At 56.1% G+C, this 135,184-nt stretch overlaps 22 protein-coding genes across 22 annotated transcripts in view; 12 read left to right on the forward strand and 10 right to left on the reverse strand.

The window, feature by feature from the left end:
- Window positions 1–242: 242 nt before the first annotated feature.
- On the reverse strand, window positions 243–4,657 carry VOLCADRAFT_88515 (uncharacterized protein; the record flags this gene model as incomplete). Its single annotated transcript, XM_002948260.1, has 7 exons — window positions 243–479; window positions 615–1,010; window positions 1,639–1,773; window positions 2,224–2,399; window positions 2,905–3,020; window positions 3,958–4,085; window positions 4,634–4,657. 7 exons carry the CDS (start codon window positions 4,655–4,657, stop codon window positions 243–245), a joined length of 1,212 nt encoding a protein of 403 aa, XP_002948306.1.
- Window positions 4,658–5,396: 739 nt separating this feature from the next.
- On the forward strand, window positions 5,397–7,292 carry VOLCADRAFT_88516 (uncharacterized protein; the record flags this gene model as incomplete). The annotated part of the gene is made up of 5 exons (XM_002948118.1): window positions 5,397–5,414; window positions 5,799–5,912; window positions 6,072–6,194; window positions 6,653–6,697; window positions 7,143–7,292. The coding sequence occupies 5 exons, from the start codon at window positions 5,397–5,399 to the stop codon at window positions 7,290–7,292; spliced, it is 450 nt and encodes a 149-aa protein (XP_002948164.1).
- Window positions 7,293–11,477: 4,185 nt separating this feature from the next.
- On the reverse strand, window positions 11,478–13,262 carry VOLCADRAFT_80084 (copper target 1 protein; the record flags this gene model as incomplete). The annotated part of the gene is made up of 4 exons (XM_002948261.1): window positions 12,891–13,262; window positions 12,341–12,773; window positions 11,995–12,171; window positions 11,478–11,752 (listed from the first exon to the last, which is right to left on the reverse strand). Exons 1-4 carry the CDS (start codon window positions 13,227–13,229, stop codon window positions 11,478–11,480), a joined length of 1,224 nt encoding a protein of 407 aa, XP_002948307.1. The 5' UTR covers window positions 13,230–13,262.
- Window positions 13,263–14,494: 1,232 nt separating this feature from the next.
- apg4 (autophagy protein) lies at window positions 14,495–17,250 on the reverse strand (the record flags this gene model as incomplete). The annotated part of the gene is made up of 5 exons (XM_002948262.1): window positions 14,495–14,685; window positions 15,012–15,339; window positions 15,725–16,273; window positions 16,650–16,707; window positions 17,201–17,250. The coding sequence occupies 5 exons, from the start codon at window positions 17,248–17,250 to the stop codon at window positions 14,495–14,497; spliced, it is 1,176 nt and encodes a 391-aa protein (XP_002948308.1).
- A 669-nt stretch (window positions 17,251–17,919) lies between these two features.
- Window positions 17,920–22,941, forward strand: VOLCADRAFT_88519 (uncharacterized protein; the record flags this gene model as incomplete). Its single annotated transcript, XM_002948119.1, has 10 exons — window positions 17,920–18,148; window positions 18,369–18,493; window positions 18,586–18,642; window positions 18,957–19,121; window positions 19,817–19,921; window positions 20,595–20,696; window positions 21,019–21,102; window positions 21,637–21,795; window positions 22,182–22,331; window positions 22,846–22,941. 10 exons carry the CDS (start codon window positions 17,920–17,922, stop codon window positions 22,939–22,941), a joined length of 1,272 nt encoding a protein of 423 aa, XP_002948165.1.
- Window positions 22,942–23,217: 276 nt separating this feature from the next.
- On the reverse strand, window positions 23,218–26,519 carry VOLCADRAFT_103787 (uncharacterized protein; the record flags this gene model as incomplete). The annotated part of the gene is made up of 4 exons (XM_002948263.1): window positions 23,218–24,209; window positions 24,518–24,854; window positions 25,158–25,302; window positions 26,464–26,519. 4 exons carry the CDS (start codon window positions 26,517–26,519, stop codon window positions 24,199–24,201), a joined length of 549 nt encoding a protein of 182 aa, XP_002948309.1. The 3' UTR covers window positions 23,218–24,198.
- Window positions 26,520–27,333: 814 nt separating this feature from the next.
- On the forward strand, window positions 27,334–29,086 carry VOLCADRAFT_73656 (uncharacterized protein). Its single transcript, XM_002948120.1, has 3 exons — window positions 27,334–27,513; window positions 27,590–27,822; window positions 28,260–29,086. Exons 1-3 carry the CDS (start codon window positions 27,366–27,368, stop codon window positions 28,362–28,364), a joined length of 486 nt encoding a protein of 161 aa, XP_002948166.1. The 5' UTR covers window positions 27,334–27,365; the 3' UTR covers window positions 28,365–29,086.
- A 409-nt stretch (window positions 29,087–29,495) lies between these two features.
- VOLCADRAFT_116740 (uncharacterized protein) lies at window positions 29,496–44,305 on the reverse strand (the record flags this gene model as incomplete). Its single annotated transcript, XM_002948264.1, has 30 exons — window positions 29,496–29,702; window positions 29,942–30,067; window positions 31,266–31,346; window positions 31,670–31,810; window positions 32,332–32,517; window positions 32,809–32,984; window positions 33,462–33,672; window positions 34,029–34,160; window positions 34,243–34,355; window positions 34,556–34,742; window positions 35,185–35,393; window positions 35,792–35,900; window positions 35,934–35,996; window positions 36,305–36,409; window positions 36,970–37,143; window positions 37,536–37,761; window positions 38,052–38,152; window positions 38,568–38,638; window positions 38,931–39,185; window positions 39,405–39,534; window positions 39,837–39,878; window positions 40,282–40,413; window positions 40,614–40,739; window positions 41,154–41,369; window positions 41,853–42,044; window positions 42,395–42,485; window positions 42,854–42,924; window positions 43,206–43,348; window positions 43,388–43,610; window positions 44,228–44,305. 30 exons carry the CDS (start codon window positions 44,303–44,305, stop codon window positions 29,496–29,498), a joined length of 4,317 nt encoding a protein of 1,438 aa, XP_002948310.1.
- A 3,201-nt stretch (window positions 44,306–47,506) lies between these two features.
- On the forward strand, window positions 47,507–48,191 carry rps28 (component of cytosolic 80S ribosome and 40S small subunit; the record flags this gene model as incomplete). Its single annotated transcript, XM_002948121.1, has 3 exons — window positions 47,507–47,569; window positions 47,754–47,832; window positions 48,139–48,191. Coding segments are annotated over 3 exons (195 nt in total), but the record flags the coding sequence as incomplete, so codon positions are not given.
- Window positions 48,192–50,256: 2,065 nt separating this feature from the next.
- Window positions 50,257–52,857, forward strand: VOLCADRAFT_120585 (uncharacterized protein). Its single transcript, XM_002948122.1, has 6 exons — window positions 50,257–50,413; window positions 50,517–50,588; window positions 50,671–50,826; window positions 51,088–51,230; window positions 52,039–52,132; window positions 52,419–52,857. Exons 1-6 carry the CDS (start codon window positions 50,282–50,284, stop codon window positions 52,515–52,517), a joined length of 696 nt encoding a protein of 231 aa, XP_002948168.1. The 5' UTR covers window positions 50,257–50,281; the 3' UTR covers window positions 52,518–52,857.
- Window positions 52,858–61,178: 8,321 nt separating this feature from the next.
- On the forward strand, window positions 61,179–62,816 carry stpk11 (serine/threonine protein kinase 11). The gene has a single exon (XM_002948123.1). It carries the CDS (start codon window positions 61,475–61,477, stop codon window positions 61,859–61,861), a length of 387 nt encoding a protein of 128 aa, XP_002948169.1. The 5' UTR covers window positions 61,179–61,474; the 3' UTR covers window positions 61,862–62,816.
- Window positions 62,817–63,345: 529 nt separating this feature from the next.
- Window positions 63,346–68,032, forward strand: fbp1 (fructose-1,6-bisphosphatase). The gene is made up of 10 exons (XM_002948124.1): window positions 63,346–63,460; window positions 63,527–63,595; window positions 63,654–63,740; window positions 63,908–64,048; window positions 64,591–64,665; window positions 64,988–65,045; window positions 65,541–65,680; window positions 66,041–66,217; window positions 66,537–66,650; window positions 66,932–68,032. The coding sequence occupies exons 1-10, from the start codon at window positions 63,359–63,361 to the stop codon at window positions 67,211–67,213; spliced, it is 1,245 nt and encodes a 414-aa protein (XP_002948170.1). The 5' UTR covers window positions 63,346–63,358; the 3' UTR covers window positions 67,214–68,032.
- Window positions 68,033–68,264: 232 nt separating this feature from the next.
- VOLCADRAFT_88526 (uncharacterized protein) lies at window positions 68,265–72,271 on the reverse strand (the record flags this gene model as incomplete). The annotated part of the gene is made up of 8 exons (XM_002948265.1): window positions 68,265–68,472; window positions 68,878–69,230; window positions 69,402–69,539; window positions 69,717–70,108; window positions 70,568–70,895; window positions 71,193–71,203; window positions 71,434–71,537; window positions 72,219–72,271. Coding segments are annotated over 8 exons (1,587 nt in total), but the record flags the coding sequence as incomplete, so codon positions are not given.
- Window positions 72,272–72,528: 257 nt separating this feature from the next.
- VOLCADRAFT_103792 (uncharacterized protein) lies at window positions 72,529–77,372 on the forward strand (the record flags this gene model as incomplete). Its single annotated transcript, XM_002948125.1, has 7 exons — window positions 72,529–72,672; window positions 73,375–73,530; window positions 74,144–74,245; window positions 74,989–75,260; window positions 75,458–75,584; window positions 75,862–76,019; window positions 76,662–77,372. The coding sequence occupies 7 exons, from the start codon at window positions 72,529–72,531 to the stop codon at window positions 76,885–76,887; spliced, it is 1,185 nt and encodes a 394-aa protein (XP_002948171.1). The 3' UTR covers window positions 76,888–77,372.
- Window positions 77,373–78,515: 1,143 nt separating this feature from the next.
- VOLCADRAFT_120588 (uncharacterized protein) lies at window positions 78,516–85,996 on the reverse strand (the record flags this gene model as incomplete). Its single annotated transcript, XM_002948266.1, has 16 exons — window positions 78,516–78,629; window positions 79,019–79,190; window positions 79,417–79,595; window positions 79,672–79,801; window positions 81,002–81,078; window positions 81,235–81,459; window positions 81,843–81,941; window positions 82,445–82,555; window positions 82,760–82,855; window positions 83,134–83,253; window positions 83,312–83,338; window positions 83,718–83,890; window positions 84,121–84,223; window positions 84,467–84,601; window positions 84,975–85,170; window positions 85,962–85,996. 16 exons carry the CDS (start codon window positions 85,994–85,996, stop codon window positions 78,516–78,518), a joined length of 1,992 nt encoding a protein of 663 aa, XP_002948312.1.
- Window positions 85,997–87,118: 1,122 nt separating this feature from the next.
- Window positions 87,119–87,814, forward strand: VOLCADRAFT_116748 (uncharacterized protein; the record flags this gene model as incomplete). Its single annotated transcript, XM_002948126.1, has 2 exons — window positions 87,119–87,281; window positions 87,630–87,814. Coding segments are annotated over 2 exons (348 nt in total), but the record flags the coding sequence as incomplete, so codon positions are not given.
- A 6,006-nt stretch (window positions 87,815–93,820) lies between these two features.
- VOLCADRAFT_116749 (uncharacterized protein) lies at window positions 93,821–97,368 on the reverse strand (the record flags this gene model as incomplete). The annotated part of the gene is made up of 6 exons (XM_002948267.1): window positions 93,821–93,871; window positions 95,153–95,318; window positions 95,662–95,835; window positions 96,037–96,305; window positions 96,911–97,030; window positions 97,270–97,368. 6 exons carry the CDS (start codon window positions 97,366–97,368, stop codon window positions 93,821–93,823), a joined length of 879 nt encoding a protein of 292 aa, XP_002948313.1.
- A 513-nt stretch (window positions 97,369–97,881) lies between these two features.
- rsp16 (radial spoke protein 16) lies at window positions 97,882–101,876 on the forward strand. Its single transcript, XM_002948127.1, has 9 exons — window positions 97,882–98,104; window positions 98,232–98,261; window positions 98,712–98,815; window positions 99,618–99,689; window positions 99,820–99,918; window positions 100,098–100,162; window positions 100,346–100,512; window positions 100,760–100,865; window positions 101,138–101,876. Exons 1-9 carry the CDS (start codon window positions 98,061–98,063, stop codon window positions 101,489–101,491), a joined length of 1,041 nt encoding a protein of 346 aa, XP_002948173.1. The 5' UTR covers window positions 97,882–98,060; the 3' UTR covers window positions 101,492–101,876.
- Window positions 101,877–101,878: 2 nt separating this feature from the next.
- VOLCADRAFT_103795 (uncharacterized protein) lies at window positions 101,879–104,290 on the reverse strand. Its single transcript, XM_002948268.1, has 7 exons — window positions 104,125–104,290; window positions 103,962–104,049; window positions 103,788–103,878; window positions 103,633–103,711; window positions 103,510–103,552; window positions 103,160–103,350; window positions 101,879–102,727 (listed from the first exon to the last, which is right to left on the reverse strand). Exons 1-7 carry the CDS (start codon window positions 104,252–104,254, stop codon window positions 102,309–102,311), a joined length of 1,041 nt encoding a protein of 346 aa, XP_002948314.1. The 5' UTR covers window positions 104,255–104,290; the 3' UTR covers window positions 101,879–102,308.
- A 345-nt stretch (window positions 104,291–104,635) lies between these two features.
- VOLCADRAFT_120590 (uncharacterized protein) lies at window positions 104,636–112,439 on the reverse strand (the record flags this gene model as incomplete). The annotated part of the gene is made up of 13 exons (XM_002948269.1): window positions 104,636–106,012; window positions 106,327–106,575; window positions 106,792–106,936; window positions 107,128–107,555; window positions 107,974–108,078; window positions 108,397–109,001; window positions 109,308–109,629; window positions 109,875–109,950; window positions 110,011–110,167; window positions 111,055–111,276; window positions 111,411–111,497; window positions 112,038–112,174; window positions 112,251–112,439. 13 exons carry the CDS (start codon window positions 112,437–112,439, stop codon window positions 105,051–105,053), a joined length of 3,684 nt encoding a protein of 1,227 aa, XP_002948315.1. The 3' UTR covers window positions 104,636–105,050.
- Window positions 112,440–116,473: 4,034 nt separating this feature from the next.
- Window positions 116,474–121,067, forward strand: VOLCADRAFT_116752 (uncharacterized protein; the record flags this gene model as incomplete). The annotated part of the gene is made up of 13 exons (XM_002948128.1): window positions 116,474–116,545; window positions 116,605–116,865; window positions 116,899–117,123; window positions 117,196–117,366; window positions 117,482–117,851; window positions 117,950–118,015; window positions 118,104–118,422; window positions 118,623–118,769; window positions 118,982–119,108; window positions 119,386–119,595; window positions 119,635–119,746; window positions 120,100–120,443; window positions 120,489–121,067. Coding segments are annotated over 13 exons (3,003 nt in total), but the record flags the coding sequence as incomplete, so codon positions are not given.
- Window positions 121,068–128,887: 7,820 nt separating this feature from the next.
- The window catches only part of VOLCADRAFT_103797 (uncharacterized protein), a gene marked incomplete at its 5' end in the record, with an annotated part of 6,527 nt that continues 230 nt past the window's right edge, over window positions 128,888–135,184 (forward strand). Inside the window, 16 exons of the mRNA XM_002948129.1 lie at window positions 128,888–129,006; window positions 129,248–129,350; window positions 129,642–129,759; window positions 130,045–130,416; window positions 130,529–130,645; window positions 130,709–130,798; window positions 130,881–131,029; window positions 131,176–131,286; window positions 131,485–131,571; window positions 131,876–132,067; window positions 132,300–132,497; window positions 132,697–133,065; window positions 133,373–133,553; window positions 133,670–133,940; window positions 134,122–134,434; window positions 134,621–135,184. The exon at window positions 134,621–135,184 is cut by the window's right edge and continues 230 nt beyond it. Of these exons, the coding sequence (XP_002948175.1) occupies window positions 128,888–129,006; window positions 129,248–129,350; window positions 129,642–129,759; window positions 130,045–130,416; window positions 130,529–130,645; window positions 130,709–130,798; window positions 130,881–131,029; window positions 131,176–131,286; window positions 131,485–131,571; window positions 131,876–132,067; window positions 132,300–132,497; window positions 132,697–133,065; window positions 133,373–133,553; window positions 133,670–133,940; window positions 134,122–134,434; window positions 134,621–134,992 (3,162 nt within the window). The 3' untranslated portion in view covers window positions 134,993–135,184. The remainder of the gene's footprint in view (window positions 129,007–129,247; window positions 129,351–129,641; window positions 129,760–130,044; window positions 130,417–130,528; window positions 130,646–130,708; window positions 130,799–130,880; window positions 131,030–131,175; window positions 131,287–131,484; window positions 131,572–131,875; window positions 132,068–132,299; window positions 132,498–132,696; window positions 133,066–133,372; window positions 133,554–133,669; window positions 133,941–134,121; window positions 134,435–134,620) is intronic.

Consider the following 135,184-nt stretch of genomic DNA (forward strand, 5'->3'; position numbering starts at 1 on the left):
CCCCAGCCCACACAGTCGCGGCCGCCAACCGCAGCGTAAGCCGTCAGACATACAACCCCCCCCCAAACCCCCCATCCCCCCTCCGCCCTGCAGGAGCTGCACCTCATAACCCCCCTTCCCTCGCCTGGGGCCCTTCCCAACATAGATACGTATTATATTCTTCATGCACACATCCTCGCCACCACCACCGCCGATGGCGCCACAACCCGTCACTCTCTCCTCTCCCCTCAGCTAGCGGCGGCTTACACGGTCGCTGCCGGCGGCAGCTGCGGTGGCGGGATAGGTGTGAGCAGCGCGTACTCGTCCTGCACCCAGCTCTCCACGTCTCTCAGAAAGGACCCGAACGCCACGGCCTCCAGCACCGACCGCCTCTGGGTGGCAACAGCCATCGTAACGGTCTCCACCATGTCCAGCTCCACGGCCTTGGCCATACGCTCAATAGCCTCCTGCATGGAGCTGGCGTTGTCACCAACGACTTCCTGCGGGCGGGGAGGGCGGAGAGTGTGTGTGTGTGTGTGTCTGTGTGTTTATGAGTCTGTCATTAGGGGCTGAGCGAGGACACCTCGTTTGCAGCCCCTGATCTGCAACACAGCACCCGCCGCCTGCACCCGTACCTGCATCTGCGTGGTGAGCTTCTTAATGTCCCCCAGCAGCGCCGACGTCTGCCGCTCCACCAGCGCCGCACCCTCCACGCTGACCACCCTCGCCGTCTCCACCATGGTAGCCTGGTCGAACGACTCCACGTACCGCCGCAGGGCGCTCTTGCCCCGACCGCCGCCACCCTCGGCCCCGGGACCCCGCCGAGACCCGACAGGCCCCCGGCCCGAGGTCGATGCGGCGCCGCCGCTGCTTCGGTTGGCTGAGCCGTATGCCCCGGCAGTGGACGCTGCTGACGACGTGGTTGTGTCCTCGTCTACCGAGCTGCCGATGGAGGAGGGAGCTGGGGAGTCCAGATCCACGGTGGTGGCGTCCGCGAAGTCGGGATTGTCCGACGTCTCCACGTCGCCAGCCTGTCGGAGTGTGGGGAGGCGAAAGAGGAAGAGGGCAGGACGCGGACGTATAACCCGGCGGATTGGCTGCCACAGTACAGACTCCAGTTAGGGGTTGGCTCAGGGTGTTGAAGCTGCTGCCGGACATGCAAAACAGTACCGGTGCCACGCAGCCCTATGTAACAAATGTAACAACGCAGCTGCAGCAGCAGCAGCAGCAGCAGCAGCAGCAGCAGCAGCAGCATGCTACGGGCACCTGGGCCCCTCTCCCTTTCCCTCTCCCGCGCCCACGCGCCCATACACACACACAGCACACGTACACCTTCAGGCCCCCAACTCTTCCCCCTCCCGAATAGGCGGTATCGCCTACCCGACCCCAACCCACTACGCCGCTCCCACAGCCCCCGGTCCCGCAGTCCCACAGCGGTTATCCAGAGGTAAACCCGACCCGACCCGACCCGACCCACCCTGGCCCTCCCATCCGCGGCACCAAGAGAGTGCGTGTGTGCTTGTGTGTGTGTGTGTGTGTGTATTGGGGTCAATAGGGGGAGCCAACGGAGGTGTGGCGTTGTCACCCCGCCGCAAAATCCACTTGGACGCTCTCCACCCCGTTGGCCCGCCCCTCCCCTTCCCGGCCGCACCCACCCACCGCCGCAAAGAGTCTCTCCAGGCGAGCCACCGCGTCCTCCTTACTGAGCGGCAGTGTCCCCAGCGCCTTCTCCAGCCGGAAACGCTGATCCACTCGCCGCAGGAAGTAGCCGAACATCACGCTGGCGGCGTACACCTGGCGTGGGGAGGAGGGGGAGCCGCGGAGGGGGCCACCGCCGCGGAGGGCGGGTTGGGTGGATGGGACATCAGGAGCTGGGCACATCCGTATGTACAAAGGAAGACAGCGGAACCTTCGACGGCACTCGGAGAGCCCCGGGAGGGGGAGGGGGGATTGAAAGGTTAGGGGGCGGCGGAGGCCGGCGGTCCAGGTACGCCCTCCGCAACGCAACATGGGGGTACCCCACCCCACCAGGGCACGGTGGTAAGGGAGAGAGGGGGGGTTAGGGGCCGCCGCCAGCTGGCGGGGCCGAGTGTTACACGCCCGACATGGCTAACAAGCACGACCTGAGGGGCCGATCAAAAGGAAAATTCTAACGTGCGCTGAATCAGTCTGCACCTACGGGCACAGTGACCTCCCCTCCCCCTCCCCCTCCCCTCCCGAACGCGAGGGCCGTGGGGCAGCCACTCCGCCACCTGCCTGCGCCATTTGGAACTTGCTCATCTTCACGTAGGCGTTGCTGTACGCGGTGGCCGCAGTCCCCATGACCGAGAGCAGGTGCTCCCTGACCAGCTCCAGAGCCTCCTTGCTGTGGATGCCCTCAGTCAGGGCCTTGAGGTTGGTGGACGGGGGGTCCACGAACCCTGCGGGAAGATAGTGGTTCGGAAAGGTTGAGCTGTGGTGGGGGCGACGCCGGTCATACGAAGCAGAACGCAGAGGATCACCTACCCGAATGCGGTTGATGGGAACAACCGTTAATCGAGTGAAGCAGAAACCCCCGGACAGCGCGGACTCACGCACGCATCAGCTTGCCCGCTTATTTTCGTCACCTCCCTCTTCGTCATTGCCATCACTTTCCTCTTCAGCACGCTCCCTCTTCTCGCCCGCCCACCCACACCTCCTCAGGGCGGCGCCTACGCACCCCATCCCATCCCACGCCACACCATCCCACTCGCCCCCAACCCACCGACATCTCTCCCAGGTGGTCGAGGGCCTTTTGGCCCCTGCCTGGCAGATCCCCTCCTCACCCACACCTCCCTCCCTCGTTGCGCCCTCCGTAGCCCCTCGCGACCCTCCTGCCCCCCTACCCGTCCCGCCCTCCTGCCCCCCTACCCGTCCCGCCCTCCTGCCCGCCCCCCAGCTACCCACCATCCATACGCGGCAGCATGTCCACCCCCAGCAACAGGAACTTCTCCAATATGGACACGTACATCAGGTCCTCCAAGGTCGCCCGGACCTCAACTTCGCGAACCTCCTCCATGCGCCTGGGGGTAAAGCACGGCGAGCAGCAGCAGTAGCGGCAGTAGCAGCGGCAAGGGGAAGGAGGGGGAGTGTAGCGGGTGGAGGCGATGAGACGATAACACCGAGACAACGAACTGCGTGTTGATTGTGTTGTGTACAGTGCCGTCGCTCTGAACTGTGGTGGTTTGCGGTACCGCACGACCAGAGCCCGCCCACTGCCGCCATCATAGCTCATGACGCGCCAGCTCGGGGGCCCCGGGGGGAGGCGCGGAACCACCCTAGGCGCGGGGTGCAGACCGCCGGTCAATTGCCGCGGAGTCCCCAGCACGGGAAGGAAGAGGGAAAAGCCCCCCAGGCTGTCCACAAAAAATTTCCATAGCGGACGGCTAGCCAGAAGGCGGCCACCATACGGCTCTACTGTGGGGCCCAGGTGAGCACAGGAACACCTGCGGCCCCGCTACGGTGACTGCCTGTCCTGCTGCCGACTTGTAAGTGGTACGTGTGGTGGGATACGGCTAAAAAGGGGCGGGCATGGTCCGGGGGTGCCTTGAGAGGCAGATGATGGAGGGGGCCCTTCCACCGGGCGTCGGTCCCAGTACGGTAGGAGCCCATAACTATGCCAGCCACAACAGCGGCCAGGCAGCGGACCCTCCCGTGCGGCGTCCACCTCCCCACCACGAGGGACGAGTGCCTGGAGGGATGCTGGCCCATGGAGAAGCCGTCAGGGTACATTCCCCCCATGCGCTGCTGGTTTGACAGCCCCACCCGCACCCTGCGGCTCAGTGGAACCCCCACCCTCGCCCTGATAGTTTATCTGCCTCTGATGCGGCCACTCGAGTACATGATGTCGCTGTAGAGCCTACTAGGTACGCCTTTCCTAACCCAGCCCCTGGCCCACTGACACACACACACACACACACACACACACACACACAAAGATACACACAGACATACACACACCTGTAAAGCGCTAGCTCTGTCCCATCCGAACTGGCGAGCAGCTGCTCCTCTTTCTCCTGCCGGCGCAGCTTCTCCTCGCGCAGTTTGGTCAGTTGCGTATCTACGGCGGTCTTGAAGAGGTGGGGCTCCTGCGGGCGGCGAGTAGCAGGTGGACTGGACGGGTGGGAGGAGACAGAGACCGGCAACCCGGGAGGGGGCGGGGTGCCGGCGAGGGAGCGCTATCGGCTATCGGGAGCCGCGAATGGCGAATGATACGATACAGCGGCGGCAGCGCAGGATAATCTCTTCGTGAACGAGGGCCCGAACCGTAATAACCCGTTCGGGGAAGAGCGGGGTGATAGGAAGTTGGAGATCATTCAGATACCCGCAATCGTCCTGATGTTTACAGTTCTTTTAATGCCCGCAACCTCATGGCTCTTTGCCAGAGAAGAGCCGACAGCCCCTGGCGCTGATGAAGGCCGGCTACCGCTACCTGCGAGCCTGATACACACAGCATACGGCATAGTGCTGTCGCTCTCTCAGAGAACGGGAATCGCACCACGGATATTGGGCATAAGGGTAGCCCCTTACACATTCCATGCCCGATGGGCCCCAGCTGCCCGTGGCCGGAAACTTCGCGTCCTAGACACGCTGTGCACTGGGCCGGCAACCATCCGCAGCACTGGGTCGTACTCACCATCCGCAAGTAATACTGGAGCATTTCACCATATGGCGTTTTCGGCTGTGCTGGCGCCTGCGTGAGCTCGCCAGGACATTTGTGCAAGGAGTTGGACAGACGCACAGACGAACAGAGAGGTCTGCAAAGATAGAATCCTACCAGTCCAAACTCAGAGGATTCCGCCCGCACTTTGATCCTCCGTAGAAAGGTAGGCCGGACTTTCGGCGCCGGCCCCGTTAGGTGCCAACGACGACCAGCACCAGCAGCATGGTACCGTGTAGAAGGTAGCATTATTTAGTAAGGTGATATTTTACTGTCTACTATGGTGTTATCTGCCAATAAGAAATGCACGTGAACAGTTGGTAGAGGCGAAGGAGAAAGATTGGCTAGCAGTCAGCTTGTATAAGATGAGGAATTAGAAACCCTCTTGGTTAAGGTAATATCTGCCTAACTGCTGTGACCTCACATCACCTTCTGGAAGGTCCAACTGTAATGTAGTACATTGTTCTTGTGAGTGGCTCAGCGTGCAGATTGCGATTAACGCAGTCAAGTAAGCCTTGCATGGGGTTCATTTAATGTATCAATGTTTTTGTCTATATCTGTCAGCGAAAAGTATTGAAATCCGCGTCCTATTTCCGATACCGGGACTCACCGAGCAACAGAAAGTAGCAAAGTAACCATGGCGTCCGTGAGCAAAAGGCCAAAGTTAGGCAAGTTGTCGCAAAATAAGTTACAGGCTTTTGCAGATGAATCGAGCGAAGAAGAGGCAGACACGATAGCTATGGCAGCCGATTTGAAGGTTAGAGCACAGAAGCTTCGCACCGATGGTCTCACGCCTTAGTTCTGTGGCAAAGTGACCGACACTCATGTACCATTGAATGGTGACAACAGTAATAGGACCCGGGAGGGGTCCCGCGCTTTGCTGTGTTTAACAAGTGCGTGGCGTAGGGGTGGGAGGAAGTTTATGGGAATAGAACACACTGCCCGTATTTTGACGGGTTCCACTTGAAGGCCTGCCCCCTCCCTCAGTGTATAGTTTATACCTCTCGTAGGCAACAGGTCAGTAGTCATGCACCCGGAATCACCCATGGTAGGCTCACCGCTGCACCGGCAAAGCATCTCCCAACCCCCGATGGGCGCCTATCCTCGTTTGACCACCCTGCACGCCCCTGGCCCTCGTCAGGAGCGCGGCCAGGAGCACGCGGCTGCCGGTCGCTTCACTGAGGCGAGGGCCCTGCTGGGACAGGCCGTGAGGTTGGCTCCCGGGCGAGCAGACCTCCACGAGCTGCATGCGCAGGTGGGGCCAGGGTCGCTACCGGGGCAGTGCAATGGCGGCCCCGGGGACGGGGGAGTTACCGCATGCTCACTGGGGCTTACGCACTCCTCAGCAGTTTCGGACCTCTTGGAGACTGGCGGCAGTTCACTTCCCACTTCCTCGCACATGTTTCCCCCCTAGGTGTTGTTGGAGCTAGGGTACACCTGGGAGGCGCTGCGGGCGGCCTCAAGAGCTGTGGAGCTGCAGCCGCAGTGGGCGGAGGCGCACGTGGCACTGGCCAGGGCTCAACGCAATTTCGGGGAGGTGAGGTATGCGGGGCTGGCCGCGTGCGGTGCGTTGCACGGTGTTGGGCGAGTTACCACGTGTACCCCACCCTACCCCACCCTACCCCACCCTACCCCACCCTACCCCACCCTACCCCACCCTACCATTCCCTACCATACCCTACCCCACCCTACCCCACCCCACCCCACCCCACCCCACCCCACCCCACCCCACCCCACCCCACCCCACCCCACCCCACCCCACCGCGCCGCTCCGGACACGTCAGTGCAGTGTCGCTCGGTGCGCTCCCACAGCTCTGGGATGGACGTCTTGTTGTTTATTGCGAGCCCCGTGGATGGTGCCATACCGGCCGAGTGACCCAACATGTTGGAAAGAAGTGCGCGTGATGCACTAAGTTTCCAAGTGCCGCCGGTGATGGCCAATACTACCCCCCGGGGCCTTATGTCGCATGTGTCTGGGTCCCATCCTCCTCGCAGCCGGCACTGGCGGAAGCCTCGTACGAGCGTTCCCTGGAGTACCAGGTGCGCTGCGGAGGCGCTGCGGGTCCCTAGACTGAGGGCGGGGGCCAAGGCGATCCCTACATGGGCCACGTGGCCATGGCTGGCTGCGCCATACAAATCGGCAGGAGGGGGACATAGGGTGGTGGTGGCTGGTGGAGAAGTAGCCCATGCGCTGTTTGTTAGTTTGCAATGCCTGGAACGTATCGGGGTCACCCTCTTGTGCCAAAGGTTCTGCATCCGTACGGCTTGCGGAGCCTGGTGCAGTGAGTGAATGGGTAGGGCTTGGGCGGCCTGCATGCCTATCGCCTTGCACGTGCGTGGTCCTAGCCTTCCCTGGCGTCGGCGTCATGAATACCTCCGATACCTGGGGGGTCATGCAGAATGAGTAGCCATGCAATCAACCGCCAAGCCGAGCAACGGGATATGTCCTGTCCCTATGCCGCCCACTGCAATCCCTGACATCCAGGCTGAGGATGTGGACCTCGTGAAGGCGGAGCTGCAAGAGACTCGGTTGCTGGCAGCCAAGCAACTCTCCCTGGGCGCAAATGTACGGGCTGTTGTAGAAGATAAGGGCAACAAGGACGGTGGCACCCGGGATGGCGACAAGGTGTCGTGATTCATTTCATGGGTGCATCTATCCTGCGGACAATCCATGTAAAGCCAGTTTCGATAGCAGCAGCGTAAAGCGGGTGGCAGGAGGCGGTCCGCTGGACCAGCCCTATTCAGTTTGTCACCTAAGATGATCGTTCAGTTGCTAGATATCTTCCAGCGTTGCGTCATGCGCCGCTAAGGTGGGGATAAGGGTAGCTACGAATGCAAGAAAGGATGTTACCGTCTTGGGATGGTAGGGTGAGCGGTGACGTGATTTAAAGTGCACCAGGGACCTGGTAGCAAGGTGCATCGCAACAGCAGTAAAGTATCAAGTCGTCTGACACACTTGCAAGGAGCAGGACGGCAGAAGTAAAGTCACAGGCTGTCTGAGAAGACAGCTATGTGCATACATGCGTAGATCTGTTGTCTTTATCGCGGGAGCGAGGTAGGGAATCGAACTCTGGGGAACTACAGCAGGGCTACAGCCAAGGCGCCCTTCCTAGTGCGGTCATGTTTGTTGTGTTTGGCCGCGGGGGAACCACGTGCAGGATGAGCAATACAAAAGCAGTATGTGAAGAAGTCAGCGGCTGGCGAGCTTCGGTTTCCTTGCAGATTAGATCAAGGAACGTGCTTCAATGCTTCAGGAGCTGAACGAATGCTGGAATAGCTGGGCCCGTAAGTGGATAGTACGGCTCCTTGCAGATCGGTAACAGCTCTGTTCCTCTTGGCCTAAGACAGTAGATATTGCAAGTAGAGTCAGCTTCATCATCCCAGTTGTTAAGGAGCGGTCCCACCCCTTTCAATTGGTATCGAGACGTGTCCAAAAGGTCATCCGCTCGGCTGGCCGAAGCGCAGCGGGATTTCGACGGACGGTCGAGCAGGCGGAGCGGGGCGGTCCGGCTCGCAACGAAGGTGCTCATGGCGAGGTTAATCACGGCCTGCAGCTTGACGCTGGCGCCGTCGTGCTGAAGCCGCGCGTAGACTCATCTTTTGCTCCGCGAAGGGTCTACGAGCGGACCTTACCTATCCACTTACGAGCTCAGCTAGCTCCGAACTCGCGACAATCATACGACAAAGTTCCAAAAGTTCGTCAACCGATTCCAAGCTATTACATATTCCTTGCGACAAAAGCAGAATAGAAGCGCACGAAATATGTTGACGTGCGGGCCAATGCTCAGGAGCTCGGGCGTATGGGAACAGTCGAGACTGTTGTGCTTGTTTTTATTCAGCCGGTAGTAGTAGTCCTGGATCGACCAAGGGGGCTGGATTTATCATGGACAGGCGCAAACGCCCGGCGCTATTGTCAGGGTGTGAGACACACCTATGTGTTCAGTGTATGCAAACTTGGAGGGAAATCAGGCCATGGAACCCTTGTTAATAACATTCGTGGGCTTAGTTACAAGTGCGGGGGCATCCGTAAAAGCCGGGGGTTGTCATGATTGATTCGAGCATGAAACCCTAAATAAGATGCCAGCATGCGACAGCATTTACTAATAGGTCATGATGCACACGCATGTCGGATTGGGTGAATGACTCACTACTGCGAACACCCCAGAAAGCACCCACGCAATAGGCAAGCACCTTAACCTACCTAGGCACAAGCCATCCAGCTCACCACGGGGGGGGGCAGATGGCATGCTAGGCAGGCGCTTGTGTAGGCCGAGGGCGGGTTGGAAAAAGCCCCGCAATACATGAGACGAGTATACAGAGGCCGTCAGAGCCTTCACAGCCGAAGCGGTAGAAGCTCGAACCGAGTGCAACGGGTCGGGCAGGTCGTTCTGAGGACGCGGCAGCGGCCGAGCAGGCGGAAATTTGGGAGGCCGTAATGACGGCAAGCAGGTCATCCAGAGGAAGTCAACACAGCTGGGCGTCCAAAATAAGCAGCAGCAGCCAAGCATGCGGCAGCACACTTGATGGCTGCAGTCAGGTCGTTCAGCTTTGGGAGCAAATATGGCGTGGGATGGAATGGCTGGAGGCTGGTCGTTCAGGGGAAGCCCTCACGGCTGAGCGGGAGCAAACTTGCGTGCAACGGCTGCCGCACAGTTCGTTCGGAGGAAGCCTTTGCAGCTTTGTGGTGAAAAAAACAGATGGACGTTCATAGCTGCGAGCAGGTCGTATCATGGAAGGCTGTCACCGCTGCGCGGCAGCAAGCACATCGCGGCATGCGACGGCTATGAGCATATCAGTCGTTCGGGGAACATCATCACAGCTGAATGGCAGCAAACTCGGGAGGCCGTCCACTGCTGCGGGCGAACAGGTCGCCCAGAGAACCTAAGACAGCGTTCGCTCCCTGCCCCTCCTTTCGTCCTTACACCCTATTTCAGTGTCCGGATGTATGGTATGCCCTTTCTTTTGTGTGTAGGCCTGGGAATTTGCGGACTTTTGGTACTTGCGAATGCACGGCTCCCTGCATTTTGCTAGGGGTACGTGCCCTGGGGTAGGTTGGTTTAACGTCACCCGCTAGCAGGTACGGCTAGTGGTGTGGGTTGGTTCCCTGCCCCCCTACCTTGTAATGGTTGTATCAGACATCGTAGCTGGGTGGCATGCAACACTTGTTGGCAGATCATTCGGGGTGACAGATCATTCTGGGTGGCATGCAACACTTGTTGGCAGATCATTCTGGGTGACAGTAAGCTCGGATGACTATCTCGGTGCATTCAGCTGCAAGTCGTTTGGCGGAAGCCGGCTTGAGCGGGAGCATGCATGAGGTCTTTCCAAATCGCCAGAAATCCAATATATACACCGCGTCCATTGAAGATGGCCGGCAGCTTCGTAGTGATCGGTAGGCCCTTTCCTATCTGGCTTTTCACCCCTGCCACCCGCGAAAACGCATTAAGGCATCTCCTTATGCATCTTAAGTGCTTAGCGTGCATTTTACGCGTTGGATGTTCAAGCTTTCGGCTTTCATATCCGTTCATCCCACGTGCCCGTTTCCTCCCTCTTTTCACCATATGACCGATGTGACTGGCCAGTTCTTTATCTCGTACGTATCGATAAGCGCTGGTATGAACCGTACGCTAACACCTAGATTTTCCTTTCTTGCCCCAGCAATCACGAGATAAGGAACAGCGAGAACCACAGTGGCATACGTGCCCAACTCGTGTGGATTGTGGGGTTCCCCCTGTTCCCCACTCTGCCCTTATCCGCCATTTTATAAATCGAGTGTATTTCAGATTACGTTGCAAGCACCGGCACTAGATTGACCCAACGGACATTGGAAAGCTAGCCTGTATCCAGCATTACAGCCGCAACCTGTGGCCTCATGTAATCGCCATTACATGACTGTCACGGTCATGTACGATAGCGATACATCGCATTTGTCACTGTATGAAATAAACATTCAACCTCGTCAAGCGATTACCCGTTAGTCAACGTGAAATCAAAGATAGAGTTCATCAGTAGTCCCTGCGAAGCATTGCAGATCTCCTCCCTCTCATCCTTTCATGCTCCATGCCTCTCATCCATCACTCTCTTTCGCGTCACACACCGTAACCCTCTTAACATCCGTACTGAACATACGAATACAACAACAAAGGATAGATGCAACCGTACGGCGCCTCCCGCTGTACATGTTTCACCCTCCGTTTCGGATGTGCGACCCTTAACCAAAGCACACAAAACTCCCTCCGACGCCAAACAAAATCGAAATAGTCAAAATAACGGAGAGCAGGCGCGTCAGATGTGCGCCCCCGCATGCTCTGCTACGATGCGCCCGACCTTAGCGTCAACCAAGGAACCATATGACCGAGCTAATCCGTGTTATACACCGCATCGCAACAGGAAGCAATGACGCCGATTGTGCAAACGCCAAACTCTTCCTTTGGAACGTCACACGTGCTATGTCGACGTGTGCATCTTAGTGCGCACAACGGCGTGCCTCAAATCCTCTCTGCGCGACTCGCCTCTACCTCCGCTCTGCTGCTAAAATACCGAACCAACGCATTCTTCAACGCCAACCACCCGCGCTAAGCTGAGCTGCTGGACGTACTTCGGTCGCTATATAAAAACTGAGACGAGAATCACATGATTAGCCGACAATTCTGCGCTGCGCTGAAGCACGTACACCATTAGGAACTCCGGGTGTGACCACGTCGGGGCCTTCATTCCGTGTCTTCACCAACTGTACGGCTCCGCGAGTGCAGTTTTGCCGTTGCCGTCAGTATAGGCGGCAGCTAACGCAAGGTTACTTTCGCATAGACCACGCGCAAATTTAATAAACCAGCGCGGTCTTGTTCTCTGCAAAGTCGTACGAGCCGGACTCCTTGGGGGTCATGATGAAGATCTGGAAGACCTCCGCCACCATGCGCTCCAGAAGGGGCAGACGCAGGAGCACCTTCACAGCATCCGGCACGTTCATCTTGCCAATGTTCACCACCTGGGTATTGTACTTAACCAGCAGGTCCATCTTCTTGAAGAATTCGGGGTTCTCCACATCTGGCACTGCCGGGAAGATACGCTCCGTCGACTTGTTCGTCTCAATGATCACTGCATCACACCGACAGGATGCCATCCCATCGCCGTCAGGGATTCCGGACTCTCGTCAGTGGAAGAAAACAGCATGTTGATGCTGGAAGCGAAAATAAGGATAGTCCACGTCATGCGTGAGACGGCCGAAGCATTTGGGACACTGTCGGGACAGGCGTGAAGACATCTGACTACAGGCTTGCAGCGTGCAGCACACAGAACTCCCGCATATTACCTGTACTATAAGCACGATGTGTACTCACCGTGCTGGTTGAAGACAGTGGTGTTAAGGCCCAGAGAGCTGTAGAACGCGTCGCGCTGGTGATCGTTCAGGTACATGGTGATGTACACAGACAGGCAGAAGAACCGCGACCAGAGCTTCGCAACCCAGTCGTCAATCATCTGAGGCTGCGACTTCAAGACAGCGGTGAAGAAGTCACCTGATGCAGCGGTAGAGGGGAAAGGGTAAGAAAAGGCAACAGTGCGTTCTACGCGGCAACTCAGTAATCACGGAGCTCCAAACAATGTTGTGGAACTTAATAAGGACTGGCAATCAAAGCTCAATGCAAGGGAAGACACGTAGAGAAAACACATGCCGTACTGCCTTACCGTGGCGGTTCTCATCCTGGCACCAGTTCTCGAAGTACTCAAACAGAGGGTACAGCTGGTTGTCAGGATTGCGCTGCAGGTGACGGTAAATCGAAATGTACCGCCAGTAACCGATCTTCTCCGAGAGGTAGGTTGCGTAGATGATGAACTTAGGCTTGAAGAAGGTGTACTTGCGGTTCTTCGTCAAGAAGCCCAGGTCCAGAGCAAGGTTGAAGTCTGACATTGCTTTGTTGAGGAAACCAGCGTGGCGAGCTTCGTCGCGCGACATAAGCGTAAAGATCTCCGCCACAACCGGGTTCGTCGACTTCAGACGGCGACCCAGCTCCTTGTATAGCAGGAAGCCAGAGAACTCGGCAGTGCAGGAACGCTCGAGGAACTCGATAAAAATTTTACGCGTCGGGCCAGTGATCTTCTCAGCGGCCGCCTTGAAGGTCTGCAAGTGTATCGGCGAGAGAACCGTGTACTCGCTAAGACCGAGCTGCATAATGGGACCAGACTTGCCGCGCGAATAGTATTACCAAGCATTCCAAGATTGCAGAAAACAGCTCACCTCGTTGCGCACGAAATGGCGCTGGTTGTAATCCTGCTTGAACTCAGCCAGCATAGCCTCAAACTCAGCCATGTCCAGATTCTTGTTAATTTCCAGGTTGAAAAGGCGCTCCATCTCATCGAAATCCGTAGTGTAGAAGCGCGGAGTGAGCAGCGTTTCGTCAGCGGCCACCTTAATGCCATCGCGCATCGTCTTGAAGCCAAGATTCTCCTCGGTCGCAGCGGTTGCAGCAACACGAACAGAGCTGCGAGTTGGGCGAACAGCAGAGACCGGAGTAGAGCGCACCGGTATCTGCTTGCCGAAGGCACCAGTAACACGCTTGTTCAACATAGTGGCCATTTTTCAAGATTGATGTCACCGCAGGTGCGCAAGATCCTACAGTGTAACACCTTGCACAGATGTGGCCTTGTGAACACTTTGCAAATTGCACTTTGTGGCTCCAACAGCGGACGCGTTAGAAAGTCGTACTGATTGCGTACGGCTGCAAGATTTTTAACAAAGCATACAATGCATATCTTTTCGCGTTCACTGTCTGTATTTGTAAAATACAAGGTTCAAACGCAAAATATTTTCTGCCTATTACAAGTGAAATCCTGCATAGCTACAACGTAATTCTTAATGCAAAAATTGCAAGCGTGACTGCGGACCTGCGTTCCTTCCATAATCTTACAATCCGAGACGTCTTGCAAATTTTGTGCAAATTATCGGGCCGTAAAAGTTAATTACCCGACTTTATAGTTCGCGATTAGCGCATGTTGGATGCGAGAACGCGACAGGCAGCCAAGAGCTGCAGTTCCTATTTCGAAGGATCGACTCAGCTCGCCGGATCCTCAAACTTAAGTCGTTGTCTACCTAGATGCTCCTACGCTGCGTAAACAGCAAATATAAACACGCAACGGACATCAGTCCATGTCCAGAAATGCCGCTTTGCGGCACACATGGATATAGAAACAGGTATCAAACAAATCAACATTTCCAATTGTTGACCCAGCGATGCAGCTCTAAATCTATGTACGACATGCGCCCGATGAGCAACCTGCCTACCCTTCTCCTCCTCAGCGAGAAAAAGGTGTCTGGCCTTTAAAATCGCTCCTCAGCTCGGAAGTTAGTGCACCTATAAGAAAACGTTTTATGCTGAATAGCGGGGGCCCGTCCGTACCTGGCTATTGTACATGCATACATCCCCTTGTATCTCAGACATCACAGGGAAAAGTAGCGGATCCCCATCCAATGCAGCTGGGGCGTTCTTATCGCATCTGAATCCATCTGTGCTCCTCTTAACAACTTAACAAACTGCACAACACCCAGTCCTAGCACCCCCTTGCTGGCTTGCTTTGGCTTCCCTTCCACGCAATCTTATCTTTTAACGCCATGAATAGGGGAGCAAAAATCCTAGACACCGCTCTAGAGGTCTCCAGCCACAGATCAGAATCCCCATCGCCAACTCCTTCCGGGTTGCATACCGCCTGCCTGCTAGTTCACGCCTTCCAGCTTTCCCCCGTGCACAGCAGCGCCTTTCAAAAATTGACCCATTCAGCCCCATTCAGCATTGCTGGAAAGGCGAGACACCTCGCAACCGTGTCACACCGCCACGCCACACTGCACTACACCAACTCCCATTCCTCCAGCTGTTGCTGCTGGCCCCCATGCTGTGCCCCACCGACTTCAGGCTCCCCGAAATCGTCCTCCAGCCCCACGCCAGCCTGAGCTGTGCCCGACGTCAGAGTCATTAACGGCGCAAGGCTGTGCTCCTTTGCCAGTGCGTCCAGCCGGGTGAATAGGTCCTCCAGGTCAGCTGTCGGAATGTGGAAAGGCGATGCAAAGTTGCGCTGAAGGGTTGCAATGAGAAAACCATGGAGAGCCTCGCTTGCATAAGAACCGAAATGCTCGACATTGCTCACATCTCATGCCCTGTATGTATACCTGCGCGACTCTCAAAAATGCGCACACTTGTCGTGTACCAACCTTGGATAGTGCAAGATTAGCGGTCTAATTGCGTTCAAGATCTTTGCCATTTGTACGAGGTGTGCGCCGCGTACGCAAGTGCCCTGCCCCGCGTACGCAAGCCCTTCATCCTCCTCCCTGTTGGAAGAGCCTACCCCACAGCCCATCCCCACGCACCTGCTCCCATGCACAGAAACCCAATCGCCATAGACGGGTCCAGAGCCGTGGCAGGCATCAAGCGCACTGTATCGCAAAAGTAGGTCGCCAGAGAGCTGGCAGGCAATACAACCGCGGAGCCACCGTTCCCGGCTTCTTTAGTGTGGCCAGCATCCCCGGCTATCCCCCACCGGACCGTAGGTTGCGCCTCGTGAGGATCCAGGAACAAAAACGAGCTGTCCTGCACGCCACAAAGGTATAGCGACGCGCTAGGCCGCCCGCCCACGATGCCCACGCTTTGCGGCCAGGTGAGAATCCGTTGCAGCTGCGGTAGGTACACCGGGTTGATCTGCGGGGCAGCCGCGGCCAACAGAAATAAGATGATCACAGATTTACATTCATCAGCTGACGTGCCGACCTTTAGGTACCTGGAGATCGCTGTTCCAGTCGTTTGCGCATATTCGGTCATTGTGCGTGTAGTCACCAAGGTGACGACCCAGAGGGGTGAAGGAATGGTGAAGCCAGAAGTCATATAGAAATTACCAGGCCCCATGAGCAAGAAGTAGGCCAAATGATTTGTGAATCTGGCCAAAAGCTGCTCAAAGGGAACGAGCTTCCTACCTGGCCAACGCCGTACCCCTATTACTGGGTTTCCATTTTCAACCGCCATTCCAAGGGACGCTTTAACTTCCGGCCCTGCTGGCCGGCATGTCACGATGGCCATACGCACCTACCTTATCCATCCCAAGCGTGAGCGGTATTAGCAGCAGCAGTGGCGCAGATGCAGCTGGTCGGCCAGAGGGTCCCGCGGCTACGTCTCCTCCGCAGAGGCCATGCTGGTAGCCCTGAGCACCTGCGCCTCGACACCCCGCGGCCCCGAAGGCGGAGTCCCTTGCGCGGTTGCCCCCGCTCGTCCGTGGCGCTTCTCTAGATCCACACGCAGAACCAGATCTCCGCGCTGGAGATATGTCAGGCCCATCACAGCCCGTGCTACCCTCTGCACTTCCCTTCTTCAGCTCCGTGACGGCGTTCACTGGCAACCCATGGGTCACTTTCGCAACCCGTTGCCCAGGTGCCATTTCACCCGAAAGCTCCTCAGGAACCTGCTGTCTTGACCGTGAATCTCTGTCTGTGGACGTGTCCGTCCCCGAGCTTCCGGTCTGAGACGAATGGTTGCAGCTTCGCCGGTCATAGTCATCCCCGTCCAGCACACCTGCCGCTGGCAGCGAAACCCCTCCTGTATCTGGCGCGGGCCCCAGTTGCTGCGCAATTCCATCCCTCAGCTGAGAGCAGCACGGTGATGGCAGCGGCGACGCGTCTCCGCTTTGCCCAACTGAAGGAACATTGCCCATGCACCGCCCATAGCTGGAGGGCAGCTCCTGCCCTGTTGTGGGGACGCTGGTCGCCGCTGTCGCCATTCGTACCCGAATGGCCGTGGTATTTAGCTCGGGCGCACCACCCCCAGAACCACAGGCGACATGCAAAAACAGGCCCATGGGTCGTTCTCTGTCCACGGAGGAAAAGAGGGCTTCCAGGCTTTTGCAAAGCATCCACGGGCCCACCCAGCGTCCCGGCACGATGCTGCGGGTGGCCAGACCGGCAGCAGGGATCTGACGTCAGCGAGAATGGGGTAGTTCGCGTTTCCCAGGGTTAGCACACCGGAGCGCCGCACAACACGTACGAGCTTAGCTCAATGACACCTACCCGGCTGATACTCCTGCATCGCAGATGCGGTGAATGGAGAGTAGTGCGTCTGGGTGGTCGACAAAAAGCGTGACCACGGGCTGCACCTCTTCCAACGTACTTAGTTGTCTGCTCCAGCCGCGCCCCAAAGCAATACGAGCTAAAGCCTGGAGAGCCGCATTAATGCCAAGGCCCAGTTACGGGCTTGACTTCAGAGTACACTACAGTTGCGGAGGCAATACATACCTCTGCAAGAAGCATTTGGCCACTACGAATTGTGCAACCCCACCCAATGTCGCTTGTCAACATGGACGGGCCTGCAGCGACGAGGCGGCTTTAGCAACAGTCGTCCCACCATGAACCGAAACCCTACTTTTTTTCCCTTACCAAGGGACGGGAAGTCTTTGCGATAGGTCAGCCATAAGCGTGACCTGAAGTCCGAAAGCATGGCCTCCAAGGACTGCAAGAAAACAAAACCTGGAAAATTTACCTTCACCGGTTAGGAAATTGTCACGGACAAAACACACCTCTGTATCCAAAAGCTTGATTTCAGGAGACCCGCCATTAGCAGCTCCATAATACTCGCCAAGAAGCCACACTGGATGCTGGGATAAGCTCGTTGTGCCCTGGCATGGCGAGACACGTCTGCGTTAATTTGCAACCTGCTTACATCTTTGTCTTCAATTGCTGCGCCTTACATGCATAATGTCGGCAAGCTTCCGCAGGCTGAGGGCCTGGCTCATGCTGAAAGCAAGCTGAGTGATTCGCAGGTAGAACGATTGGCCAGCGGTCAACGTTGTTGCCCCCGCCCCGCAGCTCATGGCGACAAGCCGCAATTTGATGGGAGTTACACAGAAGCAGCTACGAGGAGAACATTGTTTACTACTGCAACGTACAGAAGAGAATTTGGACCACTTCCGCAAAATTTCTCCTTTTATTTTATATGAGCCTTTTACAACTCAGGCTGCATAGCACCATAGCAGTGAAATGCGTGGGCAAAGTAATGAGCTTCGTATGGGTACGGCATCTGCTCGTTTCAATTATCCCGCACCATCAATGAGGCGACACATCAAAATAAATTAGGGAATTTACAACTATGCTTTTTAGGACATTAATATAAAGGAAGAGCTGCTCTGACAAGGTTGAACTTAATTATGTACCCCTGCGGCCGCTAGACGGCATGTCTTTGCGGCCGCGCTTGTGCAGGATTGAGCATATAGTAACTTTCTAGAACTATAACGTACCCATGGACGACTGGGGAGGTAGTGGGAGAGGGAACTACCGTCCTCGCGGTTCCCGCGGTTTCGGCGGAAGTGGAGGACGCCATAACGATAATTACTATGGAGGACGAGGTGGCCGGAGTGGGAGCGGGTATTACGATGGTGGTGGGCCAGGCGGGTACTACGATGGCCCGCAAGGTGGCCGCGGAGGTCGAGGAGGCGGTCGTGGGGCCTACATAGATAGCTACCAAGGAGGTGGGTATCAGGGTGGAGGTGGCTATGATGGTGGTGGTTATCAAGGCGGGAACTATCGCGGTGGAGAAGGGCGCTTCCATGATGGTGGATCTCGTCGCGGCTTCCGTGGCGGTCGATCCTGGAACCATTCAGGTACGCACTGCCTGAATACAACGTCATGGAACAATAATCGTTCCCGCTTGCACCGTCGTGGCTGAGCACTCGGCGGGGTTGGTTGCAGGGCAAAAGCGGCAGCAGCAGCAGCAGTACAACGCCAACCCGCCACCCAACCTCACGTTGTTAAAGACTATCCAAGCGCATAGTGGCCCAATCACCTGCATGTCTTATGACCAAGCAACGAACGCGGTGAGTCCGACAATATGATTTGGTTAGCAACTCGCTACTCACAGCACAGGCGTGGCTTGCTCATTCCGCACCGCTTCCCTTGCTTGTTGCAGCTATTCACCGGGGCCAAAGACGGCAAAGTCAAGCAGTGGGACTGCAACAGCGGCCAGGTAGGGCACTTCTCTCGGTGTGCAAGTCGCCTGGATGTGGGGCGTACGGCACGTACAGTGCGGTCTATGGTGGTCGTCGTTTCTTGAGGCGGGGGTTGAACCGAATGGCCACCCCCGTCCTGATCCCTCAAAAGGGGACTCAGCCCTTAAGGGCTCAGCCTAGAACTGTGACAGACTGTGTCACAAATCACCCGGTTGTGAACAAGGATGACAAGTTGCTTCTTATGCGTTGCTTTCTATGCCTGTTCGCTTAGCGTCATATCACCCTTTCTTTTCCCCTTACAGCCCTCTGTCTCGTTTCCCCTCCGCTGTAGGTAGTCCACGAGGAGACCCTCGGCGGGCAGGTCGACTCCATCTTGTTCATCCAGGGCTTCCTGTTTGTTGCGTACGTTAAGGGGCCAGATCCGCGGAACCAGGACGGCATCATAAACTTCTACAACACCGCCGCTGGGAAAACGCAGATGATTCCGGGGCACAGGGTGAGACGAAAGCCTAGCGGTGTAGGCTGGGCGCCGGGTGTTGTAACCGTCCAAGTGGACGCGGTAGAAAGCCCCAAACGAGGGTCAGGTGATGAGCTGGGCCGGGGCGGGACACGATGTAACAGCTCTTGCGCGTAGGGGTTTTGGCCGGACGGGCGACGGTGCTCGCAAGCACTACAAAGGCATCAGGCGTTTCGTTGGGGTTCCACAGCAGGTCCTCCATGCCGGTCAGCTGGTGGGCTGTTGCGGTTACGCGTGGTGGCCAAGCGTAGTTTATCGGTCCACAGCACGAAACGGTTGCGGTGCGGAAAGGGGTCTGGCCTGGTGCAGCTGTGGTCTATTAGTTCTGGGCAATCTGTTGCCTGTTGCCTTCCGTATGGCGAATCAGGGAAGCCCGCTTGCCATCGCTACTCGTGTAGCAATGCCATCCTGGCGGGTGCTCGCGCCTACTAGATATTGCAATCCAGTACCCACGGTTGGCGCCAAGGCCCATGGGTGGAATCAGCCGTAAGCGCGGGAACGCGCAATGTGGTTGTGGCGCGATGGCCATCCCTATCCTGCGCCCTAGGAAGGGTACCCAGATGTTAGGCAGGGTATCCAGCAGGGTACCATGCTGCTACGAGTCTTAACTAATTGCTCTTCCCGGCCCTGTAATCTGTGGGGCCATTGTCTGCACGCATGTGGTTGTGTCACAGGGCCATATCAATCAGATGCTGGCATCCAACAACCTGCTATTCAGCTGTGGGCAGGACTGCAGCATCCGCGTGTGGGGCATGGAGGGCGAGGCGTTTGTGTGTAAGGTAAGCAGGACGCAGTTGCTAAGCGACACGCGCTGATGATGGGCTGGGATATGGACGGGGTATGGTATTGTAACTTCTTGAATTTATGAGAGAGCAACCGGGTGTTTGGGGCTCTCTTGCTGGGCCTGCAGCAGGGAGGCACTTTTGAAATAGCGCCTTCTGCTGGGAGTTGTGGTTAGGAGATGTAAAGTGGTAATGCATGCGAGGTGACGGGCGTTCACAGCATGGTTGGGAGCTGTTGAGAATAAGTTATGCTGCTTGGTGTGGAGGACTGATATTGCGAGGTTCCGATGCAAGGTAGGGACCAGGTACTGGCAGGGTGGGGCCTTTTGCCTTGCTCTCGGCTGCAGGCGGCAAATGCCACAGCCGTTTGGAACGTCCGCATGGGGCCGATTGGCTGAATTTGATATCGCATTCCGCTGGATATCAAATTCCACGGGAGGGTTTCGAAAAAAGGAAGAGGGAGAGGGATGCCGCGCGCCCTCACTCGTATTAAGGGGGCAACACGGCATCGCGCTGAAGTTCTGATGGAACTGATGAAGATATGAGCCCAGTCATAGGTTGTCGGGCGAGGGTTTGGGCCTTGTGTTACCATATTGGCGCAATTGTCCTGGCCGCTAGAGAGCAATTCTTACGGTAGCCGTCTACGGTGTGTGCTGCTGATTTCCCACAGCAAATTCTGGACAAGGACAAGGGCGGTCACACGTACCCGATCTACGCTTTTGAGATGATCAACGGCTTCCTGGTGTCCGGGGACTCGTTCGGCAGCCTCAAGGTGCGGATTCAGCAGCTGTTTGTGCTCCCGCAATGCCGCGGTTCCTCGTACCGTACTTTCTGTGCCCGCATGGAGTCGGGTGCAGTGAGTACAATCAAAGGAGGACATACACGGCTCGGCGGAGTGGTTGACCCGCTTTATTGGAGCACATACAGGAACATACAGGAACGCGTGCCGCCTTGATAGCGCAGCGGCCAATGCGCGGCTATTATCCTGGGCCTTCAGAATGTATGTATTCAAGCCCGTCAGCATTGCGTCCACTGACGCACCTTAAGCTTTTTCCATGAAGCCGCCTGGGTAATGGTCCCTCCCCTTTGCGCAGATCTGGGACCCCGCCACAGGGACATGTACGCAGACAGTTACGTCAGCCCACAACGGTACCATAACGAGCATCTTGCAGTACGGGGTAAGGAGGGCTTCGCATCACGCCGCTCATTGCATCGGTTTTTTTGCTGTCGTTGAGCGTATCGTATGCTGTGAGATTCCTTAGCTTGGCCCTAATGGTGGAACGGTGCCTGGCACCCATTACGGGGCTTTACAGGTAAAGGGGCAGGAGCCCCCCTTAAGAAGTTTCCTTGCTTGAGCTGGCGTGCATGCACGCTAGGATTTCCTTCCCGTGTTTTCAAACATTGTACAACTCGCTGATGATATTGCGTTATTGCGCGTGCTATGAACGTATCTCGGCGTTTCGCGACGCATAGCCATATTGGGCGGTTTGGCGTGTGCCGATTCCGTATTGCCGTGGTGTTAAATGCATCTTGTTATATGTTTTATGTGGTGTTGTATGTTTCTTGGCCGCGGATCTCCTTTCTTCCCGTGCACATGCCCTCGTCCGCTCCGGTACGTAGCATGCTGTGCTCCTCCTCTCCTGGCTTAAGCGGTTTCGCTGTGTTTTGCTTGTCCTCACTTCTTTTGCACCTCACACCGCACGGCGCCGCAGAACAACATCCTGACGGGCTCCGTAGACGGCTACATGAAGGTTTGGGAGCTGATGAGCCCACCCGTGCCTGGCGCCGTTGTCAAACCGGAAGCCATCGACAGCTACTTTGAAGACGACGGTGGTGGCCGTAGCGGTGGCGGGGGGGGAAGATACCGCCAGGTGGGGCAAAAAGCGGTGGCAGTATTGGGTGCTGCAGGGGTTACGTCGTGTGTATTCGTGCCCTGCTGCGCACTCAGTAGATCTGCGACGGTAGAAGGGCCCGGGTGTGCCATGGGGCAGAGATTCAGAACGGCCGCGCGGAAGGCGCAATGGCTATAGCCCTAGTGAAGGGCAGCTTACTGTCGGCTTACTTCATCAGGGGGGGCTTACAAGGGTGAGATCTTTACGATGCACTTGTGAACAGAAGGGTCGTTGCGCCTTACCTTGACACAGCTGTCCTGACATGTGCCTATTAAGATCTTCCGTCAGTACGGAACCACGGTACACGAACGTACAGGCATTACAGGCAACCGGTCCCCGCTGATCTGTCCGTGTGCGTCCTGCAGGGGGGCGGCGGCCCGCACAACTCAATTCTCACGATGGACGGCTCCCCAGACAACAAAGGCGAGAGCATACTGGCCATCTCGACGCTCCAAACCGGGGTCAACGTGTACAATGTAGACCAGAGCATGTCCCTGCTGGGGATGCTGCCAGGGGTGAGCATGCAAAGCAAGGACCGGGAGGGGGTTGGGGGGCTGCAGAATATTGCGGATTCTGTTGCGCCCATTGCGCATGGATGTGAGGTAGGGCAGCACCGGCAGCGCATATTTGTATTTATCTATCTTCAGTGCGATCGAGGGCGCTTTGGGCTGCTGGGGGGCAGATGTTAGCCTTGCCTTGGGGTGACTTGTTGCGCCTTCCAGTGCATGGTGGCGTACCTTAAGCACTGGGCCTGCGCGAAGCAATGTGGAGGCCGTTGTAATGCATAAGTCGTGTGCGGGTCGCAGGTTTGCCACGCTCCACTTGGTTGAATTGCATGGAAACGGATAGGTTGGCGTCGGCCTCGGGCTCAAGAAGCCGGGCGCTTGTGAGAGTGATACCGCAGTGCGGCCGGCAAGAACCCACTTCTGGGGCACAGCCCAGGAGATTGCATCTTACCCTCCTTCCTGGGCATTATAAAATAATGATTCCGTGTGCTTTGGGTGTACGACGTCTTTTGTTCCCTTTCAGGTGGTGGTGTCTCGGGCAATCACGAACATCCCAGGCGCAGCAATTATCGTTGGGGACGACACTGGCAAAGTGCACATATTCTCGTGGTCGGGCTGAGACCCTGCGGAGCTTAATGCGCTAACGAGTGCGCCTTGGTTGCGGAAAGAGCTTTGCCAAATTCCTGCTGCTGGTTGTTAGTATGAGCAAAAGCCACCGGATTTGATACCCGTAGAGGTGTGTTTTGCTGGCTATGGGATGTTGCAGAGATGAGAGAGCAGAGGTGGACTATGCGTTTGCAGGAGGGATCTGCTGTTCTGCAAGGGCGGAGTATGTCGTGTCCCAGGACGTGGACGTACATGCTCAGGTGTATGGTGATTTGAGGAATCGCCATGTGACAATCATGTGTAGTTACAGCACCTTCGGATTCGTCGCCCAATTAAACAAATCAACATAATTCTGTTTTCAAAAATTTGAAGCGTTGGGCGTCATAGCCCGTACGGGTCCAGCACATTGCGCGTGCTGTGAGGAGTCATTCGCGTGCGAAGTGGCACAGATATCGTCCGGGACGGCACTTCACCGTGCAACGTACCCAAGAGTTTATAAAGAGGACCAGACGTTGCTCAAACAACCATAAAATATTGCTCCTATGCTGACGCACGTTATGCATGCACAAAACCGCAGTCAAATTGCATATGCGTGGTACGACAATATGCCACATGCCTAGGCCACCTAGGAATCTGAGCTGCACGTATGCTCGAGACACGGCATATCTAACACGGCTCCAAAAAACGCCCCACCACCAGCTGAAACGTTGCGCTGCAACACCAACGTGGGATATTCTCCGTCCGCATCAGTCGCTGACGATCGCACACGCATAGACGCGTCGATTGGTATCATGAACGCTCAAATCAGTTAAGCCCGGGCCCCCACCCAGGTACAGGATATTCATAAGATCCACAGGATATTCATAAGATCCACGGCCAAACTGTACAACAAATAAGTCGCGTCCTACACAACCCGCACAACAAAGACAACGTCACTATCAATGCTTTGCAGTGCACAGGCTATCATCCTCATGCCTCGGTGTGACGCCTGCCTTGCCAGCGCAGCAAAGCTAGGTCTTAACTATGGTCCGCAAGCGACACGTCACCTAGGGCGGCGCATGCGCATAGGTCAGAAGTCGAAGTAAAAACAGAGCATATGCACGATGCGCAAACAGATATGCCCATGTGTATGGATGCTCCTCAAAAGCAAAGTGAGCCGCTATGGTTGCATAATGTCATATGTTATGTAACTACAGGACAATTTTTTTGCCGCATGTGTGAGTCAGAATGACAGTGCTTTACGAGCGCAAGCTTTCCTAGCTGGTGCCTATTACGAGCTGGCTGTAGCATGGACACAGGGAAAACAAGACAATACCAGCCGAACAACACTATACCAATGCACATTCCATATTCCAGCAAAATAACGTGCAATCGTCGCCAGCTCTGGGCAATATGCAGCGCGGTGACCAATAGCGAACCAATGCCAAACAACGCATGCTCCACATTGCCGTACATGCTCCAAATTCCTGCTGCTGTGCATCCATTTGAAGGAAAAGGTGTGATGCATCGAAGGAAAGTATGCAATGCATCGACGCACAGCCCCAGCTCATGACCAAAGAAGCCTGTACTTGGCAGTTATTCGACCTCACCGCGTCGCAATCCCAAGTCGCCTCGTCGCCCCGTGTCCGAGCCCCGAACACCAGCATCCCCGCCCCGCGTGTTCATGTCGCCGCCGCGGATTGGACCGTATACCGCCGCCGCGCTGCCACCATTACTGCCGGCAACAATGCTGGCACCCCCACTCCCGCCGCTTCTGGGCCTTGGCGCGTCTGCAAGGAGGCCGCTCGCGCCCGTCATTTGCAACAGCGACTGTAAAGTTTCCGCAGGAAGGGTTACAGATGGCCCCTGCTGCTTGCCCTCAATGCGCCCGCGTAGCATCGCGTTCTCCTCTTTCAACGCAATAATCTCCTTCTCGCTCTCGGCCACCTGAACAGGACGCAAAATCACGCCGGCAAATCCTTGAACACTACAAGTCCGAAAACAATCCTTAACTACGGAATGTCTGACACAGGATGCCGGCGTACAGAAGCGCACAACGGGACATCACGGGCAGATAGACAACATCCCGCAAGGCGAGCCGGGGCGTGCCGCCAACGTACACGCTTTCCCCGCTGCACGATGACCCAGCAGTTCCCCTACGTTCCAAGACCCTGATATTCCTTCATCCTTGACGGAAGCAGGGGTGGCTTTCCCCTGCTACCATGGACCGATGTGCTGTGCCTGTCCTACCCTGCTTTGGAGGTCCTCAACGCGTTGCTTGAGGTTCGCGATGAGGTCTTTCTGTCGCTCACGGAATCGGCGCTGCGCCTGTCGATTTTTTTCTTTCGCGCTCATCTGCGCAGACAGCCCCAAGCCGTTCTGGTTGCTGCGCTCACTGCGGTCAACCCCACGATTGCTGGGGGGTGGGCTTTGCGAGTCGCTACGTCCGCTGCGCAAGAGGGTACCGCGGGGCAGAAATACTTATTATTATAAGAGGAAGCCCTATGTCCGTACGCACCATGGCAACAGCCTCAGGGATATGTCTTAGTGATAGTACGTATCACAGTAGTAACCATTCAATGCCGCAGCAAGCCATGGACTCCATCAGCTTAAAACAATCATCGAATCTAAAAACGTCCGCACCTGTTGCTTGGCGATTCAACGCTTGGCAAGCGCCGGCGTTGCATCGGCATTTGCCCGGATGCACCCAAGTGTGTTGACGTAGACGGGCCAGGGTTTGGGCTCAAGTTAGACTGGATCTGATGTGGATAGGACTGTATTAGAGTGGCCTGCAGTAGGCTGTGCAATGCTTCTTCGCGATGCTGGGCAGGGTTGGGCGCTGCCAGGCCGTCCAGCTGCAAAGCAAGATGTTGCTGACGCAAGTGTTGCTCGTGCAGCTGTTGTTGCTGCTGTTGTTGCTGTTGTTGTTGCTGCTGATGTTGCTGTCGCTGCAGGATTTGAGTAAGGAGCGCTGTCACCTCGCTTTCAGCGCGGACGTGACGAGGGGGCGGCTCCCGGGACTCAGCCGGCACCAAGGCATACACAGAACCATTTTGCGCGATGAAAAGCTGGCCAAGGCCATCCATGACCAAGGCCTTCAACTCAGTTGTCTGGAGGTCAAAAGCAGGTCCTTACGAGATTTAGGTAGCAACCTATAGTAGTTGTGCAGTTCTAACATTTAGAGTCGGATGACGGATGGTACAACCTGACAAATTCTTTCGTTGGTGTTACACATTATTTGCCTTTACGTAGTTCCGTACATCGCGAAGTCTGAATGAGACTGTGCTTTTTAAGCTAAGAAAGGGCTGAAGTTTTAGTGGCCGAAGAAGGGCTGAAGAGATATTAACACCTGGTTAACAATCGTAGGCGTGACTTCCTATGTAGTACCACTGCGGCTGCATGCGAGCATAGAGTCTGCAGTACACCTAGGTTAGAATATTTTTGTGCATCCTTATGCCTGTTGTAGCCTCAGCCGACGTCATTTTTAAAGAAGCGCAAACTTTCACCTGAGCCAAATTCTCGGTGCGACGAGGATTTTTCGTAACGCGTGCCTCACCTGGCAAGCGGCATTGTATGGGCCATGTACAGCCTTGTATAAGCCCTACTTTGCATTATGCAGCCGTGTGCAACACGTTGCGGGTGTGGCAGCTGGTATCGGGGGCCACAGAGGTCACAAGACACGTAAATTGGAGCGGTTGGCAGGTTTGTGGAGTTGTTTTCGTACGGGCTGCAGCGCCCACCACACTAGGCGCCTGGGATGCAGTAGTTGTACAGATTTTGTGGCGAATTCAGACGTATGCGGAGTTGGTCTGATTTGTGTCACTGATCGGTCCTCGCTTAAGAGGACTGACGCATGAATGCGCATCTAGGTGGGTTATTACTTCATGGAGGGTAGATGGCATGTAGCCACCTCCTGGGCTTTCTGACTTGCATTACCGTAATTTGTATGTTTAGTTGTTCAGATCTATAGCGTGTAGAGTGGCTTTAGCCCTTTGGTGAAACCTCGTATAGCATACCTTCAGATATGACTACGTTGTCGCATTTCGAAAGCAGTAAATGTGTGGGTAAGGCGTTTTTGACAAACGAGGGGCGTCCAGCCGCGACGAGTAGCTGAACTAATTGGTGGATAGTCCCGCGCCTTGGTAAACGCAATGTTGGAGGCCATAGGTCGCTGTTTTGCTGACAGATTTTTCAAGCTAGTATAAAGGTGGCCGCGGTCAATGTACAATTATCTGCCTTGATGCTTTCGATTTTTAGGATCAATCCCACGCGGTGTACGGTCACCACGTCAAGTAGCGAATGGGGGCCGCCTTGATGCGTTACTGTGACCGTTAAGATTCCTTCTTGTCGTACTCAGTACAGAATTTTCTTACGCACGCCGACACAATCAAATCGACGGAGCGCTCTAACTGCGTTTTGGCTTGTACTTCTGGAGCATTTTACTGGAGAATTTACAGCATGTCATCCATTTTAAACAATGGAAATGGGAAAATGGCCTCGAACTACATATTCGATAAGCTTTACGGTACCAAGCAGTTCACAGCTGGTGCAGAATTGCAGCTTCCTCGGAAAGTTCCCATGCGTGTGGAGCCAAAGTCTTACTTTGGTAAGCCCTGGTGTTGTCTTCCATTTCCACAATAGCTCTTGACGACACGGCATTCATTTCCTTGTGTTATGCGCAGCGAACGAGAGGACGTTCTTGAGCTGGATGGGAATGGCCATCACGCTGGGAGGCGTCTCATCAGCCCTTGTAGGATTTGCTGGTGACGCCGATAACGAGGACACCACAGATCGACTAATTTCAAAACGAACTATCGACGTCATAACGTGCATTTATTCCCCATTGTCCATCCTTATTATGAGTTACGCGCTCTTTACGTACGAGTGGCGGAGCAAGTTCATGCGCACAAAGCAGGTGGGATGCGGGATGTATGCGTGCGGGATTGGTCTTTCTACAGCGGACCCACGGGGCGCATTGAGGAAGTACGACTTTCAGCCACGGGAAGCGGGGGATAGGTCATGGGGGGGTTGGCGAAATGCGATCATTTAACCAAAGCGCAACGATTTGATCATTACGTGAATTCAATATCTGGGGTAATAGTTGGCATAGTAACAATTAGCGCATTTAGCAGGTGGTGCCTCTTGCCGCGGCGGCACATTCCCTTTTCGATACGCTCCGACGTGTGCTGGCTCAACGGTGTTGTCACAGCCTTGCCGTGCATGGGGTTCGCTTCTTAACAATCACCTTCCACACCCATCCATTTTTGCATGGTGTTCCGGGGCTTACAGCCAGCCGGCCAGTAGTCTCCCACCTGACCGCAGCAAAACCCGGCTCCGTGGCCCTGAACCCAGATTGGCTTCTTCGATGACAAGATCGGGCCCATCACGGTGGCCGGGCTGGTGCTGATGACGCTGCTGGTGATCTTCACGGTCGCGCTTATCGACTATCTCTTCTGAACAAAAGCACAAAAGCCGATAACGGATTGGCATGGAAGGACCGTGCTGCGTAGGTGCACAGCCGGGTGAAATTGAGTGGCGTAAAGAGTGGAGTAACAAAGGGGATTGTGGCCTTCCGCGGTTGCCGGTATTATTCTTTTTGACAGTGCTCTTGATCTTGGACAAACGCATCCGTGGTGTGTAGGGTTGTGGTCGCGCGTGTTTCTGTGGGTGCGAGGGGATCGTCATAACGACACGTGCAAAAGCGCGGTCGGAAGTTCGCGGGCGGCGGCACTGGCTTGTCCTCGATTCCCAGTGTCGTTTTGGGAGGGATTTAGTCAGGAGGGCCATATAGTTAGTAACAGCCATGGCCTTTGCGTTGTCTCCTGCCGGTTGATCGGGGCTCTTATTGAGAACTGCTGCCATTGATACTGGCCGAATATGGATGGGTGTCGCCCTGACAGGTCTGCGTGTCGTCGATTGGAAGTATTAACGTGTGAACATTGTTGGAACTGCTACTGCTGGAGTTGATCAAACCCTGGATCCCAAGGATGGTACTTGATGCAGGATGATTTTCAACACCTCCTCGAATGGGGAATATATGAAATGTTTAATTGTATCTGAACTTTGCTGCCTGGTCTGTGTTCTGGTTTCTGCGGCACTCGGGCGGTCGCATCATGCGGGGCCGAAGAATGAGGGGTCGTCAGGGTGACGTTGCAGGTGATTATCCACTGTGTTATGGTACAGGAGCGGAAATCAACAATTTACAGTCGTTCAACTGCAAACCCTTAAAACAGTACAACAGTTTCCTTGCCGATAGGCATGTCCGAGCTAGCCGCAGAAAAAATACAAGATGCAATTGTCTATGTGGCTTTGTCATCTCTTCGTGATACTGACACCTTCCCTTTAGCTCTTTATTGACTTCCAGAGAAGTGCAACCTGCCATCCTGCCTTATCGCAGCTCCTTGCAACTCATTCGCTCTTTGCTCTTCCGCTGTGACAGGCTTGCAAAAGAGTGCACCCTGGCTTGGACAGACATGCATAGGCGTAGGTAGCATGCTCCTTGCCGTCCCAACCGTACTGCCACCTTGAAAGGACGTCCTGCCATGCATAACCTTCAGCTAAAAAACAGACTCTCAAGCCCGCCACTCGTCACAGCTTTGCCAACAGCTCCAGCAACCTAACCGCCTGCTCGTCTAACTTGCCACGCAATTCCTCGCTGGGCGCCTCACGCACCCAGCGCTGCACCGTGGCAGCAATGCGGCGCCGCAGCAAATGGAAATGGCGCGTCACTATGTCCTGGGTGCCGGGTGGTGGGTGTAGCAGCATATCCACCATGGCGTGCCGCATCACCAGCAGCTGCATATGGGGAGAGGAGGTAGGGAAAGGAGACCCGCCGACTTAAGCAAATACTTCCGCTTGGCAAGGTGCCCCGCAGGGAGCAGGGTCGTAGCAGGCGCTCAGGTCTCTCCAAGAGTAAAGCGCACAGCCCAACACATACCTAGCTACAGATTAGGATCCAGGGTGTCCCCCGGCGTGTTAAACACATGTGCAAACACCATACGCGGGCCCCCAAAACACGCAATAGAGCTGCTCACCTGCAGCCGAGAATTGTACTCCGCGGTCTTGGCGCTGCCCTCGGCAGTGCCCGCCATGGTTTCTGACAGCGGCTCGTTGGTCATGGGGTCAGTGACCAGAATCTGGCTTTGGATGGACACCAGCACCTGGCAGTGTTTTTGTTTTCATTTTTGCCCGTCAATTTTCCAGCCCGAAAGGAGGAATAAGTTTTTAGTCGGGAGAGGTTTTTAGTCGGGAATAAAATTATTCCTAATCTGTAAGGCGCTGATGGGGGCGCCGGGGCCCCCCCCCGGGACCCCCCCCGATGAGTTACACTTTAGTTCGTACAAATGCCGGGTTTGGGGAATGTCGCAATACGCATACACCACAATCTCTCCAGAAAGGTGTCTCTTGCACGCCAGGAAGCGGCGCGCACTTGGACGCTTTGACAGGAACCCCGATTGCACGGGCGACTGCTGTTGCAGAGTCCAAGCAAACACAGACCAGTGAACTCAAGCACTGATCGAATAGAGTTCGTTCACCGTCGTTCGTTTTGCATCACTTGGAAAGATAACACTACACGACTCTCCATATTGCAAAAGTAATGATGCATAGCAGCAATGAACCGGAACCGCCAAACACAACCTCTGCGGTTGGTTGCAACCCCTGCTGTTGATGCTGCACGCTAATTAGCGGTTCATCATGTACCGGCCCCTGCTGCTGGCGGCCTTCCACTTCTCCAAGGCCGCCTCAAAAAGGGAACGTGCGCTGGTCGTAAAGGTCTTGCGTGAACATGCGCACGGACAGTGCCAGGTGCTCGTCTAGCCAGTTGCGGGCTGGGTCCTGCAAGTACGCCATCGCTGAGAACCGCCGCTCATCCTCCATGGCTAGAGGAATGAACTTGTATGGCCGGAGCACAGTCTATTCCTAACTTTCAGGACCACGGACATTTATTTATTCCGAATTCGGAATAAATTCCGCAAAAAACATCACTGCCACCTGGCCACGCAGGACACAGAACGGCGGCCGCAGCGGCAGCAGCGAAAACGCCATCCATGCTGTACGCCGCCGTTGAACCTGCTGGTCTAGGGCTAAATGCACCAATTACAACGCAGCAGGAAATTGCACCCGGCAGCTGAGCTGCTACTTCTCAGCGCTGAGCAATAAGCTGTTCGCACCTCCTTTTCGCTGTTGGCGCTTCCGCCGCGGCCGGCCTAAACCCGGGAGTGATGCATGGCCAGCACAGCGCAACGCCAATAATGGTCTCGGTACTTCGGGAGCTCCCACCGCTGGTGGAAAACATACAACAAGGGCAATAGGAAAGAGGCCGAGTCCCTCGGCATCACCGCTTCTTCATGCTCTCACCTGGTACAGGGAGCTGAGCGTCGGGTTCCATTTCTCGCTGGTGTGGCCCGAGTTGTAGGTCCCCAGCAGCGAAAGGCAGACCTGCGGATTCGGGCCAGGGACAGGAAGAGACAAGGCAACGAAAGCCACCAAGCGGCTGACATAAAACAATTAAGGCGAGTGTAGACAACGCAACAGAACTACAATGCACGAAGTAACGTACCAGCAGCTCAGCCAGATGCAGCTCTCTACAACCGCCCTACGGTGGCTTTGGTTGCCGTGTCCACTGCTGCCCTGCCCAACCTTTACACGAAGCCCCCGGTACGGCCAAGGGGATTTTCCTGAGCAGGTGGGCAATTTTCGCGGCCTTGCCTGGTTCCACGGTCCGACATTTCGCGAACATTGCCCTTCAGCCGCAACCGCACCTTGCCGTCGGCATACAGGTTGGGGTTGTATCGCGCCTTGCCACCTCCCGTGTTGTACACCATCATGACGGGCGGGTCGTTGGGGTAGCCGGCGGGGCAGAAGATGTCGAAGACGAACATGCCGCCCTCATAAGGGGTGCCCTACAGAGCCAGCAGCCAAACACATAGGCAAGGTAGGCAACAAGCCTGGTAGACAAGTGGGCAGCAAGCCAAAGGGGGTGGAGCAGCATCGTCAGGCACATGACCGCCGCGCGCTGGCCCCCGGCCCCCCGTTACTATTGAAAAATACCATATGGCTCATGAAGCAGTGCACTGACATGCACGTGGCGGTGCTATGAATATCCCGAGTGCCGGCAGGGGAGCACATTAGTACACACAATTCCTTACTCCCATCATTATCATTATCATCTTCTTCTTCATTGTTTGATACGTCGCGGGTGAATGAGGTCCTGCCTGCCTGCCTGCCTGCCTGAAGATCAGGAAACAGCAGACGCGTGTTGCCGTAGTACCAGAGACCTGGCCAACACTAGGGAAGCAGGAGAGCACGGAAAACACGTAAACTGGTTCACAAGACAGGTGCCACCAGACCCCTCTTCCCTCTTCCCTAAAATGCCCTTTCCAGCCTCGCGCCACCCGGCACCCCACCGCCCTGCTCCACCTACCTCAGGCCCCGTAATAACCGCGCGCATCTTATCAACCCGGGCGCTGTCCTGGCGCAGATAGATAGCCGCAGCCGCCATGCAGGGCAGCGCCAGTCGGCCCCCAGGCTGCATGTCGTTGACCTCCTTGGCCAGCTGCCGCATTTTCTTGCGGGATGCCCCCGAGTCCTGCTCGGCTAGACGGGCCATCTTCAGGGCAGCAAAGGGCAGCGGGTTGGAACACGGGTTTAACGCAGCAACCAGCCTTTGGCCTCGTCAAGGGTTTGCCTGGACAAGGGTGGTGCCATGCAAGGAAATATTGCATATTATATAGTCAAGGACCTATACACGAGCCAAGTTATCATCATGCGTGCGGGCAATGCTACAACCCACACTGTCCCGCTATACCAGCCGCTTCCACGGCAGGCTAGCTAACCGGGAAAGGGGGAGCCATCAGCCCCGAGTGTACCCGCTAGGCGGCCCCCTGCCCTCCCCCCCCACCTCTTTGAAGTAGCCTCCCGGCACAGAACTGTCGTACTCGCCGATGGACAGCGGTCCCAGCTCCGCCGCGTACAGCTTCTCCACCTCTGCCTCTGTCAGGTCCGGACCCGGCACGCGCACGGCCTCACAGTACAGACCCGTGGGTCGCCGCGGCTCCGCCTCCATAGGCTCCACGCCTGCGGTGAATCCAAACAAGGACGGGAACGACACCACACAGGTTAGCAAGGGGGGACACGAACGGAAGGTGAGGACATAGCTTGCTTAGCGGCCTGATGCAGAGGACGTGAATCAACAAAGGGCATCTAGGCCGCTATGAGATGCGCAATTTCCCTTGCCCAGCTCCACTTGCCAGGCATGAAGCAGAAGTCTGCTTTCAAGGAGTGTCATGTCACGTCCCGACATGGCATGGAATACCATGGTCTTTGCAGATCTTTAGTTGCACGGCCATGACACACGGTGTGAAGCTACCCCCCTACTCGAGGTTGGTACTACGAAATGATGCCTCCGAAACGGTACACACCAAGTACGTGCGATGGAATGGAACACACGCGACATAGGACGTGTGACAGCTATGCCTTTTCCTAAAAGCTTTTCTTAGCGATGTACGGCTCTGCAACCGTGCAAGATGGTGTTCTCGTGCGTCCCGGACGCACCCGAGCCCTCCCCGCTCTTGCGCCGCTTGAGCGGCGGCTGTGAGTCCGCACCCGGCGAGGCTTCTCCAGCGGCGGCGTCAGCGGTCCCCGACAGCGGCACGACGAGTCCGTCCCCTCCCGCGCCTAGCCCCGTGCCCCGCAACTCCGCGGCTCGGGCCAGGAACGTCCTTAGCCGGGTTTCAAGCAGCGCCTGGTGGTGGGTCTCCAGGTGCTGCAGAGCCCGAGACATGATCTGCGTACAAGGCGAGGGGTGGATTTTAGAATGTCGCCGGGTAGGGGCGCCCATGGCTGGGTATTAAAGGAAACGATGCCAGAGGTCACGGGCTGGAAACGGAGGGTAGGAGCCTGGGGAAAGCTGCCACACGCGATGTATACGCGAGATATGAAGGGGCGGGAAGCGCAGGAAGGAGTGTGCCTCAGAGAAACGCCTCGCGTCTCCAGCATGTAACCCAGGTCGCCGACCACGTCCTGATTCGCAAAGAGGGACCCGCCGCGTCCTTGCTCCGTCTTAAGAAAGGCCGCGGACCTCCATACCGGTACACACGCACACACCCAGCTTGTCCCTACCTCCTCGCTGTAGTCGGGCTCCGAGACCACTGCCTGGACGAAGCGGTCGTTGCGTCCCAGCTGCAGTTGCAAAGCCAGTACCGCACCCACCAGCACCGGCAGATCGAAGCCGTACTGCTCCGGCTTTTTGACCTACAAAGCCCCATAAGCAACACGGAGGAGCACATTCAGCCCCAACTCACAGACCACAGATCCCCGCAACCAGCTGCCATACCTGCAGTTTCTTGCATGCATCCCCAAGCAGCAGTTCCAAGGAGGACACCACCAGAAAGGCGGTCTTGCCAAGTAGGGGCTCGTGGAGGAAGGCGGTCGCGATGAGCGGGTCGGCTGAGAACACAAAAAAGGTGGAGTGGAATCGCAGAGGGGGCCGGGCAAGGCTTCGGAAAAGCAGTCCAGAAGTCGGCGTGGGTGGGTGGGTGGGTGAGTGAGTGAGTGGAGAGGAATGACGGCGAGGAGGGCACACCGAGTAAGGGCACACGCAGTCCCACCCCAGTCGTCGTCCCGCTCAGCTTCTCTCAGCCACCCACCCGTCAGCGTGTTGAGCCACTTGAGGTTGGCGACACCCATGGACAAGAAGCCCACGGCAGCTCGCTGCTGGCCCCGGTAAAAGTCCTCCTTGCGCTGCCGCTCCTCCGCGGGCTGCGCCTCCCAGGCCGCCGCATCCGCCTTGGAGCGTTCAATGGCGTAAATATCCGCAAGCCGATCCAAACCGTCCTGGGGTGGGTGCAGCATAACCACCGAACGATAAAACCGGTAACGACGGCGAGAAAGGGGAACAGGAAGGCGGGCGAACAAGGGAACGAGAGAGTTAGCCGCGGAAGGGCAGAGCGAGGCCCGATGAGCGTAAAAAGCCTATGGAGGGTTTGGAAAGGCGGCACCGGTCAGCTCGGCGGCAACCCGAGCTGCGGCCGTGGCGAATACGACTGCGGGGAAAGGAGGAATGGAAAAGATGGGCACTTTTGGAGCTGCGAACACTGCGGACTGAAGGCGGAATTGCAAGCGGCAGGACCTCAAGTCCGACGGAGGGTACCGGTGCGGGGAGGCAACCACGCGTTGTGGGCCCCGCCGTCGTACAGAGCGAAAAAAGGGCTGCTTCCTGAAGCCTGCACATGGCGGCTCAACCAGGCCATGGGGGCAAGGGCCGAGGTGGCCGCACCTTGAAGTAGTGCATAACGGTGTTGACGATGCCGGAGGCGTAGTCTGAGAACAGACCTGGCTCCACGGCAGAGCTGCCGGAGGAGCTGGCGCTAGCGGCGGCATTGGCGGGCAGTAGCGCCTCCGTGGGACCGCTGGAGGTTGTGGCAGCTAGGTCTGTGAGGCAGCGCTTGAGGACCGAATCCTTGATTAGCTCCTCAAGGATCTTATCTGCAGGTGGCATCGGGGTGGTTGTTACCGTTGGCAAAGTCGGTAGTTCGCAGTTGGTAGTTAGGTTAGTGCCGCGGGGCTTGGGAACGCCTCCGTGCTGGAGTCCTGTGTCAGTGCTTACGGAGGGGTGGGCGGCCACTGAACATCAAGGTCAGTCGCCATACGGATGGAAGGGAGAGGGACGGACGAGGGAGGCAGGCACATTACGCGCCCCCGCAACCTTTCCTATGTCGGACATTCCCTACCTGAACCTGAGCAACGCCGACCGCTCACCCTTGAATCCTTCCTCACAGTTATCCAGCAACCAACTCATCCAGTCCGAGCATGTCACCACACACACACACACACACACCGCCTGCCACACGCAGCCGCACACCCGAACCCCATTCCAGGCTCACCAATGTGGTACCGCATGCCATACTTGTCGTACGAGTCCTTGTCGACGTCCAGACCGACCACCAGCTCCGCATTCACATGCGCCCGCAGCAGGGCCGGAATGAGGTCGCGCTGAGTGACGGGGGCACCCAGCACGGCGCCCACCAGCGCCCGCTCGCCGGTGCTCATGCGGTCGGGAGCGAGCGCCAGTCCTCGCGCCTCGCGGGCCTGTCAGGGGTACAGTGGCACCGTCGTGCAGACAGGCAGAGGTCGCGCAGGCAGCAGACACAACAGTAGCTGCACTGGCCCCGAAGGGACAGGTGTGTCACACAACCCACATCATAAAAACACAATCCAGGCAAAGTTGGCGCCATGGAAAAGCTAAGGCAAACGCAGGGAGTACTGATAAAAGTAAAAATAGGCAGGTTGTGGTGATGGTGGTGGCACCCTGAACGGGGTGAGGCCGCGGATGCAGCCTGTAGCGGTGGCAATGCGGTGGGTTCGTCCACGCGGCGGCGCCAACCAGCCGACCCCACCTGCACGTTTTGTAGCTGGCTGGCAAGCATGGCGAGCAGCAGGTTTATAATCTTGTTCTGCAGCATGGCGCTGCGGACCACGTCGTTGGCGTTGAGGAGGGTCACCTAAACCAGTCGGCGGGGGTGGCGGCCGCGAGCATGGAAAAACGGGAAGAACGGGCGGAGAGGGTGTGCGGGTGCCGGGCTTTCAATCAAACAGAAGCAAGGATTTGTAGTGAACATCCTGAAAACCATGCTCACTATGGAAGACATGCTATATTCTGATATCTGTTACTGAACAGTCTAGAACCCAGATGTTTCTAGACGTGTACGACATTTGTACGGTTAAACCTTGCCGATGCCCGCTGATGCCGATATCATCTTGACCGTCGAGTAGACGGGAGGAAGGACATCTTACGAAGCCTTTCTTAACGAGTCACGCTCCTTTCAAGGTGCTTACCTTCCTGCACCTTTATTGATGCGCTGACGCTACAACAAAGGAAATAAAGATGGCGATAATACCGGGGACGAGGACGACGGGGAGCGTCTTCCCCTCGAACTATCCGACTACCGCTTACATCACAGCCTTGTCTTTCACAACAAGTGAGCGCACACCCATGGACAGCGCCCTCCGCCCGAACAAACCCATCTACTGCCAGCACCACCACCCGCACACCCCTACCCACCATTGCACGCATGATGACCGCAATCGGCTTGGACGCCACCAGGTCGGCCCGGCCCGCGTACAGCACCGCTGTCAGCCAGTCCAGCGCATCCCCGAGCGCGTACTCGGGCACCAGCCGCATGACCACAGAGGGGTCGCCCGCGCCGCCACGCGATAGCCAGGCCATCCAGTCCAACTGTATGTATGTATGTGTGTGTGGCGGGGAATAACACTCAAAAAGAGGAACGTATGGAAGGTGGGAAAAGAGAGGCAAATGTTAGGATCCAGGATTGTGTCTGCGGCCCCGGCTGCAGCTGAGGGCTTTTCCTGCCAATGGCAGGGCATTCACGGCATTTGAGCTAGCGGGAGTGCGTGGTCCTCCAGCAGCGGCAGCAGCAGCAGGAGCACTTGGGGCGTGTGGTTACACCTCAAGCCATCCCTACCCTGCCAACCTCCTCTGCCCGTCCAAGCGCCTTTCTGTACCTCACTTCTCTCCTCTGCCACCTCTCTTCCCTGCCCTCGCTGCCCTTGGTACCTCCCCTTCCCCCCTCTCTGGGGTCACTTTCCCGGCCCTTCGCCCCTCCGCACCTCCAGCACCGCAAACGCCGTGAGATTGTCCGCAAACAGGGGCTCGTTCAAATGCGATTCGCAGCAGTCGTCGTACAGCCGCATCTCGGTGGCCAGCGGATTGGCCCACGGGTCGCGACCGCTCCGTACTTCAGAGGGGTCCAGTCCACCGTCTCCGTTGGCGCCGGCGGCCGCACCCATTTCCATCTGGTAGCGTTGTCGAAATCGGTGCAGGATGGCGCGACGCCTGGGGGCACCGGTTCAGGGCGGCTTTTGGGTTGTGTCATTTGAGTTGGTCGGGTCAGCCCCGGGACTACCGCAAGACGTTCAGTGGTAGCAGCGCCGCGGTGCTGTGCGGAATAGGGCATGCTGGGTGAAGCCGGCTCCGGCACTACATATCGGCGCTGCGGGCACCCGTATTTCCAGGCGCCATCCAATTCCGAAGCCTAGCTATCTTCCCCCGACCCTGCACGCCTCATTTCCGACCCGTTCCATACCATGTTGTCCCTTTTGTCCCGGCCCCGGAACACCCCTCACCTGTAAACACAGGGGATGGGCCCCACATGCATCATGAGCTGCGTCAGGAAGAACACATCCGCCATGAAGCTTGGGGAGCCCTCACCGCCCACCATGTCACCCTGCGGAGGAGGCCGCACAATTAAGTAGCGCAGGTTGGTGTAGGGAAGGTGGAGAAGGTCCAAGGTAGAAGGGGCTGCGGAAAGCGAGCCGGCCCGGGGCGAGTGCCGATTTGGCTGTGGGCTTCTCCCCTGCACAGGTCAATGTGCACCGTCACCCAGATCGACGCAAAGACCAGGTCTGGCCCCTCCCTGCCACTTACACAGGGCTCCTGAAACATCAGGAGGGAGCTCGTGAATGTGGTATAGAAGAGCTCAGGGAGCGGGTCTGCCGCGACCCTCGCGACCCGGCTATGCCCGCGCCAGCCCGCAATGGGCACGGAAGTCCAGACGTCCTGATGCGGTCAACACGAGCTGATGCACGGCGGCGGCACGCAGCAGTCAGATCCCCTAGCTCATCGCGTCAGCCCCACCCTACCGGCACTAGCAGCGGCGGCGCCGTGGTAGGCGGGTCGTCGTCCGCAGTAAATCCCCCGGACCCTCGTGAGCCTGCATCAAGAGCGGGAAAGGTAAAGGTAAAGGGCAAAACTTGACCACACAGGACCCTAACCCACGGGACCCCAATAACTCCGGCAACTCATCAGTCAACAGATACAATTGGTTTCATCCGCTCTTGAACACCCGAGCAAGGCAGGAACGTAGAACGTGCCGATGGGCGGTGCTGGAGCTGGCGCACCGGTGTGGTGACAGGCAATGAACGATCCTCTCCAGCCCGGGCGGGGTTCATCTTAGCGCCGTACTTTCCTGGTATATGCGCACCATAAGCCCAACATCTTCCCACCTTGAGCATTGTAGACCCCCGATAGGTCCCCCAGCCGGTGGCGCTGCGTGCGGTAGTACTCGGGGCGCAGGTGCTTGTCGAACAAGTCCGCGAAGCGAGGCAGTGGTTGGAGTGTGGAGCCGCCGGCAGCGGCGGCTGCCGTTGCCGCCAGCGGATCGGCTCCGTTCCTATAGAGGTCCAGCCAGCCGTTAACGAAGGGTTGCGCCAGACGCAGACAGCCGCCAGTCACATTGAGCAAGAAGCCGTCGCTGCCGCCTGTGTGGAACTATGGCATTGCCCCACGGATTACGTGGGTGCGGCAGAAGTGAGAAGACCTTGCACCCGCTACATGACACGCAAAAGACACACACCTGCAGGTGGTCTCCTGGGAATTCAAGAATTCTAACAGTTCTGGAGCCGGGCTATGCGTTTCCCGTCCTCTCAAACGAACGACAGCACCAGCCAACCTGATAGCCACCGCCAAGCCGGACCCACCCGCTAGGAAGTCCGCGACGTCCTGCTGGTTGCGCATCTCCTGCGCTTCCCCAAACGCCCGCCGCACCACATTCACACGGCCCACAGCAGCCACCCAGCTCAGGAGCGCCTCGCGACTCAGCCCGCCGTCCTGGTTAGGAAATGAGAATGCGAGGGGTCTTCAAGTACAAAATAACAGTTGGAAAGCTCAGGAGAAAAGAAGACGACCACACTACCCGTGCTGCGAGACCTTGACGCGAGGGAAAGAGGAGGAGCAGTGGAGAGCGACCTAGTAGCAGAGGGCAGTTGCTGCAGTGTCCATGCGATGGTCCAAGGTGGTTTCCCTAAGACTCGAAGGCAGGCATGGCGACATAGCGCATGCTGATGGGATTGCCACGCTGCGCCGATGAGGATGGCTGTCCAGGTGGCCCTCGTCCCTTCTCCTGTGCCTACCTTCACACGGCTAAGCCGCAGCATCAGGTGACCCGCACCATCCTGCGGCATATGCAAATATATCAGAGGAGCTCATTGTGCATCAGCAGGCGGGGAGAACCGGCAAACAAGCCACAGCTTCAGGACACGCTCAGCATGAAACCCAAGTACCCCAAAGATGCTTAGCCGCGGGCTGCGTAACAGCTACCGACAAAAGACAAGCTGTCCTCCCTAAGCCCGGACGCCACCCTGGACATGACAATTTGACTTGCGACTGCTACGTGTAAGTCAAATCACAAACTCACGCCCCACCCTGTAGCTGCCTGCAGAGTTGACCTGACCACAACGACTTCGACGTCACCGTATGCATATGAGGTGATGACGCTGGGAGAGACGAGGGGAACCCGAGATACGTTCGTCCACCTAGGCGCGCAGTCAACTCGGGTGAACCCGGCTCCATGCCCACCTGCACACGCGCCATCATGGCCTGCAATACCGTACGGCATGTCTGGCCAGCGGAGTAGTTCTTGGGGTAGCCCCGCGTTTCTAGGAAGGCTTGTCGTGCCGGGCTAGTCACCTTGTAAAAGTGGAGCGCATCCTGTGGGCCGAGAGGGGTTGAAGGGTGGCGCCTCGCAATTTTGGTTCCGGAGGCTACCTCAAACACCGGCGCTTCTGTCGCTGATGCGAAAAGCACACGCAGCAGAAACTGGGGAGGCTCTCACCCAAGCAAGCAAGGCCCCTTGCACCTGGGAAGGCAGAAGGACGAGAAGCGCAAGGTACTCCCACAAGCCGTCGCACCTGTGAGTTAGGCATGGGGCTGGCTCCGAACAGGGAAGCCAACACGCAAGACTGCTCAAGGGCCTTCGCCGCCTGGCCAGGGCGGGCGCGGGCTGCCGCCTCCACATCCTCCAACAGCATGGCTGACTGCGGCCGCCAACGCAGCACCATGAAGGATACGATATGGCATCAGAGAATGGACAATATGGCGATTCGCGGAGCTGGTACAGGTTCAGATACAAGCGCAGCATTCAGGACGGCATCTTTGAACCTTACAGATGCAAAGCATGGTTCTCCTCAAGCACCCCAGCTGTTAAATCAATCCACCCCCGAAAACGACAGGATCATGACTATTCCGCTGCCCTTCTGTCCCTCCTTCCCACAAATTACCTCGCGTCTAGGTGTGGCTGCCCGCCACAGCGGCACTGCGGCACTCGCCATAGCCCCTATGACACGCTGGACTCCAGCTGGGTTTAACTATCTTTGCTGCGTCCACGCGACCCCCGGCTCCGCGTTCCCCTCCAACCCTCCAACCGCCCGCCCACACCCCCATCCACCCACCAGGCACTGCTGCAGACGATGGGTGCTAGTGACACGGTCCAGGACCGCCAGCGGCCGCTCAAAGCCCGCCGCGTCCGTCAGCTTCGCAGCTGGAGCAAAGGCGGACCGAATGGCGTCCCGCATGAGCCGCCTCCACACTGCCGCCTCGCGCTCAGTGGCGGATGCATCCAGCAACGAGTCCAGGAAGACCTCACTCATGGTAGCACTGCCGCCGGCCTATGGACATGCGTAGGGAGGATACGAAGGAAACCTTGTTTGCAAGGATTTGCGGAACGTCAACTGCCCATGAAAACAGAGGGAAAGACCAGATATGGAAGTCATGTTGGTTGTTGCAGTTATTGCAGTGAGCTATCATTTAGGGGTTGCTGGACTTGCAGCTAGCTTGTGGGCACAGGTATGTCTGGTCTGCCGGTTCCAGGGCGGGCTGCCCAGGCTGCGAATGGCAGGGCGCACACAACGTCTGCACGCGGCACGGCGGCGGTGCGCCACTTGCAGAGGATCTTTGCAGGCATGGCAAGCTGGCCTCCAGGATGGCAACGGGAGGCTACCAGACGCGCGCATACACCAGGGCGTGGTGCCCCACAGGGTGCCCCGCAAGCCGCGCCCTGCGCCGGCGGTGCCGCAAGGGCTCTTTAACCATCGGCTCCTCGCCTAGCTATCGCAGTCACCGCGGCGGCAGCGAAACCCCAACCCCCCCACCAACGCATCCACGAATGCTGTCGTCTGGGCACCCGTGTCGAAGTACAGGTCGGCGCCATCGTCCCGCAGGAGTGCTATCGCCTCGCGGCATAGCACGCCCGAGAACAGCTCTAGGGCAGCCGCCACGCCACCAGCACCATCACCGGGCAGCGACGCGGGCGACGGCAGCGTGCCATGGACGCGGTGAATCGCCTGGCGGGGGGATAGGGTACCGGGGCCCCAGGACGATAGCGCCACAGACGGTAGGCGTGAAACAGGACGAAGGTTAAAACACATCCTCAACGCGCATTCTGAGAGGGCCAACGGGACGCAAAATATTTGTGCTTGTACTTGGGAAAGAAAAAATACCTTTCTACCAACGTACCCAAACCCCGAACCGAGTGCTCGTCAGTCCCAACCGCTCCATCTTCCGCTTCCTGACAACCTCCAGTGCTACGAGCGCCAAGCCACCCACGGCGACAGCGCCCGCGCCTCTACCCCGCGGCCCTTTCCCATGTATCGCCCTTCCTTACCAGCTGAAGCACGCGCAAACGCTTACACACCTGAAGCTTATCTTTAGGTGCCACCTTCCGTTGCAGCAGTGCCGACGCCAGCAAGCCCCTCAGGGATTCCGCGGTCACCTCCCGGCTGCCACTGCAGCGCAGGAAGGGGGTCATACCGGATAATGCAGCAGCAGTTAGATTTACATGGCAGAGATGCAGTTACGTTTCTTTCACACGCATGGGAAGCACGATGACGTGCGAGATGGAAGCAGCCTGCAGGCCACACGCCTAACATTTTGGGCTTAGCAAACGACCCAGGCTGGGGGACAGGGTCCCGCTCGGCCCGGTTAGGAGCAAGAACCTCTTGCACCCTAAAGCACGAGAGGAATGGAGGTTGGATCCGGCGGCTGTGGTTGCAACTCGTCTGTGGCTGCAACTTAACGAGTCGAGAGGTGCGCTGCTGGCTTCCTACAGCGCATCTCCCCAAGCCCAGCACCGCTCTGTCGGGCGTAGACCTACCCCGCTGTGGTCGCAGTCTTCAGGAAAAGGGTCCCAGCCGCTATCGCTGTGCTGTCCGCCACCACCTTGATCTGCAGTTCAACGAGTTGGCCAGGGCAAACAGCCGCCAGAACCAGCTGGGTCATGCAGGGAAATGTAACTTGTCCATACTAGCAAGCGCTGGGGAATTAGTACGCTCGTGGACAAATGAGATCTGGATCGGGTATTTCAAAGTTGCAGGTCCTTCGCAAGGAACGTCATCACCCGTGCTCCTGAACCAGGCCAGTCCCGTCAGGTATTTCCCCCCCCCCGGAAACACGCCACGTGTAAGATCTAGCCCAATTCATATTCCAGTCATCCACATGGCGCGGACCTGCAGTGCAGTTGCAAGGTGGCCCAGGAACGCCTGAAGCTGCTCTGGCCCCGCCAGCATCGCACTGCCTGCACTGAACGCCGCTGGCGCTTTGGCGGAGTTGTACCAGGCTTGGAGACGGGCCGCCCAGCCTGGGGGGGGTCCTGATGGCAGCGGCGGGCCGTTTCGCGCAGCCGCCGCACGACTGGCACCAGTGCTTGCTGTTGCACTGCCTGAAGCCGCCGCAGAGGCAGCGGTTTGCCCAAAGGGCGCGCCGCCTAGCGCTGCCATCGCCGCAGCGGCCAACGCTGCCGCAGCGTCCTGCGCTGGTTGTTGTTGCTGCTGCTGGAATTGCTGCTGGGGTGGTGGCATGTGACCCGCGAGGAATTGCTGCAGTAGAGAGGCCAAATCAACGCCACCCGCCGGCTGTGGGGCCAGTGGAGCTGGGGCGGGGGCTACTGGTGCTGGCGGTGCTGCTGCTGGAGGCGTCCCAGCGGCTGCAAGGGCGCAGCGTACGCAAGACCAGATGCGGACGCGAGGAAGTTACGGGCATGAAGCATGATGGAAGGAAAGGCCATCCTCTATGTGCTATTCGCGTAACGCTAGCCCTAGGATGAAGTTGGGCGGGTGGTTCACGTACCTATAAGTCCTTGGGATAGCAGCGCGGCTAAGTTGGACAAGTTAGAAAGAGGGACACCGTTTGCCGGGGCTTGGGCCAGCGGAGGGGCCGCTGCGGGGGCTGGGGCAGGAGGAGAAACCGCAGGGGCCGCTCCACCTGTCGGAGCATTTCCAAGATCTGACGCTGTCGTTTCCTGCGGAGAGCGGCCAGCGATGCACGCAGTCACATGGAGTGGACAAATACTTCCTTTGTCAGGCAATGTCCGAAAACCCATTCGACCAGGCAATGTGTAACATGGAAACTCCAATACAACTAGCAATAAAACACATCACGTGATGGGATTAATGGTTTTGTCACTGTACAATTAAGCCTCGATGCGTGCTGGGAGGAATGGCTAGAGCCTCGGGTGATCGTGAGAACGCACCTGAAGTGATAGTGCTAGCGCTAGCTGCAACTCCATATCCTCATCCGTAAAGTCGCCATCCTGTGCCGGGGGATCCATGACCCCGACAACAGTCTCCGGTCCCCGAGTTGCGCGTCGGAAGCACTAAAGTATCGGTCGCAGGGGTATCTTAGACCGGAACAAAAGACAAGTACTTCCAGATGGTAGCTTGTAAGCCATTGGTTAGGATTTCAGGAGCGCTCTCTGGACTTTTCGCGGGTTCGCGCCAACGGTCACACCTAACCACCTTGGACGTGCGGACGCTGCAATGAGCTTTTGCACGCATAATCCAGGGTGCCAAACTGCCAGGTTGCCAAACTGTGCCATACCAGGACCGGGGCCACCAGCCCTCCCGGATAGTGGTTACGCAGAACTCGAGAAGGTATAGCGTAGAAGCGGTTCACACCGCGCATGTTGAGGAAGCGTGCTTCATGGCTGGTAACTAGGCTGCAAGCACGGGGCTGGCCGGGACGAATTAACCTTGTTCCTATGAACCTCAAAGGTTCGTAAGTGCATCCCGCAGCCAACACGAGTCCAGAATAGGCCGCGCAAAGCCCGGGATAGACCTGTAAGCTTGGGTAGCTGGTACGGACTGCTATGCGAGGGCGTATGTGGCTTGGGCATGTGGTTTGCGCGACTTTGCGTGGTGCAAACGTGGTTTGAGACACGTGCGAGCGCTGGGGCTTTGCAGAAAGAAGCATAAACGCCCAAACTGGAGGAGAGTGATACGTACTGCAGCTTTGCATGATGCCGTGCAAACGCTTGCGGCAACAAGCAGCAAAACCGTTCCTGGTTGACTGGTAAACCTTAGGGTCCCGATCGCAACGCAACGCATGTCAACGGAGTGTCAACGGAGCGCTGCTGATCACGCAGCTTGGGAAGCAAGCTGCAGGATGAGCGATCCGGGCTCAACAGATGGGCCGAGTACCACTGCGAATATCTAATATACACTTCACAGCCCCGATTGACAACACTTAGACAATACGGCCTTTTGTATCAAGGTGATGCTCGCTAGTTAATCCTCAACACGTACCCATCACCAAAGTCGGCATGGCTTTGAACCCAACCCAACCATCTTTCACCGATGACATGCAATCATAACGGCCGTAGCATACTTCAGCAGGCGGCTGGCAGAGGTTAAGGCTTGACTTCTGCTCCCGGAGTGTCCGGGTTCAATTCTGCCTGTCACCCCCTCCATGTGCAAGGGGTGTTGATTTGGGAGGTGATCCCCTATCTTGTGGACGATGTAGGATGTGATCATATCAACCTGCGAGCTGACCAAGATCTAAGTTGTGCTGCCGTTGATCCGCTCGATTTGGTTGGATGCTGGTGGTGAGTTACTGAACCCAACGAATACACTCTGGAGTCGGATGGGGTGAATGGATTAGGGTGCCCCTCTCGCAGGGGAGAGCAGGGAACTGCCTCGGGAAAGGGCGCCGCTGGTGAAGCTACACCACCCTGTAACACCATACTTCAGCACCAGTACAGCAAGAGGGGTATGATTACATGAAGGGAAATAGAGATGGATGAAAGCTTGGTGCAGGAAGGCAGAGTGCAACTTGTGGAGGTGATGATGGTTGCGTCTGGGTGGCAAACAACCGGAGGCTCGAACGGCAGGCAGGCTGGAGCCAGGCGATGCCGAGTGACTGTTTGGTAGTTCGGAGAAACCGGGTTTGATAATGCAACGCGACGAATCAAATGATTAATAGCTAAAGTCAGACGTTTAAGCAGCAGCAAAGCGGGGAAATAGGGATTACACTTTTTTATGTCCTGCAGGTCATACTGAAGAACCGCGTGCTGAGGTAGTCTGACGAAGTATGAGTGTAGAGGTAGGCAAGTTATTGCGAAGGAACTGCCGTGGTGCGTGGAAGCAGGGCGCATGCATGCATGCATGTGTCGGACCACGGTACGGCAGCGGGCTCCAAGCTTCTACTTGGGTCGCACATGCGCATTGGTTCTTTAACTGCCGTTGTTTTGACTATTACCAAGAGGTGTGTCTCGCTGCTGGGGCAGTATCCTCTAGCTTTCCCCCCACCCACCCACGGGTCAGTATTTTTTACTTTATTGGCTTACTCTGACTACCCGTCTTTTTGTCGTACCCTCCTCCCCATACTCAGGGCAATCCCGGGAGTTGCCACAATGCAGCGGTTTTGTCGCAGCGGACCTCGTGTGGCTCTTCGGCCCTTGCCGGGGCCCTTGAGGTCCTAGGATTCGTTAACGGTGCAACACAGGTAACTGTCATCACTATCGGCCACTAGTGCAAATTTCACAATGGGTTGGTGTTGGGAGGGGTTTCGCAGCCGGGTTGCTTTGCTACCAAGCTGAGCTGGCGGCTTAGCTACTGTACCGCAACACGGCTGGACTGAGCAATAGGCATCTTTGACAACAACATGCTGGGATACAAGGTACTGCAAGGAATGGAGCGGTGTAAAGGGTGCCAGAAAGCCTCCAATGCAAGCTGCGCGAGTCCTCCCGCCAGTGGGCCTCACCCTAACACACGAGTTCATCTCTCACATGGGGCCCTGCACAATCGATTGGAATACGGTACCGCGCTTCACACCAATTTGACCCGCTCTTCGTTTGAATCGTTCCCCAGGATTCTCCACGTAAACTCTAGCCTTCTTTCTATCCACCTGCATCCTGGTTGACAACAAATGCGCAGAGACCTGAAGTCACTGCCGCCGCAGCTCAGTCCACAAATTCCTTCCTATCTCCCTTCCTTCCCCCCTCGCTCCTTTCATTTATCCCCTGGACCCTCCCCCCAAGTTCGTATTTTATTCGTCCTTTTACACCGGCACACCATCCAACGCGCCCTTTAATCCGTACCTGACCGACTGCGTGGGGGGCTGCGCAGCCTCAAGAGCAACGAGTCGTAACCGCTAAGGCTATAAATAGTTTTTGATTCATTCAGGATAATGCTTTTGGCGATACCCTTGAACAAGACCGCAGTTGTAGGGCTCATTGCTGGAACTCCAGTGAGATGATAGTTTCTGTGTAAGCATGTTACATATGTACAGTTCGCAAATAGAAAACATAGTGCCGGCTTAAGGGCCCTGCGCCGTACCTTGAGTGCCCGGACAACTATAACCATTTCGCGCTTTACCTTTCTCTCTCTTCACACCCGAGCTTAAAGCAGCGCAAAAATGGTGAGGCTAGCACGTATCGATTTAGCATTTTTTCTGCCGCCAGGACCGCAGACTTTTACATTTTCGGCTGGTTTAACAAGCTTTGACCCTCTCAAACAAAACATTGCATATGTAGGACGCCCCGGCTAAGCTCGCCATCGTCATGAAGGTTATTGGGCGCACTGGCTCGCGTGGCCAGGTGCGTCGGCGGTGGTGGCGCAACTAGCAGCAAATGAGCAGAGAGTCAGAATAAGTGTTTTCAATACTTATCAGTCGCTTTCTTTTAGGTATCCAACCATATTCAGCTCGGACTTACAACTAGACAATTGCTTCCAGGTGAATCAAGGCACTTTGTCCATTTCATGGTCCTTTCTGTCGTGCAGGTGACCCAGGTGCGCGTGAAGTTCCTGGACGATCAGAACCGTCTGATCATGCGCAACGTGAAGGGCCCCGTCCGTGAGGGTAAGCAGGGTTGTGTTTCAGGGGACCGACACCCGTTAGCAGGGGTTTCCGGAGAGTCTGCCGCTCGCCGCTGATATATTTCGACTCAGTGTACGTTGTTCCTTCTTTTAGGAACATCGTTCCTGCCTTGCTGGGATTTTGGCTTCCTTTACAAGGCCTGATCACTCAACCCTTGGGTTAAAGGCCTTGCCTTCGTCGATGGCCTCCTGCCTTCTCGACGCCTGCCCGACGGGCGTGTGAATTGAAACAACTGACACAACATGAATATTGGTGTGCTTTCGTTGTGCCTAATTCCCCACGTAACAGGCGATATCTTGACCCTACTGGAGTCTGAGCGTGAGGCCCGTCGTCTGCGGTAAAGCTCAACAGGCGCAGACTGCTTTGTTAGCTGCTGTTGGATGAGTGAAAGAGTGTAACCGTGGCGCTGCTCGTTTCCCGTTCCTACGGCACTTGGCAGCGGTTTGGCAAGGGTCTTTGACCGGCCAGCAGAGTACCGAATGTCCATGAAGTGCCAGAGCTTGCCAGGGGACCTGCAGCATGCTTGCAAAAGGCTCCGATATGTGCGTATCCCTGGTGGACTCCCGTGTACTCCACAGCGACCGCCCTCGCCAAAGAATTTGGATTTGCAGCGGAAACGGGCAGACGCGCTTTTGCATCTCGATGTCCGAGCAGACGTTCAGATTAGAGGGGGTGCAGGCGCCTGTGAGAGGGCAGCCAGATGGCGCGCTTTTCCAGGGAAGGATCACTTTTGAGGAGGGTGAATGGAATATATGTCGGCGAGGCGTCCTCCAGAAGAACCTCTCCATCAGCTGTAGCTGGGGCTCATTCAAACGTATCGATGGTTGCTCGTTTATGCCCTTCAATGACGAGGGTTTAATGTATGCAAAAAGCATCTGACGATGTGCAGCTGGGGTGAGCTGAGGAGTAGGTATGATTAAATGACAGCCGGGTCACCGGTTTTCCAGGATTGCCCAGAAAGCGAACGAAACAACATAGGCGGCCAAGGTAAAGGTCTCAGGGGGGAAAGCTAGGCTGGCAACCCTGTTAGTCACCCATCATCGTGAAGATTGCCCCGCGGATGGACTGAAGGCTTGGCCAGGCATGAACAGCTCAGCTCTTACTCCCAGGGGGTTAACCCATTTCACGCATAGCAACCGTCTCCAAAGCCAGGATAAAGGTGACTGTAGAGTATCCGTTTACGGATACGTCCCAGCTATGCCTCACTCCTATGTACTGAAACCGTACAAAACCAGCCCAGCACACAATGGCACAAGTCGGTTGTTACAATGAGCGCCATTTTTGCTAAAACTTTTATGTGACATCTGTGGCACTTCCTATTCGTGGTTTAGGTTTATTGAAATACAAGTCGGTCGCACATAATCCGCAGGACCGGGGGATAGAGCCCCACCGAGTCCCATCCTCGAGCGAGCCTCTCTCGTAGGTGCCGCCATACATCGCACGCCTTCGTAATGGCGTCAATGTCTGATAATACCACTACTTCCCAGACGACATGTTCCAACCCTCCTGGTGGCCAGCCACGGGCACCCACTCCTAATTGATGTTTGGCAACCGCCTGCGCCACGCCGCAACTCCAGAAATGGTGTTGCGCCGATAATCATAACGGTACTCACCCGGAATTCGCCCGCACCCACCTCGGTCATTTATCGCATCGCGCATGTAAAGATGTAAGAGATTAACATCAACCGAAAGAGGCACATACTGATGTTGTTTTCTGCCCAGCGCTCGAAAGGTAGGATACCTTCTGCTGTCCTAAACCAAGCACAAGTTGAAAAAAATTGGCATCGGCACGCAGTGACAAAGATATTATGGCCTGGACTGCTCTTTTGGACTGCTCTTTTGTGCTTCTGGTTAAGAGGAAAAACGAAAAGGAAAGATTTTTTTCAGAGTGTGTTTTATGCGGACTGGCGATGTAAGGGTTGGGGGCCGCCGTTAGCCACCAGTGTCTTGTCCACACAGCTATTCGTCTGCGGCTTCCCAAACAATACTGGGCATGTTTGCTCGAAGCAAGTCGCGGCGAAGTGACAATGGTTATAGCAAGCCTTAGCCCCAAACAAGGACGACCAGGGATGACCCATGGTCCACGACATCTGAGCATTGATAGGCGCAGTAATGCAACCATAATCGTTTTCTATTTCATCTGCAATCCAGGCTTACAGTTGCAGAAGCTGCGCTATTGCCTTGCTGACGAATAGTGTACTTGGCTTACTAGGCACCATAAATGAAGATAGGATTTACATATGTAAGTAAGGAATCCCTTGGATCTGGAGGTTTGAGGACTGGAATCTTGGGCAAGCTCCTGGTTTTGCCCAATCTTTCATCTGGGTTGGACGATTGTGACCACACAGCAGCAACTGAACTCACGAAGTACACTTACATACATCAATAGATATAATTGAGCCGTGTATTGCATAGTAAATTAGACGCAAAGATGGCACTTCTGCAGAGGCAAGCCGTTCGGGGGAGCGCTTTCGGTACAGCGAAGGCTTCGCGCCCGGTTGTGCGCACACCGAGGAGCCGTGCACCGGCTGTTTCTGTTCGGGCCGATGGTCAGCAAGTCCAGGCAAGCTTTGCTTTTCCGCGTGCAATTCATCCTTATCCTTGCAGATATACGGTTGCCGGCTTCATGACCCTTATTTTTCCCAATAACACTATTTTTTTAAAAGGTCGAGATCGATAAGCCGCTGGGCCTGCAGCTAGAGCAATCGAATGCGCCGGGTGGTGGCCTCGTAGTTAAGGTGCGAGCCATGCCTGTTTGTTCCCGTCAGGGAAAGCTACGTCGAATTACTTCACCATGTTTTTGATTGTTGTGGCCTGCAGTCCGCTCGCGGCAATGCTGCGAAAGCTGGGATCAAGGCCGGTGACACAATCATTTACACCTCGAGTTTCTTCGGCGACGAGCTCTGGCCGGCTGACAAGCTGAGCTTCACCAACAATGCCGTAACGAACTGCCCATCACCTGTGACGTTCATCTACGTAAGCGTCAACCGTAAGGGTGTGGTTGAGGGACTCCAAGGGTTGCGGGCAGGCAGGGTAACGTTGGCTGATAGGCATTCTTCTGCCAAGCCTAGCCCAAAGCCTTCACTGTTCGAGTACCCTTAGCTGAACTCTGATGTCCTGAACCTCGTTGTCAAGTTTATCACTGGAGGGGTGAGGGCTGGCTTGTCCTGGTTGTCCTAGTTGTGACGCGGCAACCGCCTGATGGCAGAACTTCATTGCACGTGACGCGTGTTACAGGTCCCCGGTGAGAACACCAAGATCAATGTGAAGCGCCTTCCCAAGCGCCCTGCGCCCGCGCGCTTCGGCCGCAAGCTAACGGATGCGGAACGGGCCCTGGCCACGCACATTTGCGTGGACTGTGGCTACATCTACTGCGACAAGTAAGTGCAGCAACCGGATTAGCACCAGCTTACGAACAGCTTAGTTTTCAGGGATGCGTTGTGGCTGTGAGCCATGCAACCGCGGGGTATCGGGTGTGCCAGGGCCGCTACAGAGAAGTGGCTTAGCCAAGGTGTTTCGTTCGAATGTAGGGAGATAACTGGACGGCTTTCAGGGGTTTGTATTAGGGGGTTCTCGGGCATTACAGGGCTCACAACAGGAAGGGGCACGCAATCAAAATGCACATTGCGAGAGAGGGATATCGTATCTGGTCTGCAATTAGGCAATAATACAATAGCCAGTAAGTATCAGTGCCTCTGGGCCTTCCAAGGGGCCTGCGTGGGCTTCATGGCTGGCGTGGGTGGCACAGCAATTGCGGCGGGTTACCTCGCGTGTCTATGATTAGGCTTGTGAATTAGCTTAAAGTCTGAAATAGTCCTCCAGCTTGAGAATTTTTTGGCAGCAGCAAGATATGGACTCCAGTAGTACTGTGCTGACGGGGCTCGTATGCGGCTAAAAGGCAAGATGTTTCCACGGGGCAAGCGAACGTTGCCTTACCGAGCTGCTGGTTTTGCTCAGCAGTGAAGCATGTATGGCGCCGCACTGGGAGCGGTATTGGCGATTGGGGCTGCTGCGTCTGCAGTCTAGTGACGGGGCTCTGCCGGCTCGACTAGGGCGATCAAATGAGGTTGATGGACCAGAGCGGGGCTGGATAGCGCCTGAACTGGATTTTTGGGAGCTGTCAGTGGGTAATGCAGAAGTTGCTCGAAATGAGCATGTACGCATTGTGTTGTCCTGGCGGCCCCGCAGGGTGCCCTTCGAGGAGACCCCAGCCAACTACCGGTGCCCGCAGTGCAACGCGCCCAAGCGCCGCTTTGTCGAGTACGACGCCGATTCGGGCAAGGTAAGCCGAATTCATCTGGAGCCAAAGGCTTATGGGAGCCCAAGGCCCAGGGAATTTGCGACACGTCCCAAATTGCTGCTTTGTGGGGAACGACGGTAGATGAGGTGAATGGGTCATAACCCAAATGAGTCAAAATAGATAGCCATCATCTATCCTTGTTTTAATGTTCGGCAAGGACCATAGCCGGCATGATTTAACCTAGTACTCCACCGGATGGAAGTTTTTCCAACATTCCAACGCACAATCTCCTTTCTGGTTCCGGTTTTACTCCAAATTGCTCTTGCAGACCACGGGCATTGCTGAGGGCACAGTCGGCACCATCGCTACCGTCATCGGTGGCCTGCTTGGCATTGGCGTGCTTGCCTACCTTGGCACCAACATCTAAGCGTCTTCTGCCTGCCATGCTAGCTACAGGCATACCATTCGGGAACGGATGTACCGCTTCGAATGATTTTTAAATGGCTGTGGGCTCTCGTATGGCTGTGGTGGATGGGAGGCTGTGTGCTAAGTATTCCCGGCCTGATCAAAGCTTGGGGCTCAGGAAGCTTGCGTCGGCATCTGAGCTGAAACTATAAACATTCTTACGAATGTTTATAAACACTCTTACGAATGTGGATAATTCCATTAAGGAGGGGATTTCTGGGCTGTGACGTGTGAGGCTACGTTCAAAGCTGCGGCAGGGCATAACCGATAGCTTTACAAACACCTGTAACTTCAAGCCCAAACTGGTCGTCATCCCCCATGTGTGGCAACTTGAAATGCTGACTTGAAATGAAACATTTATGTTAAAGCGGAAATCCGGTGTGTGGATAGCTCAAAAAGAAAGTCTCTGAGCGCGGATGGCCCTCGGGAACATCCTGCACATTAGCTGTTCGTGGTTAGTTCTGCATACAACTGTCAAGCGGCAGTAATTTAAATTGGTTTGCCAAATCGCATTATGCTGGAATCATCCGTGTTCACTTCCGAAGTCTTCCGAGGACGTTCTCAGAAACCATTGCTCCTGCAATCTTCGTCAGTAGGACCGTTCTGCGTTAAGAAGATGATCAGGAATATTCGTCATTGACCTGGAAGTGCTATTGATTTGGAATTTAAGCTGTACGAAGGCTCACTAATGCCGATAGCACAAACCACACAGTCACCACCGTCGTGACTGAAACTCATCAACATATTTACATTTCTGATCAAGTTGTCATACTTCATCTTGCAGATAGCGCCATGCAAGCTAGCACGTCATTACGGTGTAACCTAGGCCTACGAGGGCGATTCCTACTCGGCGTCTGTGCCGCTGGGGGAAGTCGAACAAGAGGAAGCAATCAGAACGCCAGTGGAGGTGGTAGCAGCGGCGACGCCGCCGCTGCACGGTCGAGCCTCCGCGACGGACGAAACAGTAGCACCAGCAGCAACAACAGGAGTCCAAGCAGCCGCAACAACGTTCGCGATAACATTAGAAGCCCTGGCGGACGTGATGGCACCAGCCGCAATATGGGGTCCAGGGGACGTGGCCGCGGGCAGGGCAAGGCCTGGCGCACGGGCCGCCGGACACGGCGATCCAACGACGACGAGGATGAGGATGCTGACGGTAACGCGGCTGTAGACGATGGCTTCATTATTATCGGCCGCGCGGAGCGTCCCGCGTCAGCGCAAGAGCAGGTGCACACAGCTGCCTTAATTCAAGGGTAATGCAGCGCATTCCTGTTATTATCTCACGCCTATTGCCGCACCAACCACGTTTCCACTTACACTGACGCAGGGCGCCATGGCGGCAATGTCACTCATGACCTCCTCCCCCTCCTCGAGCAGCACTCAGTCGGGCGACACAGCGGCTCTCGACCCGCTCGACGGCTCCAGGTTCTGGATTGAGGCAAGCGGCATCGACGACCTGGACGACGACGAGGAGGAGGAGGAGGAGGAAGAGGCGGAGGAAAGGGAAGGGGAGATCGGCGGGGATGACGACAATGACGGGCCGTCGGTGAGTTCCGGGCCCAGCTGGTCGCCACTGCAGCAGACCCTGCTGGCAGTGCCGACGTGCAGGTGCTGCCAGTTCGCCTGCCTGAGGTGTCTGAGGTGTAGAACCTGAACCTTGCTGTACAAGGGGACCTCGAGTGACCACTGTGTGAGGCAATTTGAGATGCACATCGCTGTTGGTTCAACAGCTCGCTCGCTTGTAGGACCCTTTCTGTTGCTCTGTTCCGCCCACACCTGGCTTGCACACATCAAGTCGCAGCTACCTATTGATCTCAAAAATGGGCTTCATCACCGGAGAGAACAAACCCCGTGGTGTCGGCTTTTTCCACACACATGTGAGCACTTCGCCCAACACGACGCTGTGGGCCCTCAGAGCCCCGAGGAGCTGCTGGAGAACATGCAGCGCCAGGGCTTCTCATTGAGGGGCGAGGAGGAGGAGGAGACATCGCAGCCCGCGGCGGGCAGTGGCGGAGGCTCTACCACCACTGCCACAATCACTGCCACAACCACCGGCAGGGCAGCTCCTGCAGTCGCTGCGCACGACACAGCAGCGCCGGCGGACCTTCTGGGCCAGCCGCGCGCCGCCGCCTCTCCCGACGCTGCCGCGGCCATGGCCCTTCGTGATCTGCGGGATACCTTCATTGCCACCTCGAAACCGCCCGTTTTGCCGCCGTGGTTCTTGGGCCCCGTGGAGGTTGGGGGGAACCCAGCCGGCAAGAGGCCAAAGGGTGGCGGCGCCACCGCTGCTACAGCTGCCGTTGGCCCACGGGGCCGCGGCGGCGCCCTGCGGACCACCCAGGCTGTAGCTCCAGGGGAGCTTCTCGCGGTGTCGCTACCGTTAGCCATCTGCTACTGCCGCCAGGGTACGACACCAGAGAATGAAGACCTGGCGGACGCCATGCTATCGGTTGCTGCCGGCAAAGGAGCTGACGGACGCGGCGGAGAAGTCAGCACGGCAGGAGCGCCCGCAATGGAGTCCTTAGGCCTCAACCCTGCATCCAAGTTGCCTAGTGCGCACAGGAACCGGACCCTTGCTATTACCTGCAGCTTCAGTGGCCTCACCGACCTTCAGCAGAGCCTTCTTGGCTGCCTTTGGCGCGGCCATGATGTACCCGGCACGTCAGACAAAGTGCTACGGCTACAGCCCACAGAGGAGGATATAGACACGTCAGACACAGCGGCAATAGCCGTCGCAAGCGTACTGAGCGCCAGGCCCGGTGGCGGCAGTAGCGCAGGCACAACCACTGTCGGACCTGTGCGGAGGCCGCTGCTGGAGATGGTGGCCAGGTCGGCAGCGGATGGCTCCTTGCCGAGGTCGCCGCCGCTGCTTTCGGCTCCGGAACTTTACCGGCTGGTTAACCTGAACTGCCTGGGCGAGGACTTCCAGGCGAGCACTGAATAGCGTGTAGGGTGCCGGAGGGCTGACCCGCGGGTCACAGATGGCGGTGAATTCATTGACCGGCGTGCTGGCTTGCGCCATCTCCCACGTGAGACCGTTATCCAGCGACTGGCTGGCTGACTGATTGACTCATGGATCCACCGACCCACGGGTCTGTCCCCAGGACTTGGCGTTGTGTGAACTGCGCGGTGAGCTGCCGCGGGGCCACATCGCGCTGTGGCCTGAGGCGGCCTTCACCGGCCACTCCTGTTCACCCAACGCTACGGCCTACACGGTTGGGGACCGGCTGGTGGTGCGCGCTTCGACTGAAATACCCAAAGGTAGAGCTGTTCAGGCAGGGCAGCTTCCATGTACAAACGGGGTGATTCATAAACGAATAGAGGGCCGGGATATGTGGACCCTATCAACATCTCCAAAGAAGGTCAGCTATTTCTACCCTAATGCTATTCATTACTGGATCACGTGTCACGCCTCGCCGCTCAAGTTGTGTGAAGACTGCTGATTCCAGTGGGCGTGGTGTTAGGGCATGTGGAAAGGCTCGCTATCACTCGTCGCATTGCTCCGCCCGCGTGTGGGCCCCTCCGTATCCGCTTGCGTTGCAGGGGCCGAGGTGAGCCTCAACTGGCTGGGGTCCCTGGTAACGGCCCCGTCCGAGGTCCGGACGCGGGAGCTGCGTCAACAGTACGGCTTTACGTGTGGCTGTGTACGGTGTACGGCAGAGGCCAGGTACTATGCGGTGTTGAAGGCCTGGACAGAGCTGTGCGTGATCTGTATTTCTTCGCGCCGGAGCCCTCAGTCGTTCGCTCGTGTTGTGTCCTGGGCGTATCGCGGTATTTGATATCCGCCGATTGGTACTTTTCCGTAGCCGTGACACAAAAGCCCGCCAGCCCCAGCTGTGTGGTGGTCAGCCCTTCTGTCGGGAGGGCGACGGGGGGCTGGGGGCTTGTAGAGCTTCCGGGTTGAAGTGGAGGACGACCTCCTAAAACCTGCTGAGAGCAGGCACACGTATTATAGCTGCATTCCCCTTCCTCCCACTGCTCCTCTCCCCGGGGGACCCAGGTACTCCGGCACGCCGCTGGCTGCACTGCTTGAGACCACGTATGCCACGTGTCAGGAGCTGTCCCCGGCTCTAGACCGGGCAATAGCTGCTGGGGATATGGCCGAGGTGGAGGCGACATACAGCCGGCTGCAGGGGATGCAGGCGGAGGTGGAGACGGCGATACGGACCGCCAGTCCCAAAGTCAACTCCAAGACCCGGCGCTGGCTGCAGGTCGTCTAAGTTGTTAGCCGCGCGTGTGTCTGCTTGTTTCAGGTTTTTCAAAGGGCTTTGCACCAGATCACGTTTTTAGGTGGCACACGGTCAACAGAGACCGGGCAAGAGTGGTTGCTGGTTGTACGGGTCGGGCGCACCCATAAGGAGGGCATGAGGCGATACTCTGGTGCGAGGTGTCTGCGCGTGTTGGGCAAATTGTGGAGGGGCGTAGGTAGATGCAATATGCGTTCGTTGCGAGGATAGGCGGGATGCAAGTCACCCATTAGTGGCAGTGGCTGTCCACATCTGGCATCTAAGGCACTGTGCGTCCATAAGGATTGCGCATTACAAGTACTGCAGTTCCTTCCAAAGAACCCTCTCCCGCGTTTCCTGTTGCAGGCATGCGTATACGACATGTACGACATGATAAGCCTTTGTGCCGACGAGCTCGCCGCTGCGGCGGCTTTGAGCAAGCTGATGGTACGCTTGTAATTGAGGTTCAGGGTTCTCTCGAATACTGCACCGCGGGTGTTTGGTTGGAAGGGCGGAAGGGAGGAGGAGTGGAGCGGAGGATCTGGGCGTGACGCAAGGCTCAGGGGCATTTGCGTGCGGAGGACCATATACAGTATTATGGTAACCGTGTCCTAATGAATTCAGCAGTGAAGCATTGCCTCCGAGCCGAGCTCCGAGCCGTAGTACATTCACCATCTCGCCAATGCCGTCGCACTACTGAAGCCAAGCTCAGGCTGCCTGCTAATGCCCACAGAGTCCTCCCCACGTGATCCTCGTCCATTTCCGCACTCCTTTGCAGGCGGAGATGCCGGGAAAGGATACGGTCACGAGTGGTCTCGAGGGGGCGCCAGGACAGTTAGGCGGTCGGGGGCCCAGGGCCGGCACCCGGCACTCACACCCGCACCCGCGGCCGCCAGTAGACCCAGTGGAAACCGAGTCTCTGGCCCAGTGTGCCCGCATCCTCGACGGGGTCTCGCCAGGCAGTGACGGCCACGTGTACCTGGCAGCGGAGCTGGCAATGCGCTCGCTGCAGCTTTTCGGACCACAGCACGAGGAGTACCGCCAGGCGCGGGCGGCACTCGTACGCGCGTACGGCATTCGGTACGGCAACGTGGGCCCTGAGGTGATGGAGTTGCTGGTGGCGGCGCGGCTGGCGGCGGAGGCGCGGGAGGAGGAAGGGGAGGAGATGGGGGAAGAGGGGCCGGCCGGGAAGTAGGATGCTGCGTGAGCCAAAGGGGGGAAAGAAGGACGCTGCGGGAGCCGGGACACTGGAGGTGTTGATTATAGGCTGTGCTGGCTTGGCCGCTCTGACAGCTGGGTCGCCGACGTTTCAAGGGCGACTGCAACAACGACGAATGGCGGTTTGAGACATCCATCCAGCTCTCGGACGGTTTCACCCCTGTACCCTTAACCAACATATGACCAATTTTCCAACCCAACCTTTTGAACAATACGTTTCCATGCTTCCTCCGGCGGAGGCATAGCATTGTTCCCCTCATGCATCCCTGCCGCAATAGCTCATAAGGGAGGCAAGCGATTGATGAGTTGTGATATGCGAACTACTGCTAACTCCATACTGTAAGAAGCCGGAAGGGGGTACCGGGGCGCTTTATCTAAAGCATACCGTCCGCGACACCTGGCATCGAATACATATAGTCACGCTCCAACACGGGACGCATTATACCGGCACATTATGCAACATGGCCCGCACCTAGCGCTTATACAGTCGTGACACATGATGATAGTTTGCAACGAGGATATTCGTTCAAGCAAGGTTAATGGGCATGTTTGTGCAGGCAAACAGTCGCGTCTCGAACCAGTACCAACGTCCACAACCAAGAATGGAAATATTGCGGCCCAATAGCTTTTGGTCTAAAGCCCGTAATGACATATTTCAGTACAGATTAATTGTAATTCATTGTCGCTTTTAACGGTGGTCTCAGCCGTATACTTGCAACACGCGTCGTTCAAAAGCACACCCTGCAGGAACGGGCACATTCAGCCATTTTTCATGCTTCCTTACTTTCTTAGACATGTTGTCAAATTATGTCAGCCTCCATGACCGGCATCACGGCCCGACCGATATCCGCTGCATGACAGGCATGCGTGCAAGCAGGGAGGCCCTGCCTGGCAGCGCCGTACATGCTTGCTACATGAGAGGGAACCGGTTGCCCACTGCTGCATGCTAACTTCTCCTGAAGCTATGTGGCACGTTCCTGAGCCACAGTGAATGTTTGCCGGGGGTATTCAAACTATGCATGCACAATAAATTGAGCGCGAAAGCTCTCGCCTTAATCGTCCTATTATTTCTATCAAAAGGTTAGTTATCTCATTATTTATAATACTTGGAGGCCCTTAAGCTGCTTATTACCGGAACAGTATATATAGTTCGCAACCAGGTGCATAAGCTCTACGTTCACACAAGAGCTGTGGTATTAAACTTCAGGAATAAGCGGTGACGCCAATCCATGCGTGCAATGTAAGACACGTGCCTGCCTCCCGATTGGGTGTCTGAGTCGACACAGGGTCCCGTTATATCGTCTGCGCCTTGTCGTTTTAAATACCGGTGAGATACATCGGGCTTTGGCCTGTGATCTTGTTGGGAATGGCTTTTATGTGTCAGCGTCGAGTTCGTTACGGGCCCATCAGTACCCCGGCTTTTGCCGAACGGGTGAACGAACTCGCAGCGCGGCTTAATTTGCGAAGGCAGTCCAAAAGTCGGGGTGCGCTCAAATCAAGCGGCTTTTCCCGTTGTTTGCTGCCCGTTGGTTTTAATTGCTGACTACCTTTCGGGAATGGTGCTCAAACTCCTATTTACAACGGTGCAAGTCAGCAGTGGTTGTCTGCGCGACGTCATTCCCTCGGTTTAACTGAGCAACACCTGTATCGTGCACTGTGTGCAGGATATGTGCCAGCCGCACGTAGAGTTGCGGAGAGAACCGGCCGACCTGCTGACCCCTTTTACAAAGGTAGGAGAAGCTAGGGCTGTCGGATTTCATGCCCAGCCCCGGCCCTATCCATCTTTTCCGCCAAGGACGGACACGCAATCGTAAGCCCAACCCGGCATATGCATGGATATGGCATATGCACATGCATGAATCGCCATGGGGGTCATCCAGGTGCTGTCCAACATGCTTCTGCAAGCGTGGCTTTACCCTGCCCGGGTTAATACATATAATGCATAATACACGTACGTAATTGATGTGTGTGCATGACTTGTCTGGTGCTATGTGCGCCAGGTTAACCGGCAGACAAGCATCTGCGAGTCCTCTTTAGACGGGGAGCTCGATGAGCGGTGTGCGATTGAGGACAGCTCCTTTGCGGATGCATCATCATTTGGTGATGTCAGCGAAGTGGGTTCGCGGGAATTCATTGCCGAGGTAGGTACTTCGGAGAAGGGACTAGGACGAGAGGGTTATGGTCAGCACAAGGGAACGAGAGGAGGGAAGGGGAGAAGCAAAGATCGACTAGAAAAACTATGAAGCGTCCAACGGGCAAGGGGCACCGCAAGCCCATCACTAATATTCCTGTTGGAACACTTGTTATCGTTTATGTGAATATGTTCTGCAGTTCCCTTCGGTTGTGAAGCATTTTCATCGGCGACTTGCCCCCTGTACCCCGTTCCTTTGAGACACGGCTTGTCACGGCATTGGATGCGTTCAAGTTCACTTATAGGCAGCTCCGAAATGCGTCGGCTTCTTTACATTCCCTGACTCGTCAGGGAATGCTCGTCAGGGAATCACGAGCACCCACCACTCCCACCTTTGTCCTGTTGTATCAGTATTTGTCCACACGGGGCTTAGAAAGCTGCAAGCCATCTCGGCTCCTAGGCACCGGTGCGACGTGCCGAGTGGAGCTGGTACATGTAGCGCTACCAGAGGGTGGCCCCGCACTGCCGGCAGCGCGCAAGACCATGCCCCGCAGCCGCGACCCGCACATGCGCGCCCGGGAAGATGCTGTATTCGCCCGAGAGGTGGAGGGGCTACGTGCCGGGGCAGGTTGCCCGTTTGTGGTGCGGCTACTGGGTACTGCCACGCACCCTGACCGTCAGGAGCTGCTCATGGAGCTGGCGGCCGGGAGCACGCTGGAGCACGAGCTGGTGCGGCCGGGGGAGCCATGGGGTTGGGCGCGGTGCGGGTGCGCCATGGGGATCTTCAACACCTGCAGTCATACTATATTCGTTGACGTGCATGGCTTTCCTTTGGCTCTCGTTGAGATGAGTCTTTTGCGAGCTGCAGCTGTGAAGGGCGCAACGGGAGGCGCTGTCTGGGCAACACCAGGATGCGTTGGGATTGGCACCTTGGGTGAACTGTGCTCGACGACACGCGCGACGATGGGGATGTTGGTCGGCTGTAATGTACAGCTCGATGTGTTTGAACTTGGCGGATGTGCGTGCGTATGGACCTCATCGGCATGTACTTTTAAATGTGAGCCATGGCGCCCCTCATGACAGCTCGCATTGGCCGCAGGGGCTCTTCCGCAGCGTTTCATGTCCTGCTTTTCCCATTGACTGTTCATCTTACGACTCCCTCCTCTGCAGACCGATGCTTTAAGTGAGGTCCGCGGGGCGCTGTCGCAGCCGCTGCTGCCCCCTTACCGCATCGCCCAGGTGGCCGTGTCTGTGCTCACAGCCCTGGAAGCCCTGCACGGCCAGGGCTATGCACACCTGGACATCAAGCCCTCTAACTTGCTGCGAACATCGGAAGGCCGCTTGATGGTGGGTGATGCAGGCTGCATGCAGCGGGTGGCAGCCGATGGCATGCTGCACCTGCCTGCCTCGGGCACGCCCCTCTTTGCGGCACCGGAAACGAAGCGCAAGGGCGCCTTCAGTGTCAAGGCGGACTTGTACTCTGTGGGCGTCCTGCTGACGGTGTGTGCCGCGTGGCACCGACAAACGGGTCGCGTTCTGGGCTTCTTGCGCGGTGAGGCGGCGCTACCGGATTTCCTGCCGGATGAGCTCAAGGACCTCGTGGTGCGGCTCGTGGCTGTGGATCCGGAGCAGCGGCTCAGTGCGGAGGAGGCATTGCGGCACCCCTTTCTGGCTGCAGTGGATGCGGGCCCGCTGCTGCCGGTCCGCGTTGACGGGACGGTCCCGCGGTAGGGAGGCCCGCGGAGGGAGGGGGTTAATCCGCTGCGTGCGTCGGGGGACGCCCTTGCTATCAGTAGCTGCTTTTCGTGATTCCCAAAATAAGCTTAAGAGTGCCCAGCGGGTGTGCGGACGAAACGAATAAGGCTGGGTACCAGTTTGCAGACCGAGAGGGGCCTATCTATATTTGCCTATGGGCCCGGGACTGTCTTTGCCATTGCGGTGCACATCGCGTGCGCATCATGGAGCGTTGCATGCATGGGAGGTAACAGGAAAAACCCGCATCGTGACTTGGATAATTAAACAAACGGAAAACGGCAGAGCGAACACTTTGCAAGGTCAGAAGTAATGCGCGCGTTGTTTCAGTATTACCCGATGATGCCTGACTTGGAGGGGAGGTCACGTGGCGATGCGCGCGGGCGGCAGCAGGGGCATGGCGTGGATGGCTGCATTCGCCACAAGTGCATGGTGCATGGCGGAGCTACATGGTTTTGCATATATTTAACTTCATCACCGGCAGAATGGGACAGCACCAGAGCAGATGTGCGGATTGGTGATATTCATTAATTTATAGGCCTTTGTCGGTGGTACCCAATTTTTCTTGTCCTTATAGCAGCGGGTGAACGCTTTGCTGCTACTACTCGTGTTTCGGTTTTGCGAGTTTCGCGCTGTGCCGTGGACGTTGCTCTTGTGTATGACACTCGGCCTGAAGGACAGTGTTCCAGTAGCGCGAGATGATGTTGACTCTGTGGGCGTAGTCTGGTGTTTTGGATTCGACGCCAGTGGGAAGCATGATGAAGACATGTCTTAACGGCTTTCGTTGTTGAATAACAACCGGTGGTTACGGCGGATCCATGCGGCCGGTTATGGACTGGACGCCGCACATCCTGTGCCAACCATAAGGCTCATGTTCTCAGGGCTTTTGCCAGAAGTAGAAAGGTGCAAAACAACTGTAAACGGATGATTGTCTACCCTACTGACTGGAATGCATGGTGCTTCTAGCATCTTGTCAAGCCATGTTCTTCGTCATCGGCAAACCCTGGAGGTGCACGGTTGGATTAGGGTGTGCATAAGATCCGGTGGATCCAGTTCAACCTGGCCATGAGTTTTGCCTACCGAAAAATAGTTTACCGAGAAATGCCCAGTCTCCGACGTCTTGTGGGGGCCAAAACACGGCCCGTGGGACTTTCCTCGCGCCCAATATATAAAGATGACTGCGATAGTAAAGGATCTTTCGCTTTGTACATTCGTTTAAAATCTAATAAACGGACTGAAGCCTCATTTTCATCTGCTTTTCGCATACTTTACGTGAGGTAAAGGGACTAGTAACTGGACAGCTTTCATTCAATCACTGTAATTGAGCATGGATATATTGATTTCACTGCTAACAGTGCATTATAAGCAATTGCGCTGAGAATCCGAACAAGAATTGGTTGCTGTACGGCACTTCGCGTTGAAGATAAGGGACAATTATCTGCACAGAATGAGTCGCACTGACCGGTCACCTTCAAAATGGCCGCCATCGCACAGCGTACCGTCACCCAGGCCGGCGTTGCCACCAAGGCCAGCCGCAAGGAGGTGGTGGCAGTCCGCGCGGTCGCTCAACCTCGCCAGGTGCGCTGAGTGGCTTGTCGGTTGCCCTTCCCTCTGGCTCAGTTATTCTTGCTTCTTGCTTTACAGGGCTCCGTTGCTGGTGCTTTTACTTCGTCGCCCTCGGCTGTTGCTGCTCGCCGCTCGGTGGTGGCTAAGGTAGGCCGTTGTGGGACGCTGCCTGCATCATTGCCTATTAACAGCTGCCTGTCTGCAGGCTGCTGCCGCTGTCGAGGCGCCTGCTAAGCCTGTGACCAAGAGCAGCCAGTATGAGCTCTTCACTCTCACAACCTGGCTGCTGAAGGTGCGCATTTTGACAGTTTTGACAAGGTGTATTCTACAGTGAAGCTGCCGTGGGACCCAATATGTCCTAAAGTGGTGGAGTTAATGGTAATTGAGGCGTGGGCCAGCATTGTCTAGTTGATTGATTATAACGTGCAACTGACTGCGCAATTCCATTGTACTTTGCAGGAGGAGATGAAGGGCACGATCGATGGCGAGCTGGCAACCGTTATCTCGTCGGTCGCGCTTGCCTGCAAGCAGATTTCCTCGCTGGTGAACCGCGCTGGCATTTCCAATCTGACCGGTGTTGCCGGCAATCAGAACGTCCAGGCAAGTGCTGGCAAGGGTGCGCGCGGCGGGGTCCCCAGAAAAATGCTTGTTAATCTACAAAGCTCTGTCTGGCACTTCATAGCTTCCACATCCCCTGGGGCCGAACGGCTCATTACTCGCGATTGACGTTACACGCGCGGGCAATTAGGGTAACAATTAGCCCTGAGATCCTGCGTTTTAGCATTATCGGGGTGTCTACCGCACTACAAATCGGGTATTTGGAAAACTTGTTGGGAATTACGGGCCCCGTTCCCATGGAATGCAAGGCTGACTGAGTGTGCAAATGCGAACCCTCCGGGCTTTTTACGCACAGGCCTCTTATTAGGCGCCATAGGTGCCATATTGAGCTGGGTCTCAGGTCTGCGGCATTACGGACGTCCTAGGGTGTACCGCGCCCCTATAAAGGACACCATCCCAGCTATCCTTGGTACCAGCGCAGACACCGCGCCGTGCCCTTGCCCTACCTAAAGCGCACCCTGCCCTAAAGCACGCGCATGGACTACTACACCCGCCGGTTGTTGCGCGGAATTCCGGTTTTGCAGGGTGAGGACCAGAAGAAGCTGGATGTCGTGTCCAACGAGGTGTTCAAGAACTGCCTCGCCTCGTGCGGCCGCACCGTGAGTATAGTAGAAGTACAGGAAGAGGGAGGGGGGCCAGGCAGGCTTCCACTATGCGGGATGGTCACCTCACGCTCCTAGGAATCCAAGGTGGCGGCCTGGAGGCCACCCCGACCACATCGGGGCCCAGTCGCTGTTTCCCGGGGCAATCTTAGGGGCCCGAAAGTTGTGCCGAGCATGGCGGCAGGCAGACGCATGTGAGGCCGCTTACCCTGTCGCGCTTTACACTGTCTGAATTCAGACCCGCACACGCGCTGTACTGTTGTATTCCAACTCTGGCTCTGTATTTCGGAAACCCTCTCCTGGCCTCTCATCTCTGCAGGGCATCATCGCCTCGGAGGAGGAGGACCAGCCGGTGGCTGTGGAGGAGACCTACTCGGGTAGGGTAGGGGGTGTCAACGTGCGGCCATATTTGAGTGTAACGGAGCATGTTGCAGTGCTTCTATCAACTGGCTTGCAACCTGGCCATTTTTCGCTTTAATTGTGCGCACACTGTAACTGTCCAGCAATGTAATGTGTACTCGGGATTTCGTTTGGGCCAGGTTACGCCCGTGAAGAGCATTTCGTGAGAAAGAGTTGTCGAACCGATGGCTACATATGTTAGTAGGCCGCAAGGAGGAGGCCCAGGTCAGGCAGCGTCTTGTTGGCAATGCTTGGCTAGTTGGCAACGCGCCAGCGCGCAGCAGATGATATTGGGGCCCATGTTGCCTCGTTGGCCCAGACCACGCTCTTGACCAACCCCTCACATAATACCGTGCTAATGTTCGTGCATGTGCGCGTGACACCTTTCCCGATATGCGCCGCAAGTTTCGGCTTCTATCGGGGTTTGTGGTGCCAGTCGTTTTTTGACATCACGGCGGACCGCTCCCTGACAGGCAACTACATTGTGGTGTTCGACCCGCTGGACGGCTCGTCCAACATTGACGCTGGCATCAGCGTGGGCTCCATTTTCGGCATCTACGAGCCGTCAGAGGAGTGCCCCCTGGACGCGATGGACGACCCGCAGAAGATGATGGTGGGTGCAACGGGAGTTTCTCGCGCGGCTTGCTAAGTTAGCTGCGCTGAGTTGTGTGCGGGGCTCAAAGTGCTCTGGCAACCTTGCAGCCATGGACCGGAGGCCAGATCAGGGACAGCAATCTGTACGACATATTTGCAGCGTGTGCCTGCGATGATGTCCGCACCAAAACCCCGTTCGTCTTTTGTGCTTCTCACGCTACGAGATGATGGATACCTGGGAGTAGAGAATTTCCTTGCCACCCTGCCGCTGCGTAGATCTGGGTAAATTGCTGACAACCCTTTCATCTCCGCAAACGTCAACTGTTCGTCACTCCGTCGCGCATCCTTCCCGGCCCACCCTGTTTGTTTGGGCCCACAGGAGCAGTGCGTCATGAACGTGTGCCAGCCAGGCTCGCGTCTCAAGTGCGCTGGCTACTGCCTGTACTCGTCCTCCACGGTGCTGGTGATCACTATCGGCAACGGCGTGTTCGGTTTCACCATGGACCCGCTCATCGGCGAGTTTGTGCTGACGCACCCCAACGTTCGCATCCCGGAGGTGGGAGGTGGCGAGGGCCTCACATTGTCCTGGCCGCTAGGGGAACTGGGCAGGCGGGAGAGGTTTACTGGTGTGGGCATTTGTGGATAGATCCTTCCGGAGTTGAGATGGTGAACTTCGGGTGATGTGAACTTGCTACGTCTGTGGCAGGAGCTCTGGGGTGCCCATGCCTATGCAGCTGTGCTTTTCTGCATGTACTGGCTTTCCCGTCGTGTCGGCGGCCTTTGCCTCTTCCGCCCTTACTCTAGGTGTTCATGTGACAGACACTGCGGCAGGCTTAACGCGTCTGGGCGTGTCGTCTTTCTTGCACTGTCCGCAGGTTGGCAAGATATACTCATTCAACGAGGGTAACTACGCCATGTGGGATGAGAGCGTGCGGGCGTACATGGACAGCCTGAAGGACCCGTCCAAGTGGGGTGGCAAGCCTTACTCGGTGAGTATGCGCGTTTCAGGGTTAGGCTCCGGGCTGCATTGAGGACTCTTCCTGGGAAAGTTTGAGCACGATGCGGACTCGGGTTTTGCTTGCGGGACCTTGCAATTGTATGGTTTATGGTTGCAAGTGTGGAAGCGAGTTACGGGTTCTTGGGGCAGCAAGTCGGTCGAATTGGGTAGCCATTGCTATGCCTTTGCTCTGTTTATTATTGTATGCGTTCCAGCTCAGGGACGTTCACGGAGGTTTCTCCCTGTTTAACATGCCCCGCCCGCTCCTTGTAGGCTCGCTACATCGGTTCGCTGGTGGGCGACTTCCACCGCACCCTCCTATATGGTGGCATCTACGGCTACCCCGGCGACAAGAAGAACAAGAACGGCAAGCTGCGCCTGCTGTACGAGTGCGCGCCCATGTCGTTCATTGCCGAGCAGGCCGGCGGCTTGGGCTCAACGGGTGTTGAGCGTGTGCTGGACGTGAACCCGGAGAAGGTGCACCAGCGTGTGCCTCTGTTCATCGGCTCCAAGAAGGAGGTTGAATACCTGGAGTCGTTCACTAAGAAGCACTAAATGTTGTCCAGTGGCGTGGGTGGAGTTGAGAGTTGGCCTGATGGTTGAATGCCGGTTCGTTTTTGCTGTTTCCTAATCTGGCCTGATCCGGACTTCGTGGAGCTTGGTGGGGCTTAGGTGCCGCTGAGGCTACTGGACGAAACCCAACGTGAGGTGACATGATGATAGCATTCCTGTGCGCTGGTCTCTGTTACTTCGCTGACGGTTTGTTTATCTGTTGTGAGGGTGAAGGGGTAGGTCGTTGCCGGTTGGCGCGCCACGCCTGGATTGACCGTAACGGCACTGAGTTTACACTGACGGTTTCCAGTTTTTTCTACGTCCGGCGTGGCGGTTTATCTCCCCTGCAGCTGCTTGACTTCGCTCAATAGCGAGGTCATGTACAATTTTGCGTAAGGGAGTTTCGATAAGTGTCGCGCAGTGGGACATAGAAATTTTCTCCGCTGCACGGGTTCCTGAGAAGACACAGATTTGTTCGCCATGTCTACCATTTCCTGCGAGCCTGAAAGTGTGTTGCTCTGGTGTGAACGAGGGGCTGCAAACACAGCTGTATCCTATCGTCGCCCCAAGCATCGCGAAATTTTTATTGTAACGCTCATGTGGGTGTTGTCAAGCTCTAAGTGGTTGTACTGCATGTTTTTAGCTGCGGTACGTCGTTGGAACAGATCTCTGCGCACAGAGCCTAGGTCAAGCTGCAACTTATCGCGTGCCGCACTGCCGCCTGCACGAGTTGGTGCATTTGGCAGGGTACCCCACCGCTTGTTAACGTCTCAGGTAGCTGACAACTTGCTGACAATTTACATGTAACATGAGTAAAACCGGAGTAGAGGCTAACTGTGAATAACGCCACTGCACATCAACATCCTGCGATCTACCTTTCTATGCACACAGGCCGCGCTGAGTCCGACCTTTCATGCATTGCTCGCTCACATCCGCATAGGCCCTGCAGCCAGATCCAAAGACGGGTCCCCCCCCTGGCCCATCTCTCGCATCACCGTTGCATGGCCACCAGTGGAGTGATGCCCAGCCCCAGGCTCCTGGCACCTGGGCCTACCCCCGGGGCACTGCAGGTGACTTCCATGATGGCGGCGCTGCTGCCCAGTTCCTCCACTGCCTCCGCAGGCACATCCTCCGCCCAGCCCAGTTGCTCCACGGGTGCCACATGCATGTGGTAGGCCGGCACACGGGACAGGTCCACAGCACGAAGCCGCAGCTCCTCGCGCGGCAGCCTAGGGGTCGACAAGGCACCGACCAGGCAAGGGCTTAGGAGGAGCATGGGGAGACGGGGAGTCAGGAAAGAGGGAAAGACAAAGCCGGAGGTAGGGACAAACATGCAAGGTGAAAAGTGGAGCAGGTGCTGCGATACGAGGCTTGCAAAAGCCGTGGTCTTACAGACTAAGCGGGATTGGAGAGAATAACCATAGATTGGGATGTGTGTGCTGTGCATGGTCAAGGGTTTGTCCCCTTAGCTGCCCGCAGCTCTATGCGAACGCTACCTGTGCGTGACGACTCCGATACTACGTTGACCCCAGCGCTGCACGAACCCTCTCCCACTCGGGACATCCCCTTTCCATGTACATATTGATTTCCTAGCTCAACTGACGCACGCCGTGATGATGCGCGATGGATAACGTCACCCCACGCGGACAGCAGCGGGAACGGCTCACTTGAACACCCGGAAGATGGGCGGCACGGGGTACTGCACGGAGGGGTCCCAGGCCATCAGGCGCCCGGTAGCGGCACAGCGCTTAGAGAACACGTCCCGACAACTCAGAAGCCACAACAGGAAGTCCTCCAGTGCCGCTGCACCAGGGCTGGTGGGCTCAGGCGGCAGCAGCGCAGCGACGCCGGTCGTCGCAGCTCCGGCAGGCAACCCCACGGCCGCCGTGGCGGCGGCAGGTGCGGGAGCAGCAGCATTGAGTGATGTAGATGTGAAGGTCCGGTGCGCCGCTGACAGCGAGGCACGCTTATTGTAGTAGGTGAGGACGCGCGTGGCCAGGGAACTGACGCGCCGGAAGACCTGCCATACACCATCAGTCACATTCAGCGTGATGATGGGGTGGAGGGACGGGACTTAACCAGGCTTTCAGACAGACGAAGCAAATCGGAGATAGGTGGTGGCTGAATAGTGGAGCTGTAGATCGGCGGGGCAGTGGCCCCGCAGCAGTGTCAGCCCTGAGCGCGTCCACACCTGGGTGGTGGGAGTGGCCCATGGGTCCAGCTCGAAGGCCTTGTCCGCGCAGTCCACCGCCACTCGCAGCGGGGCGGGGTTGCCCGGGCCCTCCAGCAACACATTGGCCACAAGCACGCCGGGGAGCAGCATTCGCACCTGCGGAACACGGAAAAGAGGGAAGACAGCCGGGGCTCAATGTGCGCACCTCCCCTCGCCCAGCTCCTCTGCGGCGTGGAGCGCTAAACCATCGCCCACCTGTCCAGTGCCAAGTTCAGCTCCCAGCGCTCTCCCCTAGCCCGAAAAAACCCCTTACCTCCCCTCCACCAAGCCTACCTGCGTGGCGTTGCACAGCCGCGCTGCGCTCGCTGCCAACAACGCCCCGTCCAACCTTGCTTGGCCCCCCCCACCAGCTGCCCCGGGTGCAGACCCAGCCTTGGCTCCAGGCGCCTGGCCCTGTGCCGCAGCCATGAGGGTGGCCGTCAGAGTCGATGGCAGGCTCAGGGGATTCCCGCTATCGTCCAGTACATGTATCTTCATGCCACCCAGGGCTGGGGCCGCACCCCCGGCCATGCTGCCTGCTGAGCCGTCCAGCGCACGTATCCGCAGCAGCACACCAAGGAGCTGAGCGGCGGTTTCCAGGGGCTTGGGCAGTCCGGTTACAGTGAAGGAGGTGGACGCGGGGCCAGGGGCGGCCGGGGTGGGGCCGGATGATTGGGGTGGAGAGGCTGCAGCGGCGGTGGCGGTGGCAGGTGGGCTGGGCAGGGAGGTGCTGGAGGGTGGGGCGGGCTGGTGTCCTGGCGTGTCACCTGCCATGGAGCGGCCGGAGAGATGAGGTGAGCACAGCGCCACGGGATGGGGATGAGGATGGGAATGGGGTGGGAAAGTAGCACCATGCCGAAAGGGTAAACGTGGGCATAGAGCGTTGTGGTCGGACAGACGTTATGGTGCTAACGCAAAACGTCTCATCCTGCCGGGAGTAACACTCATGAACAGAATGACATGACATAGCATGGCATGATATGGTGATTGCCTGGTCCCAGTGTGTGCATGCATTGGCGCTGGACATGCTTTTAAGCAACACGTTTCCGTCATCCCGCAAGCGCAGGCCAGTGTCTGGACCTTCAATCTCTATCGGTTCCTACGATCCCAACAGAATGCGATTGCGTCCTCCACAGAGCGCCCACCTGTCCGTGGCCGCTTAGCCGGCCGAGGCAGCTGAGCTCCCCCCGCCGCCAGCATTTCCTCGCACACCTTCGCATCTAGCTGTTCGACCACGGACCGACAATGGGCCTGAAGCGCCGCCGCCGGTGCAGCGGCCGCCGCGGCTTCCGCCGCCGCCGCCATGCTGCGGCCCGCCGCCACCAGCCCTGGTCCAGCACCCGGTCCCCCTCCAGCTGCTGCACTTCGAGCCGCTCTGAGCGCGCTCAACTTGCCAATGGCACGGGCCACTTCCAGTGCGGCTGAGAGGCGGGGAAATCCCGCACGGATCTGCCGGTGCTCCTCATCCAAGGTCTGCATGGACCATTAGGAGGGCAGAATGTGCCAATACAGGGAGTTGGTGACGCAAGGGAAGCAGCACGATACCAGTATGCGCAGGTATGCAATCGGGAAACACGAGCGTAGTTTGTTGCATGGCAAGCGGAATGGAAGGTGCGGCCGTAGCGACGGCAGTGGTGGCAACATCGTTGCGCATGCCCAGTCAGATGGCGATGCATGCCGATGTCACGATTGATGACATTCTAATCTGGAATTTGTTGAGCCGAATTTTCAGTATATAGGAAAGGAGTTTCAGGGTTTGAGAGTACTTACAAGTTGCAGGCCTATGCATGGACAATGGGTGTCGCGTGGAATCGGGGAGGGCACCTCCTATTTAAGCCCCTCTCCCCAAACCCCGCCTCCAGCCAGCCTTGACGCCCCCGATCATTACAACGCAGTGCCTACCCGCAGTGCCTACGATGGCCGGGTCGAGGTTCAGTCCTGTAACTTGCCTTAACAATTTTGGTTAAATAGGCCCGGCCCTCATCCGAGGCCAGCAGGTGTCCCTCCCCACATGCGTACATCACCTTGGCCTTCATGCCGTTAAACTGCAAGAACGGTTCACGGGAGGCGCCCGAAACATGTGATGGCAAATTAAAGATTGGCAGGAACCGTGCACTGCACGCGCAGGGTAGTGGGTACAGACTGGTAGGCTGTTAACCCCGCTTGCCCAGCTTTCCCGTTGTGGGTGCCAAACCTGGCTTCCAGCCTGACGGATGCTCTCCCCTTATAGTTAACAAGGCCGCTGGACTAACCTAGCCGATTTAGCGCACAAACAGGAGGCAAGGTACGGCGTGCGGACTGATCAGAGCCGTATGTAACGGGACGGCAGCATTTTCACTTAGGCCTCTATGAGGACCCGTCTTACAAGATACTGCGTCTGCTCCAAGACACGAAGCGCTTCTTTCAGCTGCCCAAGAGATGGACTGGGCGGTGCATTTGGCGCATCCGCTCCATCGCCGCTTCCAACGGGCCCTGAATTCATAATGCTTTGTCTCTAGACCAGTTTGTCGTCCTGTACCAGACAAGTTTCCCCTTACAAGCCCCGAAATTTAAGCGCTGCCAAAGAACTTCAAACGCTGATCAACGTTGGCTTGACATAGAAGCAGTCATCCTTAACTCTTCAATTAGCTTGCATGAGAAGACAGCATGCCTTCTAAAGTAAAAAAATAACGATTTTCAGTTGGGATGTGATAGATATTTATTTCAGCTTCCTCGGAACGCCTGTCGCAAGAACCTATACATTGCACATTGCTTCCTAGGTTCTCTACCTTGCCGCTGAATAACGAATTCAGGTACTTGTAGTACAAGATCATTTCCCCAGCGCACAACTCTAAGGCCGGATCCTCCATGAAGTTCTTATTGTCTGTTCCTCATTTTATTTACTAGCACCTGGGATCCTCCAAAACACGCTTCAGGGTTCATTGGGGTCGTCTTGCGCTCTGTACTTGTCGAATTGGCCTTGTAGGCTCATATAGTTAGGATTTAAGCCATGCAGACACTTCATGGCCAGCGGTCATTTACTGCTGCCCGGCAGTGCTATGCTTTCCGTCAGCGTTCGGGGCCGGCGCTGGTGGTGCGCGCGGCCGTTGCCGCACCTCCACCAGCGATGAGCTCCAAAAAGCCAAATTTTCCATTTGTCAAGATCCAAGGCCAGGAGGAGATGAAGCTCGCACTTCTATTGAACGTCGTCGACCCCAACATCGGCGGTGTCCTTATTATGGGCGATCGGGGCACTGGCAAATCCGTAGCGGTAGGTGCCATGACTCTTAAGGGATTTTACTTGGCGGAGGATCCAAGGTATGGCCGGGAACTTAGCTTTCTCCCGGCGGGATACCCGCGTACGCTTTCACTGCCCCGGCGGGATACCCGCGTACGCTTTCACTGCCCCGGCGGGATACCCGCGTACGCTTTCACTGCCCCGGCGGGATACCCGCGTACGCTTTCACTGCCCCGGCGGGATACCCGCGTACGCTTTCACTGCCCCGGCGGGATACCCGCACACTTTTCCGTTATGGGGCGCCGGGATGGCGTAGATTCAAATGCTTCCCCTATGAGGGCGTAGCATCAAGCCTTAGAAGATTAGCACTGCATGCAACTTCGTCTGCGGGCGCTGGGTGGGTGTTCGCGCACGCTGCACCGGGACCGAAGGTTGCATCCCAGCAATGCGCCCTTTAAGCCTTGTCGTATCGCAATCCCTAGGCAATAGATGACCCAATTTATGCTCATTGTCATAGATGCTATACTTATAAAGTTACATGCCGCGAAACTGTATGCAAGGTGTCCGATCAAGGCCTGCGTAGGGCGCCAAAGGGCCGCGGCATTGCGTTGCACCATTGATATGTACATGTGTACAAGCGTAATGTAAGGCCTGGACACGATAACTCTCGTGGCTTTGTGTGTCCGGTGCCATACCCACCTGAACCCACTCCCTGACTTCTTCCTTTGCCGCCAGGTTCGCGCCCTCGTGGATCTTCTTCCTCTCATTTCGGTGGTGGAGGGTGATCCCTTCAACTCCTCCCCCACTGATCCCAAGGTTATGGGTCCCGACGTCCTGGATCGCTGGCAACGTGGCGAGAAGCTGCCCACGACCCAGATTCGTACGCCTCTGGTGCGTGCACAGCGGTGAACGTGCTGCGATGGCTGCTGGGGCTGCAGGCTTCCCGCACACATGAAAGAAAGAAAGGAAGACTTTGGCTTTGGGGAAGCGCTATGTTCATTGTGACAAACGATTACCCAGTCCGCTTACCAGCTTGGTGTTGTCGGCGTTGCGCGATATGATTCCTGTATTGGATTTTCTGTAGAGAGCTTGGTAACTTGCTTGGCGCGTCGTGTGCGGTAACTGGCCTTCGGACGAACCGGGTGTAATGCCTGCTGGGTGGAGTGGCAAAGCAACACAGCGGCCGGGGAATAGGAAGCGATTCGGTACCAGACGGATACCACACGCGGAACTTTTGACTACACGCCGCACGCCGCACTCAGCGTTCCGGTCGTTGGGGACCTTAGCTTCGGGGCGTTCCCTTGCAACTGGTAAATGAAGTGTATACAAGGTTGCCCGGGTCTTGCGACACATGGCCTCCTGTCCGGGCTTGCGCATCTAACCTGCTTTTCCTTCCACGAGGCGTCCTACACCACTGCCTGCGGAACTGGACGTCCACCTGTTTGCCAAACCTGCTGTCAGGCTGTTCTGATGTCCGGGTGGTCGTTGATACGCTCCTCCGCAGGTAGAACTGCCTCTGGGCGCCACGGAAGACCGCATCTGCGGCACCATCGACATTGAGAAGGCACTTACACAAGGCGTCAAGGCCTATGAGCCAGGCCTGCTGGTACGTAAGCGATTGAGGTCCTTGCGCGGGGAGGTTTGATTTCAGGTTGGCGAGACCGCTGGCTTGGGTCTAGGAACGGTTGGCCTGCGGGATGCTAGCATCGCAGCCTGAATGCAAGAGATTATTCAACTTGAGCAGTGGTTGGGAAGCGGCCTACCGGCTGGGAAGCGTTAGCATTGAGGAAGCATTGAGGAAGCGTTAGCATTGAGGAAGCGTGCATCGGGGTAGGGATTCAGGCGCAAACTGGGGCATTGGCGGACATGGCAGTGGTGCAGGCTGCAGCGCGCGCTCTCAGGACCTGGAAGGCCGCCTCATCGTGGTTCATGCGCCCCTAAAAAGCCTCTTTACCTATCTCGGTGTTACCGAGCGGAGCACCCTAGGGCCTCCTACCTTAAGGGCCTCCTTTCTCCGTAAGAGGCTTCGCTCTCGTAGGCAGCTGACCCTGTCCGCATACAGCCCCAGGCCCTGCGCTCTACGCAACCTTCATAAGCCTTTCGGGCGACGCGTTGGGCTCCGCGCAGGGAGGGACCATCGCATTCTGGGTTGACTCAGCCCGCGCCTTTACCTTCCGAACCCCGGCCCAAGCAACCTATGCACTTTTCTTTCTCCCAGGCAAAGATCAGCTGGCTATGTCCTCCGAGGCTTTCGTTCGCGCCTGCAGAAGTCTCAAGCTGCCCGCCCTTCCCGTCGCAAGCTTCCACGTTGACGTGTAATATCCCTTCTTTTCCACCGTCGCCATGCAGGCCAAGGCCAACCGTGGCATCCTGTATGTGGATGAGGTCAACCTCCTGGACGACGGGCTGGTGGATGTGGTGCTCGACTCTTCCGCCAGTGGGCTTAACACGGTGGAGCGCGAGGGTGTCTCCATCGTTCACCCCGCCAAGTTCATCATGATTGGCTCGGGCAACCCGGCGGAGGGTGAGCTGCGGCCGCAGCTGCTTGACCGCTTCGGTATGAGTGTCAACGTGAGCACACTGATGGACACCAAGCAGCGTACACAGATGGTGCTGGACAGGTGCGCGTGCATGTGATCGTGCATGTATTTTTGTGTGTTGATGCGCGGCTCTGCAGCTTATTGACATTGGCGCCCTGGGGGTGTGTGTCCGATGCGCTAGTTGCTCCTCCGCCCACTCCTCTCGTTTCTCTTTGGTTAACCTCGGTCTCCACCTATGTCGAGCAGTTACTCCCACGCCGGGTTTTCCCGCTCTGCAGGATCGCGTATGAGACCGATCCGGACGCCTTCGTGGCGAGCTGCCGCTCTGAGCAGGACCAGCTCACAGACAAGCTGCAGGCGGCCCGAGACCGGCTCAAGCAGGTCAAGATCAGCAACGAGCTTCAGGTAAAAGCTGGGACAGCAAGTAGCTCCCAAGGATCTAGTAAATATTTCATGGGAAAGCCGCATGTGTTCGGCGCTCGGGGCTCAGTGATCTGGATGCGGGCGCTATTGGGACGATATGGTGGAGGCAGAGGTGACTACTGTATCACGCAGGGAGCGTTTGGCCTGCTGTGCGTGCATATCGTTAGTACACGAAGAGTTGCAGGCTTGTCGCATTCTTAAGACCCGCCTAAGATGATTGTGCTGTACCCCGCGGTTCGCTCCGTCGTGCAACCCCCAGATCCTCATTTCAGACATCTGTTCGCGCCTGGACGTGGATGGACTGCGTGGCGACATTGTGATCAACCGGGCAGCCAAGGCGCTGGTGGCGTTCGAGGGTCGCGCCGAGGTCAAGTTGGAGGACATTGAGCGGGTCATCTCCTCGTGCCTCAACCACAGGTGCGCTGTGGGTAGTGGTGATGTTGCTTCAAGGCTAGGTCCGAGACTGCAATTTGAATTCTGGTGCCGCATAACTTGGGACGTTGGGACATAATTCGGGACGCTGCCCTGATACGAGGTGATGTGTGTGGCGGCAAGACCCCTTCCACCTTGACGTTTTCTTGCTCTGTTCTTCGTCCTCACATAAGTTATAGCGTCACTCGTTCGAACCACCTCCATTCGCTTTGGGCCAGTGGCCCAAAGTGAAATCCATCGGTCTAGCCGGTATTCGCAACCGCACTCCTTACATTCCGGCCGCCAGGCCGTCTCTGCATCATTGAGCGCTGGCTGGGTGAGCCGGGTTTTGTACATCGATAGAGGGGCTACCAACAAGGTGTAGATATTAACAGCGATGTTATACGAACCAGTGTGAGCTGCTGCCGAAAACTAGCTCGCTTCCTGGGCTCGTACTGTGCAACAACAGGCACCCATCGGATTCTGTTGAACCTTCGTCACATGCCGTCCCTGCTGCTGGAGAACTTAGCGTCGCTCTTACAATATCCGATCCTCTAATGCCAGGTCGCTTTTGGCATGTGGGGGCCTGATATCTATCTAGGATGCTTCAGTTTCTTGCCTGCTCGCGATTACCCTTCCCGTCCCCAGGTTACGGAAGGATCCTCTTGACCCCATCGATAATGGCACTAAGGTCAAGGTGTTGTTCAAGCGCCTGACCGACCCTGAGGTGCAGCGGCGGGAGGCGGAGGCGCAGAAGGCCAAGGAAGAGGCTGCCAAGAAGGCCAAGGAGAGCGGGGCAGCAGCGGGAGCTAACCGGCCGGCAGGAGCCAAGGCGGGCGCGTGGTCGGGCATTGGCCTGCCGTCGCGGCGATGAACGCGATTGCATGCAGATTGCCGAAAAGGTGGGAGACGATTCACTGGTTTTGGAGAATTTTCAGGGGTTTGGCGGAAACTGGTGGTACGGATGCAACTCAAATGGGAGTTTTGGGTTGGGGGTCGAGCCGCTGCAAACGTGCCTAGCTAACGGAAGTGAAGTGTCCAGCAGACGTATACGGTGGGGCGGTCACGTTGGTATGCTAGTTGGCCCATGCTGCAACGGTGAGCGTTTGCGTTAGGACATGCTCGTGGAGGTTTTAAGCCGGGGCGGAGGCTTCAGTAGGAGTTATTCAGTGGGAATGATGAAATAGTTTTAGGGTGTTAAGCTTTCCTGGCAGGGAGGATAAATGTTGTGTTATCTCAGGTTTACCCGGACTATGAACTTGTTATTATGCCATTTTGGGCGGTTTTCCGCACGGCACGAAAGGCAGACCAAGTCCGACACGTCGTCTAACCCGCAACTTGTAAACGGATTGCTTTCTGTTTTATAGTGAATTGCAATGATTATATCGGTACCATTATGTACGTTGCATTGTAACAGCCATGTTTCATTCTTGATATGCACAGCTGAACACCGTTTAGAACCTACACACTTGCCCACGTCATAACATTTGGATAGCACCATGTTTACTAGAGCTCACCATTTAGTCGACAGCAGGACACATTCACCACAGCAAAAGAAAGGAAACAGCAACCCAAGTTTCATCGGCCGTCTGATTTGAAGCGCTTGCTACTGCATACGCATTTAACGGTGTCTGCCCTCTCCCCCACAAGTCACGTACACGTTACGCAGCCTTCCCGTGCTGCTGCTGGAAATCGCCTGCTACGAAACACCCTGCTTAAACAGCCCATGCCGAGTGGGTAAACATTCCAACACCAGTCAAACACAGCCCGGGCCCAGAAGTGCAACACGCGGCGCACGGAACCGCTGATAACTCACCGATCTGCAGCTTGGTGACCCGGACACAGCAACTAGCGCACGATACCCCATTTCGCCCGGAGCCAGCCCACCTGAGCACCCGATCGTCCGACATGGGCCAATGCAGTTTGGCAAATCTATAGGCTTGTAGGCAATTGCCAGGGGGCCAACCGTCTGTTGCACTATTACAGCAACGGCCGCGTACAGTAGACTGGTCGGAAAGCGAGCGGACACAGCATCACCCCCCCAAGGAACGTCCTCCTGCAGCTGTGTGACGTCCGCCTGCACCTAATATGCCGCTGCTGTGGATAGCTCCTGCGGCAGGGACGCCATGATATCTCCTCGAGACTGGGTTGACATAACGGCTCGTTCTATTTCAGTATCCTTGTCACGCCAAGCTGCTCTTGCTGCATACGGGTTCGCTCGCAGCCGCCACAGCTGCCGGCTTTCTTACGCCATTATACGTCCAATCATGCGATACTCGCTGACAATTGGTGCCATGATGACAAGCAACGCCTGCAACTCACTGCGGCGTTCCGAACCCAGGGCTTCAAATCAACCACACCAATTCCGACAATCGCTATTGGCAGCCCACAAGTATCCATCCCAACCGCTCAAGCCCGGCGCCTTCACCCAACAGCCCAAGTCAATGGGTTCGGACCATCCCCGGCGTCCCCTTTTGCTACCGCAACCCAATCCACTCCGCACTACTTAAGATACACGTTGGCGACACCCACAACCATAACAACCAGGAAAGACCCGACCTGCCGGAGCTGCGGTCCTAACAATGGCGCCAGCGGGGTCGTCAACGCCGCCAGGAGCTGTTGGGGACGAAGCAGAGGGCAAGGGAAGTCAAGGCATTCTTCACATACAGATAAATAAATTACAGATTGCAAGAAATTCAAAAGGAAATGGCCACAAGCGCATCTGGCCAGTACGCCATTGCTGACGACATTCTGTATACAGATTATGCACGAGCAACAGCAAGCATATCCCGAGCCAGATAGCGACATCTCGCCCCTGTCATACCCCTAAAGCTCTGGCACCCGCCGCGACGCGGTGAAACCGACGCGCTATTGTACAGTCCAGGTCTTTAGCTCCTTACAGCCGAGCGGCGGGACTACGAATGTGCGCTCATGCTGCTATACATGCAAGGCCATGGAGCCTAAGCCAATGGTGCCGAAAACCCCAACCCAAATGCCGGACTCACTCCGCAAGCAGCAGCTAGCACGATAACCGTGGTGAGAATGGCGCCGACAATGGGGTTGCCTCCAAAGAAAGGGCCCTCTGGATCTCGCTTCACGCGCTTCTGTTGGTACTTGTACACCGAGTAAGCAAATGCGGCGGCCAACGGGAAGGACTGGTCCGTGGAGAACATGGCCCTACAACCAAGTGGGGGTCGCACCCATATTCATCAGTCCCGTTGCAATGTGGCTTGGGATCGGAGAAGGGGATGCACCGAGTGCCGACGGCCCAAGGATGACCTATTGCACGCACATACAGTGTAAGTGGCGAGGGTAGGCCCGTAGGCACACCCATATAGCGTACATATTGCGGGCCCCATCCGTCCCATGGGTCAGAGAGAAGGGAAACGACTTCCATACTCACCAAAGAGCAAGAGCGGCGAAGACTGATGCCTCGTTGATCAGTGTCCGTGTGGTAATGGTTGGGTCGATGAGGTCATAAATCTTCTTGTCCCAGGACGCCTTCACCTCCCCGATTATGTCACCACGCCGCCCCGTTCGGATGGGCCTGAATCCATACTTGTGCCTTGATTTCAACTTCTCCTGCAAGACCAGAATCTCGTTGTTCCTGCAAGCCGCGGGTCTGCACAGCTATACCCGCTCTCTAACAACCACGCACCTGGATAACGGTATCAAACGCCAGCTCAACGGCCTCCCTGCTCGGCTCATGCCATTTATACAATTCGTAGAGGTAGTTCCTAGCATCCTGTATCTCCTCAAATCCAGCGTCGCGACCAAGTCCCAACAACCTGTATATCGCGCAAGCTTGTGTTCGCCGACAGACTTCGCTGACAGACTCCAACCTTAAGGTGTTACCTGTAGGGATCGCGCTCTTTCAGGCGTGGGAAGGGCTTGTAGTCTTGCCCTTGCACCCGCTGTTGGTCCCCCGACGACGACGCGTCGAACGCCGACGACGCTGATGGCAGATGTGAAAGCGCCGAATGCACCCGGCTGTTATGCCTAGAAAATTGGAAAGACTCCAAGTCAGATCCTTGGGCAGGCAATAACTCCTAATTGAGGCAAAGCGCCGTCAACTACGTGTTCGCTATACTCGCAACACTATACAGTCACCTGAGCAATGGTGAAATACGATTGAGGGGACGGCTGCAGCACGGGGCCGATTGGCCTGTGCTGAAGCAGCCCAAACTTTGCATTTCACCTGGTTATGTTGTGCGCCTGTCTTCCTACTAGTCAATAAAGGTAATCCAGATGGTTCTGTATATTAGTGCAGTTAAAGATCTAGAAAGTAATGCCTATGTGTTCATGAATTGGACATGTAATGTCGTGCAGAGTCGTGAAGTTCGGGAGAGGCCGGACAAAGCTAAGCTGCATCAGGAAGTATATACACGACCCAATTATATTGGGATCGTTTCTCTAGCTTGCTTGAGTGATTTACAGCGCCGCCAACTGTTTGCCTATGAAAGGCTGCAGAGCATGGTTATGATTGTGTAACAACCGAGTAATATTGTCCTGGTGTTGTCCTACAATTTCTTTATAAAATCAAAAACGACTTTAGGAAGGACTGCAGAAATGGCCATTACCTTGGGCGCAGGCACTTACAAAGGTAAAGCTTAGGCCTCTAAGGAGCGCAGCGACACGCTGCCTGGTGGTATTCCAGCCACATCCCATAAGAGGATTCATCCTCATCGTCGAGGAACTAATAACGGTACACTTGGGGAATAGGTCTAGTTAAACACACCCAGACCCAGAGGTCCCTCCATGGAGGTTCACCCGAGTTCCATGGACCTGGTAAAGATACCTAAATGCGTAGCGCCCGACCACAAGCCTCGCAAACTCAACTGCAACCTCTCATGGTAAACATATCTTACAGGCGAGGGAAGCAAGGGCACTTCAATCGCCAACCATGTAACCTTGCACCGCTACCTTGATAAGCAAACATATTAAAGCCTCTGCCACCTTGCCCACCGCCAGATCCTCTGACACCTCACAAGATGTACCTAGAAAGATCCTGCTTCTGCAGTAACGCACTCAGTGTCCGGTCCACGTGGACCTTGTCAATCACATACTTGAGTCGTGGCAGCGAGCCCTGTTCCTGACCCTTCTGTGGCCCTGGTTGCTTTGACCCAACCCCTGCATTTGAGTCTAGCCCACCAGCTAATTCCGGCGCTGCCGTCGCGGCCCCGTCGTCTGCTGGCCCCGCGGCTTGCGGCTGCTGCTGCACCTGCTGACTTCCTTGCTCCTGCTGCTGCTGCTGCTCGCGGCGCGCTGCAGCCACCAGCTCGGGCGCGGAGAAGCTGACTTCCTCCACGACACGCTCTAGTACGGCGTGCAAGCGGCGAGCGCCGATGTTGTCCAGCGTGCGGTTGACCTCCTCCGCAACCCGGGTCATCTCAGTCAACGCCTCCGGAGTGAACTCCAGATCTACACCTTCCGCTGCAAGGAGCACCTGCAGGACCAAGGAGAGCAACAGGACCAGCCGCCAAAAGGCAGAAGACCGCAACTGGTCAGCTTAATAGCCACCAGAAAGGGGGCGGCAGCCACAACTTCCGCATTAACGACCTCCTGGAGCGGACCGCACAGCGCAGCTCCACTTCCGCGTCAGCTCTACTAATGGCGCCGGCACAGTCCAAGGCGGCTGCCGGCTCGAGTTAATCCAGTTCGCCGCCCAACCCCCTGCCCTTCGCAACGTCGTTCCATCCCCACTGTCACTGTTACTGCGCCACCTTAGCATCCCAGTGTCAAGCATATGTCCTTGCTGGCTGCCGGCTTATGAGGCCGCAGCGTAATCGTGCCTATGTTTCTTACGGTCCTGGACATCTTGTCACGCACCTGCTGCTGCTTGATCAGGTTGTACTCAGGCTCGGTAAGGATGCGATAAAAGTCATGGCGGGTGAGGGGCTTGAGCTCCACTCGGATGGGAAGACGGCCCTGGAGTTCGAGGTGAGATGAGGTGAGGCAGAGAAGTGACAGCGCATCGGGCCCAAGAAGGCACATAAGGTTGCCCAAGGTCATGGAGAATACATCGTCGAGCCCAGGCAACTCTGCAGTTAAATAGAGGCGATCACCTACAAAGGCTGTTACCGCCGATGGGCCACAGCCAGCGATGGGCTAACAGTGCGCCAGGCCGAGGGTGGCCTGCTTGCAGCATACCGCTATCGGGACCTACCTTACAGGCCTCCGGCATCGCGATGACCAATGTGTAGGTTCGTAGCATTCCCAAAAACCCTCTCGAAACGGCTTGCTACTGACCGAGGGCATCGTGAACTACGGCCCTTGCCGGACGGCAAGGTGAATCTGTGTGTACACTTGGGACATAACCCTCCTGATGGCACTTCATACGGTCTGAAGCATTCGTGTCCTGGTTGCGGGTCGCTGAATTGGCCCCCCCCTACCCAGCAAAGCCGTCCCACTTTTCCCCAGTGCTCCCGCACCTGCAGCTCCGCCATGAGGTCCGAGGGCTTCACCGAATGGAAGGCCCCCGCGCAGATGAACAAAATGTGATCGGTATTGATGTTGCCGTGCTTGGTACTGACGACGGAACCCTGCGTCCGGTACATCAGTATGTATGTATGTGCCACAATGTGCATCAGTGGTTGGCTCGTCAATTTAACCACCAGACATCAAGGCGCACAATACAGGATTACCAAGCGCCAGAGCAAGCAGCGTGCAAGGGCATCAATAGAGCTCCAGTGAAGGGACCATTTCATGAACAATGCCGCCCCTCGCATGTCGCGGCACCGACGCACCTCAATGATGGGGAGCAGGTCTCGCTGCACTCCCTCGCTGGAGGGGTCACCACTGCGCCACCGCTCTCCCCGCCCGCCGCTCACAATCTTGTCAATCTGCGGAAGGGGGGCATTCAAGGCGCGGGCAGCCAGTCAGCCAGCTAGCTGTCACCCACGCAGCCGACCCAGCGCATGGGGCCCAGGGGGCCAGGTGGCCTGGTCATAGAGAAAAACCTGGTATGTGCCTCCGGATGGGAGCACGATGTCACAATTGTGTGGGCCCGTCCCAGGGCCCGCCCACCAGTCAGCCCTGGCGGTGGGCGCGGCAAGCATGTGTAAAATCTACGCCTCGGCAATTTAGGTGGCGGATCCGAAGAGGAGTGAGAGGTCCGTACCTCGTCAATGAACACGATGCCGTCCTGCTCGGTGGCCGCAATGGCCTCCTTAACCAGCTGCTCGGGGGGGAACATGCGCTCCGCCTCCACGTCCTCAATCAACGGCCGGGCCTCACGGACCTGCGACCAGGGGAAAAGCGCCGACCCACGGGCTGTTGGCGACAGCGGGGTTCCCCACCTCCGTGACCAGAAGCTGCAACTCATCCTATGGAGCGGGTAGGGGGTCTGCCATAGCGGGTAATAGGTTGCAATCTGGTGGAAGCTTTCGTCAACAAATAGTTGCGAGGTTGAACTTGCGCATGTTCGAGCACACCAGCGTGTTCGGCTAAAGCGGTGAGTACGACGCAAGTGGACGACGGCACCGACGCTATATAACTCCTTCTACGGGTTGCAGGCGAACCCTATCATGCGCGTATGTGGGGTGTTGCGGCGCCGCCCAAGCTCCCCTTGCAGCTTCTCCTTACTGTCATGAGCTGCCCGAAAAACTGTCCCACACATCATTTTCCATGTGATCAACGTCCTGCTATCTCGTGCCAAAACTCCTAACACCCAATCCGGTCCACATCCTCTCCTCCCTCTCTCACCCTCAGTGTGCGCACATCCCTCTTGCCCGACATCAAGCGCTCCAGGTTGATGACCACGGGGCCTCCGGGCACTCCGCCGCCCGGCCCCAGGTCCAGGACGCCGCCGCCACGACCCGACCCGCCATTGGCCGGCGGGGTGAGGTCCACCTCTATGAACACGTTCTCCAGCTCACCTGGCCCAAGAGGGAACGGGAGCCACAACAAGCCGTTCCACAGCCGACCAGGAAAGGAATACAGGACTAAAGGTCATGCGTGAGGTGGTTGCCTTGGGGCTGCATGAAGTTGGAAGCAATGAGTGAAAGAATGGATGAGAGGCAGGCGGGTGGAGGATGCAGAGCTCGGCGGCAAGCAAATGCGACCCGGTTTGCTTCGATGCCGCCCAATCCGGTGCTCCTTATCCCACCATTCCGCAGCCGCTCCCTCAGCGCCTCCAGGCCCCCACCGGGACCCGCTGCACCAAGTGACTCCTGCTGCAGCAGCGCCCGCAAGATACGCTCCTCCACCGCCTGGGGTGAGGGGCAGAGGCACGTACGGCGGTATATATGGGGAGTAGACAGGGTTGGAGATAGCGTGGAAGGCGAAGGTCCAGTCATTTCCTCTCCTCACGTGGGCCACCGGCATCCCGCAGTATCCATCACGCATTGCCCTTCCCTTGTTCTCGCCGTCCAAGCTCATAGATGCCGAGGCACCGCACCGCTGACCCACGCATTATGTCCTCCCACACGGCCACTCTCACCCTCGTTACTCACCGCCTTCAGCGCCTGCTCGTTCTGCTTCCTCAGCTTGTTCCGCACCAGACTGATGGCCGCCTCCAGAAGGTCCCGAATAATGGTGTCCACATCGCGGCCGTGATAACCCACCTCCGTAAACTTGGTCGCCTCCACCTGTACACATACATATACATGTGATGATGTGTAAGGCAAGCCGTGACTCGATGTCATGTCAGGTTACGTGCGCGTCGGTGAGCGCAGTGCGATGCAGAGGCAGGGGGCCCAGCCCTGCATGCCCTCCGCGGGTGGATGCTTTCGCAACGGAACGAGTCGGTCCACGGCCTCTGCGTGCCCAAGATTTTGGCTGCCGACACGGCTCTGACAGACCCCACCCGAGCGCGCTATTACCGGCTGCCAATAGCTACATCAGACTGATCCATTACAGAACCCTCGAGGCGAAAGCATAGCTGGCGTGGTGGTCAGCTGCAGTAGCCTCTCTGTAGGAACAACTTCAGCCATGGCAGCAAGAGCAGCAGCGTCACCACACCTTAACGAAGGGACTATTAGCAAGCTTGGCAAGGCGCCGTGCAATCTCTGTCTTGCCGCATCCCGTGGGCCCTATGAGCAGGATGTTCTTGGGCACGATGTCGTCCCGGATGGACACGGGCACACGCTTGCGCCGCCAGCGGTTGCGGTATGCAACCGCAACAGCGCGCTTGGCGTCATCTTGACCAATAATGTAGCTGCGGGTCAGAGGGGCCCCGGGGTTGGGTGGCATTGACAGGATGTGCCGTGTGCCGATGGAAAGTATGTAATCGCTATGCAGGCTGTGCTTGGGAAGAGGGGACAGTGAATGACCGCGCAACTGGCACCTAGTGAATCAGATGCCGTGAAGCTCGGCAAGTTCCTGACAAGGTTCAAAAGCCCAGCCCAGCTGGCGACACTTCACCAGACCGCTTCCAACCGCGGCCCCACAGTGTAAGGCCGTCTTCGGTGGCCTGACTGCCCATGAAGCGCGAGGTGAGCTGCCATCCTGCCCGCATGCAAGCAGCCACATGCATGCTGCCCTTAAGGGTGGTGCATTGGCGCGGGCTCACGGTCCTCCGCCCCTGATCCGGGTCCATCGCTGATCTCCACATCATAACGACGTGTACACGAACGGTCGAACACCTCAGCACATGCGGTGCCTGGGTCTGAGCCCAATGTGCTATGCTCTAGGGGTCCTGGCATTCCTGCGGGGTGCAGCCCCCCGGCGCCAAAAGCCGAGGACTCGCATGTAGCTGCTCGTACCGCAGTGGCCCATTATTCTCTCCCTTGACCGTGCAGATGCAACAAACGCAGAGTCATATTTATCTCCCGACTACGGGCAAGGCACAGGCGAATCCTCGGAAGGACACTGTTGGTGCGTTTGACCTTAGGCTGCTGCGGCAGCTCCTAACAAGTCCAAGGACAGGCCCATTAAGTTAAAAACTCCCTGTGAAGCTCCTGTCCGGAGCAAGCTGAGAAGGCCGGCAAGACAGAGCCAGCTACCCACCGGTCCAGAAGCTCCACTACGGCTTTGGGTGTCATGTGTGCGTGCGGATCCTCCTCTGGGCCCGAACTTTCGGGTAAGCCTGTTACGGCGAGGATTGGACCACTAGGCTGTGCCGTTTTAACAGCTCCGCTGCTGAAAGCTCTACACAGAAAAGGGAGCCACCGTAGTTGAAACCCATTTCCTCCGTCGCGCGCCAATCCAGGGATTAAGTTCCGTTTCGGGATGGTGCAGCTGCGGGAGGCTTCTGGGGCACGTGTCGTTGAGGGTGTGCTGGGCTGGTCCGGCAACGCCAAAGCTGTGGCAGTGCCAGCAACACACGACCAGGCACCCCGTGCGCTCCCCAACACATCCACGGCTTTAAGAGCCTGGAAAACGCCTCCGCCTGATCGATACAGGAAGCTATTAGCAGTTGTGCCTGTCATGTTCAAGGAATGACCGGATAACTGCCGATGGCAGCAGTATTTTGAAACAGTACTATCCCACAGTCGCTTGAAGTAAAAAGGACTCCAGTCTAATTGAAGCCAAAGTCGAAACCAACGACATTCACGCGTGCCAATGCGGCATGCATTCTTTTGTTTAACAATTACGAAAAATCTTTCTTGTCTGTTCTGGCTTTTTTTAGTAGAACAAGAGTCTTTGGTTCGGTTGGGCCTCATCTGGAAGACCTCAATGCATGCGATCCGCTACGACACATCGCTTACCACTGTATGGCTTTCGGTAGTCCGATGCACCTTTGGCAGAATTTATGTAGCTTGAATACCCTTTTAATTTTTTCTTGCGCGAGAGAAGTGACATCCAGTTCCGTCCTCCAAGCTGCTTTCCTCAAGGAGTCGACAATATGTCAGATCAATCATCTAGCGCTGCTGCTACGATCAGGGCCGTGAAGAAATATGATAGGTTTGTTTGGGCAAGCCGGGATCTGCTGTTTGTCGGAAGAACCGCAACAACAACACGCCGTTTGCTTAAATTCTTGCAGGGAAGAGTTAATTAAGATAGGCCAGCAATGTCAAGCCAAGCCTTTGCCAGAAGGCGTCAGCCTTGCTGACTTTAGGTGAGGGTTTGCCTTTGTCAGCTGTGCTGATTTTCGCAACACAGGCGCTACCGCACTTCTCAAGTCCGATTATTCATATATTCTATCTCTTAATGCATGCTCAAACATGCCACGGTATTGCTGGAGCAGCCTTATCGACCCCGCGACTCTGGAGCCCGAACGCAACTTCGAGCGGAGGAGCATAGGCGATGATGGACCTAGCTTTAAGCCAGCGTGGGCAAAAGGCGGCCGGGGAGGCGAAGGCGGCCTTGTTCGACCCTCATACCCAGGTCCGTTCTTATGGCGTCTTCCCACATCGTTGGTGTGTATAATCGCGAGATTTGCGATTATGCACACGCGCACGCAGAATCCACAGTATTGTTGCACTACCCCAGATTGCATTACCCTGCAGTGCCAGCAGCGTAGTCACACGCGGATGTCCTTAGGAAGCCTCCGCTACGCTTACGACATCGTGCATCCGGTTCCCGGTCGTGTTATGTGCTCTCCAACTTGCACTTGCCGAACTGTGAACCGAACTGTGTCGCGGCTTATAGGTTGGAAACTGCATAACTTTCCGGCACCGAGCCTGCGCAATTACTATGTTTTGCGTCCCCGGCTACTCCTCTTACCTACCGCAGTACCCATCCGGAGCAAGCTTGTCGACATGCCTGCTCCCGGGGACGAAGACGGTGCCAGCCGGGTCGAGCGCAACGGGGCTCTGAGCAGTCGCAGTTCCTGGCGCGGCGGCGAAGATAGGCTGGGTAGCAGCTACACGGATCGTGATCGCGACCGCGAGCCTCGGGGGCCTCGCGATAGCTGGGAGGTACGCAAACGCATGGCCCAGGAAAGGCAGATGACCCATATCACAACTCGATGTGCCGATATGTCTCCGCGCGCATGTTGAGAAGACACGTGACGTGACTAAGGTGGGGTTTGGAAAGCTTCTTGGTCTATGCCTTTTGTCCTTGCCCTCCCGTTCCGCCTACAACGTACCTGTTTCGTCTAGGCTGCCGTTCCTTTATCGCTCATCTTCCACCATTTCTCACGTAGCGGCATAAAGGCACGTGCTGTTTGCTAAAGTCACAAAACGTAGTAAGGCATTTCAACTCGTTTGGTGCTATAGGCGTTAATGATGATAACGATGGTGACGATGATGATGATGATGATGTTTGCTACTGTAGGCGTCGCGCTCCCCCAGCGGTCCGCCGGGGCTTGACCGAGGTGCCCCGGCTGGGACTGTGCGGAGTCGCTGGGGCACCGACCGTGACAAGGACGGCTGGCGCTCAAACAGTCTCAAAGAGGACCGGTAAGTGCATACAGCTACGCGGCACCCTTTGATGTGCGGGAATGGGTGGCTGAGACCGGGCGGCTCGGCGTTCGGTAGCGACCGGACAAAAACCGGACTGGACACGGCATAGGCCGTGGTGGCTCTCGCAGACCCTCTGGGCATCTCCTTCCTTGTGGCGAGGATGATCCGTATTCGGCACATATCCAACCATATTGTTGTTGTTGTTACATGGTCGTGGGTGCGTTCCCCGTACCTGCAAACCACCCTAATACGAGCCGAGGGCTCAAGGGCTGCCAGATCGCCTATAAGCACCATCCTACCTCGCACTTCCAACGAAACAAGTGGTGAAGGATACTAACGACCAAAGGGAACGATAGAGTTGCGGTGGGACCGTATGCGTTCCAGCATCCTTGCCAGGCGTTCAGGTTCCCACTTCATAGCGTCCTTCACATGCTCGAAGCGTGGGAAACCCATATCAGATCTGATTTTGTCGTACACCGGACATATCCAACCATATGCTCTACCATGGCCTTGAGCGCTTGCTGGCTGCAGGCCCTGAATAAGTCCTTCTCGAGTTGAGTATTTGTGCGACGAAAGAAACGCCATGAAAACGCACGGTCGTAATTCCCGCTGTGGTCCATTTTGTTAGATGGCGTGGTGGCGACGATGGCGGCGACCGCCGTGGTCAAGGGCCTGAGCGCGAGCCTCCAGGCTACGGCTCAAGGGACGGCCTGGCTGGGGCCCCCGGACGGGACGACCGGGAGCGCTGGGGCCGCAGGCCAGGGACCCAAGAGGAGGGCTTCCAGGAGGACAGCGGCCGCTGGACAGACGAGCGCCGCCGCCGTGCGAACGACCCACCGCCGCCACCCCGGGGCCACTACGGCGACCGTGATCGCGACCGGGACCATCGTAGCAGTGGCGACTACTACCGGACTGGTGGCAGCGGTAATGATTATCACCATGCAGGCGGTGGACATGAGCCGGAGTGGATGGCAGAGGAGGGTAGCGGGGGTGATGGGCGGCGTGGGGGCGGTAGTGGGGGCGGTGGCGCCGCCGCACGCGAGGAGCGTCCACCGGTCGTGAACCGGCCACCGGCTGGTGCGTCGACACGGCTGACGGCCGCTGACGTGGAGAGGGAGCGCCAGGCCTTCCGTGCCATGGCAAACAAGGAGAAGGTAGGTCAAGCCGCTCGCATCCCCTTGGGGATACCTAATGGCAACGGAATCCTGTATATGAATGACCCGTTCTTCAGCCGTGGGCGAGAGCCCGGAGCACGTTGGTGGCGTGTTATCATCATAATTTCCGTAACTCCCATGAGCTATAAGCCTGTGTGCGGGTCGAGGGCTTGCAGCACGGGAGGCTGGGGGTCTCGTACGACATTATGCAGGTGTCGCCGGCCTTGCTTCGTGCCTTGCAAGTATATACAATCCTTTTGGGGTTCAATTTAAGAGAAAGAACTGGATTCGGATAGCTCATCACCCCTCGTCTGTTCACCTCTCGCGGAGCATCCACCCAGACTTTTGCCCCGTTCTGCCGTGCACAATCCTGGCCTTTTCCTGGTTTCCGGTCTATTCCTGACCCTCATACAGGAGGCTCCTAAGCCCAAGCACGGTCTGTTTGACGTGGAGGAAATTGACCTGGACGAGCTGCGGGACGAGGACGATGATAATGCTGCACTGGCCACCAACCGGCCGCACTCACAGCCGTCGGCGCAGCCGCAGTCGGCCCATCAGCAGCAGTCGGTTGCAAGCGCCCCGCGGAGTGCTATGGGGGTGGAGGAGCTGGAGAGGCGCATGGCAGCCGGGGCAGCTGCGGGCACCGGAGTGAAGCCTGGTGAGTTTAGGGGCGAGGTTGGGTTGGTGTCCGTGCGCGAGCGCGAGCGCTGCAGGGCCAGTAACTGTCCTTCTTGGATTGGCTTCATGGTGACGGTCATAGATGGTTGGTGGCGGTTATGTTTGGGCTCTTTTCGCGAGCGCTTGGGTCGTTGGTCATGGTGCTGTGAAGCAGGAAGCGTGTCAATGTGCCTTGGTACAGAGTTTTCTTACTAAATTATGTTATGTCTGTATTATATGACGTAAAACTGTTTTGTGTACAGCTTGTTGTGCGCCTCTGCTCTGCATCAATGGCCTCCTGGATCTCCATATGAACCCGTAGTACTTAGCGATCGCTCCTGATAGTCCGTGAAGCGGCATGGAAGCCGCTGCCTTGAATATTTGCCTTGGCTGTTGCGTTGATTGCAGTTCTGCCTCCACCCGGCTTCGGCGGACCTGCCGCCCCTGCACCGCCGCCCGGTTTTGGAGCTCCGCCTCCGGCAGCACCTGCAGCTGCGTCCGCTACCTCCGCCGCCCCTGCTGCGCAAGCCTCTGCCAGTGTGCTGGGCGCCGCCCTTGGGGCTTTAGGTGGGAATGCAGCCGGGAAGGCGCTCCTCGGCATGTTGAAGAGGGGTGCATCTGGAGATCCACTTGTGCCGCCGACGCAGCTGCCGCAGCAGCAGCCGGCGCAAGCCACCGTGCCGAACATTCCGGCACCGCCGGCGCCGGCACTGTCTGCCTTGCTGCCTCCGGGCTTCCCGCCAGCAGTCAGGCCCCCGACTGCCGTCGGCTCCGCAGTGTCGCTGCCAGGACCTAATCCTGAGCAAAGGCAGGACCAGCAGCAGACGTTTCCGCAGCAGCAGCTTATGTTGCAGCAGCAACAACATCAGCCGTCCGCAACGCAGCCGCCGCCGCCGCCGCTGCAGCAGCAACAACCTGTGGCTCCATCGCCGCCGCAGCAGCAACAGCAACAGTCGAATGACGTTGCTCCTTCGGCCGAGTCTGCGGCGGAGCGACAAGGGGGTCTCCCAAGTCCCTTGCCTAATGCAGTGCCAAGTTACGGAGCTGGTGGAAGTTTGAGCGTGGCGGCTTCTGCACCGCCTGCGGCACTGCAGGCTGCGGTGTTTCCGCCGGCTACTGCGGAATCTGGCAGTGGCATTAGCACCTCTAAGGCTTCGTTCCCATCCATTTCGATGATGTCGGTAGCTCCCATTCCTGAGGGAGTTCGCAACGCCTTCGCGGATGCCAAGCTAGACGGTGGCAGCGGCACATCGATGGCCCAAAGCTTCAGCAGCAGCTTTGGTAGCATCTGGGGAACCCCGCAGGTAGATGTGGGGTGGTGGCTCGAAGCAAATGGGGACCAGCGCCAGGGCTCGAAGCACATGAAATGGGTGTTCAGGAGAACAGCAAACGCTGCAATTTATGTGTGGTGTGCTATTTAAGCGCATAAGCATGTGTCCTATTAGGATGGCCGTCGTACTAGGGTCGATTACTAGCTTGAGTCTCCGTCCTGGCTCATTCATTTACCACCCTTCTAACCCTCTGCGCAGCTCTTCTCTCAGGCCCTCAAGCCGCAAGAATCATCCTCGGTCCCTCTTCCCCGACCCGTGCCCCAGCAGCCCGCCACCGCCATGCCTGCTGCTGCCGATCATGGCGGCAGCAATAGCACCACCACCACCACGAGCGGCCCTCCGCAAGTCACCGCGGCGTCCACAAACCCTGGCATGCTGCCGCCCGTCAGGCCGGCTCCATCCGCACCAGCTCAGCAGCTACCCTCTGCCCAGCCGCTCCTGCCTCCACAGCAGCAGCAACTTCCACCACAGTTGCAAGCGCTTCTGGGCATACAACCCCATGGGCAACACCAGGCCATGCAGCAGCAGCAGGCTCCGTCAGCTGCAGGTTTGGCGCTCTTCCAACAGCACCCAGGCCTAGGTCAGCAGCAACAGCATCAATTGCTGCAGCAGGGCGGTGTCAATGTTCGCAACCTGCCTGAAAGCCACCCGCTTCACGCCCTCTTTGCGCGCGCAGCCGGGGCAAGCAAACAGCAGCCGTCGCAGCCGCAGCAGCAGCCACAAGCTGCTCTGGGCCAAGCGGCGCCCCAGCCGCATGTGCAGCCACAGCAACAGCAGCCACAGGGCTCCGCGCCAGCGTCCGGACTCACGGGCCAGCCCAAGCCGGGCGCGGGCATGGACCCGCTGTCACTCTTATTGGGCCAGCTGGGCCGTGCGCAGGCACAGGCGCAACAGGCGCCGCCAGCACAGCTCCAGCAACCGCAGCAGCAGCCGGGCCTGCCTGGCTTCGGCCAACCCCAGCTGAACGTCAGCACTGTGAGCGGATTAGCGGGTTTGCACGCACAGCAGGTCCAGCAGCAGCAGCACGGTGCCCCGCCTTATGGCCAACGTGTGCCGTTTGTCCAGCCTGCGGCTCCGACTGCGCCGCAGAACGCCATGCAGCAACTGCAACAACAGCTGCGGCAGCTGCAGTTCGGGGCTGCCGAAGGCCTGGCGGCTGCCCAGCAGCCGGCACCGCCGGCGGCTACACCGGCGCAGGCCCCGACGCAGCCCAGTCAGGCCCAAAGCCAGGGCTCTAACGTTGTGGCGCAGCTGCATCAGATGTTGCAGCAGGCCGCTGCGCAACAGCAGCAGCAGGCACAGCCTGCCATCACGGGTCCGGGGGCACAAAACTTTTTCCAGCAGCTCATGTCAGGGGGCGCTGGCAGCACGCCGGGGTCCGCCACCGCCTTGGGCGCTGGAGCTACCGGTGGCAACCTTGCCACACTGCAAGCGCTGCAACAGCTCCAGGCACTCCAGGCTGGCGCGGCCGCTAGGGCGCCTTTGGTGCCACCCGGCACCCAGCAGCTGCCGCCGCACCTGCACACGCCGACCGCCGGTGCATTCACGGGCTCCCACGCGGCACACCAGGCATGGCCACAGGCCATGGCGCTCAACCCAGCGCTGGCTGCAGCCGCGGCGGCTGCAGCCACTCGGCCTGCCATGCAGCCGCCCATGGGAGGCGGCAGTGGCGGCGGTGCCCCCGGCGGTGCTGACGCGACCAGCCTTGCACGCTTCCTGAACGCAGCGGCGCTGCAGGCTGCTGTGAGCGGCAATGCAGGCGGGTCGCGCCTGCCTCTGGGTCAAGCGTCGTCTGTGCCTGGGCCAGCGCTGCAAGGGGGCGACCTCGAGCGCCTGCTGCAGATGCAGGCAGTCGCCCGGCAGCAGTCACAAGGCCAGAGGTAGGCTGCTGCGTGGGTATGCAGCAAGCGTTCACGTGGGCTGCTTGGTGCAAGCATGCCCGTGGCTTTCTTTATGCGGTCGTGCGAAACGGTCACTGAAGGATAGGGTTCCAAAGCAGCGAAGAGGACGTCGCGTAGGGCACTCTTCGAGATCTCATCTCCACATAAAGAACAGTTCATGGCGGAGGACATGGAGAGCAGCAGGATTTATTAAACTCGTTGGTTGAACCGTATGGATAAATCTCAGGTGCTGCTGCTGTATACGTTAAGGCAGAAGTGAAGGTGTTGTTTCTTGTGGCCTGAAGCATTGCAAAGCGGGTCCGGCAGATTGGGTACAATTAGCTAAGAGCCATTTGTAGCGCGCACACACCGGGCGATGGGTGCCGGCTCTAATTGGACCTCCTTGGTGAGGGTGCGAGGAGTTGGGCCGCGTGAACGCTTCCTGTGGTTTGATGGGTTTTGCGTGCGTGTTGCGGTCGCGTCGATGTCCATGGAAAGTCAGATCGGATCCTGGCGACTCGGGTTTACGGCGCGGTTGGGACAGCTGGTCTGTGCGACAAACATGCAAACAAATGAGGTGTGGGCAGCGGCTATGCGTTTCTGTGTACTAGTTGCCACGAGCAGCATGCGGGTTTTCGAGCTGCGGATTGATGGACCTCTTCTGGATAGTAATTTCACCGCTCACAGCTTGCTTGCTGGGAGAAGTGCAAGGCCGCTTTGTTACACGGGGTTCCGCCCGGCGGCACCGTTGGTTGGAGATGGCATGGCGTATCACAGGGACTCTGGTGTGTGCATTCTAGGCAGATGTGCTTGACTGCTTTGAATTTGGCTTACATGGCACGGGATATCGGCCATTGTGAAGTTCACACTTCTTTGCTGGCGGGAGTGCAGGAAGGGCTCGAGTTGCGGCGGAGCAACACGCCGCACAATTTGTTCCATTGCACAAGCTGAGGCGTAAGCAATGCCCACCGGTATCGCCTATAGGATGTCCGCGTTTGCCTATGGCCACTGCGGTTTCCTTAAAATCTACGACTGGGCAACTTTGTTTTGCATCAATAGACGCAGGATATCGGATATATAAGGTGGCAGGTGGTCCATTTCTCTCTTCGAAGCACATCATTCCGTGGATTTCGGTTTTAGCAGGGCAGTGGGCAGGCTGGCGGCATCTGAATTGATATAGCACTGCTGCCGAAGTGCTGCTCTTGTATTGGCTTTGGGCAAGGAGGAAGTAGAAGGATGTATATGGGGGGGGATGGATTATGGGAAAGGGTGTATTCGGGGGTTATCGTGGCGGTTTTATTCTGGGCTTGTATCGGCGGCATGGTTGTGTTTTGGAGCTTGCAGTCTCTCCCAGCCAGCCATGTAGTCCTACGCCACGGTACAGGTTCAGGCGTGCTCATGCTACGATTTTTGGCTGCCTTCGCGTCTTCATGTAATCGCTTCAGTCTGTACCCTCACCTAACATGCGAAGTGCCTAGCAGTTATGCAGCTCCTATACCTCGCGACACCAAGGCGACTTGGCCCTCGCTGAGCCGCGCTTGGCCTACTTGCACACCCTGTGTTTCACTCCCTTGCGGTATGCGGGCGTAATACTGCCGACACTGCCCTGTGCCTCAGCAAAATATATCACGTAAGTGCAGCCTAACGTGCCTTATGTGAGTAGTAAATCGCGTAGATAAAGCATGCTTCCACTCCACTGCCCGCTCTCTCCACTGAGTAATCTTATTTCTCAGTCGAAGATGTCGCTCCATAACCCCTCCCTTTCCGCCGTCCTCCCGTTCTGTGTCATCACGGCCCCTCCCCGGCCCCCGCAGCCGCCGATGCATGCACCGCTGACAACCGGCCTCGCAGCTCCTCATTCTCAGCCTCCAACGTGCGTAGGCGCTCCAGCATGGCCGTGACGCAGCCCTCAATCTCTCCGTCGATCTTATCCCGCTCTGCCAGCTCCGCAGTGAGGCGGGTGATGTGGTCCTCCAGCAGCCGCTTCTCCACGTACCTGCGGCCGGCGAATGCGTAACAGAGCAAGCACCGAATGCCACCCGCCCTGAGAAGCATTAACCTAGGAATAGTCGCACGCTGCTGTAACAGTATAAATGTGCTTCGTGACGTTCTTTGGCTGAGCCCGTTCAGAGCCGAGCTGGCTCGCCAGGCTAGGATGGGCCCAAAAAACACTCAGTCCAAGACGATGCCTCAGCCTCAAGGGATGTGGCCGTTCCCATCTGGATGAGCACATCGGTTGCGCGCAGAAGAAACACACGTGGAAGAGCACATCGTCAGTTGTTGCATCGCAGGTTGCGCACTTCATGGCCGATATGCTGCGATTCGATGCTGGCACGCACCAGTCCGACATGGCCTTCTCGCTCTCGTACAGTTTGGCGCTGTACAGCGCAGCCTCCGCCTCGCGTTCTTGCACCTCCTCGTCCAGCCGCTTCCGCAGGTCCTCCACGAGCGTCCTGGCAGCAACTGCGGTGGCGGCACTGTAGCGGGAGCCCGTCTGCAGAGCGCTGGCACGTCTGCGGGGAGCGGGGTTAAAAGGGTGCAAAGAGATGAACGGTACCATAGTGAGAATGCAATGACTTGCAGGCCAATGTGTTTTGGGGCGCACGGTTAGGGCTGTTGGCAGCCGGAGCTCCGGAGGGTGGTGGGTGTGCCAGCGTAGTTATTGCATGGAGCTTTACACAAGGTATGCAAGTTGGGGAGTCTGTTGGACGTACTTCTTGAGCAGGCGATTGTAGTCCTCGCGGATTTGCTTATATTTCTGGTGGTGTAGGGCAGACTGCGCCAGCATGTCGCGCAGGCTGTCCGGGTTGACACCCTGTGCGCCTAGCCCGGCTAGCCCCCCCCCTCGACCGCCGGTGCCGCCCAGCGCCGCACCCGGACCGCCACCAGGGACCCCGTTCGCCAGCTGCATCTCTAGCAGCGAGCACCGGCGTCGGGAGGCCTCTAGGGCTTGCTGTAGCTGGCGAATAGTGAGGTCACGCTCCTGCGAGCCGAACGATGAAGTAAGAAACTAAGGCGATTAGGTTCGGAAGGGGTTTCGAATTCATGACTTGAAGCGGGCGACGCGGACGTATAATTCGTCCGCTATGGGCGATGTGCGCTGTAATTAGAAACTGAGCACGGAGATCACGAAGCAGTACAGTCAAGCGATGGAGGCGGGTCATAGAAGTCCAAGTGCTCTGCATCGGAATGCGAAAGAATTAGCTCACGGCGATTAGGCGAAAGCAACTGGCACGGCTGGAAGCGGTATTCCCGGCGGGCTTGGAGCAGCGTTAAGGAGCAGGTGGGAGGGTTGATCCGAAAAGGGCCCAACTAACCTCCTGCCTGATGACATGTGCAGACTTGGCCCACCATCCTGGGTTTGACTGGCATGGTGCTGAGTCTGCCCATGTGAGCATGACACGGCATGGCTTTTAACCTGGCATTGGTATGTGGCATCACCCTCGAGCGAGGCAGCATGCACGCAAGGATCCGTCACAATCCCCCACAGGACAGCACAGGACACAGGCCTTGTAATCACGTGTTACTCCGGAGCGCGCAGCCGGGCGACGTGGCGGCCGCCCCTCGCACAACGGCCTCGTTTCTCACCTGTAGCGCCTGGAATGAGGGTGTGGTGTCCGTCAGCCCGAGCCCGGCGGCAGCGGTGGCCGGACGGAGCGGACCGTGCATGGTGGGCGGTTGGGTAAGGTCCACGCCGCCATGGTTTGCCTGGTGCAGTGGGCGGTACCAGGGCCGGGCTCGCATTACCCGCATTGCATTTAGCCGTGAAGGAAATGGGTTGCGATTGAGGATGGCAATGCTGACCGGCCAGGGTTCATTACTACAGGTTGTGTTGGGCACAGGGTGACTTCCTGTCTCAAGGCCAGATATGGTTTGGTTTGTCCCGGCGAAAGCCATTATAGCCATTATTGTGGGGGTTCACTAGGTGCTCTCCCTGGGGCACGGACCTTCACAATGGCAAGTTCTTTCTCCAGCTCAACGTTTTTGTGATAGAGCTTCTTCATTATGCTGCGGGACATTGCCATCTTCTGCTCTAGTTCAGCCATCTTGCGCTGTGGCTCGTTGTCCCGCGCGCCACCGGTTGGCAGGGAGACGGTTTTATCGGTTGGGTCGCCGGCACGGCGACCTGGGCTGTTGCTCCCATAGGCTTGCAGGTGTGGATCAGAAGCAACTCCAGCGGCCTGGCTTATATCTACAAGGGCCTTCTGCACCTGCTCGCGAAGCGACTGCGATATGCCGAGGGATGCAAGCCCTGCCAAAATGTCAAGTGCATGTGGTGCAACACAAGCATCATCGCTGGCAACTATTTCATCCATTTAGTGGGTAGACCACTATTACAGGTAACTACACCATGACATTGAAAGTTTGCAAGCTGCTTTACAACACCCCCTCAGTAGACCGCTACGTGAGCACGTCACGAGGTATGATGGCTAAAATTTTTTATAGTATGAGTCAAACTATGATGCAAGCCAAGTCATGTATCAGTAAACGTCGTACAGAAGTCGACTCTTCTTTGACGGGCGCCCTAATATGTTTTCCCAGTAGAAGTTGTGTTTATTTGCATGAAGTCAATTGCATTCTACATGTAACAGATGCTCGCCTGCAAACATTATACCTAACACAAATCTGTGTGCTTTACTACGTAGCTTTCATCACGTTAATAGCTAAAACGGTATAATATTGAACGTTTGAAGAATCAAGGTTACAGCTTAGCAGCCCTATACACATCTGAGGCAACATGACGCGGGGGCTGGACTACTATGAGGTGATGGGCCTCACCCGGTACGAATAAGAATTATGAGTCCATTAGGATAACCTATCGGTCCATGGCCTTTCGGCTACGGCCCTGAAGGGACCCGCGAGTGGCATGCGCGAACACCTTTCCCCTTGTGCATTGACATATCCGCAGGAGTGCCAATGACATCGACATCCGGCGAGCGTAAGTATTCTAAGGGATGTCTTCAGGGTTGCCGCGATAATCTTTGGGGCAGGAGGTGCTTTCCGGCGATGTCATAAATGGGCCATTCAGGGGTCCGCGCACAACACGGGTGGTGACATTCCTGTGTGCATTTCCCGTGGGGGTTAGGTTGGGGTTTGGCTGGTGCGCATGGCTGGGCGCTAATATGCATTTGAGCGTTGCACTAACCCGCTGATATACCATCCAGTTAAAGGCACTGGCCACTTATAGCAACGGAGTTCTCTCTTGCGACCACAACATTGCAGCTACTATGTGTCCTGCAGGGCCAGGTCACCCTGTTGGATGGGTATGGCCGGCCCTGAACGCATACAGCCCTCCTCCCATATTCTCCCGCTTCTTCATAGGAACAGCCCCACCCCATGCCCCTCATTCCACGCAATAAAATGTGTGCCCCAACTAATCCGCGGACAGCTACCGGCGGTTGTCGCTCAAGTATCACCCGGACATCAACCATGAAAAAGCGGCCCATGAGGAGTTCCTGCGGATCTGCGAGGCCTACGAGGTTCTGTCTAATCGTAAGTCACCACCACCGCGTTGGAGGCGGCGCTGCGGGGCCCAGCCTGAGCAGGGCTAGTGGCGGCGGGGCTGCGGTGGCTCGGTCACCAGGAGGCGGGGCTCAGTTGCATAGACCCCTGCATTGGGCTTTGACGGATTTTTTTCTGATGACCTTTGGGGAGGAGCAGCTTGCGCCGGGAGGTACTGAGGCAATCATCTTGTTGCAGATTTCGGCCAGGGAACTTGCCCCAGCTGATCAATCGGATAGGGCTTAAGGACCTGGAGGACTAGGTGATCGTTTTGCAGGGCTCAGTGCGCTCTGGTCAGGGTGCGGTGATTGCTCCATTGCGTCCTCATGGTGACATCGCCCTGGGCTGCGCGTATGGCGAGACATGGCACCCTTTGAAGGAGAGACAAGCAATAGGGCAAGCAGCATTTAAGGCAATCAGTAAACATACAGTCCTACTTTCGGTTCATGGCAGCGCGAGTGCATCTCCTGTTTCTCCGGCCGCGCTTAGCGCAATGTGATATAGCATACTTCAGGCAAAGTGGAGTCAGCGCAAGGCATCAATGCGGAACGGGCGCGCTTAGGCGTCATGGCGCCTAGGTCTTGACGCGCCTGGGGCCTTAGCCCCATTGCCTCCTTGGTCATTCCGTACCATGTGTCCTGTCCCGCTTCCTCTGCCATGGTGTCGGTCTCAGTCATGCAGTGAGCTCTGAGCTGAGCAGTCCGTTCCCAGGCGGGCGTGCAGCCATCCGACAGCTGCTTCACTACCTTGGGGGTTTCTCTTTCCAACTCCATCCTTTTCCCTCCCCACGCAGCCAAGACCAAGGGCTTTTATGATTTGTACGGCGAAGACGCCCTTAAGGACGGCTTACCCGATGGCAAGGGAGGTAAGCACGAACATGCGGGAGCCCGGGTATAACTGTATACCTGCCATCTGGTAACGGCTGCCTCAGTCTCCATCACATACCCTCTCACCCACCTTCGCGCGGCTCCGTGTTCTTCTCGCCGCCGCCTCAGGCCTCAAGGGCCCTATGTACCGCTTCAATCCCGAGGATAGCCCCAAGGCCATCTTCCAGCGGTTCTTCGGGACCAACAACCCGTACGAAGCGCTTGAAGGTAAGTTCCTCCGCTTTACCAGCTCACCTTGGCGGCGGACCACTTTCCCCCGGGAATGCGGTCGGCGCTGTCTGTGTTCACGGGGTAACTTCACAGATCTGGGACGCCGCCATCACGCCATAAGCGATATGCCTTGTCCTACATTATCCCTCAACCCCGCCGCCCGGGCCCCCTTGCAGCGCTATCCAGCCAATTTGAGGCCATGACGTCGGAGGAACCGCCGGCCAAGGGAAAGAACAAAGTGGTGAGCGCCTTCTTAAACCCCTTTTGAGGTCTCCTTACTTTAACTGTGCCCGCCACCCTCCTTCCCTTCCCTCGCATGGCACCGTGCCTCCATCCCTGTTTACACTGTTACATCTTCGTGCCCATTCTTTCCGCAAACTTCAATCCGCCGGCCCATAAACGCCCCGGCACTTCCCTTCCACAGTATCCACTGGAGCTGACGCTTGAGGAAATTTTCCACGGCTGCCTGAAGAAGGTAACGCACAAGCGCAAGGTGCTGTTATTCAGTGGCGAGTACATGGAGGAGGAGAGAACCCTTACGGTGGACGTCAAGCCGGGGCTGCCCACGGGGACGCGCTTCGTATTTGAGGGGTACGTGAGCGTACATGGGCGTGGTTGAGGGCACGGACAGCCGGTAAAGGTTGTGCAGCCGTAGGCGATTGTGGGAGGCCTTGCGGTGTGGCATGTGCGGATGGACATATCATGAACACAGATGGGCGGGACCGTTGAGCTCACCATTTATCTATGCGCGTCTCACTACTTGCAGCTGGCCGGCACGTGGTCAATACGAAATTTAGTTGACCCGACTAACTCACAATATGCTGCCGTCCGACCGCAGGGAAGGCAACAAGACGCCCAAGAAGGAGCCCGGCCCAGTCATCTTTGTGCTCAAGCCCAAGCCGCACCCACGCTTCGTTCGCCGCGGATCAGACCTCGTGCACAAGGTGAGGCGGGGTGGGCTGCAGCGGGAGCACGTCAGGTAAGCTCATATTCAGGCGGTTAGGTGGTTAAGAAATGCCTGGTACCTGGGCTCAGTGCCGACATCGAAAATGCGGGCTGGCTCTATGGTTGGCCCGAGTAGCCGGAAGTGGGCGGGGAGCTCTTGCCTCAACCATCCTTTCCGTACCTGCTCGTGTACCGTTGCTCCTGCTGGCTCCTGTTGGCATCAATATTGCTGCCGCCAACGTTGCTGCGGTTGCAATTGCCACTGCATCAGGTGACTATGCCGCTGCACCACGCGCTAATCGGCACGTCGGTGGAGGTCCGCACGCTTGACGACCGTGACCTTAAGGTGCCCATTGCCGACATTGTCCGCCCGGGTTCCACGGTTGTGGTGCCCGGCGAGGGCATGCCACTGCCAGCGGCACCCCACGCCCGCGGTAATCTGATCTTGGACATTGATCTGCTCTTCCCCACGCACCTCAGCGAGACGCAGAAGATGCTTTTGCGCTCCGCCTTCTTCCTGCCACCACCCACGGAGCAGAACGAAGAGCAGAAGAAGGCGCTGCGAGACTACGAGGCGGCATTTAAGCATGAGCTTAAGGGCTGGGCCACCGTGTTCAAACGGTAGAAAGTCTGCTGCTGGTTCTTGTTTGCGGCTGCGTGCGGATTTGAAGTGCTTGCGTAGGTTTGAAGTGCGTCGGTGTCGGAAGAGTAATGACCGACGACAGAACTTGAAGAGGAAAGGGGTAGGGTGCCATAGGAGGTTGCATGGAGCAGGGACTAGGTGTGGTGTGGGGTGTAGCACAGGTTTGGTGGATGCGGTGGACTGTGTGCGCCCTTCTGCGCGCGCGTAAGGATATTGCAGGCGAGAAAGATGCGCTGACAAGGCTTTACGGCTTTTTCGGGGTATAACCCCTCTAGTGACTGGCTGACGAAAGGTTGCAAGTTTCAGTTGCCTCTTATGGGTCTCGTGCGTGATGCGCGCATTGCTGTATTGTAACATGTATGGAAAGCTCAAAACAGTTTACAAACGAGCCATTACGTCAGCAACAGGGATGCCGCTTTTAATGCTTGGCCGTACAGGTGCACCTAAGTGCCCCTTCTCTGAAATGCAGGAGGGTGGAGAACACGGAGGCGCACTTCCAGCTGCAGCCGGGTCCTCACATCATACTTTGCACGTGCATGCACGCACTATCCCTTGAATACAAAGGGACCGCGAACGGAATGCGTTTACTATGATGAATGTAGGCAACGCAGCCCGGATAGGGCCAGAGAGGCCGGGTGTGAGGACGCACCGTGTTTGCATGGAACCAAGAACGCATGACCGTTATTATCCTCATAACTTTATATCTCAAGAAGGATTATGCGCAGTCCAACAAGAAACGACAGATCCCCTTCGTGTTTCCCACGAATTCGTTAAAGCTGCATCACTAGCCAGTGACTTATTAAAGCGCAGCTGCGATGACTGCCCCGCTGCACAGCAGCACCGAGATCAGAGTGATGAACGAGACCCAGCCCGCATGCAACATGCAGCCGGTCGGCACCGTAATCATATCCGGCATCTGCACCCGCAGACCCACAAGTGCCCACTGCGGCGGCGCATCAGGGCTACGGTGTGCCGGCTCCTGCGGGCCCAATGGAAGATTACGCTGTATCCCCACTTGTGCAAACTGTGCATCGGGAGGGTTGGCCATCGCGACGAAGCCCAATGATCCTGGTGTTGTTTCGCGCCCTGGCGACGTAGCGCTGCCCCTATCACCGCCTTTCACCTCCTGCTCCACCATCTCATGATCAGGGGTCACACGATGCGACTCCGTACGCAGTAGCAGCGTCGGAGCTGGCCATGTTACCGTGGTAGAAGGCCCTGGATACACGGGTGTACAGGTGGGCCCTTGTTAAACCCCGCCGTCCCGTTCATACCATACCGCGAGGTACTGCTGGAATGGTCACAGTGAACCCCATCAGGGTGTCTCGGTTGCACACGCAGCTTTGGCTGACAGAGCTATAGCATCAAGCCTTATTCAGCATCGACTCTAATTGGCCACAAACACAACGTTCCGGTCGAGAGAAATGCAGCTCCCAAACGATAATGGATAAGATGCTTGCTCGCCATATGCCAGGTGCAACTGCAACCGCACGACAGATCCACAAGTAGCGTTCCGGGGTGTTGGATAGTGACCGACACTCATATACCAGAGAATGGTAGCACCAGTAATAGGACCCGGGGGGGTCCGGCGCTTTGCTGGTCTTAACAGGGGGTCCCGCAGTGTACGCCACAATAAAGAGTTTTACGTACCTACACGGAACTGCCTGAGGAAGCCCGGACCGCTGGTGCACTCCGGGCTGACGCTGACCGGCGTGGAATATTTCACATGGAAAGGCACATCCACAGATAAATATGAGGGCCGAGAACTTTGCCTTTGCGGACGGTCACCCAGATTCCTTAGCGTGAGCGCAAGCACGGTGGGTTGGCACACTGGTGCTGGCCTGCGTCCAGAGGCATAGCAAATTCGCGCACTCAGTTCCTAGTCATTCCAATACGTCCCATAGGATACCTAAGTTACAGCTGTAGGTATCGGTTCGGGGGGCTGTATAGAAACACTGCTATGACTGGTGAAACCGTTGCGCAGAGCGTTGCCACCTAACTGTTCCAGATCGGCGTGACCAAAGATTTCCCAATCCAGCGCTTCTGCAATTGCAAAAGAGAAAACATTTCATAATACCTCTGTGACATCAAATGGCTGCAGAAGAGTTCTCTGCAAGGCTTACCTTTGCGAACAGCGTTTAAGTGTTCAAGTTCATACGGATCCACGAAAAACTCCGGCGGAATTGTCTGCAGAATTGTAATCTGCATAACCACGCTACACAAAGGTTCAGCGGCTTTCTGTTCACGATCAGGGCAATTGACAACGGCAGGGACGCACCTCTCCACCTTGCTGAGGTAGGTTTGAGAAACCAAACAGGACGGCTGGTAAACATATAAGCTCGAAAAAAATTCGCCGGTGAAATCCCTCCCTACAGTCGCAAACTCGGTAATAGCAAGTGGCATTGTGACTTTGCGACAAAGCAGAAGCCAGGAACTTCCTATAAACATTTACCCAGTCACAAGAGTTTCAATGCAGTCAACACCAGAAGAAGGGGGCGGAACTTGCAATCCTTCTACGAGACGATATCGGCCGACTATATCTGCGCAGGCGTAGACGGAGTGTCGCAAACATCTCCAGCACATGACGTCAAGGCGGTAAATCAGCACAATCTTACCTTGCCACCATGGCATGGAAACATGGGTGGGCAGGACTTGTTGCGGGGTCGGCGCATTCGATACCAGTAGCCCAAAACAAGCTAATGCCACGGCCGCAAGCCACTGGAGCGGGATACCAACATTATGCATAATGTTCTTCGTGCAAATATGAATCCGGAAACCTAAATACCTTGGCGTCACCTCACCAATTAGTTCCCGATTAACAAGTATCGGCTGTACTGTAAAGACCGAGTGGCCGCGACCACGACGACCTATCCTATGATGGCCTGTCCTACTACCCAGCTTAGACCGTGATGTTCAAAATGTTCAAAGTTAGGACAGCACAACACGAACCATTGGCCCTACGTGTTAGGGCCCATGGTGTGTCTTCACCACAAGCCTAAGCGCATTCGGCGCCTGCAAACTGCACGCAGTGTCGCGTCATGCACATACACTCTGCCACTGCATTCGCAACATCGTCTGAGCGAGCTGTATTACACCGTTCGTACAAGAATGGTTCAAAACGGAAGACATAGACGTCCGCATTACCAGGCTTATGGAATAATCGGAGCAGCAATCGCATCTAAATGAGCTCTGTTTCGGACAATAAGCGTGCGGAGAGCATCACCAAGCCCCGATACCCTCTTTAGAGCGACCTTTCCCCCTCAAAATATAATCCAGCATGGCAATCAACTTGTGTTGCTCTACTCTTCACTATCCTGCGTGACAGAAAACGTCCTGACCTAACGCCCAAGGCGTTGTGCCGAGATCACAATTTATCGCATCCACACCTAGAAGCGCTCCAGTACATCACGAAGTTGGCATGTCGCTCCGCAACTCCAGGACCCCACCCCGTAACCTTCGCCCTCACCGGTAACCCCGTCTTCACCCAAACCTGCACGCTTCACCCACGTTATATAGTTTAAACAAAACAACCGCAGCTGGCCTAGCCCACCACCGGGGCCGGCCCAAGCGCCGGAAGTCCTGGAAACTCCCGCGGGCTTGATGCAGACGCAAACGCCGCGAAATCATTGCTACCAGCGGATTCCAACCTGCCCTGCGTCACGTGATCACAGGCAGCAAATGGGTCAAACGTGGCGACTCCCGAACCCGCCGGAACAGCCAAGCCGCTGCTGACACCGCTGAGCGACGATGGCGACAGACCCAGAAGGTCTGCGGTGGTAGCATCAGCGCTGCTGGCGCCTGTGGCCGTAACCGCCGCCGCCGAAGTGGCACAGCAGCCAGCAACAGGTGCCGCCAAAACGGGGCCCCCAGCAGGCGTTTGCGCCGAGATGGCGAAGGGCGAGGTCGTGGCAGACGCTACGGAACCATTGACGCCGCCGACGCTCCAGTTGCTGGCAGCGCTGTACAACGTGCCAGAGACTGCGGCGGGGGGTGCCGACCCTGTTCCAAAGGGATTCCAATCCGAAGGTGGGGCCACACATGACGGGCTAGCGTACCATGCGGATCCCGGGCCAGGAAGCACACCACTCGTCGGCGGCGTCGAGTCTCCGCTTCCAATGACGGCGCCAGCAGCTGCTGCACCTTCAACTGCATTAAGGTGCGGCATCAGGTGCTGTACACCGCCAACGGACATTGCACGAGGGTAGGTTAGCGGGGCTAACGGTGACACCGTAGCTGCCCCCGCTTCTGAGGCTGCTCCCGTCGTGACAGGAGACGCCATCGGGGTCGTGAAGCTCGGTGTCTGAGCGTGAGACGACAGCCCGGACCCTGGAGCACGGCCCGCCTCGAATCCATCCGACCGCCCCAGGAAAGAAGACTGCCCCCCAGTAAGGCCCAGTGGGCGCTGAGGCGCATGCGGCTGCTTAAGTTTGCCGTCAGCACCTGCCAACAGGGTTGCACCCCCGCCTCCCGTAAGCTGGGCCTTGAACTTGGCGGCCTTCTCGCCTGTGGGACGGTAATTTCCATTATGTAATTTATCAAGATGACGAGGACGTGCACCAATCCCAACGAATTGCAATTAAACACACAGGCTGCACGAACTAGCGTGTAAACGTCTGCCGACCTTCGGGTTGTGCGGGATTCATATTGTTTAGTGTAATTACAGCAAAAAAGCAAAACCCGACGCGTATCCACATCCGAGGTTGCTGGCTTTCCGCGTAGAAAATCAACGCGCCCCAACGCAGAGCTAACGCAAGTGCACAGGCAAAGCACACAGCGGCGTCTTCCTAATTTCGAAGACGCTGCGGCAAACCATGCACCTGTTGTCTGAGGCTTGTAGCCTGGCGGGGGCAAAGTACCCAAGGCCTTGACCTTCGTACCAGCTCCCGTCACTTTCTCCTTGAGACCCGACAAAAATGACGACCCAGCGAGAAACGACGAGAGATTATGGGCGCCGCCGGTGCTGTTGGCACCCCCCCGCAGTTGCTGCTGGTGGGAATCTTCTGGTCGCACGCCAGCTATCCCTGCACCGCCCTTCTCGCTGCCTCCTGCTGCGCCCACTGCCGAGGCTTCAGGTAACGGAACGGACCCTGGGGGTGCAAGCCGCGCCTCGGAGACCAGTCCAAGTGGCGTGCCCTGGTGCAACGAGACCTGGGGCTGGGGTATTGGGCGCCCAGGGTTATTCTGTGGCTGCGGCGGCACCGGCGCAGCTGCAGCGAGGGCTGAAATTAGTTGGAAATGTTGCTGCAGTTGACTGCGTGCGCGACGTTCTGTCGCAGCCTCACGGTCCTTAGTGCGCGGGGAGGCCAATGGGGAGGCTAGTCCTGACAAGCCTGATAATAGGTTGTTCTTTGCCTCCGTGGCCGCCAGGCGGAGGATGTCCTTAAATGTCCCATCGTATACGCGGTGGCCGTCTGCCAGTGTCACAACCTGCAAAGAAGTCGGGTTTCGGAGGGCATGACATCAGCGATGGGCTCAAGGCGCCCGTGAAATAGGACACATGAGCAATGCAGAGTTTGCGGAACACGCATATGGAAGAACATGACGACAAGAGACGGCAATGCGATAACATGACTGTTAATAGAGCAGGTAACCCTCGATAAACCCATTCTCAAGTTCACCTGTACACCGCCTTTCAGCATTGTGCCCGCGACAGGCGCGTCATTGCCGCCACCACCGCCGTTTGGAGGAAACGTCTGATTTAGCAGCCGCGACCCAGAGCTGCCAGCCGCAGCCAAGACGACAGGCCTCGCTGCAGCCGCAGCCGCTTGCACTGCCGCCCGATCCCCCGGGCCCGGCGACTCATTCGAAGGTGCTGCACGCAGCGACATGTACGTTGATTTTGCATTCGTTGACAGCATTGGTACTGATAGCCTGCGCAGCGGGGTCGCGTCGCGCCCGGAGTCGCGGTCACGCCCGCCGCGGTCCGCTTTTTGTCCAAAAGCGCCTGTCCCCGTCGGTTGTGGTACGTTGCCATTGGCGCCGGCGATCTCCGTGAAGTCCACGGAATGGAGACTATTGCCGCTCTCGCTGCGCTTGTGCTCCCGATCTACGGTCACACGTCCCAAGCAAGTTGCGCGGTCAAAGGAATCGTCAAGGGCAAAGGGCTTAAAGAGGCGAAACGGTAAAGACAAAACGCAACCGGCAGAACGTGATGGCGAAGCCAGCTGTGGTGCCGAGGACCAGTTGCGGCAAACGGGCAGCAAGAGTCCGACATCATGTGCTAAACCGGCAATGACGCAATAACCAAGAGTAACGCTTGAATGGCTTACGAGTAGCGCTGCGGCGACCATTCAAGTTGATACGGGCTTTCGGTGATGTAACAAACCCTTATCCCAAATGTCCCGTGCCCTCCTTGGCAGATGGACGACGAGACGCAGACGAGAAACTGCAGGCCTCCGGGTAATAGCAAGGTTTCCCACAGTTCGCATGTGGCCGGGTCATTGAACGAACCACCCCCATCCTACCTCGGGGGCTGGGACTAGGACTCCCGGACGCATTATCGTCGTCCTCACGCAAGTCCCACTCAGCGAAGTAGCTGAACGGGTCCTCGGGTGTTGGATTTGAAACATCTGCGGGATATGGCCCAGTGACGTTCAAAAACAAGATGGGAAATAAGACGTGGAAACAGGCGTGTCGGCCTGGATCAACTGCCCAGCAACCATAATTGGGTGATTAGGTGCCGTGCCCATTGCTGTGGCATTAATTTCTGGAGAAGGCTGCCAAGAAGTGGCAGCGAGGATGCAAATCCAGCGGCTCTCATGAAGGGTGCTGGCTCATGACAAGATGCCGCAGTGTGTGCTGTCTCAGGGAAACCCCGCCCCTCTACGATGTGGTAGAGGGCTCATATGCCCATAGTAAACAACTTCTCGCCTCTGCGGCACACTCACCGACCAGTCCTGGGTATGTCGTTATCCGCCGAATGCTCTCGCCGACATGGAGCGGCCCAAACGGCTGGGCATGCGGCTGGGAAATAAGGTCTTCGCTGTCCGTCCGCCGGTGCCGCCGCAGCTTGCTCGCCAGCTTTCCACCACCACCACCACCCGCCGCGGCGGCCTCGCCTATAAGGCTGCGTAAATGTTCGCGAAGTAGCCGCTTACGCTCTGGATAGCGCTCCACCCGAAGCTCGAAGGGGTCGGCCGCACAGGGCGGGGCGCCAGCGGATGAAGCGCCGTTGGTGCTTTCACCACCGCCACCGCTCTCGCGGAGGCAAGTGAGGTCTGACACATGAATCGACCCGGTCAAGTAGCCTCCCTGCGATGAGTTGTCCAGTACTGCCAAGTTGTTGGCGCTATTGCTCTTGCTCATCAGGGACCTGCGCAAGCGGTTGCCAATGCTGCCTCCCGCACAGGAAAAGCTGTGGCCGCTGCTGCTGCCGCCGCTGGTCAGCTCTATGGCGCCCGACGCAGCCATGGCAAGGCGTTCCTGGACGAACATCTCATATAGCTGACTGTGGCGCATGGAGTTTAAGAATGCGCGCACTGCCTCGCTGCGCCTGTGACGGGTCAGGGCAGAAATAAGCGATTCCCCGCAGCTTAAAGAGGTTCCACCCAAGAACAACCAAGGGGCATTGCAGCCGCTGATGGGCCGCATTTGCACACGCGGCTGCTGTTACCGCCCGACTAAGGTGCACCGAGCACTACAGGCCTTTATTCCGCATCTGGGTCGGTGGAAACTCCCTCTTTTGGAGCAGATCCTGGCCGCACTACAACAAGATGCATGCGGTCGGGTCCCATGGACATTAATCCCTGCCATGCAGCCGTTCAGGAACCCATGCAATTGAACTAGTAGAACTGGTTACCTATGCGCCACAAAGGCAGGCTGGTCAAAGTAGTAGCCGTGGCCCCTCAGCATATCGTCATGCAAGCGGCTGGTGCCAACTGGCGCCTGAGGCGACGGGGCGCTGTCGCTGCCACCGCTATGGCCATGGCCACCGCTCCCTCGACCCTCACGAGACTCCTTGTAACCGCGGCCGATCTCCCTGCAACCGCCGCCCCTGGACGTCAGCTGCCCTGGCGCTGCCGCCGAAGACAGCAGTCCACGAGTCAATGGCTCGGGGGTCTGCTCGTGAATATATCGCCGGTAGGACCCGAACAAGCGGACGAAGTACTCCTGCATGACGCCTGCGAGGATGAGATTGTGGCATGTGGTATGATGTGATTTCCAAAGCAATCCGCGCGAGACGCACGCAAGAAGGGCTCTATCCACGGAAGGGATTGCCTGAGCGCGTTCGCAGATACCTCGACTGAAAGCAGCTTGCATGCGTGCCCACCAGTGGCTCGAGACAGTACGCTCATTGCCATCAACTGCCAGTCCTCCTGTTCCTGCCCTTCGCCCATTTTCAACCCGACCAAACGTTCGGCCTCACCCGTAATAAGCGGGCTACTCTCGTACTCCGTCGGGCTCCGCACCGTCTTGAACACCGCCTCCAGAGCAGCGCCCAACTGGCGACCATACGGTAACGCGCGACCGTCGTCCGACTGCGATCCGGGCGCCGGGGTGACCTTTTGCAAGTCTAGGTCCACCGTGGTCACCTCGGACATTGGGATGTGCCGTATTAGCGGCAGCATCTCCTGGGTTAGCCCCACCAAAAATGGCATCGGCGCTGATAAGTAGTCCACCAGGTAGCGCGGCAGGATTGGCAGGTAGATGTGGTGCCATCTGTAGACACAGACGCAACGAGGATGCGCAATGGGAAGTGCCATGGCAGAAAGGCATGTGCCATCATCAGTAGTTCCAGCGGACAAATACGAAGGGGATAAGGGCGGCACAATCGAACTGATCCCAGCTAGGCAGAGCACCCGCGTCACAATAAAACATGAACTTGCGCGCAAACACGAACGCAAGAACGGATTCTACCCTGCGACCTTCGCACACAGGCTGACTGCACAACGCCATGGCTACGCCGGTCGTATATAAGGCCCCCTGCCCAGTCCGCCACACAATGTCCCAGGGCCTACGGGTATGTGGAGTTCGGTGCGGACAATTCCCACAGCGTGTTACGCGATCGTGTGCAAGTAACCATTATAGGAAGAGAATGTCCTTGAGTGGGCGAAGGCGCATGCTAACATTCTGCGGGCGGCTTGCTTTTGCCAAACAACCAGGACAACATATAATGGTGCTTATCAAAAGGTCATGCATAGTAGTATGTAGTATGGGGGAGCAAGCATATGACCGCGAAGGCCATGGTTTGCCGGGCTTTCCGTCTCGCCGACCGCCAACTTCAGAGGATAAGCCAAGCTTGCAATTATCCCATCAACCACCTGGAACGTGTTACTCCTTCGAAGCGAATGTTCGTTCACATTCCGCCGCTACACGGAGATGATAGTAAGACTTCTCTGCCCTCTTCAAGCGGGGCCGGCCAGCAGAGGGACGAGCCATATGGCATGCCCACGCACATGCCCTGGAACCTACCACAAGGTAATAGATTCCCCTCAACTGCCACAACCGCACGGCCGCAACGCGCCATAGAGGCTACTTGTACAGTTGCCAATGCTAAACACCTCAATGACCTGGTGAAGACCCACGTTCAGCCCAAGTTGGCACACCTGAACGGGTAGATGAGCGCTTGCGCAGCCTGCACCGCGGCCGTCACGGTGTCACGAGATCGTGCCACAAATACGATCCGCCGTTCCAGCAGAAGGCTGGCCACAAGCGTTAGCATGCCCTCCACAGGCACGTGGAATAGTAATCGCGCCAAGGGGATGCCGGAGTTGTCTTTTCCATTCCCACAGTCCGGCGGGACTTGCAGCTCGATACGGTCATTCCCCCTGGAGAGGCAGATCCCCGACACAGCTACAATCATGCATGTAAAAAGCAACGAGATTCCAAGATGTGCCTTATAGCGCCGGAAAACAGGTAAAATCCCTTTTATATAGCTCTCAACCTAGTTCCTCTCTCGCACCAGTTGAGTGACTCGCCCGTGCTGCCCCCGCCCATGTAACGCGGTGGGCTAACGCCTGACAGCCCATGGATATTGGGCACAGTCAACCTGGGGGTCACATACATGGCGGAAGCAGCAAGGGAGACGCGGGGATAAGCTATGTGGCTTGGTTTGTGTCGCCGCAAGGCATTAAGCCTGATCATTTTTCCGCAAGAAAGCAAGATGCAAAGCATGTCCATGGAACATAGGCACATGGAATTGGCACAGGAGAGTGTAGCTCCAGCTTTCCGGGGGAGGGCGCCGTTTTTAAAATTAACTGGCCCCGGGGGGAAAGGTATTGCTTAAGGATTATAGTCGTGGGGGTAATGGCGTAACCAGTATCCAGTTTCAGGCTTGCCTTAACACCTCTCCTGGGGTCGGGTTCGTGGCCAATTGCTTGCGCAGATCGACGATGAAAGTACCAAGGTGCGTTTCAAGGGGCAAGTCCTGATGCGCCGAGTCCAAGAGACCGTCAAACCCTTTTAAGAGTTGCTCCGCTACTTGTAGCACCTGCACCAAGTGGCACTACGTCAACCCTTGATATTTCCGCCTGTCATAAATGAGCTGCGCGCAAAGAATGAGGTTCTTACCTTGAAGAAAAAGTTGCACCACGGGTGTTTCGCGACTATGCACAGGACCTGTGGGTACCGGGCCCTGCTGCCAACCCGAGGTGCTGGTGGGAAAATCTGGCGGCAAAAGCCGGTGAACCTCTGTCCATCATTGTGTGTAAGGGCGAACGTGTACTCCTGCGCAGCAAGGCAGATTGACGCTTACGATGTCGGGCCATTCGGCCGGTTCCCACCCAACGTAGTACTGCCGCACCTCCGGGGCCTGCACTTCTTTCGGTTGAACAGCTTCAGGTCCCAGCGGAAAGCAGAAAGCATTAAGCAACTGCTCGTTGAAGTCCACGCCTTCGCACGCATCCGACGCTGCCTTGTAACGGAGGTAAATGACAGGCGTCTTGGTGCGAGACTCCACACGTAGACGGGACACAAAGAATAGCAAATACATTCCTATTGATGTGCGCCCCTGCCAGCGCAAGCAACGTGAAGGCCTGCTTCTGTGGAGCGCATCGTATTTGCTCGCGACGCGCCGTGGAAGCTTATGAACAAATACAGCCTAACATGGGAGGCCACCGTGCCAGAGCCGGCACAGCCCCGGTTTCAGCGGCCAACATAGGATTTATGGACCGCAAAGAAGAGGACTACAATGAATGCCTAAGATCCATATGCTTTTTGAGAGATTGATAATGTTACATTATAACATCTATACGTGCAGGATTTGACTCTGAACAAAGCACTCAGGGAAACCCGTCTATCAGAATTGTAACTTTGGCGTACGGGCCATCGCTTGGGATAATTACACAGCTTATTACAGCCTACATGTAATACGCTCTCCGGTTACCAACATTGAAGCGTTGCACCCTTGTGCCCCACGGATACGAGGGTGCCGTACGTCGTGAACTACCCAAGAGCGCCTGTATGGAGAAAATCCCCAAAACAAGCGCGTTCCCAACAAAAAATGACCAACAATAACTTTACAAAAGTATGAGCCTGCCCAGTGTCATAGACTTGTCCCGGTGGGCCACGTTGCACTTGCAGCAGTGACCGCAACTTTTCAGAGCGAAACGATAAGACCGACGCTTCCCTTAGTAGTTAATAGGCATGACCAAGGCTGTGTAAGGAAAACCTAGCACAATAATTATTCAATCGACACATATAACCCTATGCCCGGCAGGCGGAGCGTATGTTTGCAGTATCAGCAAGCACTTATCACGAAAGTCGGTGAAGAAGGACGAGATACCCGTGCATATGGCCAGTACGGCGCGGTCTTATTTTTTGCTAATGGATGTCTTGATTGTCATGTGCTGCTGTATGCTGTCTACTGCTGTCGCATCGGCGCCAAAACGCGCCCGAATGCCACGATATGGGACGGGAATCGCAGGGTCGCGCGAAGACCATCCGCCAAGTTCTAAGCTAGCTTGAAGGGTACCTTAGGCCCCACTTAGCTCTCTTTAAAAAAGGGAACCCTGCCCCATAAAAGACGCTAGCGTGGAACACCTGGTATAGAACGGGTCCAAACGGTCAAGGGCTGCACCTCTTGCACGTATTCTCTTGGCCAGATGCGGACCCGGGAAGGTCCACATCTGGTGCGGACAGACAGCAGGCCGCTGAAGCTCCTCAAGCGATGCGCAACGGACCCGGGTATCTTACTGTCCCTATCTTGTTGACCCCCTTCCTTAGACTATATTGGGCCAAAGAACAAGATTGCAGACACGGATCGGCGATATGTACTCCACCGACTGCGAGGATTTTCGTGTCGTTGACCGCAACTTGAACCTCTGCAATTTGAAACGTCTACACCTGATGGGATATCTACGTGAAGGGGGCCCGACATGCATGCTAGTAAATTGGGATTATGCAATCGTGTGACAATGATGGGACAATCATGGGTCCCGGTGGGTGTGGATTTATCAAGGGGGGACTTTGTGTGTGCGCCAATGACACGTATACAGGGATGTTGTAACCCAACAAAATTATACCGTTTTCAAAATAAGATTACACGGCGAAGCATGTGGCAGTCCTGTGTAGGTAGGTGCGCCTTGCCGTCCGTGGATACAGATGCCGACGCTGACAAGCAGCCGGTCTTCAGGACGTGCGTGTTGTGTCGCGCTTTCCTTATAAACTGTGCAGGCATCCATGTGGTAACTCCGCGCGTGCCTACACAGTGCCACGACACGGCTCAAGGGGCCCAGTTTCCAGTTACCCCCACCTGTTCTCAGCCGCCACGCAGTTGCTCCTGGCCACAGTTGGCTATCACTATGTTTTCTGCCGGACTAACCCCGATGCATGGGCTGTCCATCCGCTGGTCCATCTCTATTTCTATCCCCAACAGCATAAGAACTTCTGGTCGGAAGGTAATGATTAAGGCAATAATGGAGGGGTTCTATGTCGAGTGTCTTGTTGTGCGACAGGTCCTCATCGAAAGACTTTCTGTGCATGCACATCGGGACGCATGAGGGCTGCTCTTGTATACTAATCAGCAAGGAGCCAGTGTTATCATTCGCATTGGGTAAGTAGGCGTCCAGTCGTTTTAACTTAATTTGTTGCACGATGTCGTCCGCACAGGTCATCTTGGTTTTGGGTGGAACGTAGCTCAGCTACGTTCCGTGTAGCAGGCTGCTGCATTGAGCCTTCACGCAGCACATGCGTCATGAGATCTTGTTCATCAGGAAGGGGTAAGCGGACAAGCTCCTCGATATGGAGCAAGCGCGTTCTTCCTTACCGGAGGACAAACGGCAACCGTTCGATGTGTCGACAGAACATTTGGTGGTGTTTCGACGGGTTTCCGGTTTGCATACCTAGACTGTCCCTCCGCCTCTGGCTTGTAAGGTTTGGATTCCATGGGCCATAATGCTTGAAGGAAGGACCTGAAGGTTTGTTGTCTACACGGCAGGTGCGCATGCGAACATGTCTTTGCGTGTATGGCTTCGCTATAACAGATGCTGGCGGCAGCCCTGTGCAGCCGTACCGAAGACACAGGCTGCTAGACCCCCAAACTAGTCTATAAGACCATTGGGTTTGACGCGATTGTACAGGACGGACTACAAATGCAACGTGTGGCCAACGGTACATGCTAGGTCGAAAGGCGTATATACATGATATCGAACGTGAATACTTTTAAGCCTCCAGGGAGGAGTGCGCAACCGACTAAACATACTGCCAGGGTATTTTTTCCTTCAAACGCCAATGTAATCCTTTGAAGTGTTGTCATCGCACGATAATTTGGCCGTATCCATGGTCGTCCATTGCTTGGGTGCAACAAATGACGTTTTTAAACGATGATGCAGATCCTGATCCTGGGCTTACCGAATTCCACAATAGTTGAATATGTATCGCACGACACGGTGGTTGGACCAAAACGCATGGGTATGGCATCGCAAGCGCAGTGAGACAGTGACAGCTTTAATCCAACAAACCGTCTGTTCGTTTGTATAGACCTTATGACTAACACCTTTTTCAGACTCCATGCTTCCCCCTCCCTGATGGCCTATGATATGAAATAGCACATCGACGCGACCGTTCGCAACAATAGCGTTGCTGTTGTCACCTACTCGTAAACGCGGTGCGGCGTGGGACGGCGTGTAATTGCACATGGCCCTACAATATGCCTTGTGTCGCGTTCAGTTGTCACATTCTACTCACGCGACTGCCAGTAGCAGCTGAACGCCGATGACCATGAGGAGGGGCAGCGCAAGATAACTAGCAACTACAATACGTAAGGACAGGTACAAAGGAACAAACAAGGGATTGAGAAAGCGCGAACAACCGACCAACGGGTCATGTGCACACTCCGCGAACAACCGACCAACGGGTCATGTGCACACTCCTGGCCAACCGAGTTGTAGCGATAACTAGCATATTACAACGGCAGATAAGTTATCGCCTTCTCCACGCGAGCATCGCGAATGCGGCTTTAGGTTACACACAGGTCCAAGCCAACAGCACCATGAAGGACGATGCACTAACCATCCCCCTAAAACGCGAAATTAAATTTATACACAAGATGCCGGAGCAGCCGAAATCATCACGGCGAGCGGCATGTACTAATATATTCTGACGTCATAATGGGACATGGAGCAGTTTTAACAATTATTTATAAAGACAGTCCACAGGAATATCTTACTGCTACGTTGGAAGCTTGGAAATTTGTGCTATAGTTAGAGTACGGAATCAACTTGTCCTTCTGAAGGGTCGCTTGCCAAGCCAAACTGCTTCCAGCGTGGTAATATACTTCAATAGGGAACGTGTCAGAGAATTTCTGCTTCTTACCAGCAGAAGCACCGCCGAAACTGGCTGATAGTTGAACCTTACTTGCCCAACTTGCTGTCCAATGCCTACCTTGTTTTAGGTCTATCTTGCCGGAATACATTGAGGTGCAGGGCTGGATGAGACCCGACGCGCGGCAACACAACGCGCCACCTCAAGAAGAATTAAGGCTGCGCTGGATGGCGGATAATTCAGCCTACTATTCAAGTATGAATTATGGCAGGCAGCCAGAAGGGCAGCAGCAGCAGCAACATCACCAACAAGCGCCGCACCAGCAGCAGCGTCCCGGTTCATATCATTCAGGTCCTCCACCACAGCAAACTCCGGCTGTTGGTTGGGGCGGTCAGGCTATTCAGGATTCACCTGGCTACCGTGTGCCCTGGTTTGGACGGAGCCGGTCCAAGTATGGCAGCGGCAAGTATGGCAAGAAAGGCGGGGATCAGTTGTATCCGAACGGTGGTCAGGGCAGGTTCGGTGGTTCCGGCGGCGCGGGACCCTCTTGTAGAGGTGGCGAGGATGCTTTGTCAGTCGAGGAAATGGCCGTGATTATTCAGAAGCTGCAACCGAACGAACCTCTTCCGGAGGTCATTTTCAGGGCTCTCCACCATGTGGACAGCCGGGCTGTTGCTCTATTGCTTAAGGACCTCAGCCGCCTTGGAAAGGACCGCCGTGCTATGGAGCTTTTTGATTGGCTGCGCTCGGCAAACGAGCGGAGTCCGCTCAGGGCACTGTGCGATGTATACAGCTACACGGCAACAATTTCGCTCTGCATTCATGGCCAGGACGTTGATCGCGCTCTGGAGCTTATGCAGGAGATGCGGAGTCGGAATATTGAACGTAACGTGCACACTTACACTGCGCTCATGGTGAGGTCACGCTTACCGTCCGCAGCGAGCTTCGATTATCATTGATGCATATGCTTTCGCTCAATTCTACAGAACGTTTGCATCAAATGCGGTAAGCTTCCCCTGGCACTGGACATTTACAACTCCATGCGGGCGGTAAACTGCATGCCCAACGTGGTCACCTATAATACTCTTGTCGACGTGTACGGAAAACTTGGACAGTGGGAGCGTGCGATACACGTACTGGACGTGATGAAGCATGAGGTATGGTTTGTGGGGTCTGGCCACGGGAAGTCTCCTACCACAGGGTCTAAGGACTCGGCCCTCTAAAACCGGAAGCCTCCGACAAGGGTTTGATGACAGCAAACTTGCCCCGCAGGGTGTAGAGCCTGTGCTGCGCACTTACAACACGCTTATCATCGCGTGCAATATGTGCAATCAGCCACGCGAGGCGTTGGCGGTATACCAGAGGCTTCTGTCGGATGGCTTCACACCCAACTCGACTACGTACAACGCTCTGATAAGCGCGTATGGCAAAACTACCCAGTTGGGGAAGGCGTTGGAGGTGTATCAGGAGATGCTGCGGCAGAACATGGATCGAAGCGTAATTACGTACAGCTCGCTCATTAGCGCCTGCGAGAAAGCAGGGCAATGGGAGACGGCGCTCCGCATTTTCAACGAGATGCAGCAGGACAAGTGTGTCCCCAACACGGTTACTTATAACTCATTGGTGACTGCGTGTGCACAAGGTGAGAGCACCGTCACTGCTGAGACTGTCGGCGGCAGCAGCAGGTGGACACCGTGACACCGAAGACTTTGCTCAGTTTGTGCTATGCTGCTCGTGTAGGTGGTCAGTGGGAGAAGGCTGCCGAAGTATTCGAACAGATGAATGCACACGGTTGCACGCCTGATGGTAAGTGCCTTTCCCAAGTTCAGGCCGTGCGCCGCTGGGGTCTATGCATGCACGCCATGTAAACACTTTGCTTCTGTCCTGATCGCAGTTGTGACGTACACAGCGCTGATCAGCGCCTACGAGCGGGGCGGGCAGTGGCAGAAGGCGCTTCAGGCGTTTCACAAAATGTGTGTGCAAGGCTGCAAGCCCGACGCCATTGTTTACAACGCGATTATTGATACGCTCTGGGAAACTGGCATCATATGGGCTCAGGGCAAGGCACTCCAGCTGTTCATGACGGCAGTGCAGCAAGGCCACTTTCATCAGGAGCCTCTGGTACGGCGCCCTGGCCGCGTTGAGGTCAACCTACATGCAATGACAGCTGGCGTCGCGATGGTGTGCTTGTACTGCTGGTTGCTTGAGCTGAGGTGGGTGCTTGCGTTGCCAGGGCAGTAGTCGGAAATGTGGATTTTTGGGCGGTTGCGAAATGTAAGAATTTGCGAGGTTTGGCTAATGACAGCGGGCAGCTACCACGTTGATGCGGTGCAAACAGCAGCTTAAGTTGTTCTTTCATACGAGTTTGCACTGCTTCTAGACAGATGCTTTCATGCTGTGGCTGCCATTGCAGGCGAATTGCGATAGAAAAAGGTCCTCAGCACCTGCCCGCTGCATTGGCCATCGTTACAGACATGGGAAAAGCCAGTCGTGAGCAGGGTAACTGCATTGTCAAGGAGGCGGTAGCGGCCATGATGAGCTTCTGGGATGCTCCTTTCCGGTAAGGACACGGCGATTAGGGTATTGGGCGGAGGAGGCGAACGCAAGGTGGCATGGTAGTTGTTATTAATGGTTTGTTTTGTTATCCTACTTTGCGAAACTTTCGGCTACATGTGATGGCACAAATACGCACTGCGATTGGTTTGGTGGGAAGTTCGCAATGGAACAAACGCATCCCCTTTCGATGCTGTTCTGGGACCGGATTGTTTGTAGGCTGGTGCAGGATGGCGTGTACGCATCTGTGCTCGAGGCTGGCGGGATGCAAGTTGCTGATTGGGTCGCCGGCACGCCATTCAGCGCGCAGCTAGCCAGCTTATTTCCGATCGCCGACAGCAGCAAGGTAACAAGATGTGGCATGGATGGCTCATGCAGTCTGAGTCGGGCACTGGCGGGAATAATTGTAATTGATCGATGTGGGTTCCGGGGCACGGGCTTTGGATGCAAATAGGTGCAACCACAGCTCATACATCAATGCATGTGGAAGCAAGATAAGCTTGGAACGTGCTGCTCAGGATATGATGCAGTGGCGAGGCTGCTGTCAAACCACTGGCTGCACAATATGGAACGTTTTTATTCGAACTTGCAGCCCCGTGTTTCCTCCGGACTATGCCTTTCAGATGACGGAGGAGATCTACGTCATGCGAGAGCAGCAGGTGACGCAAGAATGCCAGGAGGCCTTTGCGGCAGTGCAGCATTTCGAGAATACACACGGGTTGGTGCTTTCAAACATGAGCCCGGGCTATGTGCAGCAGCGGCCCGTACTCATTTCTCGCCTCCTGGACCTGAGCTCCAAGCTAAGCCTGCGCGACGAGGTTGTACACGATGCGGTGCTTCTAATGGACCGGACGGCGTCGCAAGCGAAGCAGGTGACCGAGGATGTTTTGCCGCTCGTCGGCGTGGCGGCACTAATCATTGCGGCAAAGCAAGGCGACAGCAGCGACCGGGTGCCAACCAACGCGGAGATGGAACAGATAACCGGTAAGCCAGGGCAGATAAGTTTGCCTGCTGGGTTTTGAATGATGGCTCTGCCTCGACGAGGAACGAAATTTGATCCACGTTAGTTTCATTCAGGTTCTCTTTTCAGGAGGTAAGAGTTACTTCCCATGTTTTTTGTCAGAGGGATGTTCTGTTCAGTGTTTTGCGTTTTGCAGGAAATTGAAGTGTAGCTAGTTTCACGTGGCCAGCCTGTTGATGGCAAGGGCGCGTTTGCCTTGTTGATGCCCGCCAGCTTCTTGGCCCATCAGCATGCCTATCATTATGTTGCAATTCCCCTTTGCTTCTACTGGCTTGTGCACACAAGTCTTTGGTTTTGCCTAAATCCATCCCTGTAGAGCTGCCGGCTACAGCTGTGGCGAAGATGGAGTGGAATATTCGCGGCCTGCTGACGGACGACATCTCCGCAATCTCTACGATGCGCTGCCTGAAGGTTTACCTTGAGCGTCTGGGCTACCGCTACCTTGATAAGCAAGATGTGTACGGGATGGCAGGTTTCGCAATTATGCTGGCGGTGGAGTCGTTGTACGACCTGTCCTTACTGAACTGCCGACCATCAGTTGTGGCGGCGGCCATTCTGTATGCTGAGCGCCGCTTGCGGGGTGCTGTGCCTTTTTGGCCATCAATGCTCTCTAAGCTTACGGGCTATCATGACATGTCGACACCCGAGCTTACCGTGGCGGTTCGCGTGGCACAAAAGCTGTCACGGAAATTGGTTTATGCACAGATGTACAAGGCGCAGCTGATCCAGCTTGCGGGACAGGCGGGGCCTTCGGCTGCGTCAATCTCGGTGGCGCCGGAGCTGGCCGGCGGTCCCCAAGGGGGCGTTCCTCCCCCGCCGCCGATGATGGGTCCTGGAGTGTGCGCACACATGCCCCAGGGTCCGGGTGGCGTAATGAGCGGGTCGCTGAGCGGATCTACTGGCGCTGGTGTGATTGCGCCTCCACCGGCCCCGCCCGTGGTGGCAACAGTGATGCAGCCGACTCCCTCCCATGCCGGGCCACACACAACGAAGGCAGCACAATGGCAGCCGGGGCGTTATGATCACCTTGCACAAAGCGGCGCTGCCGTGGCCGCAACGCCGGATCCGACGGCGGGAGTGGTGGTCGGAAGTGCGGCGGTTCCAAGCGCGGGCCCAGGCACTACAGCAGGGCCTAAACAGGATGACAGTGCGGCAATCAAGGCGCTGACGCAGGCGATGCAGGGTTTGGCCATGGGTCCTCACGGTATACAGACGGGGGCCCAGTCGGTGCTTGAGAAATGGCAAAGGCTTGGCGGAGAAGAGGGTGGGGATGGGGCCGGACCGGTGAGATAGTCGGGGCGTGGTTGGGCTTGCAGGACTATTAGCCATCACAGGGGAGCCTTGGAGGGATGCTATGTGCATGCGAATGTGGGTCCAGGCAGTTTTGTAAGTGTTTTGCTTTGGGAGAAGCTGCCTGGACCCACATTTTGCAGGTAAGATCATAGCACGGTGCAAAGGGGCCGGATATTGATGCGCGATATGCGCGATTCTCGCCAGGGCCGAAACTGGAACGTGTGACGTGGTAGATGCTGTCCGTTGGCCCGTCTCCTGTTGTTTATCACCTTCAACATTTCCATGGCGGTAAGCTTCGGTTCTGCGTGATGGGCTCTAATCGAGTGATGGGCTCTAATCGACACCAATTTTTACTACCGCATTCGCATGGGTCTGGTAGCCCTTTGGGTATGCCAGTCTGACTACACCTATTAAGACACATGAAACTAGCCTCTCTATCAGCTCTTTGTTAACCTGAACGAATGTCCGGCATGGGACCCAGAATGAGGATAAGGGGCATAATAGCCTGGTAGCACCACCGTTGCTTTCTATAGGTGCTTTTGCGGCAGGTGGCTATGAATGGAAGAGTGGCCAGGGGCGCGGATGTTGCGGAGTAGATTTAGAAGGGGCCAATGTGCAGCATGCAATGCGGCCTTAATGGAGCGATCGAACAATTCTGGTCTTGGGCAGAATTAATAACTGAGGAACGGTGCAGGGGCCACGGGCGGTGGGATTGGCTTGTGGCCGGACATTTGTGTGGGCCGGGAGCATTGAAGCATTTGCCCCAAGGAGTGAGGAGGGGGCTATAACGGTGCAGGGATACCGAGTATGTACCTGTGGACATTATAGCAGTCTGCGAGCGTGTTGGGATTGGTGCCGCCGAGGTAAGGCTAGTTTAATTGTAGCGGCCTTGACGGACTGATTATGTGAAGTGCATTGCACGAGCCACCCGTCGTCCCTCCAGGTTCAATATGATTCTGCAAGCAAACGGTGGTGGGATGAAGTATTACATTGATGTTTATTCAACTCGTCGACTGTGCTCCCTTCTATGCGACTTCAATTGTTTATGAGTGTGCGCTTTTCTATGTAGTACGCGTTGTAGGCCTTGGAAGCACGACTGCACAGCTGGCGTTGTCTGCAATGCTCTGGATCTACTTTATGGAGCCGCAGCATACGCGGAACGCTGAAACTAGCCTAGGTAGGCCACGCAACCTATGGAGGGAATGTCGGCTGCACAGCAAGTAACGCATGACGTTGGGAGTTAAGATTATGTTTCATAAACACTTTGCGGCATATGTAATTACCGCTTGATCCGTGTGCTGAGCCTATTCGCTAAGCAGCACTTGCCACGCTGGAGTTAACGCAGAACGTATTGATCGAATGCTGTGCGCGGGAGAGTGGCGTGTACAACATAGGTTGTGAACGTGCTGCGAACGCGCCCACTATTGTGCAACACTCCCATCTCCATGGGCAACTGATATGTTCTCGCTGGTACAGAGTGGGAGGCTTCTGGCCATTTGCACACATTTGGATTGCCAGCTAGAGTGAACAACATACATAACCATCCACCACTACCACAATGTACTACGCCTTTAGAACTACAAATCCAAGGCGGTTGATTCTCCTAACTAGTTCTTTCGCATCCTTTCACCGGAACATCAGTGGAGGTCGAGGGAATAGCTGACGCCACAAATTGTGCGTGTGAACCTCAATCCATTTCTCGGCAGGTCGCTATTAAGCTCCCACTCCCGACACTGTCGAGGTCTACTCAAGAATTAAACCCAGAAACTTAACCCTCAAATTACAGTAGTGTCGCTAGACCAGACCAGCTGATGTTACATGCGTATTAATTAATGAAAGTATTACCTCAGCACCTTCGGTATCGGTTACTGCTCTAGAATCAGTGAAAGAACTTCCGTCTATTTCACTACGGTTTATGTCTAAGCCTGTGCCGATTCCTTCTTCATCAAAATCAATTAGGTCAATAGTATCGGAATCACTTACTGATGATACTTTTCTCTCAGTAGCTGGTAGTGATAAAAATTTAGGAGTAAGTACTACCTTATAGAGTGATTTAGAAGTTAATAAAAAAATCATCAGAAGCAGATTATTATTAAGATTTGCACGGTCCTTGACGCACTTAACTTCAGGTCTTATACTACAATTAATAGGTGATCGATCCTTTGTTCCCCCTTGTGTTCAGACGCTTCCGTCAGCCTTGATTTGCATGTGGCCGGACATCATACCCTGAAAACACACGTGGCTGCAATTCAGGATAACGCGGATCTGACCTGTTAAGTTACAACGTGCAACGAACGAGATTGCACAGCCCCGCCGAACGGATGCCTGACCTAAACAAGGATTATAGAAAAGATGCAGGATTCACCAATTATATGAAATTAGCAGTGCCTGGCTAAGGATCTCAAATAGCAGGCACACTGCTACGGCATAGCAGTCGTAGATGATTTGGATAGTTTAGCTTCTTTTCAAGCGAAATTATGATAGCATATTCTGTAATTACCTATGTCAATCCATGATATTTCGAATAGCCTTCGGCTGGCCCTTGCGTCTCCGGCATGCATGGTCACACATTTGGAGGGTAACTCAAGTTGTCAGTCACACACGCACGCACACACACACACACACACACACACACACACACACACACACACACACACAGACAGCAGTCCCTGGCTAGTGTCAAGCCCGGTCAGATACTTGTAACGTTCCACACACACACACACACACACACACACACACACACACACACACACACACACACACACACACACACACACACACACACACACACACACACACACACACACACATACACCGAGTTGCGGACGACGGGCAGGCGCTCCTGGGTAATGCAACTCCACAGAAGTATGCTAGACCGAAGACGGCATTAAGGGGAACGGCGTCGTCCACTCAGCCGGTGCGGCGTTGCACTGCACCAAAGGGGGCTGAGTGCCCCTGAAACATAACATGGCCTCGATCTGCACGGACGTACCACCAGTACCCATACATTGTGCTCGATGAACCTGCTGGATGATCAGTCGCTCCGGGCATCTTGAAAACCCCTTTCCCCAGGAAAGGAGATTGCTGCGCCGGCTGAGATACCAAGATTAAAACGTGGCACCTATGAACTTTTGGCACTAAGCTGTCGGCCCACTTGGCTTCTGGGCCTGGGCGGATGCGGAGAGGGAGCTGACAACGGGACAACGGGACAGTCTGACGGATTTGTATGCCACCACAACTGCGATGGGTTCCTTGCAAATCGCACGGTTTTCCAGCGTCCTTGAAGTAACGATGCGTAACGGCGCTAGGCACAACGTCTAGGCTCAAATTGTACATGGGCCGCTGAGGTTCCAGCGCGCAGGACAGTTACATAACGCTCCCACATCAAACTTTTAAAGGCATCCGCTGACGACGAAGTATCCGTCCGCTTGCTTAAAAGGTAAGTCAAAATCAAGGATGTCGCAAGCCGTGGCTCGCAAACCACCATTCCCGCCTTGCGTCTCCTGATTGCGTCCAAGCGGTGTATATAGGTGATTGCGTGTACAATAGGTTCTGCATACCTGTTTATGCCCCTTGACAAAATTCGCTATGTCAGTTCAGCCTTTCTTAGGCCCTGGGAAGTTGTGTCCGCGAGCTGTCATCGCTGAGCTGTCACCGCTGCTTCACCCTGCCCTACGGCAATATCATCCTTAATAATGTCTCGTGATACCAATCCTTTGCTTGCGTTCTAGCTTTGTGGCTTTCCCACAAACTTGTCGACCCCGCAGCGACTGCATTACATCCTGCCAATCAAGTTGATTTTCGCAGTCCTGCTAGGCGATGCCGGTCAACATTTGATGTTTTCCCGCGCACTACGCCGTGGTCCAGGCAGCACAACGCAGCCAAAGAGCAAAGAGCCGAGAACAGTTCGAAGACTCTGACGCTGTGCTCGCCGCTGCACACTCGCCCGGTGTGTATGCGGAAAGCACCGGGGTCGGCTGGGTCGGCGCGTCACCTTCATTTGGGCCATTATATGAGCCGTGCATGCTTAGTATACCGGGCGAAAACACCGTCATGAACGTGATCCGAAGGGATCACCGATCGACCGATGCACACTCCACCCAACACTCTCAATGTAGCAAGCTACATTTCCCTTAGAATATTTCAACGATTACTTTTAACAATAACTGTTAATTCGTTAACGATTCGTCTCAAGTTTCGTACATGTTACGAGCTTCGTCACATGTAACGAACTTGGCGGTTGTTCGTAAGCGAACCTAATGGGCTGGGGCCCCGGGCCCCACCAACATTATCCTAGTACGGCAAGTCCGTGGTAGGGAATCTCCGGCAGGTAGGCCGAGATATAAGCTACCCGGGCGGGGTGCTCTGGCCAGACACTGACGTATCACATTTACTAGGTGTTCGGAGTTCAAGACTCTGCTGCCGCCGTCTCTGATTGTTTCGTACGCGTCTATGTACGCTAGTGCTTGTCGCTGGGTTGGACTTCTTCCTGCCTCGGTGAGGACTGTCAACTCTACGCTACCGCTAAGTCAGTCGACCCGCCAGGTGAGCGACTGCTACACTCAAACCTAGCTCTGCACTACTTATGAGCGTGCTATCGGCTTTTGGATTAAGGTAGTGACCTGACGGGGTCCCTTGCTCACACAGTTCTACGCCAGAAGATCCTCCTGGCGTTGAAATGGGGGGACTCGCAGATGGTTGGGCGCCCAAGCTGTCCCGCTTTTTGGGGAGCTTGATGTGCGGGATGGATTACCTGCTGGGGCTACAAGCGATAAGGTAGGTTGGCGCACCGGAAAGCCCATCTCGGATGGGCCCATCCTTTCCGGTCTCCGTCATCATTTCCTGTCGTCATGGAACCATGAGAGGCTGTGTGAAGTACAACACGGCTTCCCCTGGGTTTGGAAAGCAACCAGGCATTAAGATGGCTAAATACAAGATGCACTGGATGGGGTTGCCGTTTGAGAGCAAGCAGCTGGGCAAGCTGGCTGCCGCGTGCCAATCTGTCCATTCCTGTAGATGTGCATCGGGCACTAATGCGTTTTCGTTTATGTTGGATGGGGGATTGCACGTGAGAAGAGGATCTGCACGTTTTGCGAGTTCCAAGCCGTAGAAGACGAAGAACATGTACTCTTGGAGAGCCCAGCATATATAACACACCCAGGCTTCTTTTTGGGTTCCAGGTGGAACAGACAATGAAGGATGCGATGGTAGCGGTTGACCAGGTGAAGTTGGCGAATGGTATCTGGCCAACGAGGGTCAAAGTAGCAAACGCACTGCTACGGCATACCTGTCTGTGTACTTCAATTCGTTCGACATATTTCTGTTTCTTCGTGCTGAGGGATACAATAATGTTTTTTCTCGTGCTTCTTTTAGGTCGTCTATCTATTTTGGACAGCCCTAGACTGGCCCTTGGGCCTACACCTTCGGACAGTACGCAACTCAACGTGTAAAATACACACAAAGAGAATCGGGTGAGAGACCGAGCCTCGTGCCTTAGTAGGGATGGATAGGATTAGGTTTTAAGTTGCGGGAATAAAAGTATTCCGAATCTGTAAGTTACAGTTTAGTTCGTACAAACGCCGGGTTTGGGGAATGTCGCAAAACGCGCACACCACAATCTCTCCAGAGAGGTGTCTCTTTCACGCCAGGGAGCGGCGCGAACTTAGCCCTTTGATAGGAAGCCTGAATGCACGGCGAGTGCTGTTTCCAACGGCTTGCAGAGCCCAAGCAAACACAGACCAGCCCCTACACAACCCCTACTCAAGCACTGATCGAATAGAGTTCGTTCGCCGTCGTTCGTTTTGCATCACGTTGAAAGATAACACTACAAGACTCCCAAGATTGCAAAAGCAATTATGCAGAGTGTGGGGTTAGGAGTCTTAGCTGCAGCGCCGGGGTCGCTGCTACCATCGCCCTCGACGCCCGTGTTTCCTGGCCCATCACGGTTGCCTCCATATGACAAAACGTTGAATTTTGGCCCGCTCACTGTTGACAACCGGAGTGGCGTCATTGTCGTCGGCTGTCTACACCGTCGTCGTCACCGCCGCTAATGGCTTGATTCTTGCTTTAATGGCCGGCCACGTTTTGGGCACCTCAAATCAGAATACTTTGCAGCGTTTGGTCCGGTCAGACACAGCCCGATTCCTCGTTGACTCGCGGATGTGACCTTCCTAGAGTACTATGCAAAAAAAACGCTGAGCCGGATCAGGCCGGAGATGGAGAGGAGTCTTGTTTCGTGTTTCAGGCTCAGTGCGCAAACTCGCGTGACGGAGCCTTGACTCTTGAGAGCGTGCGCGCGTGCGACGCCTGCCCACTCCCCGGGGGAGGAGAGCGGAGCTAATGGACCTGCGGCTTTCGGCTGCTTAGGAAGGGGCGGAGGCCCCTCGCCCCCTTCTTCCATCCGCGGGAGAGAGCTTAGGCAGTCTTTCCGTTGGGGCTGGGCAGCAGCCCCCCGCCAGTGTCAGGCCCGGTCAGTTACTTGTAATGTAATGTAATGTAATGTTACAGAGTGGGAGGCTTCTGGGCCGCTTTATCACATTGTCAGTTCTACGATCATTTATCATCTTATAGCACCATCCACCACTACCACACTGTACTTCGCCATACGAACTGTAAGTCCAAGGCGGCGGATCCAGCCTTCAGGGACCCCTCCTCATCTATTCTCCCGAACACTCGAAGAGACGGAGGGTTCGGCAATCGCCACCAATCCAGCGTGCGAATCTAGTCCATCAATTGTGTCCTCGACTCCACATTCCAGTAGCTAGCCATAATCTCGCTCCCGACTAATTCGGGGGTTTCCCCAGGAATCGAACCCAGGACCTTAAACCGCGTTTGAGGTTGTGGGCTTTTCCTTTTCTTTTCTCCATAGACCTACCGCTGTATATACCCTTACAAGGTATCCGGAGGTTCAGGCTCTGTGCGAGCAGGAGAGGACAAGGGCCCTCCCCATTCCCCTAGGTGATTGCTTCGGCGGTCTTGTTTGTTGCAGCCCCAGGCCAGCATCAGGCCCGGCAAGACATGTAATACGCAGACACACCCCATTACCATACGCCATACGTATCACGGTTGAGTAATTGAGATTCGGCCCGAGTGGGCCGTAACTGGTATCACGCGTAATATTTTTGGTCCTACCGTAACGTCCATTACCAAACAAAATCCCAACATAGCGTAATTATCCATCTATAACTGTACTCATATACCTGGGCGGTTATCGGTATGGCTGTCTGTATCGACAAGACGCCGGATATAGAACCTAGCCCTAAGGTTTCTACCTAATCAAGTAGGAGGTGCGCTACGTGCTGCCAAAACACCGCAGGTCCGCCGTGGGTACGCAACACGCGACCATGGTAATTTTGCACATGTCAAGTAATCAACAGGTTCTCCATTCGGGTGGTGTCATGGAGTTACGGTTGCCCAGCTAGCCTATTAGCAGGAAATTTTACGGGATACACCGATCGATACACCTGCCTGCCGACATTGGATGAGACCCACGGCTGCGGTGAGCCATCGTCAGTAAAACTAACGACCGAACGTGCCACTAATTAATATGCCCAAGCAGCTTGATTACTACAATCAAAGGCAGAACCAGTCAATGTGCCCAATAAAAAGAACTTAACACATGTGCCCAAATCTTGAAAAGGATGGCGGCAAGCAGAGGTTACTGCCGCGTTGAGTTTGGCATAGAGCGGTCTCTCCTTCCCGTTCAGTTCTGTCCCGCCGTTGGTATAACCGCATAGCTCAATTAATGTCATATGATTCTATGCCAGGGTTTTGAGAGTCCGAAGGAAATGCTACCAATGTGGTAAAGCTAAATGCAACCAACCACTCTGCGCATGAACCCTTCAAGGTGGTCAGCCAGAGACGGAATCCAAAACATCCGAGAACTGGGAAGCATGTACTTAAATGTGGGTTATAGGGCGGTGCATATCTTGTGCGTACTGACTGTACTGGTTTTTGGTGTTCGGCCAGCAACTTCTTTTGGGCCACCCATGCACAGATGCATGGCTATATCTTTGTGCTCATGCATCGGGAATTGCCTTCAGTATGCATAGCGAATTAGGAAAGGTGAAAAGCCATGGTCGTACTGTACGGATGCTCCCTGTTACAAAGGTCGGGAGCAATATGTTTGTCGCATTCCACAAGTCCCAATAGCACACTTTGTAACTCTGCAGCAGAACCTCATGGCCTCTCGAGCGTAGAGCCCCACCGTGGCCGCAGCCCGTTGCACCCACGATCTTGATTGGCGCTGGCTCCGCCATAGGAACACGTCTGCCGGTGCCTCTCACCTTTACAGATGCATAGCTGTGCACGATAGTCGCAAGTTTACAGGGCACTGTGCTGCAACTAGGGCAACAAAGTGATATAGCTTAAAATCCTGAACCTAGGCGTCGTGCGAAGGATAGCCACCGATCTGGATTTCGGCTTCCCGCTCTGGATTCCCTCTTCCTTGAGCTTTACTGATACCACCATCGAGCATGATGAAGGCACGTCGGACTTCCACTGACTCCCTGAAATGGCCCCTTAATCCGGCCAACCTTTTGACTGGTCGTCCTTTTATGGTTTCAGGTTTCATTAACGCTTGGTTTGACACTTTTGGTCTGCATTGCGCTCCAAGCACACGCGGACGGTGATAGTACTGTTGCAGTGACGCCTGCCACTGCAGCAGCCAACAGCATAAGCGCAGGTACTTCTACTGTAGCTCCTGCAAACGATGCCGCAGATAAAGCAGCTGCAGCTGCAGCTGCGGCCGCGTCAACTTCAACAGCAGCGCAGACAGAAACTGCCAAAAAAGATCCCAACAGCAGCGCAGCAATTGCAAAGGCTGCTGCGGCTGCTGCAAAAGCAGCTGCAGCTGCAGCTGAAGCAGTAGAGGCTGCAGCAGCTGCCGCTGAAGCAGCGGACAAGAAATCTGCGGGTGACGAGCAAGCGACGACAGAAAAGCCTGCAGCCACCGCAACTGACGGGGCAGCGACGAAGGTAGACGACTCTAAACAGGTTTCGGATGCGGATGCGGCGAAGCCGGCTGCGGGAGCTGTTACGTCGGCTACTGCTTCCGGGACGGGCGAGCAGCAGGTTGGAGCAGGAGAGGAGGCCGATAAGCCTGCTGAGACTAAGGCAGCTGAAACTGAATCACCGAAAGATGAAGCCACGAAGGCAGAGCCCGTGAAGGAGGAGACGACGGATGCTGGGGAAGACAAGGAGGTTGTAACTGCCAAGTCGACTGAAGACAAGCCAGCGGCTGGCACCACAAAGCGACAGAAAGTGACACCCTACGAGAGCAAGGTCATTGATTTCGCCCCGGCTGCGAACATCACGTTCGGCGATGACATCGACGATGAAGGTATAGGCTATACACACAGTTGGCACGCTGACCACCTGATACTATGTTGAAGGTGTATGTTGCTCTCGGGATGACCACGCTGGTAGTTTATGTTAACCGCCACTTGGTGCAGGCAAGTGTGCGAAGGAGATCGAGATCTATTGCGATGACGTCGACGAGGGCGAGGGTAAACTTGCCGACTGCATCAGTGAGCAAATTGCTGCGACGGAGGTGCCCGAAAGCACAGATGGTAAGCGTTTTTGATGGTTTTGTGTTTTCTGTTGTTGGACTAAGCTTGGCGTGACATGCACAGATGTGCCGGAAATCTCTGACGAGTGTCGCGAGGAGGTCTATGCCTTCAAGGTTCACCGCAACAGCAACATCAATGCTAATGTGCCCCTTGGTAAGTGCACGGCGATGATTCTATGTTTAAACCGTAGCGGCAAAGGCAGACAGTTGATGAGTCTATCCATGCCCAACTGCAGCCAAGGCGTGCAAAGTAGACGCGGATAAGTTCTGCAATGTGACTTGGTTCTTCGGCTACAAGTCGGGTCAGGTTATTGCCTGTCTACGCGATATGAAAGCTCAGGTGTCTAAGCCCTGCAAACAGCAGCTGTTTAAAGTCATGCTGGAGGTGAGTTATGGGTTAGTTACGGTTGGGTGTATACCTACGGATGACTGTACCACTCGTTCAGGATTACAGCTTCGGAAAGTTTGGTTGCGTGGCCATGCCTAATAGAGCCAAAAATTTGTACCTGATGCCTGTTTTCTTGCCTGCAGGCTGCAGTGGATATTCAGGCGGATCCCATGCTGTACGAGGCTTGCAAGGAGGATTCGGAGAACCTTTGCAAGGGCGTTAAGAATGGCGGCGGCCGGATTCAAGCCTGCTTGGTGCGAAACTCATGGGGGGTTGGCCTGGGATTATAGGGTTGCCCAGGTCGGAGCTGTAATGTTCCACATGATCAAGTTCTGCTCTCCTATGCAGGATATTTGTATAAGATGTCAACACGTGATCCCGTAGCTGACTTCGTATACGTCGGTTTTATATTACCCATTGAACTCCTTGCGCCTGTCCTTGCTTTGCAACAGCGCGACAAGCGGATGCAGTTGTCTTGGGCATGTGAGGAGCAGCTTTTCCGCCAGGAGATGGAGAATGCGGATGATATCCGGCTCAGTGTACGATTGTACTCTAAATGCCTGCCAGACAAACGCAAGGCGAGTCCCAAATAAATGGGTAGATGGGGAATTTGCACATGCATAAAGAGCTGCTAGTATGCTGCTGCATGTTTCGAGGTTGCCTGCTTTAAACAGTGGCAAGATAGAAGGAGTTTAAGTCGTCCACCACTACAAGAAAAATTCCAGCCACTTATATGTAGTATCCAGCCGTGTACCCTAGCTTGCATGTCTTGCCGTTACGCAGCCATGGAAGGTGTTTTGTGTCGCGTGGCTTACAGCTTTTTGCTGATGGTGTTCCCCACAGTTCTGCAAGGACATCGAACCTGGGAACGCACGCACGAAAGATTGTCTTGAGGAGAACCGTGAGCAGCTGTCAAGTGCTTGCAAGGAAGAGGTGGACTCGATGATCGAGCGTCGTGTACGCGACTTCCGGCTGGACTCTCGTCTGCGCAATGTCTGCGAGAATGAAATCTTCAATATGTGTGCATATTTCGGGGTAAGATGCTTTCTTGTGCCTTGCTTCTGCCTTGAGGCGCTGCGGAGATTAGTAGGCCAGTGCCTGGGATACTGATGGCCGAGGGTTCAGCTGATGCATAAATTACAGTGCCTTCGTCATGCATTACGCGAACGTTGCGCTGCTTGACAAAGCGAGCAACCGTATGGATCTTAGCAGCTGGATTTGCACGGAGGGGCTTCTTGACGCTTGTGCGCTGTTCGCATTACGACAGGATTTGGACGATATGGATACGTATGACTCATCTGTCATCAACTGCTTGCAAGACTACGCGGATGAAATAAAGAACGCGCAGTGTAAGTCACAGGTTAAGAAGTACCTGCAGTTGGCATCTCAGGATATACGTTTCGATGTTCCCTTGGCGGAAGCTTGTTTCGAGGACCGGCAGAAATTTTGCGCGGATGTTCCACCGGTGAGTTTTTCGAAAGTCGCGTCCCTTTTCGCAAATCCATTCATCGCTGCATTCGGCCAAGGGCCCTCGTTTAAGCGATGTAGGGGTACGTTTTACTGAACCTGAGTAACGCTTCTGCGCCATTTGGTGCGTCTGGAAAAGATATTTCTAATTATGCCTGGGTTACTAAAGCACAGCTTTCTAACCGCTCTTTGTGTAGGGATCTGCTCGTGTCATCCGCTGCCTCAGCAACAATCGTGAACGATTGAGCCCAGTATGCCGTGCGACACTTTTTGATGAGGAGGTTCGGTTCTCCGAGAACATTGATTTCCAGTACCCAATGAAGACGGCCTGCGTGAAGGAGATCGAGCGCTTCTGCAAAGACGTGCCGCACGGCAGCGCTCGTGTCATTCGCTGCTTACAAGACAACAAGGCCGAGAAGGACTTCGGTAAGGCCTGCAATGATGAGGTCAGCGCCTACGAGGCAGAAATCTCGAAGGACTACCGCTTCAACTACCGTCTGCACAAGGCGTGCCAGAAGGAGGTCGACAAGCTTTGCCCGGGTCTTTGTCAGAATAACGATGGCAGCGTAAGTTACGGATCCTATGGCAAGAGATGGTTCCTGGTTAGGACCGGTTCAGTTCTCATGCACAAACTCCTAGATTGTTACCGTGCTGCACTTGTGCGCAGTTTTTTACGAGGCATCCTCATAGTGCCGCATCTAACAACCTCGCCGAGTTCGGTTTGCGTTTCACTATATCGGCAGCATGTTACAAGCCCTGGTAAAAGCCGGGCGAATGGCTGTTGGCCCTAGCTTGTCAGAGGCTTAGTTGCCCTGCATTTATGCTCAATCAGTGATCTCGTTCAATTTGCTCCACTTCCATGCGTGCATGCAGCCTTGCGGTGGCAAAGTGTTGCGATGCTTGACTGACAAGATTGAAGACATCGGGGACGAGGCCTGCAAGAAAGAAGTTTACTACTACGAGAAGATGGAGGTTTCGAACTTTATGAACGACATTTTGCTTGCCGAGGCATGCCGTACGGACGTGGAGTTGCACTGCAGTAAGGTGGAGCCAGGTGCGTGAATTGCCGGACTGCCAAGGCTGTTGGCGATGTCTTGTTTTGTTGGACTTTGCCCGTAATGTATAGAATAAACTGCATATTTGTTACTGTTGCATTCTGCTCAACCTCAGGCGAGGGCCGTGTCCATAAGTGTCTGCGCGACAACCGCAAGAAGCTTACGGATGCGTGCCGGCGTGAAGAGCTGCTGCTAGAGGAGAAAGAGGCTAATTCGATCGAGCTAAACATGTCCCTTTTGAAGGCTTGCAAGGCGGAGCGCCAACTGTTCTGCTCCGCCGTGCAGCCAGGGCAGGCCCGCGTTTTCCGCTGCCTGGCGGAGAACATGAACGATGCGGACTTCGGCAGCAGCTGCAAGTACCAGGTAGTTTACAAGCTGCAACGCAGGTGAGGAGTGTAGCGTGCCAAAAGAGGATGAAGAGGCGAATTGTTGCTGAACGACTTTCGCTTGCGTGTCACCCTGCACCTCTGGTTGTGTCCTAGCGCGGACGGGTGTGTATGTGCGTGTATTTTAGCACACAGTTATTCTTGGTATGCATCCCTTGCCTAAATCGTTGACCCTTTCCAGGCAAGCTAACTGGAAGCTGGACCCGCCTCTTCGGAAGGCGTGCAAGGCAGATGTCCTCACATACTGCGCCAATGAGGACGCTGCTAACAGCGAGGAGGGCCTGGTATACAAGTGTATGATAAAGAATTATGAGGCCCTCTCGGACGGTTGCCAGAAGGAAGTTGGTCGAGCAGTGCATATGGCATTTTTTGTGTGGCAGCGCGGTGCCATTATTACTAGCGAGTGCGACGACGACATCGACAAGCTCTGCTTGGCTGACCGCCCGAATATGGCTGCTCGTCCGGGCGCTGTGGGAACCTGCCTTGCAACATTGGTAAGTTGGCAATCGCTGCTTGCTTCGTGCTTCTCGATAATATTTGCTGCTGGGCAGTGGCGTGGGCATTATGGGATTGTGCGCATGGACAGTTGTGGATTGCATGCTTGTATGTCCAGTGACCCGCAAATGGGTTCCTCAAGCCCGCATAACGCTAGTCAACCCTTACTCGTAACCCCGTCGCAGCTCGAGCGGCAAGATCGTGCCTCGGCTCGCTTGCTCCAAGCGACTACGAGCGATGCTGCCCTGACACCGGCATGCGCGCGACTGGCGGACATAGCGGAGCCACCCAACATGAAGGCGGCTTTCGAGTCGTCTCTGACTTTTGCATTGCTAAAGGATCAGCTCGAGGCAATTGAGGTCGCAACCGGCCTGCCCACGCTTACACGCGATCGCCTCGGAAATCCGCAGGGTGTCAGTCTGACTGGATCTATGGCGATGATGGGCGTGACTGCACTCGTCGTTCTGATCATATACGGCGTGTATGCAGGGTACAGGCGGCTGCGGGGCGGGAACGACAGGGACTATACGCTAGTCGTGAAGCAGCAGCATAAGTAGTGGTCTGTCAAGGCTGTAAAGCTGCTAAGTATTCTGTCTAGAAATGCGCTTGACGCTAGGTGTGACTATGGTATGACGGTTGGGGACGGGGCAAGGAGCCGGATATAATTATTCGGAGATTAACATATCTGGCCATGGTTCTGAGATGAAGGTGCGGGTTTTACCGCCTGAACCAGGTTTCGCCGTGATTTT

Source organism: Volvox carteri, assembly GCF_000143455.1.
Source record: "Volvox carteri f. nagariensis unplaced genomic scaffold VOLCAscaffold_9, whole genome shotgun sequence".
NCBI lineage: Eukaryota > Viridiplantae > Chlorophyta > Chlorophyceae > Chlamydomonadales > Volvocaceae > Volvox > Volvox carteri.

Bases quoted from the DNA above. Each gene is read 5' to 3' on its own strand.
- VOLCADRAFT_73656 (XM_002948120.1), top strand. From the start codon at position 27,366: ATGTCATCCATTTTAAACAATGGAAATGGGAAAATGGCCTCGAACTAC. The intron at 27,514-27,589 runs GTAAGCCCTGGT...TGTTATGCGCAG, and splicing joins GGAGCCAAAGTCTTACTTTG to CGAACGAGAGGACGTTCTTG. The intron at 27,823-28,259 runs GTGGGATGCGGG...CCCTGAACCCAG, and splicing joins AGTTCATGCGCACAAAGCAG to ATTGGCTTCTTCGATGACAA.
- VOLCADRAFT_120585 (XM_002948122.1), top strand. From the start codon at position 50,282: ATGGCACTTCTGCAGAGGCAAGCCGTTCGGGGGAGCGCTTTCGGTACA. The intron at 50,589-50,670 runs GTGCGAGCCATG...TGTGGCCTGCAG, and splicing joins GTGGTGGCCTCGTAGTTAAG to TCCGCTCGCGGCAATGCTGC. The intron at 50,827-51,087 runs GTAAGCGTCAAC...CGCGTGTTACAG, and splicing joins CACCTGTGACGTTCATCTAC to GTCCCCGGTGAGAACACCAA.
- stpk11 (XM_002948123.1), top strand. From the start codon at position 61,475: ATGGTGGGTGATGCAGGCTGCATGCAGCGGGTGGCAGCCGATGGCATG.
- fbp1 (XM_002948124.1), top strand. From the start codon at position 63,359: ATGGCCGCCATCGCACAGCGTACCGTCACCCAGGCCGGCGTTGCCACC. The intron at 63,741-63,907 runs GTGCGCATTTTG...TGTACTTTGCAG, and splicing joins TCACAACCTGGCTGCTGAAG to GAGGAGATGAAGGGCACGAT. The intron at 64,666-64,987 runs GTGAGTATAGTA...TCATCTCTGCAG, and splicing joins TCGCCTCGTGCGGCCGCACC to GGCATCATCGCCTCGGAGGA.
- rsp16 (XM_002948127.1), top strand. From the start codon at position 98,061: ATGACGCGGGGGCTGGACTACTATGAGGTGATGGGCCTCACCCG. The intron at 98,105-98,231 runs GTACGAATAAGA...ACATATCCGCAG, and splicing joins GAGGTGATGGGCCTCACCCG to GAGTGCCAATGACATCGACA. The intron at 100,866-101,137 runs GTGAGGCGGGGT...CCACTGCATCAG, and splicing joins GATCAGACCTCGTGCACAAG to GTGACTATGCCGCTGCACCA.
- VOLCADRAFT_103795 (XM_002948268.1), bottom strand. From the start codon at position 104,254: ATGCATAATGTTGGTATCCCGCTCCAGTGGCTTGCGGCCGTGGCATTA. The intron at 104,050-104,124 runs GTAAGATTGTGC...ACGCCTGCGCAG, and splicing joins TTCCATGCCATGGTGGCAAG to ATATAGTCGGCCGATATCGT. The intron at 102,728-103,159 runs GTACGTAAAACT...CCGTGTATCCAG, and splicing joins CCTCAGGCAGTTCCGTGTAG to GGCCTTCTACCACGGTAACA.